Source organism: Patagioenas fasciata, chromosome 15, assembly GCF_037038585.1.
Source record: "Patagioenas fasciata isolate bPatFas1 chromosome 15, bPatFas1.hap1, whole genome shotgun sequence".
NCBI lineage: Eukaryota > Metazoa > Chordata > Aves > Columbiformes > Columbidae > Patagioenas > Patagioenas fasciata.
Window position 1 is genome coordinate 13,483,905 of NC_092534.1, and position 106,737 is coordinate 13,590,641.

The 106,737-nt window shown below is 42.3% G+C and overlaps 2 protein-coding genes across 4 annotated transcripts in view; one reads left to right on the forward strand and one right to left on the reverse strand.

The window, feature by feature from the left end:
- The window catches only part of TNFRSF13B (TNF receptor superfamily member 13B), a 7,248-nt gene extending 2,442 nt beyond the window's left edge, over window positions 1–4,806 (forward strand). The window contains exons 2-5 of the mRNA XM_065850458.2: window positions 164–304; window positions 1,934–2,050; window positions 2,590–2,841; window positions 3,520–4,806. Coding sequence (XP_065706530.2) covers window positions 164–304; window positions 1,934–2,050; window positions 2,590–2,841; window positions 3,520–3,797 — 788 coding nt within the window. The 3' untranslated portion in view covers window positions 3,798–4,806. The remainder of the gene's footprint in view (window positions 1–163; window positions 305–1,933; window positions 2,051–2,589; window positions 2,842–3,519) is intronic.
- A 4,161-nt stretch (window positions 4,807–8,967) lies between these two features.
- USP22 (ubiquitin specific peptidase 22) lies at window positions 8,968–101,112 on the reverse strand. 3 transcript variants are annotated; one of them, XM_065850456.2, is made up of 14 exons: window positions 100,917–101,111; window positions 64,899–65,031; window positions 59,282–59,395; window positions 58,701–58,745; window positions 53,908–54,009; window positions 33,350–33,519; window positions 26,627–26,774; window positions 20,761–20,866; window positions 18,948–19,106; window positions 16,703–16,829; window positions 15,248–15,339; window positions 13,754–13,816; window positions 11,692–11,841; window positions 8,968–9,882 (listed from the first exon to the last, which is right to left on the reverse strand). In XM_065850456.2, exons 1-14 carry the CDS (start codon window positions 101,040–101,042, stop codon window positions 9,840–9,842), a joined length of 1,578 nt encoding a protein of 525 aa, XP_065706528.1. In that variant the 5' UTR covers window positions 101,043–101,111; the 3' UTR covers window positions 8,968–9,839. The 3 variants fall into 3 exon arrangements, with proteins under 3 accessions (XP_065706528.1, XP_065706529.1, XP_071671437.1); XM_065850457.2 differs by lacking the exon at window positions 58,701–58,745 and having other exon boundaries at window positions 100,917–101,112; XM_071815336.1 differs by lacking the exon at window positions 13,754–13,816 and having other exon boundaries at window positions 100,917–101,112.
- Window positions 101,113–106,737: the final 5,625 nt, after the last annotated feature.

Below are 106,737 nucleotides of genomic sequence, written 5' to 3' on the forward strand. Positions count from 1 at the left end.
TTAAGTGGAACCTCTTGTGTTCCATTTTGAACCCACTATGCTTTGTCCTGTCATTGGTTGTCACCGAGAAGAGCCTGGCTCCATCTTCCTGACACTCACCCTTTATATATTTGTAAACATTAATAAGTCTCCTCCAAACTAAAGAGACCCTCCTGTTCCGCAGGCATGGATGGGACGCCCGTCGGGTGGGATGCCATGAACAACTGCACCGACCAGCAGTACTGGGACATGCTCGTCTGCCAGTGCATCCCCTGCAGCCTGGCGTGTGGCCGGCACAGCGTCAGGAGGTGCGCGGCCCTGTGCGGTGAGTGCCGGACACCGCAGGCAGCGATGGGGCAGAGCCGAGACCATAGATCTCAGCCTGGGATGAGCCACAGGGCAGGTGCCGAGCCAGCTCGGCTTAACAAAGGTTTGAGTCAAAAACGCTGGGGAATGTGAGCGTCCCAGTGATGGGCTGGGACTGGCAGCAGCTCAGCACAGAGCAGGATCGAGTTGTCCACATGTCTGTACCCTTCCTTTCTGGGGTCACAGAGGTGCACCAGGGGAGGTTGAGGTTGGATATTAGGAAAAATTTATTCACAGAAATGATTGTTGGGCATTGGAACAGGCTGCCCAGGGCAGTGCTGGAGTCACCATCCCTGGAGGGGTTGGACAGATGCAGATGAGGTTCTCAGGGACATGGGGCAGTGCCCAGGGTGGGTTAATGGTTGGACTCAATGATCTTAAAGTTCTTTTCCAACCGAAACAATTCTATGATTCCTAGAGCTGCATCGGCACTCATATATACGCCCCATTGGTGACCCTCCAAGGGCAGAGCCTCAAGGTACATCAGGTTCAGTTGATGTGGATAATTATAAACTCAAGCCCTGGCTTTGCAAGGCTGAACTGCGAGCCCTGCACCAGGGCAGACACCAAGGTGCAATGGTAACAGGTGAGGAAGAGCCACAGATGCACTTTGCACCCAAACCCCCTGCACGGCCCCTTCCCTCCCCAGCGAGCTGCATCAGCACTGCTGCACCCTGTCCTGGGGCACAGGGGACACAGCCCTGCGTGTGGTGACAAGTCACATCTCCCTTTGAGGAGATGCCATCCCTGGGGCCCGAGCCAGCGCTCAGGCAGGTTTTGGTGTGTCCCAAAGATCCATGCAGGCTCCATAACAGCAGAAGTTCTACAAGCAGCAGCCAGGAGCTCCCTGCCGCAGGCAGGTACAGCTGCACGTGCCTGGCTGCGTCCCCTCCCCACGCAGCTGCCAGCACATGATTTACCCAGTATTTACCATGGAATCATAGAATGGTTTGAGTTGGAAGGGACCTTAAAGATCATCTCATTCCACCCCTCTGCCATGGGCAGGGACATTTTCGACCAGACCAGGTCACTCAAATTCCCATCCAGCCTGACCTCGAACCCTTCCAGGGATGGGGCATCCACAGCTGCTCTGGACAGCCTGTGCCAGGGCCTCACCACCCTCATGGGGAAGAATTTCATCCTTATATCTCATCTAAATCTCCCCTCTTTCAGTTTAAAGCCATCACCCCTTGTCCTATCACTACATGCCCTTGTAAAAAGTCCCTCTCCAGCTTCCCTGTAGACCCCTTTTAGGTACTGGAGGCTGCTCTAAGGTCTTCCCTGGAGTCTCGTCCAGGCTGAACAACCCCAACTCTCTCAGCCTCATAGGACCAAACACCAGCACAGATCCCGTGGATCTGACACCCTGCCAGCCCTGGAGAGGTTTTCAACACTCACAGCTGTGGGCAGGTCTCGCCCTGCACCTGTCGGAGCCGCTAGTGTGTTCAGAGCAGCCGTGGGCTTGCCCCCGCAGGAACCCCGTCACGGGGTGGTGGGAGGGCGGTGGTTTGGGATCCTCCTGCTTCAATGACAGGGATGGGGGAGAATGTGCTCAGGACACTGCGTTCATCTCCCTCTGCTCCCGCAGAGTCCATAGACTGCAACAGGAGACCCGGCTTCTACTACGACGAGCTCCTGAAGAGTTGCATCAGCTGCAGCACGGTGTGCGGGCAGCACCCGAAGCAATGCGCCGCGTCCTGCGAAAGTAAGGACAAACACAAGGGGGGCAGAGCGGGGACGTGGGGCAGGACCCCCAGGGCTGGGCTGGAAGAGGGGATGGGTTATGGGAGCAAAGCTCGGGAAGGGGCAGCAAACCCCTATCTCTTTGTCCCGGGGGTCGTGTTTGTGCGCTGGAACTGCGCTGGGAGGGGGGAGAAGCAAAGCGGGGCGTCTGCCTCTCTCCTGCTTTCTCCATCACACAGTGCGTTTTCCCTTTCGTGTGTCGGTGATTTACAGACCTGTCCTTCGGCTCTACCAGCCAGGGGCGGCAGTTGCATTTCCCACATTTTTCCTTGCGATCTGCAATTCCCACACTGGGGTTGAGACGAGATCCCTGGAGAAAAGGGGAGGGTGGGAAGGTGCCTCCTCCACCTCTCTGTTGAAGAGAAATGCAAGCAGAGGGGGTGTTCAAATTCTTCCCAAGCAGAGTGCTATTGGCAACACCCTTTCCCTATCAGAAAGTCAATAGTGTGAAGCAGGTACCTGAAGGGTTTCTAAGCACACCTGTCTCTGCCTGGCCCACAGCAGGGGCCCTGCTGGCCACCCCCCCTGCGCCCGCCGCCCTGGGGACGTCCCCAGCCCCCGCGGCCATGCTGGAGCAGAAGGTGTGCGGGGAGCAGGAGCCGTGGCTGGTGGTTTATCTGCTGCTGGGGCTCTGCCTCTGCGCCCTCGTCTGCTCCCTGCTCCTGGGCTGGACTCACCTGCGGAGGAAGGGAGAGGTGGTGACCTGCCCGGCCAGCGCCGGGACCTGCCACCGCAGGGAGGACTCCTGCAAAGGTGAGTGCTGGGGGCACTGGGAGAGGATGGGGAGCTTGGGGGGGGCAAGCTACACGTACTGCAACAGAATCACAGAACAGTGTGGGTTGAAGGGACCTTCCCAGCTCCCCCAGTGCCACCCCTGCCATGAGCAGGGACATCTTCAGCAGCTCAGGTTGCTCAGAGCCCCGTCCAGCCTGGCCTGGGATGTCTCCAGGGATGGTTCATCCATCACCTCCCTGGGCAACCTGGGCCAGGCTCTCATCACCCTCAGGGTAAAAAATTCCTTCCTCATGTCCGGTCTGAATCTCCCTCCTTTAGTTTAAAACCATCACCCTTGTCACATCACAACAGGCCCTGATCAAAAATCTGTCCCCATCTTTCTTCTCAGCCCCTTTTAAGCACTGAAAGGCCACAATAAGGTCTCCCCAGAGACTTTTCTTCTCCAGCTGAGCACCCCAACTCTCTCAGCCTGTCCTCCAGCAGAGCCGTCCCAGCCTCAGGTCACACATGAGCACACAGACAACGCCTTACGTACAACACACAGTGCCGTGGGCTTTATCGAAGCAGTGGGACACAGATGTCCTCTCCAGTTCCAGGCCTGGCACTTTATAGGCTCTAGTGCAGCACTGCAAAGCATTTCTCGTGTAAAAGGTGCTCCTAAAAACCCTCACACTGACACACGCGGTTTATTTGCAGATCGTCTGGTGGAAGCGGGCAGCGTTGGTGACGGATGCACCGGCATCAGGGTCCCGGAGCCGGTGGAAACCTGTGGCTTCTGCTTCCCCGGACACGGCTCCGCTGTGCAAGAAACCAAACCGTGTCACAGCTCCTCCTGTCACGCGGGCGAAAGAGCCGCTGCTCCCGCTCACACCGGGATACGCAGCACGGGAAGCGCGGGGCCCATTCCCAGCCCCAACGAGGGCCACTTCAAAATCATCTGTTCTCCTTCGCAAGAGAAGACGCCCATGGCGTGACCGTGGTGAACGTTCCTGCACAGGATCAGACAGGAGGGACGTTCTCTCTGCCCCCACACACAGTTGCTTCACCCTCTGTTTCCAGTGACTGTAACGGCTTCTCCCAGGACCAGCGGACCCGGCCTGGTCTTTGCCCAGGGGCTGCAGGCTACAGACAGCGCTGTTGGTTACAAAGTGCTGTCTTCTTCCACTCAGGAAACTAAATTCTTATTCTTGTGCACTCTCAGTGACAGAAGTCGCTTTCCATTCAGCCACGGCTTCATCCTCCGACACGGCCTCTGCAGACTCCTCCGTGCAGCCCGGTTGTGAGGAGCGACGGCTCCTTGGGGGTTTTCACCAGCACATCTTCCCCTGCCGCCGTGTAACACAAGCAGAGCTGTGAGCATCTCACACAGACTCAGCCCCAAGAAGTTGTAATGACCACTGAATGCCACCGCCATGCTCTCAAGAGGAGCCTTTTCTGACTTTGAGACACAGTGTGGAAAGCTCCACCACCAACTCTCAATGCTGCTTGGGATGAAAGGACAGGTTGGGGACGATGGCAAAGCTTTGCCTTGTGACAGGACACAATGCTGCACGGGAGGAGCTGGGACAGGCACCAAAATCCCCAGTGAATTGGGTTTAAACGTGAAAACTCCTCTAAGGCTGAGAAGTTTCCTAAAGACTGGATTGATGTAGGCCTGGTCTGGGTTACTCAGAATAGCTGGTAAAAGTGATGAACCAGCTGGAGATTCAGCTGCTTTGAGGGAAGGTTTTTATCTGACCTGGCTTTGAAAGCTACTGTAGAAAAAGATGGGTTTCAAAATGTATCTCGAAGTTCTCATTTTCACTAAAGGAGAGTACAGGAACATTTTGCTTGGGGAGAAATTACTCCTGTGCCGTGAGTGATGTGTGATGGTCACAAAGCAGAAAGGCATCAGGGCCACGTGAAACCTATTAGGAGAAAGTGCAAGAGGGGGTTTAAGGTGAGGATTAAGAGCTCACATGTAGGCCCAACAGGTGGTCCAACAATGAGGTAAAGGTTTGCTGTCCTGAACTGCTCCAGATACAGATGCAATTCAGCATCTTGCTGTGTGTTGCCTTTCATCTCTTCCTCTGTTCAGCAAAGTCCTTACCTTGCTGCAGCACGAGAGATGAGTTTTGTATTGTGCTGCATTCACGTTCGAGGGGAGAAAAATAAGCCTTTTCAAAACCAAAATCTCATTTTACTCAAATGGGTCTTCTGAACATAATGGTGAGCACTGAAGGCCACCACCCAACGGAGGGATGGGGAGAGCAACTGCTTACCCACACGTGGGGAGAACAAAACACAGACCCTGGCCACACTCTCTCAGCATCAAGACCCTCTTGGCCTCCAGCTCCTTTTGGCATCTCCTCTCACAAGGCCACCCCAGGGCCTCCACCTCCACAGCATCACCTTCCACAGCCTCAGCTCCTGCTGTTTCCCTCCTGTGGAACGGGCTCCAGTGGCCTCTGTCTCATGGCGTTGGTTCCTGCAGCCTCCTGCCCCATGGCCTCAGTTCCCGTTGTCACCGCCATCGTGGCCTCAAACGCCGTAGCATCATTAGCACCCCAATTCCTCCAAGCCTCCAAAAGTCTTTTGGCCCCAGAAGCCACCTTGGCCCTCACATGTGCTCAGCCTCCATTCCTCCTGCATCTTTGCACAGACTGATCTCTACATCAGCTTCCCCTGGTCTGTTTCTGTTCCAGCTTGGCCTCAGTCTTTCTTGCCCTCTCACCATCTTTTGGCATCTGCTCTTGCTCTGCCTTTTATCTCCTACACCCTTTGTTCTCCCCGAGGGTCTCCACTCGCACTCCTGCTCATCCTCCCTCAGCCTCTTGTCCTGTCCCTGTTCTCCATCAGCCCCAGCCTCGTGCCCACCTCTGCCCAAGCGTTTTCCAGCGAGGACGGGGGCTCCAGGAGACGGAAAACCCCTGTCAACAGACGTGATGCCTCATCACGCCGCCCCTTCCCGGCACAGAGCTGTGACAGGCAATTGTCACCCATGGGCACCCCCAGCCACGCTACTGGTGCAAAGAGATTCAGAACCTTATTTAGAAATAGGATAGAAATGACTGAGTATGTGCCACCAGTTCTGCAATCAGGGCATCTCTTGAGGATCAAGAGGCATCAATTATTCAAACGAGAAGCTTTTAGGGAAACATTTATGCCAGCACACACCAGAGCTCACCCTGCACGCACTGGGGAGCAGCAGCTCCTGCTGCAGCTGGCTCAGGAGGGATGTCCCTCCTGTCACCACACCACCCGTGTCCCAGGAACTGGGAAAAACGCTCATCAGAAGCCAAGAACTTCCCTCCAGCCCCGATACACAAGAGAGGAGCATTCCTCACCCTCACAGATGTGCCCTCCCCTCCTCCAGAGAATAGAACTATTGTTATAGCATAGAAAAGGTAACAAGGAACAACTTAAACACAATACAGTGAAAAATAGTATACAGGCTCCCAGGGACAACTGCTAGATGTCTGGAGAACCCAGAGGAATCAAATGGATTTGGCCTCACTTTCGCAGCCGCTGGCCAACAGCCCTGATGGAGACATCGCTCTGAAGATCACACCAAGTGTAGGACACAGGCACGGCTGGGCTGAGTTAAACCATGTGGAATTACAGGCACAGATTTTCAGCAAGAGCATCCACCTGGGGGTGTATTCAATTCTCACATTCCTGCTTTTGCTCAGGTTTTCATTAGGCGGCAGCAGGAGGTAAAGCTTCATCTCTGGTTGAGTGGCTGAGGGACAAGAAAATATTATACGTAAAGTCATTTTCTGGCTATTTTTGCACCTGTGCAGGGCTGTGTTCCCTGCTGGTAGGTAACAGAATATACACCCCAACGTGAGCCTGCACCCCCACACCAGTCCTTGTTTTCAGTCATTTCTGCAGATGCTTCCTCGCAACAAACCAAGCTCTGCTAATACAACTGTACCTCAAAAATCAACAAATCAACCCCAAACCGCTCCTCAAAATGAGGAGGGTCGGCAGGGGAACGCAGAGGCAGCTGCTTTTCAGTGCTACCAGCCGGCACACGGGGAGGCAGCGCTTGTCAGCCCGTCGTTAGCGTCTTGCAGCACAGCGAGACGTCCAGCGCTCGGCGCTCTCCTAAAGGTGATGTGAAGAGATTTCCGAGCAGAGAAACCTCCCCGTTCTGCAGGGGATAAACCCAGTGTGTGAGCTGCGCGGCTGCTTCTGAGATGAAGGGTAAGGAAAAGCTGCGTTTTGAGAAAAAAAGCATCACGAGGGGCAGCGCTGCTCGTACGGCAGCGCCCCTTCTTCCATTTTTATGGGAAAAGGGAAACGCGTTCTGCTCCTCAAGCAACCTGCGCTGATTTACTACCACTGGAAATGGAAACGTGGCTGCTACGATCCAGGGAGGGACAGAAGGGGTGAGATGGAGGGGGGGAAGAAACGAATTAGAGCTTTTAATACACCAGGAATTCTGCTTTTGAAATCACAAGGCTGCAATCTCCCATTGGAAACCATCTGCAGCCGCAGAGCGCACAGCTCTGTTCACCAGCCTCACATGGGAGGGGGGAAATACAATAAATAAGGCTGATTTATATGGCTGGCGTCGTCCCTAAACAAGCTGTTTCTGAAGGATTAACAAAGCAGGCTGCATTAGCTCCGGTGGCCAAGCGTGTGTTAGGGAAAGGCAGAATTCATTTGTTCAGGCTCCAGCATCAAAGAAAAGAGGGAAAGGAAGAGAAATTGAGGCAAAGGCTCTGAGCTGGTGTGGCTGATGCAGGCGTCCCCGCAGGGCGGCACTGCGCCCCCAGCAACGGGACGGGGGCAACGGCGGCCCTGGGAGGAACGAGAGGCTGATCCGCGGCTCCCTCTGCAAGCTCTGCGTTATTAAAACGCAGCAGAAAGCGTCATCAAGCATCTGCACGATAGCGATTCGGGGAGGGAGGGACCCCCCGTCCCGCGGGTGCACCCTTCATCTGCATTTCTCCAGCAACGGTTCGTTCTGAGACGAGAATGCTCAGGTTAAATCTTTGCAGCACCAATTACAATGGGAAATGATTTCAAGCGTGACGCTAGGAAGACAGGTTACAAAACCAGAAATCAGGCTGCCGAGGCAACTCCCACACCGTATGGTACATTTCATGTCTGATTTGGTATTCAGGGTGCTTCAATTAGCTGTCCCTTGTTCCTCCCCTGCCGCAGAAACCTCTTGATGTACAAAACCGCCTTGTACTCTTCCATTCGTGTATAAATCAAACGCAATCCCACCATCCTTTTGTTCAGCTGCTCTTGCAAAATGCTCATTTAAAAAACAAACAAACCCACTTCCCTTATTTTCCTCCTATTTCTTCTGTTTATCAGACTGCTTTCCACCTCTCAGGCAGGTTAAATACCTGCGTAACTCATTTCTCAAGCACAATCTGAAAGCTTCGAGTCATCTGTGGTTTTAACCATTCTGCAATTCAGTGGTGTGCTTATCTGGATACACACACAGAGCTCAATGACCTTTCTGGTGCGGTTCTTACACCAATCCATAATAAACTCTTACATGTAGCTCCCTGCCGGCTCCATAAGGAAGGGCGGAAAAAAACCAGCTATTTTTGCTTTATTCACCTCTGCGTTCTGAACGGTTTCTCTCTCAGGCTGAAATTCAACCCACAGCTCAGTCTCCTGCAAGTGAAACACCAGCAGGACCCACTTGTGTGCTGCAACGAGCTGCTTTACACCACGGCGGAGAAAAGGAGCAAGATCTGCATTTGCGACAAGACGAGCGAGCCGGTGCGGACACCGAGGCGGCGGCTGCGCTGCTGCAAGAGGAGTACGTGAGGAGTTAATAATCCATGCGGGAGGACACAAGGAACCAACACCAGCCTAGCAAATACCAGGAAAATGTGGTGTTTACTTAAAACCCCAGCGCACTGCAGAAGTGCTTGATAGCAGCAGATCCAGCGCTCGATGCTGCCCCCAGCAGCAACCGTTTCTAACAGATGGTACATTTGTCAATACTGAGGGTTTTCCGCCCCCCTCTTTCCCCCCCAAGTGTCATATATACGGCTTTGGAAGGCAGCAGGGAAAATAGAATTTAAAAACCCCAACAAACAAACCAAAACCAGCAACAACAAAACAAGCAATTTTGAGAAATTCAAACTTATTCACAAGATATAAAAAAAAAAAATAGAATCGAGACCACTCTTACAGTATAAACACGCCAATTCATTCGTTTTTACTGATGGTTGCATTTATGAATTTCATTCTCGTGAAAAAAAAGGGAATAAAAGGAAAAAAAATTAAGAAAATAGCTATTTATAGAAAACAAAACAAAAAAAGGGCTCAAACAGAAAAGAATCTGTGCTAATGCTTTTGATGAGCAGTCCGATGGCATCGAATGTTACCTGTGCAAGCAGGCATGCTTGAAAACCTGTCTGAGCACTGCAGCTTCAGTTCCACAATCCAGGATTTCTTTCACGGTTGTCGAAAAAAAAGAGCCTAATAGTTTCATACTGTATTTATTTAATAACTAAAATTCACAAATAAAAAGATACTTGCAAAGTCCTTTAGGTGTATCATCCCTTCCTCCTCCACTCTACTGCGTTCAGACCCATGTGCATAAAAAAATGGGCTTGGATTGTTAAATTTTAACTGTTATATGATTGGTCATTGGAGCTGAAGCACCAAATGGAGAAGATGCTTTATGGAGATGAGGGTATAACCAACCCTTTGCCTTCCCACACACATTTTGGAGGAACGTAGGAGATGTACCAGTGCCCAGACTCCTCTGCTCCCATTTCCCCCACCCAGAGCATTCATTTTATGTTTCCTCTGTTAAGTGACTGACTGTCGCCTCTTTTTATTTCCCCCCTTTCTGTCCTTGAGGGACTGCGTACACGTTGGACATTGTTCATTTCTTACTCCTTAGGCTTTGAGTCAGTGTCAAGTAGGTCCTGTTACAGCTCAGTGCTAGTTGGTTTTTAATGCGTCTTTTCATTTCAGGTAGGTTTGTGTGTCGATTCAGAAGGCTTGCTTATTTTCTTCCTTGTTTATATCTGACAAGCTGCTGGATAAGGCTATTCATACTCCAGGAACTGTTTGTGATAGAACAGCAAATATCTGCAAGAAAGCAGAGGTACAGTTTCAGCTTTCTGCTCGGCGTTGGAGCAGATCAGTATTTCCATTGATGCAATCATAAAAAATGAGGACTATTAGTTTTGTTTTTCTTTTCAATTTGAAGCGGTTCCAGGGACATGCCAGCGCTCCACAGTAACCACGGGTGAGAAGGAGGGAAGCCAGCTGAAATAATTTCACCAGTGACTCAGGAAAGGGAACAGTTGTACATCAAACAGTCAAACCTTCTCGTTGCACAATTCACTTAGAACCTGAAAGCTCTGCAAGATTAGATCGCATTGGTGGCCAGACAGGTGGCATCTATTTAACACTCTCATGACACAAAATACAACAGAAGTGCTTTAAGATGTAAGTGCTGCTTTAGAGTCACATTACCAAGGTGTCGGGATTATTGCAAACTGTCTGCCATTTACTGTTAGAGAAGGAAAACGAAGAACCAGGCATGTGGGTGAAAACTCGCGTCGCAGCCAAATCCAACTCAAATATCTAATGTCTCAATCTGTACTCAAATCTGGTGTTTTAACAGGATGAAATTCTTCCTGTCCTTAATTACTTTATGTGTACTGCTACATAACGGAGCCCAGCCCTCAAGCAGTTGCATGTTGGAGGGAACTGGACTCATCTCTACCTGCTCTTCTCACTGCATGACTCTAAAAACGCTTTGATGCGCTTTTGAGACTTTTCAATTATTATCCTTCCGTCTCATGCCCTATGCAGCTTCCCTTACACCCTGCAGATCTGCTTTAGTGTCAGTCCTTATCTGAATCAGTGAAAATGGAGCTCAAACCAGCCCGTAACGAGGCGGATGGGCAGCGCTTGTGTCATGTGTCCCCTCCTCCTTGCCTAGGGCAGCTCCTTCCAGACTCACCCCAGCCCAGGACCAGAGCCAGCCACTTGTTACTGAAGGAAAAACACTTGTTCTTCTGCTGACCTCAAAGCACAAGTTACCTTGTCCTATCATTTAACACTAATATTCAGATATTATAGGACAGATTTGTTTTTACTTCCTGGTTGAAGTTCAAAAAGAATGATAAAATGAGAAAAATCTGTTAAAATAAAATTACAAACTGAGCATCTGCGCCTGCAGCAACCCATGGAAATGTCAGGAATAATTAATGCAGGAACAACAAAGGCTTATCTTTCCAGTACTGAGTCCACAGCTGAAGATGCAAAATAAAGACTTCAGATTTTAAGTCACTTTATTCTCAAAACATATACTGGTCCCCAAAGCTTTCCTTAAATGACCAACACTAAGGTGCTTCCCATGCAAACTACGGCTCTGCGCTCCCAATACTTGTCTAATGCAAATATCTGAAACCATAACGTCAATCCGGAATCAATTTAAAGCCATGAGCTACGAAACAGTTGCTGCTCTATACCTGCCTCCCATATAGCCTCGCGACCCTGGTTCATAGTATTTTCTTAACAGCTTTTCTTCAAATCTTTTACACATAGTAATCCAAAGGTTCTGTGGACAAAGACTGGATTGTGTCATGGAGGTCAATACTGGATGATCATACAATTGTGGTTTTCAGAGTCCCTTATAATAGAGCAAGAAAGAGTTTGGACACGAGCACCAGTGACAGACGCTGCCGCGCCAGCTGCTGTCCCTCACCCTTCCCCTCTTCCTCCTTCAACAGCTCCAGGATTATAAAGCAACATCCTGAAACACTGAGACATTAGATATTCAAGAGAAAAAATTAAGTCTTCTCTATAATGAAAGGGTCTTCTAGCTGCAAGTAAGGAAAACCCAAAGGTCCAAATTTCCTTTCCACTTCCCAGTTCCCAACTTACCCTTCACTGTCTAGCACGTCCTTAATGCTAGCCTTGGTGATAATGGCATCGTCGCACTTGAACCACTGGTCCTTGTGCTGCCGGATGAAGCTGGTATAGTGCCCGCTCTCCAAGGTTCCCTGGTGATTAACTACTGCAAACAAGGAATACCTGGTGTGGAAAGAAGTTCATGAATACACGGATCAAACAGGGAAAAAACAACCAATGTTTTAGACACGTCCATAAACGTGTGTAGCAATAGTAAAGGACCTGACCCGTCAATAAAACACCAGCTCTTAACACTGAACTGGGAAGAGGGCGTTCTTGCCCAGGGAAAAGAAACACATTGTTCTTTTTCTGCGTTGCTATCTCACTGTAATGCTCCAGTCTGGTGACAGTCGTCAGCTTTACCAATACTGGCTACCAAAGATTTTTCTTCTAAAATACATCAATACTGATGTATTCCTAAGGAGGACCACTGATTACCCAGTCTGACTTCTACTTCCCTCAATTACTTTCTCTAGTGAACCAGAAAAATGCATTTGAGGTATGGGGATGGAAAAGGAGGTAATCTTGAACATAGCTAATCTTAAACATTTCTAGTGATAAATTGCTCTACTAATTATCCTCAATCTGGAAAGTCTGTACCTATTTTGAAATACTGAATATATTCAGCCTCAGCTTTCAGATGCTGCTGTGCATTTGCCTGCAAGCCTGAAAGCCAGCAGACTTCTGTGTTCCAAAGAAAGACACCAATCAAGTTGCCTCCTCTCCTCTCCCTCTCCTCTCCCTCTCCTCTCCCTCTCCTCTCCCTCTCCTCTCCCTCTCCTCTCCCTCTCCTCTCCCTCTCCTCTCCTCTCCAGTAAGATTTTGTTTCCAGTCTTAAATATACTTGTGGCTCTTTGTCAAATGTTCTCCACCCTCTTTAACTCTTTTTTTTAAATGCTGTCCTCAAAACTGGGATACAAACACAGCTGCACAATGGTAAAATCATCTCTCTAATCTCACTTGATATTCTCCTACTTATGCAGGAAATTCCCAGAGTTCCTGACACAGCGGTGCCACAACAAGGTACCTGTTCAGCTGGCTGTCTAGGGAGCCACAGATCTATCAAGTCATCCTTTTCCCAGTGGAATCCTTTAATCCAGTTCAGATGGATGTCACTCTGCTCCGAGGTGGGGGCTCTAGGATTGCCCCAGCTGTCACTAAGCAGCCCCGATGCCTCTGCTCTCCTTGCCTGGTCCTCTTCATTGTTAACAACTTCTCCAACTTAAACCATGTGCAAACCTCAACAGAGTTCAGTTGTGTTCTCTTCCAGATCTTTGCTAATGCTATTAAACACCACAAATCTATCAAATCAGTTTCTACAGGACCACATGTAACACCTGCCCAGTATCTGCCTGTCTGACAACTGCACTGGTCAGCTAGTTTTTAAATCTATTGTGTGATTCTGGTTTCTTAATGAAATTTTTAGTTCCAAATGAAAGTGCCTTGAAGAATTTAAATACACATCAGCACATGACTGTAGCAACCAAACTTGTAACCTTATTAAAAAAAACAAAAAAGGTTTGCGTGACATCTCTATTCCCATAAAGCTACAGACACTAGTTTCAATTATGTTCTCTCTATGTTCTTAAGTGAGTCCCATACCAGTCATTTATTTTGCCTGCAATCAACACCTGACAGAGAGACCCCAGAATTATCGGGGTGATGTACTTGGGACTTTGAGTGTCAGTGTTCTGTAAACTTTTTTGTTGGTCCTCTGGAACTCCCTTTTCTATTGCAATATAAATCGGATTATTTAAAGGAAACACCCAGTCCTTTTTAATACTGTAGCCATAGCTTTCAGTTTTGCTCATAGACCCATTGCTGGGGTTACCACCTTCAGATCTGAAAGTCAGTTGCTGCAAAGCCATGAAAAGGGCAGGTGATTGTAGGGAATGAAGGTTTATTTTGCATCAGTTCAGACTTCGCTGTCAAATATGGAAATGCGCTTTGCACTATGGTATATACAGCAGACACGGTGTCTCCTCCTAGAAGGCAACTACCTCGCACAATAGGAGTCATGGAATGAACCACTTACTTATTATCATTGTTTAGACTATCCGTCGGCTGCTGGTACTGCCCGTTCATTCTGCTCTCTTTACTGCAACACACACAAAAATCCAGTCACTTAAAGCAGTGGCTTCCCCAAAGCGAGGAAACAGGTTTTACATACACAGCTTGTTTGCCAAATCCAGGTCCTTATTCAAAATCAAAACGCTGCTGAGCAGCAGAGAAGCACCGCTGATTAGGATGCTAAAGGTGCTTTATTTGTTCTCACAGTAACGCTACGTAAGAAACACCATTTCTCCTCCCGGTCGAGGCTTCAGCGCTGCAAATACAGATCTGTCTACATCAAATGTCCTATCTAAAAAGCTTAAAAACAGGTTAAGAAAAGATTTGTAATTTAAACCTGGAAAAATATCTAATTACATCAATCCTTTATCCTGTGATGGGTCAATCATCCTGGCTCTGACTTGTAAATTCATTTTGCGTTTTGACAGCAGCAATAGGATTACGCTGTTGATTTCATAGCTGATGAAATTCAGATTACTGAGTTATGCCTGCTGATTATCCCATCTATATTCCATTATGTTTGATACCTTTCATCAGCAGAGCCCACCCTATCCAGGGAGAATTCACACTGGAACAAGGAAGCCCCAAAATCTATATATTCTTAATATAACAGTACTTAACAGAGCTTCAGGGCTCTCCTTTCTGTCCTGGCAGAAGCAGCATCTACTTTTCTCTGGTGTGGGGCAGGAGGATAGAAAGCTTGAAATGACTAGTGAAATTTTAGCATCAAATAGAGCTCTTGTGTTAAGAGATGCCAAGTTTTGGGGCTTCCCCCATTGCTTCACATATAAATTAAATTTTAATATCCTCTTGTATATTTGAATGGAACAACAAATACTTGTTGACTGCACTGATCAAAGTCCTTTCATAAAGGTGGATTTGTATGAACGTCGTGTCTTTCACGACCTGGGAAGTGGGAGAAATCTGTTTCTGTTTAAATCCCAATTAGAAACATTGATTTTAATCTGGACTAAGTATTTTCTTCTTGCAGCATTCTCTGAACAGAAGTTGAATGTACGAAACATAAAACCCCTCAGATTTGCGTGTGTGCGGGAATAAAGGGTAAGGATGTTTTAACTTCAGAATTACTAGGTTAGGCATCAGGTTATGTCTGGTCCTCCTAATTCCACAAGATGACTGGTTGGTGGGCACTCAGGTGAGGGAACCAAAGCAGAGATCTTAGTCTATAAATTTACCATGCAACCAGAAACATAACACACTTTAACCAAAAAATATTCATGTTTAAATAGAAAGCCTTTTCTGGCAGACAAAACTCAGTTTATCTAAAAATTAGTTTAGAAAAGACGCACACTTCAAGGAGAAGCTTACGGCAGAAGGGTTGTTATGCATGCTGTTCTATAACCTCGATTCAAGGATGTTTCATGTTTCACGATGCACGTGCATGGACTGGTAACCAGTTCTGTCCAGGTCTTTGCGGGGTTTGGAACCTGGTACCCACCTGGAAGCCATGAACGGTGTCATGTCCAGCTCCAGCGGAAACGAGACATACGTAGTGATCTTCCGCCTCAGTTTGGCTGAGTGTTCAAACCGCTGCAGACAAAGCAGAACAATGTTGGGTTTTCTTTAGAGAAAGGCTAAGTTTTCTGTCTTATAAAGGTCCTAAGCTTAGGAACGATAACATGACAGCATATTAGCAGCCAGTAGCCAGGGACACTCCCAGATGTTTTTCTACCAACTATCAGGGCTGGGAACCCCTGTGTAAATGCTAACGTATTGCTAGCAGGAAAATAAACCGCAATTTGTGGTGGAAAAATACAGCGTTAATTAGATTGTTTACTTTAACATCTCTACACACAAATTCATTCCCAACTGACATTAAGTCAAAAACCATATTAAACAGAGGCAGCGCACACAGCCTTTACCCAACCTTGTGTTCGTTTGTACTACACACTATTCAAATATTAGGTTGCTGCCTACAAAACCGGTGACAATGAGAGCTTGCCATCAGATCCACACGCCTAATCCACCCATCCAGTCGTCTCCAGTGACAGGAGTCAAGCCTACACAGGAACACCAATTCAAATTAAGGCAAAAATGGAATATGGTCATAAGTAAAAGCTTTGCCCCTCCGCCAAAAAGAGACTTATACCCATCATCCTCTCCTCATCTTCTCAATTGAACAGTAAGTGAAAAGGGGAACAAATAATAGAAAGAGATGAATGAGCTTTTATTTCAAGGCAGCTTCTCTTCCCATTTCTCAGAAATTCTGCTCTATTTACACTTCAAGTTAATTATTTTCCAATTGTGGTGCCATAACAATTCCCTAGCAACAGATCTCGCCGTGAACAGCTGAGACTTCTGTAATTCTTTTGTGTTTCTTTTTCACTTTAAACATGAAATGAAATTTGCATTTTGCACGGACAGGACAACACAATCACTCAGGAAAATTCAGTCATTCTGGACAACACAAATAACTGAGTGCAGGAAAGAGGTTGAGCACATTCACACTGACTCGGCCTAAAGAGCAGAATCACCCAGGTATATCTTGCCAACTACTCTACAATAATAAACTAAACTAAAATAAAATGAGCAACATCTGAAGTGAACATCTGAAAGCACAATTGTCCCAGCCATTACGGCCATTGGTAAAATGCTGTTTTTTTCCAGTAGAAGTATAGGGTAAAAATGTTACCATGCAGGATGAGTGTTATTGGAGATTGGTTTCTACACTGGTTTAGCTATTGTACTTCCATTTTGTTTCTAGATTCTGACAAGTTAAGTTCCCAGAGCCATATTGGCAATATAGATAATGTAATGCTATCTTAATAAAGAAGCCTAGCTGGGCATGCAAGCTGTTCTTTACATTATATATTAGGAAAGATTAGTCAGCGAAAGCCAGAAGATACATCCAGGAATGCAGCTCATCCTCTGCCTGCCCCCTTTGTGAACTTACTTTGAGATGAAAACAGGCCACAATGGGTAACTTCTTCATAGTGAGTTGTTTGGTAGATTCCTGGTAGCTATGGCAACCACTACATTTGATTTTGGCACTGCTTCCTAGATGTTCTGGCCTTGTAAACCTGAAAAAATATTAAAACGCAAAGGGATGCACAAAATGATCTGATGATTTTCCACAGAGGTTGAAAAACACTGATTTTACTTATGGGTCACTGGTACCACAACAGACAGAGTTCATGGCTTTTGAGCATCATTTTGAAAAAAACCCCAACACATATAATAATGTAAAGTGCTCTGGTTCAGATATAATCTGACATTTATCGTTGCTCCACTTCGGAACAGTGGGCTGAAATGCATCAGTGTCTGAGAAAGGAGCGAAACACTCATCTCCTGCAACAGGACAGCTGATTTTCATACAGAAAGCAAAGATCTTTTGTTTTCAAAACCAAAACCATTGATATAGAAGTTCTGAAGCAAGAAGACACGACTTCTGTGCTCAGCTGCATGCGATCTGCAGGACGCTGTTCTAGCTTGTAGCCCTCCAGGGCTGGGATCAAAGCTCTGAGATGGAAGGGGCTGTAAACACAAAGCTCTTTTCAAAACACAGATATCTTCCAAGAAAACCCAAGTGTTGACAACTAGAAAAATCCCTTTCAAAAATTTCAGACAAAACTGCCCAAGGGAGCTGTAGGAAGAGACTGTTACAGAATAGGGAACGGCTTAGAGAAAATATACGACCTCTATGTTCTCACTAAGGCAAAACATCTCTCACTTTTTCAGAAACTGTCAGCACAGAAAAGGCGAGGAGGACGGACCGCTAAGTCTTTTCCTCCAAGTTTAGACTTCTATGGGGCAAATAAATCATCTCCCAAGAGGCTGCTTTACAACTAAGACTTCTGAGATGAAATATTTTGAAATATAATTGGATATTATACATTAAGGCACTCATTGCTAACCCTACCTTGCCTCATTCTGTCCATGGTCAATGCAGCCTCCAGGATTAAATTATCATCACAGCCTTTTGTTTGATTAACAAGATTTTCTTTATGTACCACTATTCTCTGGTTTTGGTTTTTGATAGTCTTTTTCTTCTCTCTTATATCTGTAAAACGGCTTATAAATTTGTTCTTCTTGTCTGGAGTACCCATATCTTTCTGGTTTTTGTCATATTCCTGCTCCATCCTTCCTTCTCCAAACCCAGTTCAAGTTGCATGGCCACACTGGTTGACATGAAGTCGCACACCTCCCTCGTTTCAATCCAATATTCAACCTGCTGGTCAACTTTTGGGTAAAAACCTAGACCCATCTTCTTTATACATTGGAGTTCAACTTTTTTCCCAAATCCATACTCTTTGAGAGCATCTTTGAACTTGGATGTTTTTCCTTCCCTATTGTAATCTCTCCCTGATTCTGCTAATCCCCACGTTGAAGAAAATCACCAAAATTCGACTGGTTTTGCCTCTTGATGCATTCCTGCATCAGCAATTTCTCATTTGTACTAATTCCCTTGTTTTCTTAAAATTATTGACCTTAAAGGTATAAAGAAGGTTAGAAATCAGATGTCAGAGGCTGTGAATTTTTATTTCAGGAAGATTAGCTTTGCCCCGGGCTACATGTAACCTCCTCCTCAGACAAATATCTTTGATAAACATCTGCATTTGCCACAAGAGGATGACTTTTAGATCTGCTAAACAAAGCTAAGTTAACTGTATATGAAGCCTTAATAGTCTCTCTAGTTAACTGTTTTCAAGATGCCTAAGGTTCCCGCTTAAAACTATCTTTTCTTTTTGAAAGCTCTATTTTTTTTGATTCTTAACACCATCCCCATAACTAAACTGGCAGTAGCTGACCCTCAGCTCTGCTTAGAGCAAAATCAGATTCATACTTGAATTTAGACAACTATTAAATGCATTGTGAACTCGTTTTATGTGCTTGCTTAGCTGACACAACCAAGAACATCTTTTAAAATGACACTGCCTGGCAGCAGCCAATGTAAAATTTGGTTTTGCATCGTGTGGCAACTGGTTTTGATTGCTTTTTGTTACACCTACTGTTGCTCTGAGCCTTCTTTGTGTCCCCACCTTAGGCAAAAAATGTAATATGTATTAAAGAAAATGCTGTTTGGGGATAATGCCATGACGAAGCATCATTTACTCCCATTGTTCGGTGCCACCTGGAGAACAGAATGAAGCCAAATTCTTTGTGAGCCCACCAAAGACGGCATTTGCCTCATTCGGTACCTTCGCAAGCAGTCTGTGAGCGTGGTGGTGCCCGAGACGTGGCTTTCCCCGTTCACGACGCTGCCATCGCTCCCCGGACTCAGCGGCCAGAACGGGGTGGAGGAGCCTGGCAAATCCAAACTGATGTCCCAAAACGGGTCTATCGTTGTGGAAACGCCACTACGAAAAAGCAAGCAGCTTAGTACATGTTTCAAGGAGGTAAAATTAACAGTCTCTCTCATTTCAGGGTACACACCAGATACTTTAAGAACTATGGGATCTACATCACCCCTAGAGGGCACTCAAAGATGACAGAAAATATAGTTGCTCCACAGTGTTTTCCCACAACTAATTGTTTTCCTGAATATTTAAAAGTCCTATGTTTTAGGAAACGTATGTGACATACTAAATGCAAAATATAAGCATATAATACATTCTCCCACTCACTGGAGTCCTTTGAGTCAAAGCGAATGAGCAGGGTTACTCAGAGGTAGTGGTCATACTACTGCCCAGTATAAACCAGTTAACATCTACACTTATAGCTACGTGCAATCCAACTGTTTTAGAACCATGTTTTTCTGGTCAAGACATGGAAGACGATTTGCTATACAGTAATGTACTGAATTAAGCTTTGCAGTTCGTATTAGCATCTCCTACAGCATGCGGAATTTGAGAGGCCAAAGGATAACTGCATCGAGCCGCGGCGCATGTTCTCCCTCAGATTCCTCTCCAAGGCCGTTGAAGATGAGCCAACAGCTACACTATAGAAAAAAGCTGCTCAAATTTTTTACTTGTATTGACTCAAATATTTTCTTTCAGCCTGCACGTTTTTAAGAGAACTCCAGAGGTCTAAGATCCTAGTTTGGAAGCATTTTCTGTCTGTTCTTGTTATGCTTATTTTTTGAGTTCCCTCTTCCTCTAAAATCAGTGTCTTTCATTCTACAGTCTCATTAAGCCTACAACATTCTGCCTTTTTTCCAGCTTCATTTGTGCAAAAGTTGTCAATTTTCACAAGAAAACTTCTTCTGTTGAAGTTTCATCAATGCTAATATTGTGTCATGACACATCAAGCTTTCCATTATCATATAAGGATTCTGTGTCTCTACCAGGCAAAAACAAGATTTGATGTGTCTTCCTTACAGTAAGTCTTGTGCAAATCTCACCAGGAAAGAGAACAAAGCAGATTCAAACAAGCACAGCATGACAGTCCATCCGCAGGACAGCGTGCGGAATGATAAAGAATGCAAGATAGAACAAAAACCAAGAACTCTGACTTGTGCACTATGGCAACACCAAACATCTCGAAAGAGAAGTCAACTTGCTCCAGTACACAGAGCAGAACAACAAACATGTTTTTCCCTACTCTTAGAAAACATTCACTTGCTGGTACCTGAGATTACATCAGTATCAACCTCTTTAAAACCTCTCCTGATGACACACAAGGCTCCTCACTGAAGGAAAATACGATTGCATGTCAGATTTTTTTCTTCAAATGTAGTGGCAATTACACACTTTCAAAACCAAGGAGATCATAAAAGTCTTTTCCTCATTAACTTGGAAAAGTACAACCTTTCACAGATTAATAAAAGGTTTATGTCCACAAACCTGTGATACTTTCCAGGTAGCTTTATGTCTTAATATATGACAGTTAACTACTAATTGACTGCATTTAGCTCATGCTGTATTTGAACAGCTCTTGTCCTGCTGGAATTTTGCTGGTGTTTTATTGGTATTCAATGAAGATTCAGCACACTGTTGCACTGGAGGGTGTATAGCTTCGAAGCAGAGTCAGAAAGGAACAGAAATTAGTAGAATTATTAAAAAAATGACTTACTGGCAGACTTGACAGGTAACATCAGACTGCAGTCCGCCTGTGAAGATTTGGTCTATGATGCAGTTACAGTGGTTGGGGTTGTTCGCCTTCTTGCCATTATCATCACCTGGAGGAACGCAAACACAGACTCAGAAGTCAAAATCCCCCGAGGGAGCAGCGGTTTGTCTTGGGCTGTGTCTCCAGTAACTCTTTATAACTTACAACGCAAACTTAGAAACGTGCTGCAAGTTCACATGGACAATATGGAACCCAGAAAATGTCAGGCATTAAAGAAAAACAAGGAAAGAGAATTCCTAGCGAAACAGAAAAGATAAACAGAAGGTGACTTAATGCAGTGAACTGCTGTAGAGATGAAGTTTGATACCACCCATCAGCCAACCCCTTTTTCAGGATATCTCCCCTCACAGAGATTTGCTTTGCACTATCTGGTGTAAGGACCCATTCTGAAGACAGAGGAGGTGCCAAGGAGGCTCGTGAAAAAGACCATTTAAACTTCACTTAGAGATCCACCATGCAACATTCATATCTAAACAAACATCCAACTCTTCACCACAGAAGCGCTAATTTCTGCTTAGGCAGAGTATTCAACAGCAAATTATCTTCCTACATGAACACGGAGGAGAAAGCTCAGCAAACCGTACTTTTTAATTCTATCCCAGTCAACTTTTCAGGGTAGAGTGAGGGGAAGGGGTTTGTTAGGATTCGTTAACCTCTGGCTGTCTGTCTGCTTCCTGTGTAACCTCATCTGGGTGTTCCTGCTCCGGTGGGGGGATTGGACTGGATGAGCTTTCCAGGTCCCTTCCAACCCCTGACATTCTGGGATTCTGTGTCCTTTCAACATAAACGGGTACCTTCCCTTCAAGTTTCCGCTAATGAGAAAAGGAAAGATGTCCTTATCTGAAGCGGGGAGATAAGTGCTGTGTCCTCCTCCAGCTTCTCCAGAGACACAGCGATCCTCTGTGTTCCCAAGGGACACAATGAGCGCATACACATCTTTTAGGCATTATAAACCGTCACTGCAAGTCTCACAAGCACAGCAATTCATTTTTAGCCCTTGAGAACTAAGATTAGGCCAACCCAGTTCTCTTAGACTAACCAAAGTATTAAATAAATAAGCAAAAACGTCTTGGTGCAGTTCTCAGCTTTGAAGTCATGCTCCTTCCATTCCCACAGGTGAGCCAGGAGCAATAAGTTTTTCCTTTGGTTTCCAAAGCTGCACTGCTTATTTCCTCAGGTAGGGTAGATGCAGTTGGTTTTGCTTTGTAAACAGAGATATACATGCTATTTCACAGCACCAGCTAATTATTTTGGCTTAAGACATCTTCCAATCTCCTCCAGTAGAAACCGCTAAGACAGAATGAAGTTCTGCCAGGCAGCTTTAACTTACTAGGAAGTATTTAATCTCTGAAACTGAAATACTAAGATGCTGACTCCTCAAAAACACAGCTATTACTCAAAAAGAATCAATTTCTAGTCAAGTATGTCAAAAAAATACCTGAAGAAACTAAAAGCACAGGGGAAAAAAACCATCACTTTTCTTGTGTCTAAGGTGCTGGAGCCTCCTTGCAGCAGGAAGGAATACATTTTGGTTTTCCAATGAAGCTTTAGAAGTTTGTTGAAAAATATTACATAAACTGACAAAGCTTCCACCTGATATTAAGTGTGGAAAAGCAGACAGGTGGTATCTCCTAAGCTGCACTGGGCCAGATCAGTTAATTAGATGCTCAATGCCCCCGAAAAGCCCTCGCTCAGCTGCCTGTTATAGAAACTTCTGTTTGAATTGCCAAGGAAAGCACATTGTTTCCTCAAAATGGTTCTTGAACAAAATGCTCTAAAAATCAGACTTCAAATGTCTGAGGTTCAAGTTGAGGGTTGTCAGACCCCGTGTCTCAGGCGCTTCTTGATGGGAATTTCAGCTAAATCTTCCTGAACTTAAGATACTTATAAGGTCTCAATTATGCTAATGAATAGGGCATAATGTATAAAGACTGCACAGGACATTCTTCACCTTTGGAAAAAGATCACTTATAAGCTTTAAAGCCTACATGTGGATTTAGAAAAAGGATGGTTTTTTATCCATGTTTTTAAAACTTGCGCTTTTCCTTTTTAAAGCAGCAACACGCAACCGCCACATCCCCATCACCTCAGCATCTGCAACATCATCTCCATTTTGTTTCAAGGGGGCAGAAGCAGAGAACCCGTGTGTAGAGATTGTCCCCGTTCCACAGGGGATGTCCCCTTGGACACCTTCCCCAGCCACCCCAGGCAGAACAAACACCCCCTTTTCAATTACACAAGTCAATTAGGATCAGTGATGAGAGGGTCTCAAAAGAATCCCCTGCGAGCTGGTTCCCAGCAACACAGAAGGGCATCACCCACACTCAGCATTATTTCCCATGACATTTGGTTGGAAAGGAGGGGAAAAATAAAATAAGATTCCCACCTACTGAGGCTTGTCGATATCTAACAGATGCTGAGAGGAGGTAAATTGTGCAGCTGAGAACTAGAAGCTGGTAGATTGGTGTGCTCAAGGTTCCCCTCAACATTTCTGTCTTACGAAGGAGGTTTTAGTTTTATACATCTTTAGTTTGAAAGCCGGTCATAGTCACTACTAGGGAAATCAGTGAGTTCTTGTGAGAGACTGGCGAGCATAAAACCCAACTTAAAAATACACCAATATAGATACGAATGTAATCCGGAGAATGGTAGAAAAAGTTTAGAAGTCTGGGTTCAAATTAAACGCAACTCTTTAAAAGAAACAGAAGTTACTACTGCATCTGTACAATAACTAAGCATATTAACTGGTTCAAATTAACCTCATCACTCTCTAGAACTACCTGAAGGGCAGTTCTAGCCAGGTGGGGATTGGGCTCTTCTCCCAGGCAGTCAGCAATAGGACAAGGGGGCATGGACTTCAACTCTGCCAGGGGAAACTGAGGCTGGAGATTAGAAAGCAATTCTGTGCAGAGAGAGTGGTCAGCATTGGAATGGCTGCCCAGGGAGGTGCTGGACTCACTGTCCTGGAGGTTTTTAAACTGAGATTGGCCATGGCACTTAGTGCCATGATCTAGTAATGGACTGGAGTTGGACCAAGGGTTGGACTTGATAATCTCTGAGGTCTTTTCCAACCCAGTCCATTCTGTGATTCTGTGAAATATGTATGCATTTAATATTCTACTAAAGGTAAATCATACATAACTGTACAAACAGCTATACATTACAACATTGCTTTTGGTTTTGGAAGTTTTGCCTCCAACTTCCATTATGTATTTTAAATGAGAAAAAGGAATTTTTAACTTGCCAGATTTTAAAAGGGGCGTTTATCAAAACACGACACTATTAACACCAACTTTATTTGGCCCCCCGTGTTCTGAACTGCGTCACTAATACTATGTATCAATAACGAGCATTCACAGCTTTTTCTGACTCGCACTAAGACGCTTCCCAGGAAGTTGAGCAAACAGAATGGAAAACGGAGAAATGACCAATGTCGGCCAAACAAATATCACTGGATATTTACCCAGCTCTTAGCATAAGGGACACTTTCATTGACCCCAGTGCCTGAAGCCTTGGTGATCACAAATAATGGCCAAAAGCTAAGGCTTTTGGACAAAATTTTCCCCGTGATCCTCTTTTACTTCACTGTGTGTTAATTGTAGAACTTGATTACTACTGACTGGAAGCTTTAAAAGCTTTTTTGATTCAGTGAAATAAATATTTAATATCAGCAGGGAAGGCACTATTTGCTGACTGTAGCGTTGGGACTTATTCTCGCTATTAGTAATAGTATTTTTACATAGGTGTACGTCACACACCTGTGTGCATCCACAAGTATGGACGTGGGAAAACCTCCTCATTAAATAGCAAACTATTTTATTCCAAAAGCTGTTTCTCATGATCAGACTTGACGTTTTAGTTTGCATGAACTACTTTGGTTCCCACACAACTGCTCAACCACTTCTTTTAAATGACCTTGATGTGGTATAGATTATTCAACATAGTTTAATAAAAGTCCATTTCTTCAGGAACAGAAGTTTAAAAACCTGGGTGCATCAATCCCAAGGATCATGCAGCAGCTTCATTATGTCCATGCAAGTAGCTCCAACTTAAAGATATCCATTAAATAACTGAATTTCAGCCCTTGCATTGCATGTAAATGGTCCTTTTCCCACAACCCTACAAAAGCTCAGTAGCAAAGGTGCAAAACCCCATAATTTGAGTTGGCCAAACCATTATGAAATTCTATACCAATGCAGAAGTGAATGTTTTCAACATATCTGTGATATTTACCCAGTAGGAAAAGAATCTCACACGTGTACACACCCTCTCCAAAGAATATCCAAGATATATATATAGATATATAGATACGTATTCCCCCCCCCCCCCCCCAGTTTTAGGACAGACCAGAGTTTCATTTTCATCCAGGCTGTAAAGAATAACCAAGAATAAAGTAAGTGCTGAGAGAGTTTGAGTTTGTTGGTAATTCCAGAAGACACATCAGCCAGATTCTTCATTTAAAGCCAAACTTTAGCAGGTTCTTAGCAGTCTGAAAAGAGTGCAGGGACTTTTATTCCTGCAAGTTTTGTTCTTTACAAGTCTGAGAAGAATACACTACTCCTTCGTGAACTAATCGGGAAGTACAGAAGAAACACGAACATCGTTTTATATCAAAGATGATGAAAAAGCTTCAAGATTGGCTAGATTAGTGCTTCAGAAACTTCATAGGAACCACGAAATATTTGTGTTTGCAGTTGAGTTTATTCAGCGTTAAGTAAGAGCTGAAGTATCTGGACAGACTCCATCCTGCAGTACTTCCACACCAGTTTCATTAGGCTTATTGCATTTCGGTTAGTGATCGTCAAGTGAAAGACATTAATAATCACGAAAGAACTGTTCTATGTCCTCCCGTCCTTCAAAGCGTTCTTTTTGGAGAAGACTCTTTCGGAGGGCACCTATTGTGAATCTGAGCAAGCACATCTGCTCCCGTGTAAGACCAACTCCAAGATAAAAGCAAGACTTGAACACATTTCGGAGCAGCCTTCCCTTTGACATTTCCTCCGATAAGCCAAAAAACTAACCGCTAAGTGCCTTTCTAGGAGCACTAGAGGCAAGTTGAGTGCTTTAAAGCTTATTTCTAGTGACTAAGCATTTGTTTGGCCCTGCTATTTCTCCCTTACAAGAAGAGTAAAAATTCCTGTGTTTAAGTGAATCAAGCTCAATCAAACATAGGCAGATCAGGAAATTTTCAGTTCAGATTGAGTTCAGTTAACTAACATGAAATACAGCATTTAATGTGAGTAGCAAATCAATTCAAGACTTAGATACTTCACCTCTAAAAGCATCTTTTACTGTATTGGACAATTACGTCTTTTTATATACAGATTACTAAAAGATACTAAAGAGTACTAACAGATACTAAAGATCTTTTTCGTATTCACATTTCTGTAAGCAACTGGGCATCATAAACACACTAGAACAATATTTAAGCAGAACAGCCACAGCTTCTCTCATGTTATTTTCATCAGTCCCACGACACACTGAGTAAGAGCTCTAACTACCTCCAGTATAAATAGAATTAAAACGGCAATTTAAAAGAAAAAGACAGTGACTCACAACCAATAAGAGAAGAACACGACGGTGATTCAGATCAATGTACAGGCTTGTCTGCCCCTAACTCCAGGTAATTTTTGCCAGCGAGAATGGTTTATTTATAAATAAATCTTTTGCCTTAAGCCTACCAAACGTTTTAAAAGGAAATTTAAGAGGGCTGTACTGGCAGAGACTACACTTGGATTTGAGAAGAGATTGTTCTACCTGCTTTTGATGCAATATTCCTTGTTGAGCGCAGGCTCAGGACCAGCCTTACCTTTGCAGTGTCTGTGCAGCACATCTAACGCAGCGATGAGGAACTCGTGTGCATCTTGTTGCTCGTACCCTGCTAAATGCCGTGCGTGAGTCCATACCAGGTGCAATAACCTATATGGAATGTGAGGAGATCGGTGCCCAGAGTAAAACTGCTCAAAGCAAAGAAAAGGACATGACTGTTAACAAGTTACACAGCCTCAGCGCGTTTAATTATTAAAAACTTTAAATGAGCGCAATTAGTCAAATAAATTTAAACCATTTAACTCTGATGGCGCTAATAATAAAATACGGAGACAGCTTTTTATCACGGACTACTGAGGAGCACCTCTGTTTTCTCCCTTGAAATGTCATAATTTTGTGATGGTTTGGCCAAAAAAAGGTGCGGGCAGGGTGGGAAACAGACACAAACACTCAACAATTCCTTACTGATCCACTGGCTTTTATTAAAATAGCCTGGCGAGGAGAACAAAAAAATCCTACGTTTGTGAGAGATCAGCTATTTCATTCACAAATTACCTGCCCCCTAAAATCAGGACAAAGACTGAAGATGTTAATATTGATGCCAGCGCCGACCCCAACCATGGAAACTCTGCATCCAACAGCTCTGCCAAGCCCCATCTTACGGAAAGAATTCCAAGCAGGACAGCAGCTTCATGCCACTGTTTGCCTTTCTTTGTGCACCTATAACAGCACAAAGCTTTATAGAAATGACTTTATTCAGCACAGTATTTGCAGAGCGCAAGGTCCCATTCATTCACCTGTCCCCAGTGTCAGGGTGTCACTGGTCCTGGACCAGCTCCTGCATCTGCTTCTTAATCTGCTTCGCTCAGAATCTGATGAGCTGGCTACCGGAGGGACTGAAATTGCCCTGGGTGGTTTTGCCAGAAGCGTATTAGAGACTGCAGAGAAATTATTCAGTCAGCAAAACCGTGATGGGAAACACCACTGCTGAGCGGTGACACAGCTGGGAGGTAAATCAGCACGCAGGGGGACAACACATAACTGCCAACAGATTTCTTTTTTAAAAGAACAGGTCCCATTTAAAAAAGAAATAGCCCAACACCCCATCCTAAGGGTCTGTGTTTCCATGGGTTGAGGTTCAGCTCCTTGCCGTCCCCTCTCCATTTCCATACACGTGCTACTGCTGCAACCCTTCATTTTCATCATCCTGGGTCCTCAGTTCTGCTGCCAATTCTGACATCCAGAGTCAGAGACTAAAGCCAACAGTCCCTTCCTGTGTGAAACTACTTCTGTCTCTGTTCAAAAAGCCCTGAACCACCATATCGGTTCCAACAGCAAACCAGAGATGCTTGTGCTGTCCCTGCAGGGTGCCAGGAAAGGCCCAGAAGAGTTTATTCACTTGGCCTTCAGGCTGCATTTCTTTTTAATAAGTGAAAATTTGGTTTCACTAACCTTTAGAAAAGGTATTTTCCAGTACAGGGTGCTTGCAACACCACAATTATGTTTTGCCAAGATCCCATCAAATTGATGGCGGTTTGTTTTCAGTTACTCTTCCCAAACACAGAGGGCAGCAAGAAGCAAATACACAGAACAAAAATACGATTTAAAACCCAAATTCTCACTCTGATTGGAAGAGCAGGTTTCCTTCATCAGCCCCAAGTATCTCCCTGCCCAGTCTCTGAGCATTTTAGATGCGTGCAAGCACAGGCATTGTGCTACAAACCTGCCCAGATATAACACATATTTTGAGGGATGGGTAGACTAAAGGTAGCACAACCTTCTCATCTACTCCTCATATTTGTAGGGTTTTCTATATGGTTTCAGTGTATTTCCTGGCAAGGAAATTTCTTCATTGCAAGCTCTGCTTTTTCCAAACAAGATGATCTACCTCTGCAGCCAAACAACCCAAAACGCTCCTATAAATAAAAAGGATCAATAGTTAACCGTGATGCCAACAAGAACGGCACCAAGGGACCGGAGCGGTAGGACGGTAATTGAAATCTGCTGACGCAGCTGCTGCGCAACATAATTCAGGGAACTGCAGCAATAAAACTTCTCTGTTCTGTCACTCCTTACAATTAGTCCCAGAGCTCTCCGGTCATTTTAACCAACAGTACTCTCTGTAATTACTCCACTGCAGACATAGACCTGCCAGCAGAATTTACATTCTCTGGTGCTTCATTAGGATTAGAAGAACCTAACAAGAGGCTTTATCAAATTATTGGCTATTATCACGCAGAAACTAGAAACACACCCAGTAAGAACGTTGTTGAATATACGTGGGGGACAGCTTCAGTATTCTAATAAATCAAAAATGAAACAAAAGAATCGGAGCACATTCAATCACAATATTTCAACTGCAATGTTTCCATCCATCCCATCTCTGACATTTCCTTGTTGCTGGGAAGAGCAACTTAGCGGGGCTGTTCCAATCCCCAGAGAGGAAAGAAGTCCACGTGAAGTCTTATTCAATCGGTATTATACCAACTTTTAAATTAAAGTGTGCAAACAATTATGTATTTGCAAGTCACCTTTAAAAACATTGCAATGGCCCAATTCTTCCAAATACAATTCTAAACATTTATTTTGTTTAAATTTGTTTTCAATTCAGCAGTATCAGTTGTTTTCGGAGAGAAGTAGTTCAAGCAATTAGAAAATGCCTGGTAATACACTGTTTAATTGCTGCTCCAGGGGAAGTGAAAAAAAGAGACCCAAACCAGGGTTCAAGGCCTCCTTTTTTACACACAACCCAAATAACAGATTCTTTCTTTGCACTTAAGACACTTGCTCTTGGATTCTGAAAGGAAGAATCTATAAGGGACTTAAGAGGATTGCAAGCTTTGTAATTTGCATTATTGTTACTGAAAATACACCGATATTACAGGTTTAAAAAAACCAAACATACCACCAGACATCTGTACTTTTCTCCTCCTGCCAAAAACACACGCACAGGAGTTTCCCAGTCAGGTGAACAAACAGATCCGTCTGATCCATCCCGCACGTGTATCAACTCAACAGTCTCCAAGTTTTGTAATCAAGAACTTATAAGCATAAATCCTGTATCAGGCTCCAGTCCAATCTGAGAAGCTAAAACCTCCTTTTAGAAATTCTCAAGACTTGAAATGTTCTGAAAATTTACAGTGCATAAAGGGAGTGGGTAATATACGTGCCTTTCGGAAGAAAATGACAGCTACTGGAGGCTTCTCAACAAAGAGCAATGGTTCTAGGGGTCAGAAAAAACATTTTGCTTGCACATACTCTGTATGTACTGTACTTATTTCACATAAAAGATTTCACTAAATCGGCACAAACTCTGCATTTCCCATTAAAAAATGCAAGGCCCCTCTCTATGCAAAGAGTATTAACTACTTTTTCTTCCTCGCACCTTTGTTGTAACTTATTTTACACATAGGCCCTTTCAACAGTGCACATCTTCAAGCATCCAGGCCATAAATCATCTCATTCATTCTTCTTTTTCTCCTCACTTCTCAACTCTCCACGTAGCTGTGCTGTGCACTTTGATGGGCTCACGAGGATGAGTAATGATGGGAATAAAGCAGGTTTTGTTCTTTACATTCTGCCAGATACTCCCAGTTGTTCTTGCTGTTCCAGTCCCAGAACACACCAAAAAACGGACCCGTCAATCCCACCATCCCCAATGGTCACTCTGTACAGGATCCAGGTAAACCTTAGGGTGCGGACCATCTTCAAATTTGGCAAAGCAAAACTAACACACAAATACCAGTAGGTAAAAAGTAGCGCACAAACCCTTTCCGCCAAAAGGCTCAATGAACGGATTCTGTGTGTTTTCTCTTCCCTCCATCCAGTTTCACCACTATCTGTTATTCCCAAATCCTTTCCATTCTTATGCAGTGTAATTCATGTCATGACTCTATTGAGAAATAGGTTTCAAGTAGCATAAATGAGAATGTTAATGGATGCAGTCAGATATTTTTAAAACAAACAGAGATTCAATGCTTGGCATATTCACAAGAAAAGCTACCAGGAAAAAAAACCTTCTGAGAACCATCTGACACTCATTACTCACCACCAACCTCCTTTGAGGTAGAACTTTGTAGCTTCCTATTTATCACAGGCAAATCACACAGCCTATAGAGCTAAATGATCTTTAAAAAGGGACAAGCGTTTTCTGTTTAAGAAGCAAACCAGCAAAGCTTGCTTGTTTATGTACAGTGAGTTTCGTTTAATGTTCAAAACGGTCTCTCCTGGAGCTTCTTAGTGCATTTGCCAGAGCCCGTGGCATTCCATTTGCCTAAGATCACACCTCCAGAAAAGCAGGGTGGAGGGGAGATGGAGTTTTAACCCTTGCCCTGATCGTTTGTCACCGGGTGAGATGCCTTGGGATAACTACATTGGTTAATCCCGGTGGGAAAGCTACGTAAAAACAAGACAGAACCTGAATCAAGGTTTTCCCAGTAATTCAATTACAAAGGAATTCTTAACCATCGCACTGAAATCTCCGCTGGTTAGCTTTCCTTCGTTCGGATCTCTTATCTGCAAAGACAGAGCAGGAACCTTCATCGTAACCACTGCGTACAGTTGGGGCACGACACATAACCAGTCTGCTCCAAAAAGGCAATATTTTGGTTTTAATTCTCAATGTAGAGAAATTAAAACTCACTGGGAAACAGAATCTTACAACGAGCGCTGGCAGAGCTATAAATGTAACATGGTATTTACTGCTTGCAAGTGAAAAATCTACTGAGTTGGTTACAGACACCACAGTTTTGCTTGGGGAGGACTAAGCGTCAGTTTTACTGGGTGGTCGAGTCATTTTTTTGTTGTTTTGTTGCAGTATTTCAACGTGAAATAAGGACAGAGACCACTGCACTGCGGCCTTCAGTCTGCTATATGGCTCTTCCCTCCTTCATTTACGCTCCTATTGCAGAACGTTAATTATTGGAACTAACGTAAGCACAGGCAGGAATTTTGACCAGGGAAAACGAAGGCCGCGACTCCCCAAGTTGTGCGTGAAATTAAACTTGATTAGAATTGAAACTAATGCGAATGCTGCATTTAAGCCCCATTTTGGGTAACAGCCTGTTCTTTGTTACGCGCTTGTACATGGTCTGGCCAAAGGAAAACGAGGCCATCAACAGGGCCTCGCGTGCAAAAATGGAAATAAAATCATTACCTAGACAGGTCTGATGTTTCCTCCAGCCCCTCTATCTGAAACGTAATACTCATTTCCCCTTTCCCAAGGGATTTTTATAAAAAATGCATGTGTATAAACCAAACGTGGTGACATTCTTCAGAATGAGACTTTATACCACAATTTGCTGAAAGGATACCAAGATTATAATAGTAGCGCTTTTTTTTAAGTGAGCAAATCAATTTCTATATTAACAGTGTACAGAAACTGGTATTTCTATACTAGGGGCTATTGTTTTTTATTTAGGCAAAGCGATATTTCTCCATTTAACTGCACATCTGGTTTCAATCATCCTGCAGCTGCTACCTATTGGCATTGCCTGCCTTTTGTTTTTACCTCCTCTCCTGACAGACTCAGGAATAACTGCAAAATACAACAAAATATTAGGCCTATAACACACAACTAATGACTGATAAGCCGCATTAAAAATGTTGCAAATTCACATGGATGCTGAGTATGAGTGGAAAACAACTTTGTACTGGAATGGCTACAGGAGATTTTACCTTCCACATATTTTTAAATCATCTGCAATGACCAAAAAGAATCATCTCTGGTGAAAAAGGCACAGAAGTAAAATCAAACTGAAAACCACAAGATAAAGGTAAAGCTATTTTAGGTTGGCCTCTGTTTGAATGAACTTCCATGATAGCACATCCACAAAAGACATCTCCAGCTATCTTAAACACTCTGGGCCAGCATGGATGAGAACTTAGTTCTGGGGTTGTGTTTTTGGTTTGTTCCTATTTACCAAGAAATCAGATCCATCACTGAGGGAAAGGCACAGGATGGGATGTGTTTGCTTGTTTTTAAAGACATCTTAAAACTAGAAACCCACATCCAGCCATAGCCCTTAGGTTACTGATGTGGATCTAAGGTAGTTAACAAAGCTCTTTGGCTCTTTATTATGGAAAACACTGTGCCTGTTCCACCCAGCCCAGACTCGACCTACAGCAAAAGGCACCTTGGAAAGCCCGTCAGCTGGGCCAGAAAGGGAAAGAGCAGCAACTCGTACGTGCAAGGTACAAACTGCATCAACACATTCACTTTTCTACATTCTCCCAGCCATTAATGGGTTTCCACAAAAGAGCCAACAGCAAAGATGTTTCTCCCCGTTAGAAAGCACTGAACCAAGATCTTTAAAATATTTATACAGACCTATATAATCCAGTGCTTTTAATCACAAAGCTATATATTATTGCTTTATTCTTACTCCCATTATCATCCAAAGAGCCTGTGACATGTTTTCTATACAACTTGCACCTTTAATTAAAACACACATTCAGCTTGAAGACTAAAGACCTTCAGATCAGCCTTAGAAGAGCAGGCACCACTGTAATTATTTCCAACATCAGCTTTGCCTAAACAAGGGTGACTTAAAAATAGGTCCTAAAAGAGTAATAGTTCCCTGTTCAGCGGTTGGGTATTTTTGACAGCAGGGTCTCACTCAACCTTTGCTGCTCTATTTTCTACACCTTGATGGGAAACAATTTGCATTCCCGTTATATTTGCACACAGAACACAATCCCTTTTAGGGTCAGAAACCGTCGGTGTCTGCAGAAAGCCAATGCTATTGCGGCAGCCAGCACTCACCTCCTGAAAAAGCGTAGACATTTCACAGACCAGACATGAGCTGGGGCTTTGCATTTCACATTTGTGCCTGTCGGAGAGGAAGAAATCTCGCAGCAGTGGAGTGTGGGTAAGTGCCTGGACAATACAGTTCATAAAACATGTGTTCCCAAGATTGATTAGCCCTCGTAGACCTATAAAGACAGAAGGGGGAGGGGATGCATAAGCATTATCAAGTTAACAAAATGGTATATTTGCATTTTGATATCGTTTTCATGATACTGCCACAGATTTACTGTATAGGCGCAGCTCCAAGTACACGCTTTTCTATTGGGTTAGGCAAGCTATTGGTTTTGATGTACTCAAGTCACAAGCTGCTGCAAGCTTCCGAACTACGCCAGGATCTGTTTTTTAAATGCTCAGAATAAAGGAAACCTCAAAGTACAGCAACACCAACAGCATTATTTTGCAATGGCTGTTTTCCCCCCCTCCCCAGCCTGATACCAAAGCCCAATGACAACGGCTAAGTTGCTATAGTAAGAAACCAATACATTCAAATCAACAAATCAGTAAGTTTTCAGGTAGCTTAAAAGGCTCACAAGGCCAGAATAAGGTGTTTCTACTGTCATAATGCAATAACAATCTGTTTAAGATGGGCAGCAAACAGCCTCGACAAAACAAAGTCAAGCTGCGACATCCAGTGCAGACTTAGCATCCATATACATCTAATTTTTGTACAAAACCCAAGATCCGAACAAAACCACCTTAAAGAGAAACTGTCAACAATACTAGCTCCACGCTTGTTTTAGCTAAGTTAAACATTCATCTACAGCATACATCAAAAAATTCAACTTGGCATAAGAGGATTCATCACACCTTAAGTTCAGTAATGCCCAGAGACGATTTCTTGTGCTTGGAAACCAAGATGTTTAAAGGAAAGCTCTTTTGTTGCACAACAGAAGAGAGGTTAGGAGTGGGGAAAGCTTTTCAGTCATTTGCAAAGTCTAAGCGAGAAGAAAAAACATGCTCAAATCCTCGAGAAATCTTCCAAAATGTTAACATAATACCACCGTACAGGAGTGCTAAATGAGAAGAGCATCAGGTGGACAAGAATGCTTATTTTTAATCCAAAACTTACTTTGAAACAGAATAAAATGCACTGATAGATACAATCCAGTATTTAGTTTAAAATTAACACAGTCCTCTTCTGCAATATAAACGGGATTATTACACAGACACAGACGCAAAAACAGGATTACTTGAGAGAGAGTGAAGAATTTCCTTGCCGTTCCACAGGAAAAGAAGAAAGTATCAGCTGGCAATGCTGTGGTCATTAAAAATGGTGCAGTTCCCTTGCAGTACAGCAGATAGTGCTCAAAGGGCTCTTTAGCATCTCTCGGCAGGAGGAGGTGTGGTCCAGTTGCTACGTAACGGCACCACATCAGCTTGAGCTGCATCACTGAGCTGCAGGCAATGGACACACAGCCCTCTTAATGGTTTTCCTGTATTTAATGGAACACCGTCCTCCTTCCAACAGCTTCCTCGTGCTTCTGTTTACTCAAAGTGCAGGACCAAGTTTCTCATTATATTACAGTAACTTCTCCTAGGCAGAAAGCTTATTGCAATTATTTGCTTTATTTTCATGCTGGGAGGCAACGAGTGTACACACAACATTAGCAAAGTGTTAAATAGTTAATTTCTTGTAGCAGCTTGAAATACGGTGTGATGCTTCAACTTTGGCCACAATCCTATTCCAATCCCCAGTCTCTGCAAACAAAGTCACAACAGAAACGTGTTCATGCTGCGCAAGTAGGGAAATGTTTGGCGAGTACCTCTCGCCTACCTCTCCCCTGTATTTTTCATTTAAAACTTCCTGGGTTTGTTTAAATTAGACTGTGCAAACAAAGCCTGCAAGGCTCCCTGGAAATGCCTGCAATGCACCAGGGTATTTTGAGAAGCACAAGAATCTCTTCCTATTTCTCCCTTGAAAACTTGGTCCCTCCAGTTAGCGTCAGAATTCCAAGTCAGCCTGCGCAACGCAAAAGAGCAGTGGAAAACCAAGAGGTACATCTAGAGACTCACCCTAGAGCTTCTCAGTATTTAATTGAGCAATCACAAGTAAAAGCAAACACATAAACGCAGCTTTTTGGAATCATTTATTAAGCCTCATTTATTACATGCCTGCGGCTGGACCTTCCTTCCCTGTGACCACAAGAATCAAGTCTTCTGAACAGTTGCCACCAGAAGACTACAACAGGCGTCAAACACAGATGGCTCTCTCGGTTTACTCTACTTGCTTGGTCTTTTAGTGTCTGCTTTTCATGGGTCTAAGGTAGCGCTCCATAGGCATCCACTTCACTTGACTGAATCGAGACAAATAACCTGCAAAACAGACAAGGCTGAAATGTGAATACTCCAAACCCCAATAAAAATAAGAAAAGAGGGAATGTAGCAAAACATGAGAACTTACTTGGCTGGAAAGGGAACAATGTAAAGGAATATACATCAGCCTTATCCTCACGGGAGCAATGACTGCAGCTGCTATACTGTCTCTCAGACTCATGTTTGAAATGAAATGGGTGTGATGCACCAAACTGCAGCTATGATACTGTGAAACTAACTGCAGCATATTGGAAAACATCAACATTTGATGTATGTTACCTAAAGAGCTGACAGAACTCAAAACAACACATCCTCTTGTGCTTAACTTCTATGGGGAAAAAAAAAGAGTTTTGTTGAAAAGAAAACCGACTAAAAATGAAAGCCCATCCAGTATTCTGGTCAATAAAATATTAAGAACGTAGAAGACTTGTGTCTGCCACACCTATTCCCTCCCCGTTAATAATGTCTGGCAATATTTACTGGCCTAGTCAAGCATTGCAACATTGGGGTCATAAATTAACACAAAAATAATATGTCAGAAGCCCAAATGCAGCAGTCCACTTTTAGTCGAATCAACAGTTGTCTCCACTAACATCTTATCAGCAGATTGTATTTGTACAGAAGTGAATTAACTGTCCAAGGATTGCCAACAGGATCCAACCTCTAGTAACAAAGCCGTGGTACTTTGCAAACTTCAGCTGTGCTTCACAGTGTTACCTTTATTTCTGCTGCTTAGGAACTGTTTCTGAAATATGCAAGAGCAACCAGTGAGATACTTCATATATTCTATACACAGATGTGTGTTCTTGTGGTAAGTTAGTGGAAAAGCACTGTTTTACTGCTGGAGTTTGCTGATGTAAAGGTAAATATTGGAATAAGTGTTGCTGCCAAGACAAAATGGTTGTTTGTGGTGTCAAATTGAGGTTCTAAGCAGTCGGCTTACCTTTGTCAGCTTCAGTTCTTCAATCTTCTTCCAGTAGCAGCCTTTTGTTTTTCCCAATGCTCAAAGTAACAGATCTGCAATCCTGGGGAACGAGGCTTGTTGCAAAGTAGGGAGATGCAGAACACTGGTTCTGCGAGTCCACCCACGCAGGCGAGATGAAAAACCAAAACAAGATAAGGGAATTCCACTTCTCTGTGCACCCGTACAGCTATTAAAGGTGGGGAAGGGGGGAAATGAGAGGACCATACATGAATACAAAATACAGACAAACCAATCAGGTGCCTGTCTTGTTTGCCTGGAAAAGGTTCTGTTTGCCTCTCAACCTGGGCTTCGCGCTTACGAGAGACAGCAGACAAACCAGCCTGAACAAATAGCACACAGACACTGTGATTTATTTCAATGAAGGTTCTGAAGCAACAACACAGGTCAATATATAATGCAGCTCTGTACGACAATCAGGAAATCATTCAGATGCAGTAAAGCACAACCAGCTCAAGATCTTTTTTACATTAAATACAGGTTGGCAACACCTTAGAGCCATTTTTTGTCCCCTGCCCCCAGCCCTTCCAGTTCCCCGTCTGGTGTTGATGTTTCCTTGAAGCTCCATCATTCAGTACCAGGAGCCAGTGCAAGCTGAGGAACCGTTCACTGAAATATTTAGCGAGTTCAGCATAACCCTTGGAAACAAACAGCACAGCAACGAAGATTTCTAGAACAATTTCAGGTTTTCATCCTATGTTCACACAGCAGAAACCGCAACATCGTTCCAGAACATCTTTCTGGAAATGTATTTCGAGGGAGAACTGCTCTACTTCTTGGCACCTCAAACTAAACCCACATTCTCTCCTGGCTCTCAGGTGTCAGGTGCAGACCACTGTCCATCACCAGCGTGTATACAGTATAAACTCTGGCCCCAAGCTCCTGCTCTGTTTCCAAACCCAGCATTGTCTGGCTAACGGGGTTACCAGCAAACATGGGGTCGGTAACGTTTCAGAAAGCAGCAGAACGTGGATACATGAAATGATGAGTCTACCCAGGAAAAAAGCGTGACATTCTGTGACACTACTGACCATGCGAGTTATCAACAAATCAAACGTGTAGTTTTGGTGAATTCATCCCAAGTTGCTTCAGTTGAATAATCTTTTCTCAGTGGCTGCATGAAACCCACACAGAACTGCAGAAGCAGGAATACAGAGTCAAATGTATTAGAAAAGGTTTTTTTTCAGAGGTTTTTACAGAACTTCTTTTACAAACAGACTTACCGGTTGCACACTCAGGTATTATTTTGGCAACGGTTTAAGAAAAAGCCGCATAAATTTTTTGCTGCAGCCAAGTTAAACGAAAAAGAACTCAACCACATGATCTTAAAAACTAACTTAACAATTCAACATCTCCATCTCCAGCAAATACACAGCGTGTGATCTACTATAAAACACAAAGTAATTGGAGGGCAGGGGGAGGAAGAAAAAAAAAAAGGTGTTTGAGCACAACCCGAGTTTCCAAAAAGGTGTAAGTTGCATTCCTTAAATTCAAACTGTTTTATAGCTTTGCGGTAGCATTTGTAAAGAATGAATTTCTTTTCCTTTGTTTATTTCTAAAGGGCACAAGCAAACAGTTTGACCACATTCAGTTCATATCTTAATAGGAAAATTTTGATGTCAATCTTGAAAGTTATCTTGAAATTCACCAAATTTTTCCACTATTTCTACGATAAAGGCGAAAGCACAAATTCACCCCTCCAGTTATACAAGCCACTGTATTTAGGTATTACACCTTCTTTATATTGCAGGAAAGTATCAAGACAGAAACTGGGGGGTTTATCAGACCCCAAACAGCTTTGATAAAGAACACAGAAGGATGGAAAACATTTATGTGACCCAGTACACGACTGAACTGAAATACCTGTCAGCAACAGGACTGCAAAGCACGGCTGGGAGGGAGCCTGCAGCAACCAGAGGGCTTTGCTACAGGCTCTGGTTTGTGGCTGCTAGAGGAGCACATGCGGAATAAAAGCGTATGAGATGTTTAGGGATTTCCCCACAGCCTTTCACGTATGTTTCAAGAGTTAATAAAAATGCCCACCCAACATTCTGATGGCTTTTTAGGCCACATCAGCAGTAACACCTCAGGAAGATGTGAGTTTGAGACAACTTAAGCAAAAAAGTTCTGCAAGTACAAACTTTGAAACACCTCTAAAATTTCAGAGAATGGTCGAAAACTACTAAAAATAACCCTGAAATGAACACACTCTGCCTAGAAGCAAGGGAAAGGCTATACCTGCAGAGCAGTGATTTTTGCAGCAAATTATCCACTTGCACACAATTTGCTGTTCAAGGGGAATGATGGTGGCCCCTGGTGACCCCGGATCTGTGGCCACACAGTCAGGGGAACTTTCAGCTTCATGGGGAGCCTCTTAGACAGGACTCCAATAAAGAGTCAGCCCGTTCCATCCGGAGCCCCAACAGAGACACATGCGTTCCGGAGTGGCTGGGAAACCCCAATCTAAGAATCAACGTGCACAGGAACACTAATTTAAAACACAGAAGGCACTGAAAACAGGACCAGTCTGTATAAGACTACGAAGAACACTATTAATGGAGAGAAATGAAATTATAGAACTATTTTAGATACACTGCATTATGCATCGCACCATGAACTACAAGATTACCCAACCGTACCCAGACAGAAACGCGATTACATCAGAAAAGGCTTTCTGGAAAGAAAAACGTATCTTAGGAAAAAGAAATATTTGCATTCTAAACGAAAACCCCATCTTTACCCTTTCAGTTTCTGGCAAAAGGATTCTGGATCACCGCATTTTTTCCATTATTATTGAAATAACAGATTGCTCAATAGAAAAAAATTTGCTTATGTGTACAGAAGGAAACTGTCCCTGAGTTTGTTTCCAGTTGAAAATCCTCAAGTCCGGCTACAAAAGGTGGCACACCAGACCAAAGAAGTTTATGCCATGAATGACATAAAACAACCAAATCATTACCTGTTTAAAGAATCAGAATAGAGTAAGAATTCCTCCCTGCATGTATCACCAGAAGACAAAGACTGTTTAGATGGATGAATCACCCAAACCCAGAAAGTCCTCAGTTTCTCTATGTCACCGCTGCACACAGTAAGTGGAATTAATCCTCGTTACTGATCTTTCACCTATTAACACAACTTCACCCAGAGGTAAAACATGGGTTGGTCAGTCAATTAAAAGAAATTAACCAAACATTATTTGTTCTATAGCTGTTCTATAGCTATAACTAAAAACCCCACACCAACAGGAATTGTATCCCACGCGCTGGATCCAAGTTGTGACCTTAACTGGTGGCTCTGCCATTTAATTGTTTTTCTTAAGATATTCATTACTGGCCAAGGGTGACTTTGCTTTTAGAAAAGAGAGTCACTTCAGCACCTTTCAGATTAATAAGCGGTTCAAAAAATCCAAACCAACATTTCAGTTGATATTTCCCAGTTTTGCTGCCTGTAAGAAAAATCTCACGTTAAGTGTTATGACTTAATTACGCTTAAGTACTTCATTCAGATTCACATGACAACTCAGGGTATTGTTTTGGTCATTTCTGGTATATTTGTGTGCAGCGAGAGACCTCAACATTCACAGAACACTCCAGAATTCTCCTTTTATATTACATTAGGATTGCCACTCAAAAGTCACAGTTTTTACTCCTTCTCCCTTGAAGTACCAAAAAACCCATAAATAATTCCCAATAAGTAACAACCTCCCTACATTAAACTGTCATGATATATGCACAGCAATGTTTGTAGCGTGTGTTCAGCATCAGAGATGAACTTATTTTCCAACGTGTCTATGAGCATCATTTAGTTCATCCCCAGCACAAGGTAAAAACAAGAACACCAGCTCCATACAGGCAAGATTAAGTAGTCCAGACGAAACAAACCTGGTTACGTTCTTTACACAACCAGATTCGTGCCTCCGCGCTGCATTCCCCGGTACTGCTTGGAAGCCTCTTTACCCGTTCGTACTGTTCACAGCACATCTGCGCTGCTATGAGCTGGATTTTCATGGAATTAGTGGCAATCGGACACCAATTATGTTTTCCCAGCATTTAGTTTGTCCCCACCCCTCCTAGTTAACAAGGAACTGATGGCATTCGCTATTTTTATTCAACAGCTTCAGCGATATCACATAATATATCCTTATAGAAGTGGCAAACTACATCAGGATAGTGCAAACGTAATCGGAAGGTAGAACAATAATTCAAGAATAACTTGTTAAATGGGAGAAACTATCTGAAATCAATTAAAATCAATAAAAACAACTGAAGTAGAGAACAAGAAAAATTAAGTGGACCAACACAAAATAAGGAGCGATGGCTATAGCAACTCAACCTAAATGACTTGGTGTTCTGTAATTCTGAGACAAATGGCATTTTGAAACTTAAGAATATGAGAAGTTCTGGAGGTCATTATTCTGTCCTGGCAACCAAAAAACAGCTGGATGATGTCTGGAACCAAACACCCATTTTAAAAGAGATCTGTGCAAACTGGGGAGAAGTCAAGACCACAAGTGAAAATTTGCATGAAATTAATATTTGAAACTGAAGAAACAACTGAAGAACCCACTGGATGAGTTCATTAATTTTAAAAAAGATAGTGCTGATGGAGGAACAGCCAGGCCGACAATTTTCAAGTATGTCACAGGCCACTGCAAAGAGAACTGTAATTAATTCTTGTGGCCTACCAAAGCTAATAATAATAATAAAAAAAACCTGAGCTCCCAAGAAGTGAGATTTAATTAGATATTAAAAATAATTGTCTCACAGTTAGAAAACACGGTGGCAAGAGAGTTTGGGAGTTCCTGTTGCTGGAGCCGTTCCAACTGCGGCTCCGTCAGCATCAGACTGGCCTGAAACGTGGACCCTGACTCACAAGATGCACATAACACCCCCGCCACTCTGTCACCCCATCACACATCCCGATTACTATCGCAGCACAATACAGAACACAGGGACAGGATTTGCCAGGGAGGGAAGGCGAGGGCATTTCCACACGGCAGCAAAGCCCATCTAGCAGCTCGCTGATGCCCAAAGGGATGTTCCCCTTGTGCCCAGCTGGTACCCGCTCGACTCCGCAGTGAATTGGTTCACCCTGCCCGTCTGGCAGAAGAAAAAGTCTCGCCTCGAGAGGGTGAAATGCTCGGCTGACAAACAGTGATGGGCCTTTAGCCCTTTGAGCAGGTTCACGCAGCTCAGGACAAAAGGGCAGCGCCAGAATGAGGGAGGGATGCAGGAACTGTTGGTCTCAGACATGCAGCCCTCGCATTCCCTCCAGCTGGAACAAACCTCCAGCACAGGTGGTTGTCTAAAAAAACACAGGCTGGGGAGCAAAACAGCCACAGCCCCAGTGCCTGTATCCCTGTTCCTACCACAGGGCTCTGGAAACCAGAATTAACCGCCCCACTGCCACCCAGGCAGGATGGAGAACAAGTGACAGTTGCTGCTGCAATCAGGGCTGCTGACTCTTCCACCTCTTCTTTTAGACTACACAGGTGTTCTGCACATGAGTTTTTGCATTTGTGGCTCAATGCATCATTCATTCACTTCAGTAATGCAAAAAAAGTCACAGGATCACGCAAAGAGATCACCTAGATCTGGTATTTTGGTTTATTTCCTTGTGTCATACCTGCTAGTGTGGGTTGAGGAAAACTTAAGTTTGCAGCTCTAAATCAATTCTGGAAGAGCTCCGCAGTGTCCCTGTATCGTGCTCTACCTTCACTTAAAACAATCACGTAATATTTGAACAACACTGGACTAAAGGCTCAGCATAAGACATACATGTTTGTAGCTTATTTAAATAAAGAATTTATAGTAATAATATAGAAATAATCAGCAACAACTGGAGATGAGATTGACGAAAGGTTACGCTTAACTTTGCCAGATTTAGGAGAAAAATGCACATCTTTAAACAATGACTACCAAAGGCAGCTTTGCTATAGGTTCTTCTGCAGAGCAAGGGATCAGCCTTTTCACACACACTGCTCAAACTCACATCATTGGAAGAGCATAAGGAAAAGTCATATCCTTAGAGCAAACAGATCAAAAAGTTACTGAGAGTATGATCAAACACAAGAAGTATAGCATTTTATATTACCATTGCACAGATGAAACAAAACCCCCAAGCCACACAACGATTCCCCAGCATACACAGTGTGCCAGACACAAAGTGCTCTCTATACTATACTGACAATATGTACATCTCCTAATCGATCCACAAAGTAACGATGCCAAACCATGAAGCATTCCACAGCCCAGAGCAGTTTCCATTCCTTGCCTTAGGGAATGTTCCCTGTGGTTTCATTCACCTGTAAACACTGAGTTCAGCAAGCACTGTGTGCCCTGGTTGTCCAGAACAACACCGACCAACCACCTTTATTTCTGGTTCTCCAGATTTAAAGCACCTCAAACGTGGCAAGCGATCTCTTTTAAGGGTGTGGACACAGTAAGCCAGGCTGTGAGGTTACAGTCCGTCATTTACTTTGCAGTAACTGTACCCTTGGGTTAAGACCAAGCACACAGCCGAAGTGGGAGCACTTGATGTCCTTTAAGTTCCCATCCTTGATTTGATGGTAATTTGCGCATGTGTGCACACCCTCGGCTTGGTAAAATGAGTCAGCATTCCTAAAATATCCGGCAACACAAACAAATAAACCTCTTACCCTTAATTTTTCATATAGCTTGTGTAAACAGAAAAGCTGTTTCAAGCAACACAAGGGACTGCAAGGACTTTTTCCCTGTGAATTTAAATTAAGAAACAAGGTTCCAAAACAAAATGAAGTGAATGTTTTTGACCCAACCACTGAAAAGTGCATTGAATCTTTCAGTAAAATCACAGGAAACAAAGCTGTAGAAGATCTTCAGAAGTAACCTGATCTAGGCCTCTAACTCGAAGCAGAATTAATGTTACTCATATTATTCCTGAATCAAAGCAGAATTAACGTTACTCATATCATTCCTGACAAATATTTCCCTGCATTGTTGTTCAGCCTCTCCAGTGATGAGAACCTGCAATACCCCCGATATACCTGTATTCTGAAGTGTTCCAGTGTCATCTCATTAAAAAATTAATGCAGAGTTTAAGAACTGGAACAACATTAATATGGTAGATACAACATACACTATGAAATCTGCAGATAAACTCCTGTACAGCTTTGGAATTAGAGTAATTTTTTTAATACATCAAATGGCAATAGCTTTAGCAAAGCTCCTAAAATGAGGGAAGAGACAACTTGTCCAAGATACTGCAGCATCACTTGTTCTCTCCACTAGGAAGTTCTGTGCACCCCAGCACCTATGACATGAGCCATTTTATTTCCCCACAAGGAGGAAAAGAAACACCCCGACAGAAACCTTCCATGGCCAAACCCAGCCAACGTGTCTCCAAACTTATCACCATAATAGTGAAAAGGAACACATCACAATATAAGTAAAATTACTTCTCTTTCGGCCGGCTTGCAGCTGCAGAGCAGGACAACAATCCTGAGACAAGAACACAAGGTTTCATGTGACAGGTCCACAAAGGTTGGGTTTTCATCTAGGTAGGATAAAAGAAATACTCCAGGAGCAATTTCTCCTGGCCAGGGTGTGAAGTTGAATTCTCTTCCTGTTAAAGCAATGGCTGCCCTGTATTTGTAGTGTCAAGAATAGCCTGAATTTTAGAAGACGGCAAACCAGGGAAAGGTCTTTTGCTAAACTAAGGTGACATAGTTAAATCCACACCTAAAAACTGTTTTAAAAATATTTGTAAATATAATGGGCACCGATATGAATTTACTGTCTCCCATAGCCAAGCTTAAGTTTAAAATAAACATGGGGAAAGGGGAGCTAAAGCAAAGATCTCTGCAATATGCAAGATTGGGTTTGAACCTTCTGGTAAGTCACCCAGCAGGAGGACTTGTGAACACTCTGGGCAAATAAGGCCTTTTTTTCCTCTCCTTCAAGACTACAGAAAATGTCAGGTTTTATAGCTGTAATTTCTTACCTTCAGCATTTTTACTGACCACCTGCATTGCAGAATTGTTTTTCTCTCTCAGGTGTCTCAAGAAGAAACCAATACATCATGTTCTCAAACCCAGAAAGCTACACAGCATGTAATCATCCGTGGCAATCGCCTCGATTTGATTCTCTCAGCTGAAATCAGTAAGACTGAAAAAGACATGAAGTTCTGCAGCAGAACTTGTACCAAACTTCTGAATCTTGGCACATCAAGACCCACTGAACAAGTTTTGTCTGTTGTGCTTCAACCTGATCCCATCTCTGTCAGGATCTCTCAGCAGGAGGTGAACACACTGGGGAACGCACACAGACAACCTGGATCTCCAATTCACAGAACACGCCCTAGCAATAACACCACCTTTCATATACAGCACTGGAAATAATCATATAATGCTTTGATAGTTAGTAATAGATTTGATTCTCCGATCCCTGTAACACTTGAAAAGTCAATTGGCTGGAGGAGAAAGATGTAAACATGACGCACTCCAAGCACACAGCACATCAAGAATTAGAGAAACAAAGCGGGACCTATTTCTGCACAGCAGAAATGCTGCATATATGCATATGAATTGCACAAAACGTCTTAGTTTAATGATGAAGTCAGAGCCCTTACAACCGTGTTACTGAATGAATGTAAAGAAGCTGAATAAAGGTGGGAGAAGCTCCTAAAGTAACCACAAAGTAGGAGCTGCTCTGTCTTACACGCCATATAAAGCAAATTCAAGACATTAAAGTCCTATGAACCAGAGCATGAAAATAATGATTAATCCGATGACTGCAGGAAGGTCGGGGAGAGGTGACAGAAAACACCCAACATCAGAAAAGAACAGCAGTAGGCAAAGAACAGGAACTGTGTTTGTCAGAACGACTGAATGATCGATACGGAGCCATCACGACAACTGGCCTTGAAAAAACTTGTTAAGCTGCAGACCCTTCAAGGTATTTTTATACAGCAACTTGATGGCAAAGGAAAGTAAACCCACCCTTTATACAGAATGTACTACTTCAAAAGGTGGCACAGAACAACATATTCTCTTTGCCCTCCCCCAAAGCAGCCAAACTTCAGGCTCAGTGAGCTCTTGCCTGATCGGCGCAGCCTTCCACGCGGTTCCTGTGCAGATGGCAGCTCTGCAGAACAAGAGCTACTCCCACTACACTGACAAAATAGAATTCACACCCGCAGCCGTCCTTTTCCCCCAATATCACACCATATGCTGCCTACAAGTTTCTACCCTTCCTCAAAACAGATTTCACGAATTAATAGCTTAAGGAGCAGGCTACCCGCCAGCGAAATTCAATGCATCCAAATATATTAATGTGCACAAATTATTGTTGATGAATTGGCACGGAGCTATTCCAACAATCCACAACACACAGACCATGCCACATGCTGTTTATGCATATTCCTAGTTTCGGTATATACTGTATCTACCTTCTGTCCACACAAAGCCCAACTTCTAGAGGCACATACGAAAGAGCAGAACGGAAGGTCACAGTAAATATAATCCAAAAAGCGATCCACAAAAGAACAAAGCTGAGATGGAGATGATTGGCCTTGTTGAAAATGTCACACTCTGTAGTGACATGTAGTTAACCAGGTTAAAATACAGTCGTAAATCAAAGTTTGTTTCTTTGGGTTGGGTTTTTTAATAGTGAGAAAAAGAATCTTATGCTAAGGGTGCGTCTCTGCCCACAAGATGCCAAGCACACGTTAAGACCATAATCAGTGTAGCTACACGGGCTAATGCTGAAACTTCCTCATCTGGCTCTTGATTTAGAGTTTATGGAAGTATCTTTGCACTGACCTCACCACTGTGCAGCAAAAATACATCTTCCATTTCAAGAAAGGTCTCGGTTTTTAGAGCATCACTGCATGATATTGATAAATAGAGCGATATGTAGCTTGGTGTAGTGTGGTCAAGAAAACAGGAGACGTACCTGCCGACCTCGGGGTTTGCTGTCCAAGAAGGGCCAGGTCTGGTGTTTGTTCTGACAGTCACCGAAAGCTAAACACCTTTAGCACGTCTGTTTTTCTGTGACCATCCACTGTATTGTTTTTTAAGCTGCTTAAACACTAAAGAAACACCCTGATAAATTTTCTTTATCTAAATAAAGGGATCTTGCTCAGAAGACTAGAATCAAATTCTGGCTTTATATTGCTGTTAGGTTTTTTCTGGTAAGAAACTTCCCATTCCCATAAAAGCCTGTTCAAGTAGACGATGACAAGCGACTAACATGTACTGCATTTTTCATGTTAAAGGCTTAGTGTTTTGACTGCATATTGAAGTTATATAAAGACTTAGTGAAGAAAGCACAGCAAAAAAATTAACTCCCATTAGGGAGAGATAGGTAAGACAAATAATTGACTCAGCAAACATTTTACACTTGAAAGTTGAATCAGCATCTAGGAGGGGAAAGAAGGGCTTTTTTTGTGCTGCTACCTACCTGGATCCAAACGATGAAGTTTCACTTCAAGAAATACAGAACACAATTTTAGAAAATTTCAAATTGAAATGCTGTCTGTAAACTAAAAAAAAAGATGCGTATGGATCAGTAACAACCACGGATTCGCTTTAAAAAACTTCGGAGCAGGAACATCAGGTTTGAGTTAGAAGTCTGGAACACGATGCAAGTCCTGGATTAAGAACCTTGTCTTCTAAGGAATTCCACATTGTGAACATACGCAGTGGATCTTCCTTTGTCTCAAACCCCCAAGAGCCACCTAGAGTTACACAATCAACGTATTTTCTATGCAAGTAACACGAATGGCAATTTTCCAAGACAGGATAATAGAAAAATTCAACTCCAACTGCAATCTGCTGATTTGATATACAAGTAGTTTTGACTTGGTACAGTCTGCAGGGGTTGTATTTGAGGTAAATATCCCTGGAGATTCGAATTCCAGCTTCACAAACTTTGATGTTTGTGTCAACATTTCTTCATCTGCAATATTTCATATTATTTCAGCTACACATGTGCCTATACATCAGTGTCTCTCTCTGCTCTTTCCCCACTAATAAAACACATGAAACAAGCTTTACCGGGAAGGAAAAGAAGTCAAACCATTAACAATTTTTTAGCTATTTTTTTAAATAATTCTAAAAACTGTATGAAAAAACCACTGCTCATCAGACAGCAAATATACCCAAAGGTTTACTCAACTTGCTATTCTGTTTTAAAGCAAAGCGCTCCCACATAAAGCCACGCAAATGAAAACCTTCAAGCAGACCCCTGAACCCGAGAATCCCCTTTGGAACACATTCAGTGCCGTTTCCAATGCCAACCTGCCACGGAGTTCAAGCTTCAAGGCAACCTCTCCTCAAAAAGGGTTTTGACATACTGTTAATTTTGTCTGGAAACGAAGCAAAGGCATGGGATTTATTCTGTACACAGATACCGAAAAAACAGAAAACCCACAAACACAAAACCCAAAGTATCTTCTTTCCAAGAACTGCTAAGAATACTCCTGATCTACACAAGTTAGATCCGGTGGTTTCTTCAACAATCCATACGCTACTGCAAGAAGATCAACCAAGAAATACTGGGAGGCCTAACAAGGGCCAAAATCAGACATTAATTCCTTCAATCCATAATTCTATTTTCCAAGCTATCCCACTACTATTGGCTGATATTTCCTGGAAAAAAAGATGTTCACTGGTTTATAGTTGAACTTGTTACAGTATTTTAATTCGAAACGAGGACTAAACCCTTAGGCAAAAAAAGTTCTTCGTAAAGGCAATCAGGATTCTTCTTCTGTTAATCTTTATAAGCTGAAAAACGTGCCTGGCAAGTTTTGACTATTCTTCAGTCATCCATCAAAACACAGGCAAACATTTTATATCAGCTGCTTTCAAAGAGCTTTGTTTTCTTCCTCTTGGGGAGGAGGAATGTGTATAAAGGCTGAAAAGGAGGAGCCACAAACTCTGAGGTTCCCCATGTCCACTCCAGCAGGAACAGCAAATAGCATAAGCCAAAAAGGGCATTCAGATTTCAGCCTTACTACTGACTAATTTTATAAGAGAAATAAATCGAGAAATACAAGATAACTGATTCTAGAATCTTGGAAGACAAAAAGGAATTAATGTAGTTATGGAATATTTACTTAAAATATTAAGCTAGATACGGAACAATATAGGCCACGTTATCACGGACGCCGGCTTCTCAGAGTTTGTCTTCTTCACGTGAGATCCTAAAAGCCTGAAAAGTTCGTTTTCTGTTTAAAATTAAAATTTAAAACAGGACAACTCATGTACTGAAAGACACCAGCTTATGTCTTTTCTGAAAGAGGGCCTGAAATTCAGTCCAATATTATCACAGTAAGAGCAGAAACCACTTTGTTCCTCAGCGAGGGTCGTCTCGGATCAAATCCGCATTCTGAAGCGCTCGCTGTTCATGAGTAAAGCCTTCAAATGGGAAGGTAAGGTGACACACTTAGTTCTCTAACAAAAGTTCCTATAACAAGAGGTTGCTCACTCCAAGCATCCCTAAGCTTACCAAGGAGCAATTAAATCGGAGAGCTCAGTCAGTGATTGACGAGGAGATAAACCACACTAAGGGACATAGAGATAAACCACACTAAAGGGTATTACAGCAGTGATGCGATTTGCTTTCTGGCACCGGCTTTGGAAAACTCTGAGACAACAATACCCTGACCTATCAAATCTGGAATTTCTTCTCAAAATGTCTTTTGCAGAGGAAAGCTTTGTATTTTTTATTGCTAAAGAGGTAAACTTCAAGTCTCCCCAAACCTCAGCAAGTAAATCCCAGCATGTAAGTTTTCTAAAAATTCCCTGAGAGATTTAAGAAGAAAGGGGTTTTAAATTTATTTTTACTATCAAGTCTATTGGTTTTTACACCTAGGAAAAACATACAACTCAGTTCAATGATCGGAACTCATGACGAGGTAAAATGGGAACAGCAGGATCTCCCTGACATTTTTGATTTTACTAATCCAACTTTTTAGGCAACATTTTTCCAACATGACCATTCTAATTATGAAGTTAGATGAAAAAAAGCAGTCACAGAGGAACATTCACCTGAGTGGTATTAAAGGTGGTTTTCCTTCACCCCACAGCAGTATAAAAAGAATTCAAGAATCACAGATACTTCTATTCAAGGTGCACTTTGGTCATGATTTCAAATATAAAGGTAATGCTGCCTACGAATCAGTAACTTTTAAATTTAAGTTACAGCTAAAAATTTAGTGCTGTACCAAACCATGTTTTTCATTCCACTTTTCCACTTGAGCTGCCTTGAGTAGCATTTGACTAGAGAAAATCCACCAGAACATTGGTACATCCACAACAGAGCTGCAAGTAGTAATTCATCCTCAACACCTTCAAGTTGCTGCTACTCCTGCAGAAGCAGAAATGCTCCTGGCAGCTTGTCTAGAGAATCAGAAGTATCTCCCAGGCCACTGTTCCCCTTTCCTCATCACCTTTCCATGATAGCTCAGCTGCAATATTTATTCCACTCATTGCACAGCTGCAAAAACCACCTGCTACTCCCCCAGTTACTGCTTCTCTCTCCTCCCCAGACCTCATCTTCCCTTCCCAACAGGATGTGCTCTGTCTCATAGAAAGTCTAACCCCTCTGCCTTTTTGTGATGCTGCAAATGGCAATCCCAGGTGGCTCCTGCTAATTACCCCTGTGCCTTGGGAGTCTAATTCTTCCTATTGTTAATATACTGATCTTTAGCCACAAAGTCACTTCATATGCTAATCAGAGCCCAGCTGATCCCGAGCTAATACTTCATGTGCTCAGGAGAGCTGATCTGCTGGGAGTATTAATGACAGCAGAGCAAGGCGAGCTCTGGAAAAGAGTTCCTGAAAGCTCCTGCATCGCTTTCGCTCCCAGTACAACCCTATAATAAAAAAAGGTGCTTGTGAACGTGGAGCTTGGTCACCTACCCTCACCTGTGGAGGACACGCTCTTCACAGACAAGAAAAGGCTGAAAAATTACATTTTCCCACTGTTAGAATCTAATATAATAATTGTTAAGTCTTATCTGATTTTCCATTTAGAAGTTTTGGTGTTTATATGATGCTTGAAATGAGAAAAAAATCAAGATGAGCATTTCTGTGAATAGAAATATTCTATGAACTGAATAGCCTACACCACAATTCAGCAATACTGCTGAGAAAAATACACAGTAACTTAAAAAAATCTCTACTTTCCACTCATCATCTGCATTGCCCACAATACACCATCCCTTCAGCACCCGAAAACAACAAACAGCCCTTTGGCGAGACCCCCGAGGCAGGAATCGGCAGTTTCCATACCCTGTAGCAAACTCTGCCCAACCCGAGTTTCCATCTGAAGAGCAATTTGCTCAATGGCAAAAGAAGGAAGTTACCTACTCTGTCTCTCACTAGGGGGAAAAATAACTGTGAGATGGAAACACGTATCGTTTTAAAAGAGAACCAAGCAAAATTTATGGGGTTTTGTTTGTTTATTTTGTGAGGTGGTTTCTTTTTTGTCTTTTTGTTGTCGTTGTTATTTTGGTTTGGGTGGTTTTTTTTGAGGATGTGAACAAATTCATTCTTCACTGGGTTTCAAACTGTCGCGTAAGTGGAAACAATTTCATTTTGCTAAATCAAAATCCAGTAGTTTTGCACAGTATCGCCTCTAATGAACTACCAGCTCAATTCCCTATTATAACATATTCATTTCATGACTGAGTGTTCTTCAGATTTAACTGACGGTGCCAATGAAAGACGAAGGATCCTGCAGCTGTATAGAAGTTCAAACAGCTCACAAAAAGTAGGAGACGCCTCCAGCTGTCTGAGCAGCATCATGAGATTGCTGCAAATCTGGAATAAAGAAAGATCTCTATGTACAAAGAAGGTTCTGTCTTAGAGTAAAATATTCACCTAAATGAGGGTCATGTAAATAATATAAATGTAACAGGAAACGACAACACACCTAAGCGTGTTCTAGATATGAAAAATGTCATTTTAATGTATTTTAATGTATGGTTAAAAATTATATGCAAGCCCCTCACATACAAGTTAAGTGTAGGTTTGAGAGTATTGTCCCACTTCCTGTAGTTATAATACTAACACACTTGTCTTACAGAAATGCTGAACATCACCCATCTCTGGAGGGAAGACAGAAAGCAGCAAACATCCCTGGCGTTCTTCTTAAAACAGCTTCGCAGAGAGCGTTTTGTACATCAAAGGCAGCTGGTTATGCTTTAACAGACTCTCTTGTAAATAGAACTGATCAACAGATGTGCAATGCTTATAGATGGTTATCAACGTAATCTTCATTTTCAGAACCAATAAAACTGGACATTAAGCCTATTCTCTGAGCCATTTACCTACCTCAGAAGATAAACAGGATTCACTAATATCTGCTATGGGATTGACAAAAATTTGATGGCGCAAGAATTGAGTATTACAAACAAAGACAGAAATGGGAATGTCCAGATAATTGCAGCATTTCAATCTGCATACAGGCTCCTCACCGATCTGAAACTGCAAACAGACGAGTCGATGTGAGGAAAGTAAAGGGAAAAAAAGACTCTGAAGCAGGTATATATTTAGCAGGTTAGATGGAGAGAAAAGGCTCAAGGACAACGGCAGGTCTTTTCTTCCTTCAGCTAAACCCCCAATGTATTTTTGTGAAAGAAAGCTAGTCTTTTGCTTTTTAACTGTAGCCCAAAACTGCATTATGTCTCTTGGGTGCTTTGATTTTGTTCTCTTTCTCTATCTCAGCACATCGACAGCTCCAGGGCTCAGTAGGAGAAACTATTAAAAGCAGGCCCGCAGAAGCGAAGAGATCAGTCACTGCCCTCATCCCTGTGGTTCGGGAGCGCTCCCCTGCCCGTGCAGCCTTGTGTGGGATTTCATGCAACCAGGCATGTCCTTTTTAAACAGGCTGAACAATTTTCAATCCTTTAAGAGGAGGCATAGCATTCCTTCCAATTGGAAAAAGAAACGTGCCTCGGTTCTTCAGAAAGGTCACATTCACCTTCAGAATTGTATTCAACTATTTATTTTTTTCCCCTGCACAGTTCTATTATCTTAAGTAATCTGTAAGCGTCTTCACAAAATATACTGGAGTTTCATAAAATACAAAATCCTGCTGTGAACATGACACAAGCAAACTTTGCCTGGTTATTTTTCCCTGGGGGCTTGAAAGCCCAAATGTTTTTCCAACTTGTCTTTCCAGTTCCGCTCCTGCGAACGCACGGGTCCGGCCTTCAGCGTTACCATTCATTGCATTTTCAACTTACTACAATTTAGTCTGTGCTTCTCGGCCCGTTTATCCAAATATATATACACGTATTTTGGGTTAAGTATGACTTACTGTATTAGAAACACGACATTAGAAAGTTTTGCAATTATATTTAGTGTATTTGACAAAAGCAAATGTGCTGAAGTCACCATGTGTTCTCACAGAATGGAAAGTAGCTCAAAAATTGGGAAAATACTTTTTAAAGTTTTCTACTTCCAATGTCCCTGTATGTTCACCGTTAAAGTGTTACTGCACATTTAACAGTATAAGAAAATGCTCAATAATCTTCCTTAGAGCTTGTCAGGAAGGTGGTTTTAATCTCCTACTCCCCCAACCCAAAGACAGCAGAAAACGTGAAAACTTTTCATTTTCAATCACCCTGACTCAAATACTCTCCATCCCTCAGTGGATATGGCCACATGTCAGAGAGCATTTTGTTCCAGACTGCTGAACTCTAAACATCGAACATTTGATGTGCATTTTCAAACTGCTACATGACACACACTGGAGAACAAATCACATCTTTTCAGAGTCAATACGAAACTGAAGAGACCCCATTTAGAGTTTAGAACACGAAGGAGAAACACATCACTGCTTTTATTCTGTCTGCTAAAACCAGATTTACCAACAGACTAATATAATTAAAGATAACGTATCAACGACAGGATTTCCCTTCATACACCTGCATGGGATCTCTGATGAAGACTGAGTCGACATCACTGATTTCTGCTAAAGTCTTTTTTCGACAATATGCATTTAGAGTTCTGTTTTGTATGAATCATCGCCTGTACCTGAAGCACAAGTGCAGATCTCCTTCCACAGCAAGAAAAGCAGAGTGTAAAATAAGCTTATTTTGTTACCCTAGTGGTTAAGGAAACCCACTACAATTACCCCAGGGTAAAAATATTTACGGTAAAACGGCACTGAATTTTGAACATACAAGTGGCTGAGAATCAGCTTCGGAAAGGATTTCTAGAACTTACCTATGGTGCAGTTTGTGGTTATTTTTCGCCGCTTGGGGTTGTGTCGTAGCAATTCTAACTCTCGTTTGGTTGGCTCCCATGTTGAATACTTCTCTCCAATGCCTAAGCAGATGAAAACAAAGTTTCAGGAAGTTGTTTAGTAAAAAGGATTAAAAACTCTGTTCAAGTAAAAACTTTCAATGTGCTGTCCATTAAGTCAGATTCAATCTACGTACAAGAGACTGATTTATTTTTATCCCCCCCAATATTGTTAAGAAATGTAACAACCAATCTTCCAACAAATAGGAAAAAGCTCTTCTTATAAATAATATCTAACTCAAATAAATTTTCTGTTATTGAATTATAATCCTCCTTTCAGTTAGAAAGAAATTTCAGCACAAGAATAAACCCACTATTACTCAAAAAAGCATTTCTTTGTGCTCAGAGGAGGTCAAATGACAGATAACCAAGAAACCTCATCACCAAACTGTGACAAGTTATTAAAGAAATCAAACCTGACCCAACTTAATGGACAGAAACAGGCTTATTCTTTACAGTTGAATAACAGAATTTAGTAATTCGATACACTTAATAGTTTCTACATGTCTTAGGATATACAATTAGAGTGTGAGCTCTTGTTATACCCACTGATGTAGGAACGAGAATTAGCAAGTCCCAATGTTTGAGGTTCACTTAACTGACATATCAGACATGAACAAAAAGCACAGTTAATAGGTTTAAACATAACCCTTCCCCCAACCAAAACCTCCAATTACTGGTGAAGTAGCTGCCACTAAAATCTGTCATTATCCCCTTAACACCAACACTGTATTTCCAACACATTTCTTTTGTTCAAAGGAAAGCACAGTAGCAATGAATCAGGTAAGCAGGACACAAAATAGACCTTGAGTAAGCACAGGGTCATGTTCAGTGTAAATCTGATACGAGAAAAACACAACAGTGAAGACTCATGTGCTGAGCAGCTCAGTCCTGCTGCAGCATCCCATGCAGCACAGAATTACTACACTGTGCAAGGTCAGTTACACTGAGCCACGAAAGCATCCTGGTTTAAAAGTAAAGAATAATAAGACACCAAGCAATCTATTCTAAAACTCAGGATTAAAGTCAATTAAGTGTTATTTTTCACAGAATGCGTGGAGCAGAAACAGTGCTGTGCTACAGAAAATAAATTATAAATCATACATATGGAAAGAAGAGTAGGAAAATATGGCCAGAGGATTACGCATTCTGCATAATATACATTAAATTTTAATAGCTCTTTGATCTTCATTTTCAGAAATAGCTACGCTTGTCAGAAGCTACCCACCCAAAAACGTTCCGTTCACAGCTACTACTGACCCTCCGGGCTCTAGTAATAAAGGGTCTCATTTTCAGATGCTCGAGGACTAGAAAAATCCTTATTTACATGGAGGCACCCAGCTCTCGGTTTATTTGATTCAACAATAGATTATGCAAGAAGTGCAAGAGCGAGTACCAGAATCATATAGTCCCTTTATCCAAGGTTCAGCATCAAGCTACGCACCCAGGGAAACAGAAAAGGCAACTAATTACTGTGTAACAGATTGATGAGCGTAACCAGCTGCAATGCTTTGAACACGCTCTACAGCGAGCAAACGCACCAGGCAACTTCAGGGATGCGCAGATGGACAGTTCACATATGACAGAACATTGGCTTGCAACAAGTTCTACATGAGATGCCTTCAGCAGCCCTTTTCATATTTGTAATACTCCCTTAGGAATTTAGATAAATTGGTTTCTAAAAAGTTCAAAATAATTGTCAGCGCCGGGTTAGTCCCAGCTATTGCACCGGCCAGCTGTAAACTGGGACTCGCGCATTTGGATTCACTGGAGTTTAAAGACGGCCAAACACAGTGAATATCGTCTAACAACGGGATGAAATCTCATAATAATCAGACTTGGATACGTTTAAATCCTGGTTTAAACCAAATATAGCAAAATTCACACCTGGAAATGTGCGCTCGGCTTCAGGCATGCAATAGTTCCATATGTGTCAGTTGGACTATTCCTATATATAACTATACAGCTTAAACGCTTAGATGGGATGGGGACCAAAGCGATTCACAAGAACGACCCTTCAAGTGAAGTTAAACACGACAGACTGGATTACTTTGCCAAATTCGGGGTGAATGAAATATTGTTCAATTAAAAATAAATTCAACCACACAGAAAACCACGTACAGTTAACGCCACAACACACAGAGCAAGACAGACAGAAAAGCTTCTTAGAGAAGCCTTTCATTAGAAAGAGCACAAGTCAGGGACAGGAATTTAGAAGTGTTCTTTGCTGCTATATAATTTAACAAAAGTATTGAGGTTTTAATACTCTCGAAAATTTGGCAAAAAAGAACTATTTATTAGGAATGGTTCAATACTTAAAAGTGAAAAAAAAAAACAATCCAACAACAACAAAAATTCAAAGAAGGAAAAAGGTTAATGGAAAGTTTAATAACAACCATAAACATGCCAAAAAAGTCCAATGTAAACTGCCTTAAACAAATGTTTGCAAAACATGCACAGGTTACCATTTACTATTAAAGGAAATAGGGGCAAAAATTCATCATTTTAAAAATGATGCTTTAAAATAGCCAGAGATCAAGTCAGCATGTGAGATCTCCATCCAAGAATTCATTTTATTAAGTCAAATACACAAATTGTCATTTTTCAGAGACTTTCATCAGGGACATACGGATGAGTGAAGGAAGAGGCAATGAAGGCTCGTAATCGTTCATATAGACTGTTTACTTTGCTATGCTTCAGCAAACCACCCTTTTTCCCCTCCCAATAATCCAAATATTAATTAGAATGAAGGGCTGCGTGTGTTCTCACCTCCTTCATTAAAGAGTTTTCAATACCAGAGAAGAAAAACAAAAGGCAGAGTTGCAACTTGTTCAGTGTTATATGATATAACCCTGAACTACAGCTGGCCACAGGAACTCACCACACTAAGGGTTAATATTACGAGAGTATGAAATGAATCTCATGATATTTGGGGTTTTTCTTAAAGTTTTTTCCTCCAGGCATCATGTTGTTATGTGAGCATCTATTAAAGTGTATACTAATACCCTTCACGCACTACGGATACAAGTTTGAAAATACGCAACATTAACACTTCAATTTTTAAGCCCATCCTAGTTTTTGCAGGTTGGATTCACTTCTTAAGGTCTTTAAGTCAGCAACACTATCGGAGATAAACTCACTCTGTGGCAGAAAAATAAATCCAAGACATGGAGTTTGGGGGTTGTACTGATCTTGACATTCAGTTTGGAGGAAGAAAGGTTCCCTTCTAATCTTTCCGATAACGTGAGTGACTACAGGGAGCAGAGGATGGGTTGAAACAATGGAGGAAGAAGAAGAAACAAAAGCATAGTTCTCTGTTATTTCTCCCATGTATCTCCCTTTTTCATGCCTCAGATAAATTTGCAGGGAAACACGCATGATGCAAAGGCATAATATAAAAGGTCCTATGCCATGATTTTAAAGAAAAATGTCTATACTGTGTACTCAAGTAATTTAAAGTGTATTGTTGTCTATTCTTTCATGTTGCATCTTCGTTGGTCATTACAGATTGTTCTCTCGAGACAGAAGATGCAGGCATATTCACATAAATATGCATGCCTATATATATATTAATAATATGCCAGTCATTAGTCAGTTAACCAGTATAGGGGTTTTCTGACTGTATTTCCTCTCAGGGATTTTTCCCTTTGCCGCACAACTTTGTTGTTCAAGACGACAAGATGAACAATCTTGTAGCTGTAACTACCCTAGAATATAAACATATATAGAATATATATGTAGCAGCCTGACGTCCACTGGAGGACAAACTGGCTGCATCTCAGTCCAGAAGGCACAAATACGTCATTTGCTAAGGACATCATTAAGAAATTACTCTTTGAATTTACACATTCAAAAGGTAACTGGGTGGCCTTCCTATCCTACAGCATCACAAACAAGTGTCGTGTTGCTGTAGTTGATGGATTTGGTGCCCCGAACACCACAGTTTAGAAGGGTCTGAAGGAGTTTTTAGAAGCCTACATTACAGGTTTAGAAACACGTTTCCATTTTGTCTTGCTTTGAAAAGCAGAGCTTTGTGCTACAGCATTTGAAGGTGCATTTCTTGCTCCAGGAACCAGCAGCACCCTCGCCATCCTCCTCTCCTCCGACTCGACTCCCTCAAAGTGGGGAATAAGCAGAAAGTGGAATGGGATCTGCAGCAGGAACTAAGTAAAAGCAGCTACACTTTTGCTACACCATCAGAAAAGCTCTGGTTAATACCATGGTAGCTGCTATTTTTGAAATCGGAAATGAGGTTAAGAATGGTTTGAAGTCCTATCAGGCCTGACTTAGGCTGTCACATTGAAACAGGATGCCGTGGATTCAGTGAGAGACATTACTAGAAAGAAGTTGCCTGTTTTCAAACAGAGACCTTCCCACTTTAAGAAAACATACCCCCTAGAGGCCACTGGAAATGGAAGAGGACAAGCTTTTATAACCGATGCTTCGAAAACTACTCTGTTAAAGGTAAACGCTACTTCCTTTCCAAAGACAAAAATAAAGGAGAAAAACTTTGTTTTGGAGTAATTCTATCAAGGAAAGGGCATATGAAATCAAGTCTGCTGTAATTATTCAATCATTGGAACATATCCAAGCGAGAGGAAAACAATTTGCACGATAAAACTGGCATTCTTAACTGTGATTCATGTCTAAAATGGCAGGATCATCAGCAAAGGGACGCTTGTTAGTGAAGTGCGTCGCCAGCCCACGCCTCTTACCTGTCATTGTACACTGGTAGTGAGAAACCACTGTTGGAGTGAAGGCTAAAAAAGAAAAAATTAGGGAAAGCAAACTGAATAAAACAAATGTGTGTACATATTATTTGTGTGTCAATATTTCTACATAGATACTGTGTGTGTAGCATGAAAGCACAGGTGTGTAAGTAAGCTGGCACGTTCTATTTAAAAAGAAAAGATCATCACACACAAGGGTGACATTTCATGTGAGGGGAACAGATTTATTGCCCGTATCACCTAAATTAGCCTAAAGGAACAGACTGTTACATTTTCTACCTAATACACATCTGACTCTAACACTATGCACGCTTTGCAGGATTAATGTTAGATATTTTTATATTTTCTTGCAATTAAAAATACTTTTGCTACAAGTAGGCGTGGTGCACATGTTAAACTAACAGTCTAACTCCTGGAAAGGAAGAGCGAGACCTCTCTCTCCCAAGGCCTGCGCTAATATCTCTCAAAAGCTCTTTCTTCCCCTTACTGTTTTTTTGCCATTGACAAATGGGAGGGACAGGTATGATTAAAAACAGAAACAAGAAATTCAGGCAGGGAAACCAAACCTTGTAATTTCCAAGCTTTTCGTTGTTCTTCTTTGGCAATTTGTTCCATGTCTTTGTCGTATATGTAATCTTGACACATAAAGCAGTATATACCCCCATACAAAAGGTCTATGGCTGCAAAACAGAAGGGAAGATGGGGAGGAGGAAAAAAAGAAAACATTTTAAATCAGGTTTCCAAGTCAGACACCCCTTCCTCTCAGCAGTCCATAAAAAGTCAAATCTGTACCTTGCAATCTGGAGGAAAAAGAAAGACAAAACACAGGGAAATGTTTCCAGTTCCAATGTGAGTTATGCAATTGCCTCTGGCACAGCAAGAAAAACGTGCAAGATAACAAAGCATTAGCTGCCTTCAATTTGTTTGTAATTCACAACACACCTTTCAAAGACATAAGTAACCAAAAGACATCATTGCAGTGACAGACTGGAATACACGCACAACTAGTCCTGTAAGATTTGATACGTATGTTTGATTTCGGTAATTTCTATTCAAAGCCATTTAAGCCATTAAAAAGCACCTATTCAATTGAAGGCTCAAAGATACTGGTCCAGGGGAAGGGTTTGTCTGGAGCAGTTTCTTCCACAGGTTACACATCTCTCAGTTCTCACGTGCCCTTTTAGAACACACATACAAACATGGACCAATGTTAAAAATATTGTTCTTACACGCTAAACACAAGAAAGCCAAGAAATTAAATAAATCGGCTAACTAGGAAGTGACATTTTGCTTCAACATACACCGAGGAAGAAGTAAGTGCAAACTGATCGCAACAAAATGCTGTGGAAAAAAGTCACAACCAAGGGAAAGTAAAGCACCGAGTTACTCTGAATCCATAAGCCGGAGCACAAGCCACACAGCTGCAATTCTCTTGGTCCCATCAGGTAAAAGAATCACAGAGGCAAAGCCTTTGTGCTCCTGTTCATGGGCCAGTGCTGGTGCAAAGCACTTTTGTAAGGCTGGTAAGCTTGGTAAGGTTTCTAACCACCTCTCATCCATCCTTCACAGCCTCTCCCAACCTGCCACCTCTCTCCTTTATTCCATTGCACCCTTTCTTCCTCCTCCTTTTGCAAAATCACTTTTTCAATGTTTATGTCAAATTGTTTGTTGCTTCTATCATGCATTAAAGAGAACAATTAAAGGTTCCATAATGTCTATTTACTGTCATCCTGCTTATGCGCTTTCTTATTTTATTTGTTTGGTCTATTTGGACCATAGTTTGCAGAAGAGGATGAGGACTGCGTGCATTACCTTGTGCAATGTCCAAATGCCACGATTCTCACCCTGGTACCCAAAGGACTTAATAAAACTCCTTTAGCAGAATATCCCAAAAGGGGGGTAAGAATCTTCGCTGTGGTGGAGATCAGTAACAAAACACTATGCAATTTAGGGGGCGGGGAGGAAAAATAAAAAGGAAAAATAATAACAATGAAGCTATTAGAGTTGTATCATATTTACTCCACTGCACTATCAGTTATGCACATTTATCAACCAAGAATGGTTGAAAATCCAAAGTATTGGTCTCAAAACACAAAATCAAATCTTGTTCTCCATATATATATATTCTAAAGATTCCACAAGCAGCCCCCGTTACTCCCAATAATAGTCAGGGGCTGGCAGAACATTAAATAAATAGCACCCCCAGTGAGCTCTATTATAATCATTTCAATCTACCATCAGAATGGGCCGGCACACGTTGTGCTCAGACGATTCCTTTTCTCAGCTTTCTGGACTGACCCGCATGAGCGATGAAATCTAAATTTCAAGACCAAAACCAACGCGAGCCCACCTTACACAAAGCACTTGTTCAGCACAGGACGAATTGCTGGTGTAACGAATCAGACAAGTTTCACGGAAACACTGGTGGAGTGAAAGCTGTAGCCGTCTAGTGCCTGATTAAGGACTCTTGAGAAAACGTCCTCTCTCCAGCACACTCCTGGAACAATACAGTTGTACGTATGCCAGCACTTTAATGGCATTAAAGAGACTGCAGTAGGTTTTGGACAAATTATCTCGAGCACCAGTGACAAAGCGGCCGGACAGGCCTGATGGCAGCACAAAAGAAGGGCAGGAATTTCTCGTGAAAGCCAAAACACGGCTGCTCAATTTCAGGATCCTAGTAGGAGTCTGCTAGTAAAGATCACAGGTTAATTGTTGCAGATTACTATAATTTTAATTTTTCCCTTGAAATACACTTTATCTTTCTGATTCTTGTTATTTTGAGGTGAAAAAGAATGTTTTCTTTAGGGCAAAGTGCAAAAATATCACTCAAGTCACTCTGGTGAGCCATCATGCCTGCCCTATTTTTCTTTGCTTTTGTACCTTCTATGCTGAAAACAGGCTGCTATTAAAGTCAGATCTCCTCGCGTCCCTTCATATACAAAATTCTAAAGAGCTGCAACTGAAGAGAAAGTTAAAAGAACTCATTTTGAAAATGAAGCAATCGGCCTGGAGAAACAATGAGGCATCACAGGAGACCATGCAGGAATGAGAACAACTATAACTATTGGTGCAAGAGACGTTAAGTTTCAAGAGACAACAGCTCAGGGGTGAAACTTGAAACTTAGGCACCAAAAGGTCTTCAAACTCTCCATCTGGGAGCCAAGTGAAGTGCTTTGTTTAAAGCTGAGTGTTTTTACTTTGCCAAATATATCCACTGATATCCTTGTGAAAATGTTAAGAGACAAGAGATGATGGGAACAGAACAATAAGTAAAAGAACAGGGAAGTGATCCACATCCATGGTGCGCGTACACGCGTCTCATCCAGTTAACTAACTTGTATGTTCAGTTTTTAAATACCCAGCTAAACAGAACTAACGTGACTGTTGAAAACGGGATAGTTCACCATAATATGACAGCCTTCCATCAGATGTGACCTATTTGTGAATCATATTTTGGTATCATTTTCCTTGAACACTGGTTGCATTCAAGTAGAACAAAACATTCAGCAACTCCAAATTCAGGTAATTTTTACATGTATTGAAATTAATCCCACTGTGAATTTCTGTGACTCAATGTTATCAACCTGAGATCAACCCACATTCATATTCTATGCAAGTCACCTACATTTTGTTCAGCTTCTGTAACAAAGGAGATTAAACTGGTAATTCTTTTAGACAGTATTCTAAGTCAACATCTAGGCTAATTCACACTCCCTAATTTCTTGTATTAAGTGTTAATCATTAAACTAGTTTCAGATAACAGTCTCAAGCCCACAAGAAGTCATTTTTCTGAACTTCAGCCAGCTCTCCCCTTGTTCTTCTACCCGATAAGAGCACAAACCAATTATCTGATCCCGGTCTTCCCGGCACCTGGAAAGTGCAGCACAGATCACAACTCCTGAACTGATAAGATATTAAAGTTTACTGATACGAGTAAGAAAATCTCACTAATCAGTCTCTATCAAGGTGATCACAGCCTTATCAACTCTACAAGTCATAAAACAAGTATACTTAGTTTTTATTTATTTATACATAAATAAAAATAAAAGGCCAGTCCTGCTAACCGGTGAGCCAAGGCGGCTTCTCTTGCAACCATCGAGAACCGCAGGCACTCACTTGCGGGGCAGGGGGTAGCAGCTGGAACTCTAAGCTTCCTTTTATTGCCAAAAATGCAGCATCACATACCCAGTCTTCTAATACACACTAAAAACAATGGGCATAGTTAAGCGTTATCCTTCCCTCACACACTCAATATTTAAGAGAAATGGTATTTTCTTCTCCTAATGCTTGAGATAAACCCATCCTATTCTTAAGTCCTTTTTCTTCTTTTAAACCAGGACCAAAAGTCTGTGGGCTGTGCTCTGAAGTCTTTGAGATGCCTACAGGCTGCATATGGTTCTAGAATGTTAATGTTTAAAGGGATTTTGGATTGCCCACAATCCAAACATGCTAAGTACCCAACACTATCCTGCAAGCCACTTCAATACACCTAGGAGCCACAGGGCCAGTCTCCATGCTGTGCACTTGCCTCTGTCATGGTTTAGAGCATCATCCTGCATCAGCCTGCGAGTTCAAGCCAGGAAAGATAAAAATGAAGGAAAAAAGTCCAAGTATCACTATGGAATCTACATACCAAAAATGTTTTTAACCGTTAATTTAAGTCTGTCAGCTAAAAGGTTTTCTCACCTAAAATTTTTACGTGGCATTAATGATTCCCAAAGCTGCCGCAGTGATCGACTAACAGAGAGCGTGCAATGCAGAGATTAAATAAAAAAGGCAGCTCATATGGCTGGATCTCACCTCACCTACCTGTCACCCACATCCACAACTCAAGGAATATATTAAAATAAGTACAGTATTATTAATACACACTGAACAAACAAGCAGAGGCAAGAGCACAGGTATCATCACTGTAAGGTCAGAGTGTGAGTGTCTAATTTATATTGCTCGGGGAAGCAGAAATAATAAGGGATGTATTTAAGAACACTCTGGACTATGATCCTGAAGGCTCCTAAAATGTACAGCAGTGAGCTGTAAAAACATCGCTTCCAGTGCTCAGACAGCTGTTGCAGTTGAAATCTATGATATCTCTCAGAACTGTGATTAAGTGTGCGGTTCCTGCTGGTCTCCATGGAGACTGATGTTGGCTCAGCAAAAAGTCACCAAGTGTTTTAAAATAATTCCCGTTCGTTTTGAAATTTCAAAGCACTTAACTCATTTTTGCCTATCAGATGTTATTTCCCCAACGAGAACTGCAGCAGTAAAAGCAACCGAAAGCACTACCAAAACTACAAAAATATTTTTACAGCTCATCTCTCATGCAGCTGGGAATTAAACACCAAAATATACATTAAAAAAAGAAAAAAGGAATCTCCAAAACTAGAAATCAAGCAGTCAGATGTACAATCTTCACATTACATGTATTTGTACATCAACTACATTACATTTAACTGCAAAGAATACTTTTTGGGATGATACAATACTATATTCTGTATTTTGGTTTGTATAATTAATTCTTGCCCTTTTCATCTAAAGGTTATTCCTTTTGGGAAGAACCTTATCTGACATGCTCTTAATTGTCTAGTACCATGATAGTAACTCCAACAGTGTTAAAGCAAGAGAGCATCCTCAAAGCGCCTCCCTCCTCTGTTCAGTTTCATTTTTCCTTTAAGGAAAGGGAAGATATTTGAGTACAGTAGAAACCAGCAAATTCCACCTTGCACAAAAATTTACTTGAAGAATTTAAGTTTCCCAAATATGTAGACAAAACAGCAGCTCAGAACATGTGCAATTATAAAACTCTTTTAAAAGGTTCTCCATAAATACAGTAAGATTAATGGTAAAAATAGGACAGTGCTTACACAGCATCCACAGATAAACAGGCAACTACTTTCTACAGTCTCAGTTTAGCGCTGTATTTTTTTAACCTTAAACCTGGCCATACACTTATATTGGCACAAAAGGGTTTTTTAGACATATACTTTACCAGAAATCCTTACATAGTGTTTACTTAGAGTAATTTTTACTTCTGCATTGGTAAAGATTCCTAAATAATTTCACCTAGTGAATTGACTTCAAAAGTTCTTCCAGATTACACCTTGTAAAATACTGGCCTGGAAATGACAGGGATAACACAGCAAGTTAAAAAGCACCGGTGAGTACATCAGGAGGGCAGCTTACCTAAATTGTGTCGCTTTGTCTTTGCGTGCTCGTGAATGTGTTTCTTTGTAAAACAGCCAAAGAAGACACAGTAGAGGCAAGAGTGGAGTCTGTTCAGGTGGGCACCACACATATGACAAATGCACGACTTTGCCTGAAATAGAGAAACAGACACAGCAGGTGAGTGACAGAAACATATCTCCAAGTGCAGATAAATGCACGTGGATGTGACTGTGAACATTCCCTTTTACTCGGTGCCTGCAACTCGGTGTTGCAGACCATCAAGGAAACTGGAGTTGTGCCCTCATGTGACAAAAGACACCAATTAGATGTATTAACGGAGAAAACGCTTCTGTTTGTCCAACACGCTTCCAAGTCTTGATAGAGAACAGGTGTCACCTAAGAGCAGATGACAGTTCAACCCATTTACAACTCTCAACCTGTAGTTTAATGAACATTTCAAGCCAGGGTAAGCAGGCACTGCTGCCAGAGCATACAACCCCATCGCTCCATCACTTCACCTGTGCATTCCTATTCCAACACCAAGCAGGTACAAGCAGAACCACCTACAGAGCCACCACAGCTCAAAGTGGGACACTGATGGGTTTGAAGTGAATCTGCCATTGCCCATCAGATTAACCTGTAGCAGTCTCTCCATCCAGCTCGCTATGAGCCACACAAACTTGTTGTTGGTGCAAAACCTTTGGGCATTATGGTCGGTGTGGCACAGACTTCACCTCACAGCTGCACAGACACTGATATCAGGTCCAGACGCATCAGTTCTTGCTCAGTTCTTCAGAATCGCCCCCCAACCATGGTCCCTATCTTGAAGCAATGGGCTTTGCTGCTCAACAGCCCCTTTGCTGAGCTGGTTCAGCTTGCCAGCCTGGGAGCTGAAGCTACACTAATCATTCCTGGAGGGCTTTAAAAGGCATAAAGATGAGGTTCTTGGGGACATAATTTAGTGCTAGAGTTAGGTTATGGTTGGACTCGATGATCTTGATGGTCTCTTCCAACCAGAATGATTCTGTGATTCTAATCTTTCGTCAGGTTAGTAAGTTTGGAGGAGCGATGGCAGATGGAGGAGGCTCAGATGCACATCAGAGCTCAGGGAAAGCACAAGATGCTCAGCAGGGAGGCACAAACTCTGTTTTTTCACAGCACTGAGCCTCTTGATCCATTTAAAAGCTGCAATGTTACTTGAACATTGAAATTGCATTGCTTTGATGGGATGATTCTGCCAGATTCATTCATCAGATTTCTCTGCACCGGCCCACAAAATAATGGTGCAATCTCAAATCTGCACCAGTCAAAGAGTTACACAAGTCACTTTTGCCACTCTCCAACCTGGAGCAAACATAAATGGGGAGGTACATGATGGAAGTTACTGTCATTCATTGGGAATTAATAAGCATATAAGCCTGACAGGATGTTCTGCATTCCTCTAACAATGCATTTCAACAAGCAGTTCTGGAGGAAAAAAAAAGGCAATTAGGAGGTTAAGTAGAGCTTCTGACTCTCAGTCATATCTGCAGCACTCCTGAAGCCAAAGACGCCCCAAATTTTCTCTTAGCATTAAACTCGGGTACTTCAACAAATCTTTTGAAATATTACTCTGTCTGGTAAGAGACTTAGGAGAATTTGAGGGGTAAGTCTTCTGCAAAACACCACCACCAAAACCAATTCAAGTCCAATACCATCTGATGGGAAGATACAACAGGAGAAATTCCTCACAGTAAATTCACTTTTCATCTCAGACAAGAGCAACTGCATTCAGACATCTGTTGAAGGGCAACTGAACTTCTATGACAGCTCAGAGATCACTTACAGAGACATGTCTTATTTTACAGACTAATTCAAAAATACTACTCCTTTGCTTGGAAGCACATTTTTTGCTTCATATTAAAAAAAAAAAAATGGAATTACTAAAATACTAAGCTATAATCTAACTTAGGCAGTGCGGCTCATAAATAGAAAACCTCCAGCCTTCTGTAATATTTGTCCAGTCTGCCACAAGTTAAAATTTTTGCTGAAGAAATGACGCAGAATCCCGTTCTCTAGTCTGATATTTTTCTTCCAGAACACTTACGGCTGTTAAATAAATAATCAAAGAAGCCTGCAATATGCTGCACTATGGAATTTATTTTCAAGCTTCTACAAATTAAGACTTCAATCCCGAATCTCACATGTTGTGTATTCAAAGCTCTCCTAAGTTCTGTTAGACGAAAGTCGATTGGTTGAAACGAACATCACACACCTACAGAAAGAAATATTTTAAAGTAGGACCAAAAAAACATTCACCGTCGCCGGTACAATTTCCATCTTTAGAAAAATACTGCAGAGCTGTCAAACTGTTGCCTAACGGTCGCTCTTTGGCTGCAGACGCTAAATAGGACCAGCCTATCTGTTAAGATTGCTGCTATGACAACAACTCCAGCAACTCGCTATTTTACTTCATCAGCTAAAAATAAGTCTTTTAGCATTAAATGTATTGTAAACAGATGATATAACGAGCGTGCAAAACCTGATGATATTAGGCTAAAAGGCAGAAAATCCATGCCCTAAGACTTTTTATTTCAATGAAAATTAAGAAGGAAAAAAATTAGTGGTAAAAGAGAAGTTCAGTCACTTATTTAAAGGAAGCTATTTATCTATATCCTCTACTTGTTCAGTGTAGCTCAAGATGGTTTTTCTAAAATTGTATGAAAACAAGGTTGAAAGACAGAGTGAAGAAATCAGTATCAAAAAGCGCAGTGACTATTCTTAACTAGATTAGCTGTCTCCTTTTCTTCTGTCTGTGCTTTTAAACAATTTGCTAAATTACAACAAAGCTGCCATCATCCCACCCCACCCCAAATAATCAAATAACTTGGTTTCATTATACTCCCAGCCCTGCTCACATCTCCCCAGGCTACAGTCTAAGACAAACCAGAATACTGCAAATGAGTGATCGAAATCAGTCCGATCCATAAAGTCACAAGCTTGCTTTAAAACAGGGTTCAACTTCTTTAAAAGGCAAGTTAGGTCTTGCTTGTGGTGCAGATGCTTTAGGGAAGTCAACAAGCATTTCGGCTGCAGAATCAACCTGTCCCTTCTCCTTTTCTCTGGTAAGTCCTCCTAGATAGATGAACACCCCCTCTTTATCTTAAGACATTAATGTAGAGTCTTCTCCTTCCTTCATACCCTCTCCCATTATTATGCTACTCCCTCCCTAATTTTACTTTGTTCCCTACCTGCTTCTCTCCTCACCCTCACATATTCCACTCTCCATCTTTAACCCTGCTCTCTCTCCCCACAGATTCATTCTCTCATCTTACATCCCCAGCCAATCTTCAGTCCATACTGAATCCCTTTCAGTTTTGCTGTGATATTGTAAATAAACTGCACATCAGAAGAGGCCCTGAGTGTTTTCCTTCTGGAAGATTATAATCCATCTTTTAAATGATAAAAAACTAGAAAGAATAGTCGTGCACAATATATAGCTATTAAGACAGTGGTAACTCATATCCAGACCCCCGGCAATGGATCTGAACCTTCTTTAAAAGAGGTTTAAACCCCTCGCAAGTGAGGATGTAAAAACTAGCACACTACACACAAAAGGGAATTGGCTGTAATCCCCTGTGACATGGGTCAAGTAGTCCCATCTCTGAAAGGCAACCTGCTCCTGATATTGTTAATAGCCATGATACAAAGCGAATTAGAAAGAAAGTAGCAGGTATCAGGAGGTCCAATAAACTAGACTGCTGACACTTCAAGTCCTCTCAAGTTGTCAGAACAGTTTATTATTAGTTTACCATCGTACCATCAAAACAGCGGTGGAGAAAATTAATGCGTCCAGCTGGTGTTGATGTGCCCCAGCAGTTTGTCCAACAGCTCCAAGTCCTGAAACCAAGACCACGCTGGGCACGCAACATCAGTTCTTCAAAAAACCTGCAACCCTGTTTCAACTGCATATAACACTGGCTCCTTGAATCAGGTTCCAGGATAAGTTGGGGAACGAGCTGTTGGAGAACAGTGTAGGGGAAAAGGATCTGAGGGTTTTGGTGGACAGCAGGATGAGCATGAGCCAGCACTAGGCCTTTGTGGCCAGGAAGGCAAATGATACCTGGGGTGGATTAGAAGAGGGGTGGTCAGTAGGTCAGAGAGGTTCTCCTGCCCCTCTGCTCTGCCCTGGGGAAACCACACCTGGAATATTGTGTCCAGTTGTGGCCCCTCAGTTCCAGAAGGACAGGGAACTGCTGGAGAGAGTCCAGCGCAGGGCAACAAAGATGCTGAAAGGAGTGGAGCATCTCCCGTGTGAGGAAAGGCTGAGGGAGCTGGGGCTCTTTAGTTGGAGAAGAGGAGACTGAGGGGTGACCTCATTAATGTTTACAAATATATAAAGGGTGAGTGTCAGGAGGATGGAGCCAGGCTCTTCTCGGTGACAATCAATGGTAGGACAAGGGGTAATGGGCGCAAACTGGAACACGGGAGGTTCCACTTAAATTTGAGAAGAAACTTCTTCCTGGTGAGGGTGGCAGAGCCTGGCCCAGGCTGCCCAGGAGGGTTGTGGAGTCTCCTTCTCTGCAGACATTCAAACCCACCTGGACACCTTCCTGTGGAACCTCAGCTGGGTGTTCCTGCTCCATGGGGGGATTGCACTGGATGAGCTTTCCAGGTCCCTTCCAGTCCCTGAGATTCTGTGAAACTGCAGAAAACCCAAGAGGCACAAAAGAGACCTTGGCTACTGCAAACCATCCTTCTGTATTTCCAACTATGTCACATATAGCTTTAGAAGCTCAATTTTTATTTAATTGTAAATGAGAGGAAAACATCTTTTCAAAGAAGTTTGCCATTAGGGTACTTAATGAGTCTGGCCTCTTGTGCTCTCACTAAATATATCCAAGCACTTTGAGAATAGAGCTGTTGTCAGAAGCTTCTAAGCCAAAGACCTCCCACCTTTCACAGTCTGCAAACCACATTCACCACAAAGCTTCAAGGAAAAAGATGAACCAGGTAACACTACCGAGACAGTGGGAGGTTCTGGAGGTCAAAAGATCATGAGGAAGCTGCTGCCACACTGTACGTGTTCACAAGAAACTCAAATAAGCAGATTCTTAAGGTAATTTTAAAGCAAATACAGTAGCTATGGATCCCCAAAAGTGCCTGATCATGCCCAAATTATTAGGAAAGCAAAAAATTGCCCAATACAAAACTACTTCAATTTCCCTACTTTTTAAAATAAGTTTTTTATGTATAACAGACCTAACATTTAGATACATCAGAAACAAGAGGAGAAAGTATTTAATTTTCTAATATGTTATCATCATTGTTGAAAGTCTTTGGAGGGGTGCACTTCACCAGCCAGCCCAAAACCAAGTCTAATCCTTCAGCAAGAATTTTAATATCTCAGTCCACAAAGACGAAGGTGTTTGCTGTGCAGCTCTAAATATGCCTACCTATAGAATATAGGCGCATGTGGGAAATTCTCCCTCCATGCGTCTCTCCCCATGATCTGCTTTGTTCCCAAGAAGCGTTTGTACTCCAGTGGCACTTCAGCTCAGACAAACTGCTCCTCGCAAGCCAGGACTTCAGTGGACTTGCAAGAAGGTGCAGTCCAGGCACACGGAGACATCACCGAGTCCCGCTCCTGGCTGCTGAATTTTGAAGGAGGATTTCTGTGAGAAATTGAGAAATCTATTCCAAAGATAACCTTGGTACAACCACCCCAGCAGTAATTTAGCTGGAAGCCCTAACATCAAGAGGCAAAATATAGCAATGCTGTGAGATGCCTGGAAGTAGAGTATCTGTAATTCTCAATATTTTCCTCTTATTATTTTATGTTCCTATGTTTAAACTTGCTTTGACTTCAAACTAAATATTATAAGATAAATAAATACACCCTTTCAAGTCCCATCCCCATTTCTCGGTAGGAGAGATGAGTACAAAGAAAGCAGAAACTGAGGGTCCACCTGCCCAGAGCCTCAGGAACCTGTGACAGCTCCCACAACAAAACCCTTTCCTGAATCCTTAATCTCTTACAGGCACATGAACAAAAGCGAAGAGACCGACTGAACGTTTGCAGTGTTCATCGCTTTAACAGCAGAACAGGGAAGAAAAAGCACCAAACCCTCAGACTTCGGACCGAAACTTTTCAGATACGAAGTGCAAATGCCCTCACTGGGCCACAGAACGAGGTATTTAAGGGAAATGTAACAGTTTCCTCACATACTCCGAGTAGCTAGTCTTAATATGCACATTTTAGGTACAATCAATCCATTTTTGCCTCTCCTGTTCACCTTGACACATCCAGACCACAGCCTAGGCACAGACTTCTTATTCTTATCCATCCCCCATTGCAAACAATTCTTGTCCAAATGTAACATGGACGCAGCAGCACATGTAGAGTGACGAACAGCATGTTTCCCTTAGCCTATTTTTGACAGAAAAAAGGACAGATAATCACAGAAGGTCATATAACTGACCGCTGCTTCTTTCTTTGCTGAAGATGGGGACCCTTCAGCTCTTCCAACACAACGTTTCTTCTGCCTTGTGGGAGGAGAAAGCCAACGTTAAACTACAGCTGACAAGATTTATTACCCCTGAGTACTCTTTGCACCTCAACAGCAACAAATTTAGGTCAAATCTGCCTTAACGGCATTTCTATCACTCCTTAATCCACATTTTCTTCAAGATTCACCGTAGTGCTTTCCTAAGGCCGGGGTTCCACAGACCCATCGTCCATTTGTAGAGCGGCTGGGGTATTTCATACATTTAAATACTTAAAACTTCAAAGTCACATTCTTAGGTTTCAAGAAACAAAAAGAGGGAACTGATTATACAGCTCTCCATGGTACGGTGTATAAATCACTCCTCCACATGCTGATGGGGTGATTCAGAGTTACTGAGTCAGCGCACATTTCTGACACATCAGCTTCAGAAAAATGATCAACTCAAGCATTGTTCACCCACTTCCTGCAACCAAGTCTTAATTACTATATTGTCTGATTAGAATTGCCAATTATTTTTTAAAAATAATATTAAATAATTTTTTAAAATAATATTCCGGAGTATTTGCTTGCAGAGATTCTTTCCCAGTCTGAACGGGACGTTTGGTTCGGACCATCTGAGCACAAGTTTGAAGACAACAATACCACAATTCATAATTAAAGATGAACCAGCCTGTTATTGAACAACTTCACCATTCTTAAACTGAGTGTAAACAAAATACACCGTTATGGGCATCAGAGCAGCTTGCTGTGCTTCTGTAGTCAGATTAACCCATGGCTAATTCCAACCAATCCTCCCTCTGCCTACAAACCAAAAACTGTGAAACAAGGAAATAAAGTCCTGGATGTGCTACAAACCATGTGAAAAAGAAACTTCAGGAACATTTTTCCATCGCACCTAATTAAAGGTGCTGCATCTCAGCAAGGGCATGAACTCCCTGTCTTCGATAAGGTAAAATGTACATTAAACTCACCTGTTTGAACCTCAGAATCATTTTATCTTAATTTAACCCTGGTTTTGAAAAAACCACTAGTTGCACAGTACCTATGGCCAGAGAAAGGATGATTAAATATTTTCTACAATCCGAATTCTTAAGGCAATTCCCCTATTTCAGTTTTGTTTTATAACTTTTTCCCAATTTTTGCTCCATAGAAAAAAGGTTCCACAGGTAAAAAGGTTGAAATGAAACTTGGAAGAAAAAAAGTTATACAGTTTACAAAACAGCACAAGCTCAGGAAGAAAATAGGAGGATGCTCTAAGGATGAAATTCCTATTTTGCTATATATAGTCACTGTAGTAAAAAAGCAGCATTTCAACAAGAACAAAGGAATTCTCTTGAATCCAAATCACTACGCTGAAATTGCTTATTCCCTTCTTCTTTGGTAGGTGCTCATCCCCACCACTAACACTTACAAATCTAAATGATTTCTCAAGCAGTCTACAAAAGATGCAGTAAAGAGCCTATTGTGTTTTGGAACCATTTAAATAATGGATCTTGTTCAAATTAAATCGCATGTCCTTCTATCCTAAGATTCTTTTAGAAGCGGAAAGCATATTTGCCTTGTGAAAACATGTAAGCTGCTTAAGGTTCAAATGCATCTCTTTCCCTGAATATATACGATGCGTGGATACGTTCTGTGTGTGGATTTTTATCCATTTCCCGCACTGCACCACTGCAGCAGCGATTCCACAGAACAAGGGCCCTGCCAATTCCGCAGGAGCGTGTTCTGAGATCCTGCACAAAAACCTATTACTTTACCTCACCATTCCCCCCACGTCAGCAAATCGTAGAAATGTTTTTAAGCGTCCTATTAGGTAATGTATTGATCTAATCTGTGAGCACGTGACTCGGGAAGCAATGCGAGGAGCAAGTTAAACAGACAAACGGGTGCGGAGTCTTATTAAACCCTGCCCGTGCTGCAGAGATTGTATTTTGCGCTGCACAGAACTAAGAAGTCCAGTTCTCCATATGAAAACAGGTTATGCTCTTGGGAAGTTCACCACAGTACTTTGATGGAAATACTCCAGATAGCATCCTTGCAGAAAGCAAAAAGAAACTTCAGGGTACATAGGATCAAAGTCCTAACAAGTCCTACAGCCTCGTTTAGAAAAGTATCAGATTTTTCAGCTATCTTTCCTTTAACGACTCTAACACGGCCATAAAAATACGTGAACTTAATTAGTCCACATCAAAGTCAAAGCGATTCTGCTAGCAGGGAAGATGGAAGGGATGATGCCACAATGCGGATTCTCTGTGGCATGACTTATTTATGAGAAATACTCTCAGCAAAAAAAGGAGACTAGTAGAAAACCAGCAGCAATGGAGTGACAAAGTGCATCTATTAGTGACTATTTGTTTCATTAAGAAAAACCCAAACAAACAAAAAGCAATGCCACACTAAATGGGGTAGATCCAATTGTTGAGCCTAATCAAAAAACACTACTCTGGTAGAACACATTTCTGCTTTTAAAAGCTTCCTATGAGTTACGCACCACTCCATCAAGACTTTGAGGGTTCTTATACGTGACATTTTTACATTTACTGTAGCAAAGCAAGCCAACCGGTAGCACAGAAATGAACCCCTTTGCTTACTACTTCTCTGACAATTGTGGGTGTCAGTGATGATACATATAACAAACAAGGCAGACAAGCCAAACTCACTTCTTGCCATAATAAAACGTCCTCTTTGTCTAACAGGAGCTGAAGACAAGTTCTAGTCCCCTCACAGTGCCTGCAAGAAAAACTATGACAAAACAATAAAACAAACTTCCCTTTTGGTTTTACAAGAGCTACACAGAACATTTGCCCATTCTCCTTCCAAAGACCAATTTGCCCAAAGCACCACAAACCATTCCCAAGAAGCACGTTCCCCATGTGCCAGAAAAACAAGTTGAGACAGAAAAGACCATCAATCCGTACACACTAAAGAGCCTTCAGAGAAGTGCATCCTCTAAAACTACAGCAAGTCTTGCAGAGAAAATAAACCAGAACATTCGCGGGGTCTCAAACAACAGTGCCTTCACTAGCACGGAGCAGAAAATGGAACTATAATGGACAAATAAGAAATTTTGCTTGTCTAGTTCCACTTGGATACTAAGACATCGGCATCTACGACGTATTTATGTCCATCTAGCTGCATATGTCCAGGAATACTCCAAGCCAACTAGCACATTACTGTCTACAACACCCGGAGAATGAAAGCAAATTCTCAATACGCTCGCACAGAACGTGCTTTGATATCTAGGAAGTTGAAGCTTACTATTGCCTTGTACCTCAGTACAAAACAAATTAATAATTCATTTTACTAGAGCAAAACAAGAGGTCTTTCATTCACTGAAAAACTTGGATGCAAATTCACAGACCTAAAGTCACGAAGATAAGACAGAGGTGATCAGAACTGCAATTCACTCTTTAGATCCACCATTTGGAAAGATGGATATTCTGAACCCTACAGCCACGCAAGCCAGCTTAGAAAAGCTGTTATCAAAGCAACGTGAACACAAAATACCTTTTGGAAGAGAAAAGCAGTCCCACAGAAGAATCATGATGTGTGTAGGAAGGTGGGTGATAGTTTCTTAGCTAAGAGCTTCTGTCTTTTTACACAGGATGTACAGCCAATTATTATGTTTTAACACTTCATGCTATATTTGGAACATTAACTTGTTTTGCAAAATAAGTTCATACGACCTGCCTCTCAAAGGAATGAAATGGGAGGAGAGGTGCAGTTAAATGGTTCCTGCCTCTCAAGATCAGGGCACATTAAATTCTAGCTTCTGTTTACAAGGAGTTTTTGGGGAAGGGGTGGTTTCCAAGCACAGAAATTGGAATCAAGAAGCAAAAACACCCTCTGACCTGATACCACCCCCCTCAAGAAACAAAGGACATCCCCAAGACCCAACACAAGGATCCATCCCAAGACATTCTCAATTTGGTACTTCACTAATAAAACTCAGTTCTTGGAGCTGAGTTTAGAGCATCTTGTCCACATGTAAAGAAAACAAACACCAACACCCCCCACAAAAACCCAACCGACCAAACATGTTGCTGTAACAAATACTTGCCTTTTAGGTAGAAAACATAAAACTACAAAGTTTCAGCTACCTGCTCCTTTTCCAAGATACTACCAAGCACTTTGTTAATCATCTCACAGCCAATATTCCTTTAAGACAAGAGTTTTAAATTTGTTATATTTGAAGTATCTCTAACCTTGCCTAGCTGTGTTTAAACTGACTGTCTTGTATAATATACAATCTTTGTACTTTGTGGCTGAACTCTCTCTTCCTCCCATGCCATAAAACTTCAAACACCAGCAGCAAACTGAAAAACGCAAGGACACCATTTCTTGATGGTTTGAGTGCTCCTGAGGAGCTGGGAGAGCAAACCTTGGATACGTTTAATACTGTGAAGGTCACAGTATTCTGAATTTCCATGACCGATGTTAGGCCTGTTAAAGATGCTACTTTTCAATGAGGTTTCAGGCATAATGCTGAAACCTTCCCCTCGGAAGTGCAGGACGACAATCTCGCAGGAGTTCTCATTTCCTTCCTCTTTCTCATTTCTTGACCACAACCAAACCAATCTCCTCCTCACAGTCTGATTTTCTTTTTTCCAGCAATACCAAACCACGACAATATTTTGTTGGGATTTTTTTAATGTACCAAACAATAGCATTAAGTAAAAACCCACATATGCCCTTCTCACAGATGCCTGTAGGCCATTAAGAGATTACATTTAATGTATTAGTGTCATTTCTTTGTTCAGAAGACCTGAACAAATTTCTGAATTGAGATTTTTAAATAGAGTGTAGAGACCTTTATCCTGATATTAATAGTCTACTCAGTACGTTACTAAAAGGAGTAGTATTAGGCAAAAGAGTGTTTTTTTAAACTGAGACACATGTAAAAGTTTGCCCTTTTTTAATAGTTTAATTACAAATGTAACTATTTGTATCTTTTTGAGGTCTCATCATCAGTACCTTTGACTTCACCAAATTTACTGTGGTTCTGATCAGGCACAGTTTAATACAATGAGGTAAACCTGTAAGTGAATGGAGTTGACATCCAGGCCCTAAATCTGTCCCCTGACATTTGTGTAAAGAAAAAAGGTCTAGAGCCTCCCTGCAAAGCAATTCTTTGAAGAGCAACATGGAAAAACATCAAATAGATTCAAATCTTCATCCTGACCCAGCTCAGACCACTCGCCTGCAATGAATACGAGCACGGGAGAGCGTTTCCGTGCAGGGCAGATCCCGCTCACCCCGGCAGCAAAGGAGAAGCTTCTACTCACAGCAGCTTTAAACTACAGGAATTCATTAGAAGAATACCTGTCCTTACAACTAGTGAGAATAAACATCCAAACAAGGCAAAAGACAGGTAATTTTGTTGTTGTTGTTTCTTATTATGGTTGTTGTAGGTCTGGTTTTGTGTTTTGTTTCTTCAAACTTGCAAGCAGCTGTTGCATCTTATTAAAAAATAGATAAAAAATCTCCTCTGGCATCTAACAGCAGAGTGTGAAGTGGCCAGAGCGCTCTATATTTGACTGGTCTGAAAAACATTTCTATTCAGCACCAAAGCCCAAGAAGAGATGAGCCCATGTCTGTTGTTCGTGCTCGTGACTGCACCAAGTACGGCAAATGCAGCGGTAACCCGGGGCCAGGTAGGGACTGTCTGGAGGAGAGAAAAAGGAAGACGGTCCCAAATAGAAAGAACGGGTCCCAAAGTGCCAGTGAGAAGGGCTGGGGAGGCGAGGGGAGCTGCACCAGACCCCAAACTGCTGCTCTCGCCCCAAGGCCGGAGGCAGCAGCACAGAACAGCACGACTTAAAAGCACCAGCCACAAAGCTTGGGCTCATTGCTGTGAGACCAAAGCCCAGATCACAATAACAAACCTATTGTAGGTATCAGCCACGCTAAGTCTGGCTTTGTGTCCAGCTAAGGACATATGATCCAACGGTCTCAAAGTCTGTGAGCAACAGCTGAAGATACAAAGCATTCCTTATCCCAGTGGGCAATGTTTTCCTACCCAGAAAACACCTCCCATCACTAACAATTACAAAAACTGAGACACAAGAACAACAACAAAAAAAATTAAAGCTCCACAAACACATAAACAATCTTACAGCAAGAATTCCAGCGTCACTGTTGTAGACCTGTAAATACTGATTCTGCCACTATTTTGAAACAGAACTTCTGTTTCATGCTTCATCTTCTAACATTTATTCTGCTCATTCGTAAGTTGCACAAAACTTGAAAGACAGGTGGCTGAATATCAGGAAGCACTCAGAACTTTTACCGACTTCAGATGTGGCTGCAGGATCGCAGCAACCCCGACAATCACCCCCAGCAGCGTCCAGCCGAGTGCCGCATGTTGATGGGATGCGCAATCTATAGCGAAAGATGTGAAGATTTGACAAGAAATGTTGGGCTGATCAGCCAGATCCTGTTTTCTTCAGTTATCTTCTGTATTTAGAAGTAGTGCTAAACCCTTAACTCAATACAAACATTCCCTTCAGCAAAGGCTGATGACTTGACTTGAGCACCATTTACACACCACCAGCATTATTTCCACATCTTCCTCTTTAGGAGGCTGCTTGATTACATACGGCTGCACATTGAAAACAAAAATTAGCAGATTATAGCGTTTGGTTTCATTTCTGGACATTGTGCTTGGTTTGTCATTGAATGCAAAAAAAAAATGTTAGTTTAATTTAAAGCATGGACATAAAAATTAGTTAAGACCAAACAAATAGAGACTGCAGCTCGATGGCTGGGAAAGCTGCTTAGGCAAAGCACAAGGCTTTGAGCTACAACACACCTCAGCGCTCCAGACAGAAACCCCAGCAGGACAGCAAAGCTTTCGCAACACGGGGAAAGAAGAAAAGCCAGCAGAAAAACTCCCAGGCTGTTAATTACAGTGAAGGCCTATTTCATAATATCAACAACAGATCTTTCTTCCTATTTTCTTTGCTGTTTAAAGGACAAAATAAAACAAAACCAAGGCATCTCTGCTTTTGCCATTTTGCTAGCTACAGTTTAAAGAGAAGCCTGTCTCTAGAAAAGCTTCACAGACTCTCCTGCTCCAAAGGAAGATGTTGGAAGGGCTGCAGAAAAACAGGTGAAAATACAATGAAGTGCAGATAACAGCTAACATGACTTTCAGGAGCTAAAACATCCCCTCCTTCCTTCGTACCAAGCACTAAAGAATATCCAGAGCCACAAGCCTTACACAATCTGTCTGGATGAACACCAGTTTCTTTCTGCATGAATTAGGTTTCAGAAAATCCTAATATCCTTATTAAAATACGAGATAGAAAAGGAAGAAGACATTTCAACCAAAGTGCCAGCCAATCCTGGCGAGATCAAAACCAACCCACCCTCATGCTACCAAATACAGCAAATATTCAGTTTCCTTTTATGTGCCTTCAGAAGAGAGTGAGAAGTAAAAACCCTGAACAAATAGACAACACTTTTATGGCATAAGACTCATCTCAGAAACTGGAGAGTTCCAAGAACAGTGTCTGGTAGCCATTTCCAAACTATTGTTAATGAACTTTGGAAAGGAACACGGTTTTTACTTCACTAATTGAAAAGCTGAAGATAACTTAAAATGAAGTCTGAGCCTATTCAGAGCTCTGCAGAACAGGAGCCATCGCGACAGCAGCTTTCCACACAACGCTGTTTCATTCCGCAATGAATCTTTCTGACAATACTTCAGAACTCATAATATGCACATTGCTTCACATTCTCACAACAGAACACTTGTTAAATTAAAGTACTGGAGCTCAAGTTCCAAAACAGCAATGAAAAACATTTAAAGGTGCTGAAGAATGTCTTAAAACTATATTCAAAACAAAAAAAATGCTTATAAATCTCAGCAAAACACCTGATTTTAAAAAGAAACACAAATGGATTCACCTTTAGCAGTTTTAACTGCTGCCATTACATGAGTCACATCAGTGGAATATTTCAACACAATATTCTCACCTTTCTACCTGCCGTTATGTCTGTGCTCTGTAAGCAAGAAAAAGCAATGTGCTCCATAATACATAACATTTGCCACTTTTCGGTGAAGACATTTAGATTTCTATTAAAGATTTAATTTAGTCCACCGGCAGAGCGCTAGGAGAACAGTTCTTTGATGGAGAAGACAATTTCCCTGTCAAAGTTAATGAATTACTCCAGTTATGCTTTGATTAATCACACAGAAATTAAGAACACAGAGGAAAGGTTCTCTAAAAGAGGGGACATTTTTCTGAAAGTTTGCAGGCAATTTCAAGTGGTTTTCATCAGCACTGGGAATTCGATACTCAGACATTTCTTTCTCAGTAATTAAATAATTCTTGGATTTAAAGTGTCAAAAGACTTAATTAGAGCAGGATTTCCTGACATCCCGTTTCTGATAATCAAGCGGTAACTGATGAGGGAAGTGGGGGAACAGCACGAGATCTGCATTAGGACTCCCCAGTTCACCAAGCCCAGGTAAAACTTAAGTACTAAGAAAAATGAAGCAAAGATTCATCAAATATATTCATATTCCACATGACCCTTTGGACAAGCGTGTTTGCCCCGCAAATTCATCACTACAGTTTTGCTAGAGAAAAGTCAATGATGACACAAAGAAGAGACAAGAGAAAAACATCCATGTAGCTGATGGGTGGGGAACACAATGGAAAAAGGAGAAAAACAGAGCTCCAGTGAATGTGACAATTCATGTATTAGCACTGCAGATTAGCTCCTTTAGCACTTGGTACAAGAAACATGAAGTATAATGTATATATAAGTGCTGATCTGTGCAGTGTTCAACTACTCCAACATTGAAACACACCAGCATTTAGTGCACCTAAATGTTCTGTCACCATCCACGTAAGGATTCATCTCCAGTTTTACAGAGCTCATCCTCCAAGCTTTATTCCATGAAAACACAGGCAGTAACCCCCCCAAATGCCCATGATAACAAGTAAGCGGGAATACCTATTTTTATAATACACATCCCTTCTGTACATCAGCTCAGTTTTTATGTTTCAAGAAAAAAAAGTATGATTTTCCTCTCTATAACTTGCAAAACAGGAGTATTACAAGTAAGACTAAAACTGTTTCAGCCGCTTCATTCATGTCTCCCTTTCCCATCACTGGCTCTTGGGAAATGTTGCATTTTGAAAAGAACCATCCCATACACACAACTCTTCCCTGTCAAATGAAAATGCAACTTATGTACCTATATACACAACGCATACAAACGTATGCGTTAAAAAAGCGTAACCTTTCTACTGAAAATAAATAAAAGGGAATTTGAGTCTCCATTTCCTGTAAAGGTAGTTTCAGAATGTACTTTATGTACTCTTAACATTGAGTACACATTGAGCTCCAGGAAGACACTGCAAATTTTCAATTCAAAACCAACAGCTGAACATAGGTACAGTTTGTATGATGGGAAAATATATGGTGTTTGTAGAGGCCTTGCCCTATTTCTGTCTACTTCTATCAATGCCATAGACATTCAGTAGTTGGCATCACACACGTGGACAGAGGCACAGCAGCTTCTGTGAGAGCAGAGACCTTTGGAAAGGGATAAATGCACAAGGAGAAACTCCAAGAGGTTCAGCAGTTACAGAGAGCGTTCTGGAGGGCGCACATCGCACAAATTAGGAGCATGTGGCAATTTAGTAATAACAACAGCGCCTGCAGAAGCAGCTTGAAAGAAGAGCAGAAGATATTACAGGGGATCACCAGCGATTCACTCAGACGAGAGTCAGAACTGCAGTTACTGTCACATTTGTCAAGCATAGGACATAACTTGAATTCTACCTGACACTAGCAAACAGTGGCCCACAGCACGACCATTAATAATTAAGATAAGTAAAGTTTCATTTACCAAAAGAGCATCTTTACAGTAAAGCTGCAGACTGCTTTCAGAAACAAATTACTCACATATAACTTACAGTTTATCTTATCAGAACAGTTTAAGGGTATTTGGGTGCATACACGCTTTTGTGTAAAGCAGAACACAGAACAGACAACTTCAGTTGTGTAAATATAATAACTGTGTGATTTGAAAAATCTATTTGGAAAGCAAAAATCATAGAACTGAAGACTCTCAAGTGAAAACAGGCAACTCAGGATTGGAACATGAATTAGTGGAACAAATTGCTTTTAAACTCCTACAGCAAACGTGATGGAGCTATTTGCAGACAGCAATTGTGACAAAATCAAATCATCTTTTATCATCCAAACATAGGCTGGGTGTCGCTGGCACCTGCAAAGCCAGACCAGGCCGTAGTCAGTGACCTTGTAATTGGGTTTAACACAATCCGACTTTAATGTGGCTGCCACGGTTCAAAAAACCCACCAGAAAAGGAATTCTCCTCTTTGCCAGCTAAACTCCCATAGTCTAATGCTGAAGCAGAACCCACTGGTCCTCAGGACACAGTTCACGGACAGCACAGCTTGCTTGGAGCTGGAATTAAATACCCACTGGAGTCTCCAAACGGGACAGAAAGCAACATCCACACAGACTTCCAAGAGCAGCTTCAGGTTTGACACAATGCTCCAAAAGCCATCAGAAAAGAAGCCTCCAGCATTCATGTACTTGGAAAAAATTACTGCTGTGTCTATGGCAGCAAATCCTGACATCTTGATGATAATCCCAAAATACGGGGTGGAGTTAGTTACACCAACAGTGCAACTATTCCGTGTACCGACGTAAAACTGCCTGCAGTAGGAGATTTTATTGAAAGATTGAAATTGAAAACCAGAGACAAAGCTACATCAGCAAACCTTATAAATTCTGGACAGGAAAAAAAAGGCATTACTGGAAAAAAAAAAAAGCAGCAGCTGTAAAGCCTCACAAAGTGCTGTGCAAACAAGTTGCTCTGTTATTAATATTAATATTTGGTTTAGAATGTAAGGTGGTCATCTGAAACAGAAGGGGGTTTACAATTCATATAACAATTATTCCTGCAGTAGCTCAACACTTCTCCCGAAGGTGCAGCTCTTTGAACACCACAAGTTCAAACTTGCAGGTCAATCTGTAAACAAAAAGAGGTAAAGAAAATCTGGTTTATTTGGGGGTTGGGGCTGCTGGGGAAAGAGGAAGGAGAGAAAGCAGCTCTGTACAGATGGATTCCAGTTCCCTACGAGTGCTCGGCAAGCAGATAATGGGTTGAAATAACCAGCAGTCCATTTAGAGATAAGAAATCATTCTGCAGTTCTTCATGGAATGGATTATTACCGCTCAGGATGTGCAAACATCACAAGATGGACAGCTGCAACGTGCTAAAAGAAGAACTGCTGTGTATGATAAATATTCAATACACAATCCCAAGTATAAAACTGGAGTTCGGAGAACTCATAACAAATCCTCCATTATTTTAGTCAGAAATTAACTAAAATAAAGTGGGTCCTTTCATATTTTACATATTGGTCAGACTTCATCTCTAGAAGTCAATGTAATAATAAGGATTTTTGCAAACTTAAAGTTGACTAAAATATTAAAATCACAGGCCTGGAAAGCTCGCCCGCCTCCTTTGTTGTTTTTCTTACTGTGTTTTTGAAAGAGCCTGAAGAGCAGGCACATCTATAGTGCCCATCTTTCCACTACTGCCATCATTCTCAATGAGACTCTCAGGCAGGGAGCAGAGGCAGTGGATGCATTTCCAAGAACACAACCAGCCCTATGCACCTGTTCTTTGCAACACTTTTGTCTTTGCATCTTTCCAGCAGAAGATGATCCTCTGTCTCCTTGGGCAGCTACATTCTGCTTCTATTATGGAAAAAGAAGTCAGAAACAGTAGCTATTTTAGGGGAATGCGGTACTTTATTCCAAAGGCTTTATGTAGCTCTTTTGCTGCCAAGTATTCTCTTAGAAAATGGGGGGAGAAAAAAAATCAGAGCAACCATTAATATTGTATGTAAGAAAAAATCAACTACTAAATTCCTCTTTTAATCAGGAACACTGATAGCCACACACATCCAAAGAAATTACCACAAAATATAAAGGGAAAAAAGGTTATGCACATGGTCTGGCTGCACTGCTCTGACAAAACACAGTAGATCTTGCATCCTCTTTAACTGATCGTTAAATTAGTGAACCTGATCCTTAAAAAGAGAAGAAACAGATCCTGTACTATACTGGACACCACACACCTTAAGTATCTCATACTACCATCCTCCACTTCTCCTTCCCAAGGTTAAGTAAATTACCAGTGACTATGTATGTTTGTTTGTTTTGTGGGTTTGTTTGTTTTTAACATATATGCACAGACACAAAAACTAATTGAAGTCAAAAATCCATGGCAATGATATTCTGTGCAATGAAGTGTTTAAATCCCAACATTCAAACTGACTTGGAAAAGCGTTTATATTGGCCAACACCCCCACCTCAAGCTCTACACCCAACAGCAACACCACAACAAAAGAAATAAGTGTTCTTATAAGCTTCTAAACACCAAAACGCATTTTCATCACACAGTTCTGGTCTCTCATGATACGAGATAAAGTTCAATAGGAGTCTTTCATAGCACTTGATTGAAATGAGAAATAAAACTATTTGCAACGATTATTTGCATTTTTAGTAAAACAATATGGATGAAGTCACTGTATGATTAACACCAGAACAACAGAACGGTGACTGTTCAGTGTACCCGTCCTTAATAACTGATGTTGACTGAGTGAAACAACCTAAATGACATTTTTCTTCTTTTATGATTAACATAATACTGTGAAAAATGGGAAAACTTTACTGAAAGTGACTACTAAACCAGGCTTCACATACATTTTTACACTTCAATTTTCAAAAATTAATTGCCTACAGATACACATACACCTAACATACAAACCACCAAATCAATGAGAGACATTGTTTGATAGAGGAGATGGAACAGTGCAAGAAGTTTAATGAAGCACAAATTTAAGAAAGAACCAGCCACACACTTCAGAGATCACTGGCAAAACTAATCAAACAAATGCTTTGTTTGTTGATCATACGTTAATTAAAATTAACAGTTTTATTGTTCTGCATTTTGTGCATGTATACCCCAGTGTACGTTGGCACAAATCTACGCTTCAAAAATCAGAGTGATTAGAAAAGCTGTAGAAAACTAGTGGATTGACTAGTGCTTCCATAGATTCTCCAAAGAAATTATTAACAGACTTTATATTGCATTATCAGTGCTTTTGAGGGACATGAGTATAGTTATTTGGCTTCCCAATTAAAAAAAAATTATCATTTCCAACTGTCTTCCCATCAGCCAACATAACGTTACTTCACTATTCTCTCTAAAAACAAGGAGTGGTGGTAGAATCAAGAAACGGTACGTGCCACCACAGCACACAAGTGACAAGTTCGCATTCAGACTAATAGAAACATTTTCTTAAGTGAGGCTTTATTTCCAGCTCTTGTACCTTCCCTCACTTTGGATTAGATGTAGGATGGGCATCCATCTCTCATTATTTTCAGTTTACTTACAGAAACTGAAGGCTTTTTGTTGTGCTAGAACGTAATAATTTATATCAAGTGGATGTAAGCAGGAGACTTAATTGCGGAGAAGCCTGAAGCAGCCAAAAGACAGACTGCATTAATTCCATGAATTTGGATTTCAGTTTTCTCCCCAAATCAACATGGATGGGCTGCTGGTATCCAGTTTCCCCTTAAGCAAGGAATCTACCTGATGCAATCTCAGAAGTTACCACATCACATTCCAGCAGGGAAGTCATCAAAAGGTAGGAATGGACTCCACAAGCTCTGCCCCAACGCTGCGAATGACTGAGGTCTGAAATCAATCTGTTCAAGTAAACAGATAAACTTGGTGCTCATTGTCTCCCAACTGAACAATTGAATTTGGGAGGGGGAACAGCTGCTTTGGACTTGAAGAACTGACACTGTGGTCTGGCTGGGAAAGAAAGAACTGGGGAATTTATCGTGAGTCACTCTCCTTGTTCCTTCTCATACTACAGGAACATTAACAGTTTTCAGAAACTCTTTAATTATTCATTGCTCCCAACATACTAACAAATATCCTTTGGCAGATGGGGTATACGTTAGTACACTCGCTCTTCCATTGATCTAGCTCATCCTTGTTTCCAAAACTAAACCAAGACAGACTTCCTAATGCTTTCTGTGGGTTAGGTCATTAGCTGGTATGCTAACAGCTCATTAAAGCTCCAGACCCATTACCAAAGTTAACATTACAGCAGATGTTTGTGCATACTTGGCATTGCTAGAAATAAATAGATCGTGTTTGCTATCAAAAATAACCACAGTGCAATCTGAACTTTGGTAAGAACAAATATTCATCTGGCAATTTGTTCTAAACAAATCCCTGTTCCTTCACTCACAGAAACGGTACCAGTAATAAATCCAACCACCATAATGCATGTGGTGAGACAGATTCAGTTGCAATCTATCATTCACTCGGGCCAGAAATATAGCAGAGAACTCGACTTCTTTCTCATCAGCTCTGAAGAGCCATGTAGGCTACTCCACCAGCAGCATAAAGTTGTCTGCACTCTTGCAGTCGCTGTATACAGAAAAGTGAGAGGCTAATATATATGTACAAACCACAGCATTGGGATGGGCCTGACAAGGGAAAACATGGGAGTGAGGGAGAAAGCGAATTACTGAGTCTTTTACCTGAGCACAAACCAGAACCGCCCTGGCACACTTCACTTGAAAAACCAGTTAAGGGCTTGAAGCAAAACCAGGGGATTCTTGAGGCAAGAATTACAATTGTAAATCTCCAGTAATCCCACACTGTGTAGAGCAAAAGTATGACATGAGATCCCATACAGATTTCCAGTTCTGATGTCTTGCTTTGTTTCTATGGTTATAAACACGCACCATGTTTTCTGGACAAATACACGGTCTTTGCACTTACAAGAGGACTGGAAAAGAATCTGAGTGTTGCCTCAGGCCTTGAGAGCATCTCAAGTTGCTTAAAAGGTACCCCTGCCAAGTACAGAGGTGGTTTACTCAGGTTTAAAGAAGCCCTTCTGAGTTCTGATTTTCAAGATAGTATTTGCTGTGATCTCATACTGCAAATAATTAAAACACAAAGAATGAAAAGCAGGGAAGGCTGCATGACAGACATCGCTTGGGTGATACAAGAGCAAACTTTCCTACACTGCATTTTTGCCTGGATTTTGACTTACAGGAACACATCCATAATAACCTAACTTTTAAGGCAAATTCTCTTAAAATAAAGGAGAGGATAAAGTTATGGGTGATGCAATGTCTAGCCACCAGACATGAGATTTATGCTGGAAATACACTGGGAAAGGTGTATTAGCAAGTTTATATCTGACAAAACAATCAGTGAATCTCACTTCTCCAGTAATCATGCACCACCATGCACTAAATGTATTTTTTTTCAGAAGCTATCCATTAAATAACTTCCATTTTTCTACAGCATGTGCATGAGTGTACATTAAGTGTTCTGGGGGATGCTGTACCAAAAAGCCACCAAGTTTTCCTCTTCAGAGCTCTACAATGTCTCAGAGACAGAGCAGCTCCTGATGTGGGGGCTTGCAGGAGTGTGACATGGGACAGATGTGACCAAACAACAGTGGTGACCTGTACTCTGGGATCTGGCTTACCCTAGGCCCAAAGAACAAGGAATTTCTAAGTTACAGTCATAAATTCCAGGGGCAGGATTTGTATCCTTGGGCATTTAGAGCAGCAGAAAGATTCCAAGTGAGGTAGAATTACAACCACCTAACCTTGCTAAAGTAGTTATAACTAAATCAAACGGCATGTTACAGGTCAGTGCCTTGATATGCTGGGTATTATCAGACAAAAGTTAAGTTTCTCCTTCTTCGGAAAGATAAGGACACAAATGGCAGAAGCTGCTACAGTTCTTCAGAATCAGGCCAATGTGTTCTTAAACGTAAAACGTCCCAACTATAGCAGAGAACACAACTAAAGCAGCACTGTTTAATTCCTTTTTAATTACCCTCACCCTACCTTAAAAACCTTCCTTCCTTTTTAACCTGAACACAAAATAGAACTTCCCTAAGAGGCAAAATCAGAAATATTAACCGTGATCACAAGTTCATCTACCTCTTTACCAGAGCTCCCCAGGAATGTGTTTCACTATATAATAGTTTTTCCTTCCTGAAGTCAGAACAGTCATAAAGAAGGGGGAGGGGACGCTGCCTGCACTAGTTCTACAGCATCTGGCTGTGCAGTGAGACACTGAAATAATTTTCTCTAGTGTAGCATATAGCCAACAAATCTGGCAAGGAGCAACTTTAAGCATGTGTTGATGTGACAGCAATGAATTATCACCCCGGTCTGCAGCAAGATTAACACTTGCAACCTTGGCATGAGGAGCAGTCTGCTCAGATAGCGCATCGGGAGCCGAGATCCGATCGGACCCGAAAGGGTGGACTCACGGTAAGGAATTTAAGAGCACAGAAATGCAGACATTAGCCTAAGCTGTAAACAAACAGAGTTTCTAGGGAAAAAAGGCAATGTGCAGCTAAAGAAGTGGGATCACCAAGTGAAACTCAAGGTATGGCAGAAAGAACAAAAAAAATAGCCACTGAAAACAAGGTGCTGCTCTGATGGAGGACGTGCCCCAAAGAACAGTTACAGAACAGAAACATATTAGAGAACAGCCCACCACATTTCTCCTCCTTATTTCATGTCAGGTTGGTTTGTATTAAGCTACTCCAAAGCTATGGACAAATTGTAGATAAAAAATCCCCACAACCACCAAGTCCAACTTAGGACGTGACTCATGCAGAGTTCCAGAGTTTTTCAAACCTTTGGTGTTTTCCAACACCATCACCCAGCACTGAAGTGGAAATTGAAAAGCAGCTTCGGTATCACTGGAAGGTCAGAGATGACATTACATCAAAACCAACTCTGCTAAGGAGTCGTTTGGCAGATTCATGGTCACCCACCCCACTTCTCCAGCTAAACGACCACAAAGAGAAGAAACCTGAAGACAAAGAAAACATTGTGGAATCTCCTTCCCACTTGAACACTCACCATATTCAGACTTTCTTCTGCTTTGCAGAATCAATATGACTGCACAGCACGACTTTTGCTCTTTGATCTGGTTTGCTGTGAGTTTTTCTGTAAAGCCAGTTAGGACGTTCCACCAATCACCAGCCTCACCTCTAATGCAACTTTATGTTGCTTCATGAACCAGAAGAAACATATAATATTAATACTGATAAAATAGATTTCACAGATTATGTGTTTTACTTACAAGATCTTAACTTGAAGGGAATACTTTAACAAGTTAGGCAGTGTGACTGCAAGTGTAGGAACAGGTGAGGTTGAAGGATTCAGCACTGAAGAAAACCAGGACAAAAGGATTTCATCTCAAAAGAAAAAGAAACCTAATTCATTGTTAGTAGTAGCTGGATATAAAAGTACACTACAAGTTTCAGGAAAAGTCTAGTGGGCATCATAATCAGCATGATTTTACACACGATGCAGCTTTCTGCACAACAAAAGGAAACTATTTCCTTTAAAAGCTTTACTTAACAGCTGTGTGTTTGAAATAGATATAACATGCCTCCAAACTCTCAAACATGACAGCATGAGAGAGAATTAAAAGAAGAATACGTGTTGAGAATTTTTTAAGGATATTATTACAATTCATTTCCAATCCTGCTAGGAAATTGGCTCCAATTCCCTGAAATTAGAAGCTTCTCTATAAGTAAGAAGGCAATGAAAATGTTGTCTAGCAAACAGAAGTAAACTATATAATGGCCTTCTGGATCACAAAAATAGCAGCATTCTGTCTTCAAGAGCAGAATGAGACACTAACTGGTGGGGGAGACAAGAGCCACCACTTTCTGTGGTCCATTTTCCTTCTAGTTCACTCCTGCAACACAATCCCTGGAGCAAGGATGCTACAGGGTGCATCTGTCCCTGCCCATGTATTCCCACCAGCATCCAAACAGCTCCAAAGGCTGATAGGGGAATTTTTTTGTCTCAAAGAAAGTTGTTCTCCTGAGAATGGCCTTTTTACATACTATCATGTTGAGTTTATCAGCTTATTTAAATCAGATACTTGAAATATCTCACCAAAATAGGCTCATGCACCTTACTTGTGTTTCAGCACATTGGGTTATTTCACCTATCCGTGCAGCAAACGCCATCGGAGTAAAATCCAGGCTTGACAGCTATTTTGGGATGCTGGATTAGAAGCATTAGCTGTGTTAATGGGGCAAGGAGAACCAAGTTTTCTGTAGCAAGAATGGGATGAAACACTGGGTAAATCAGGGTATCTCAGCTCCTCCAGAATGCTGTCTGAGGTAATTTCAAGGAGTTTCACCTGTTTGCTGTCCTCATCTCCACAGGATAGAAAGTTTCAAATACATGAGTTTTGTAAGGTACAGCTTCTGCAGATCAGTCTATTCTGCTGCTGGAAGGTTACTCTGACTGAGCCTGTTCTTGAATCCAAAGCTGAGGTGGACCAGCCCTACCTGAATACGCTGCCGTAAAACCAACAACAGATTTCACTGGTATTCTAAGAAATAAATTTGTTTCAGTAAAAACTACAAAGTCAGCTCAACAAATGAAAGAACTAAAACTTCCCGATCTCTTTCATTATAAGCATGTTTAAATTCGTCCTTCTCAGGCAGTAAAATGAAGGGTTTGCGGGTGTTAAGAAAAAAAACTATCAGCATTATGAGCTTTTCTTGTCTGGATATCTTATAGGTAACAGCACTTTTCAGTAGTTGGGTAAAAAAATAATTAAAACCAAAACCAAACAAACAACAATGAAACCAGGTTAACCCACCAGGAAATGCCACACTTGGTCAATATTCTGATAGATTTGTTTATCTTTACAAGCTATGGTATTTAACATTTCACAGACATGGTACGGAAGCATAAAACTAAGAAAGGAGATGCTACCACACAAAACATATTACTTAAAAAAAAAAGACCCACAGACCCGCCAGTCCTTTCCATGGCTGCACCGGTGCAAGAGGAACCGAACAGCAGCACAGCCACTTGCCCAGGCTCTGCCACCCCCTCTCCTCAGCACTGGGAAGCCCAGTGGGGTTTTACTGGAGCTCTGCTGCTCTGCTCTCCCCAGTCCCGCCGGGCTGCTGCCAGCTGGCACGGCTCCCAACAGCCTTGGGTCAGAGGACAACCCCACCAGAAAGAGCTAATTTACAATTCCATTAGCCCGTCATCAGCCATACGCAGCATGAGCACCATCTAGGCACAAGCCCCACAACCAGATGCCTTAAACCATCAACAACAAAAAGTTCAAACACCTTCATAGGGTTTGATTGTAAAAGAGAGAAATCTTAGAGACGGGCCTGTTTAAAGAGGGAAACAAGTGGCTCGTAACTTGATTACCTAGAAAAACACCACTCATTTCATTAAATCAAATGTAACATGAAAAGTAGATTTTCTGTAACGGCTGATCGCAGATTACAGGCATTCTACACTCCCTGGTTCATTTATTTTTCACAAGAAAACTGGAGTAGAAGCAAATTATTTGCATACAGGAATAAGTTCTAACAACTGCAAACAAGACAAGCCTCATGTATCAGGCTCAGCACACCCTGGCACATCTGTGAAAAGATGCAATACTTAAAACAGCCGGTACAATCACACAACAGGAGCAGTACCAGAGGTCTGCCTTCATGGAACCTTTCCAATTAAGTTCAGAGTAGCCACACTTTACACAAGAAACTGTTAGTACATAGAAAACATTCGAATACTGTCAGTTAGTGGTAAAGTCCAGCGGACGGCAGCAGTTGCTACTCAAACTCAGGTCCTCTCCCATACCTGTCATTTTCTTGTATTCTTTTTCCACTGCTTAAAACAACTTCCCTGTAAAACAGCTTCAACCTACAGGTACAACATGCATACAGAATTGAATTGCTTGCTTTATAAAGAACTTCCATAATAAAATAATTCTTCAAGTTAGTGCTGGAGTTCTGTTTTCCTACTGACTTTTTTGCAGCATGCAGCCTAAGACAGACAAACCCCCTCCACCTCCCACTGCCTGAAATCTTTCAAAAAGGACCCGAAAAACTTCCATTCCAGTTACAAGATGTCCCTCATATCAGGATCTCTCCCCTCAAGTTCACTTTTTGCAAAATACTTAACCACATAGATGTTTTATGATGCTAAATAAATCTTTTGTCCAATTTATCCAATGTTCCATGTGTATTTTTTCATTCTTAAACTCAGCACCATTTCACAGACACACAGTGACACATTCTACATAATTCTGAACTTTGGTACCATCCCATCGTGCTTTGGGATTGGAATCCCTTCAATTAACAAACAAATGTTTGACAGTAACTCTTCTACGTGCCCAAGCCTGCATCAATTCTGATAACTGAATCAATGCAAAATAATTATTAAGAGATGCAGAAAATATTGGGTCAACTCTTGAACTTGCGCATCAAAAAGGCTGTAAGAAGAATTACTGTGTGACAGAAGAAACATATCTAGTGTAGTAATAAGTAAAATTATGCTGGATGAAGTGTAAGATCAATTTTGCCAGTGAACAGGCCTTCCTCATTCTGTTCTCCACATCACTGTTAAGATCATCCCACAACCAAAAACTCAAAGTATAGTGACAAATGATACGATTCAGATAAACACATCCCATAATTAGCTTTTGGAGGTGGACGCTTGCTAAGAGATCATGAAAAAAGTCCACAATGTACAGAAAACAAGATTATCTGAGCTTTTCACCCTGGTTACCAGCTGCCAAGCAGGACAGTGATCCAGTTTAAAAAAGCTGGGCAGTAATATGAAGATAGCAAAGCACAGCAAAGAAAAATATAAAACCTTAAGATGAATTTTGCCTTTGTCACTGGGGAGCACAAGATCACAAACCTCACCTGACACAAATGAGGTACTGCAATCAGTCAGCCCTCTCAGCTGTCTTCACTTGTGAAGCCTTCACACATCTGCTGTGCAATAAATCTTACATTTATTTACCAAGTATGTTCTAAAGAATGTCCCTTAAAATCTGACTTGCATGCAATAACAAGCCTGGATGCACAGAACAGAAGCCCAAATTATAATTAGACAAACTCTGTGAAATAGCATTAGGTGGTTCAAAGACACAAGGAGAGGAAGATTAATCTTTAAAAACAAACAAAAAACCCCCCAAAATACACAGATAAATTAAGGTGGAGGACACAGCAAAAATAGAGGTCACTGCTGATTTCTCTCCTTATGCTAACACACACTGGAGTAATAGAATTCAAGTCTGTACTTAATGCAAAACAAAAGCCCTTTAAAAACAGAAGCAAAACATACATACAAAAGCCCTGGCAGTCAATTCAGTAAGATGAATCCAAAGTCAAATCCTATTTAAAAAAGGTTACTGGGATGCATGAACTTCTGAGTGACAGGCGAGGCAATCACCGCAAATGGAACTCGGTGTCACATCGGTGTTTGATGCTCCATCATCCCCAGCACTGGACTATGATCAAGCACTACAGGGTCTTTCATGTGTTTAAACAAAAACAAAGTTATTACTAATTTGGTAATTTTTACTACTACTACTTTCCAAATTGGGGATTAACATATATATATATGGATGAAAACAACTTGGTTTAGTATATGAGGGCAAGAGTTAAAACACAGAACTCCAGATTAATACACTAATGAAAAAGAAGAGATATTCTAAAAATCTCTAAACTCCAATGTAGATTATTCATCTCTAAAATTAATTCTACATAGGTGCAACTCATTAAATTTATGAATAATCCTATTTTTACATCTTACATGTACATGCAGAAGAGCTTGACTGTGTGTGCAAACCAAGCACCACACTGCACGTAAGACCCAAGTTAAACTTCAGTTCTCTTTGCAGACTTACGACTAAGGCAACGTCACATTTAGTGAGATACTTCTTGCTCCTACTTTAATTATGAGGATATTTAAGACATTTGTTACAGGACATAACTGCACTAGCTCAAATATTTATGCTAAAAAGACACTACATTTTTTAAGTGTGGTCAAAACAACTTTTGTTACTATGTCCACTACCTTTTGAGTTTCATCTTGTCTAACACCCAATTGTTTTTATCCAATGACAAACTCAGTACACTGTAGACCTTCACAGAAATATTTCCCAGGGAGATGCTGACATCACCAGCGATACTATGCAAAACGTAGACAAGAAGAGCCCTGCTCATTTCAAGCTCCATTAAACACCGGAAAGAAGAAGGGTTAAAAAGTTATTTTTACCAACTCAGAAAAGCAGTAGAGACAGAAAAAAAAAAAAACATTAAGAATTTTAGAATAGTGTTACATTGAACTGAGAGTTTTAAAAAAACCCTTAAGTAACAATTCACTTAAGTAAAGGACTGAAAAAAGTGGAATATTTGCTGTATTTCACACACAAAAGAATGCAACAAGACAGATACCACTAATCAGTTACCAACTGATAAAGTGAATCTCGAGTTACTCTGAGTCTACGGTGTCTGGTAACAGTTCACTTTACTGATCGTCAAATAGGTCTTTGAAATAGAGAAAATAATTCTTAGGTGAGAGTGATCAAAGTGGTGGAAGCTGCTCTAGCACTAAAGTCAACCACAGATCCTTCCGGAGTTGCTATTTAAGTTGTATTAATGTGGTATCACCACTTGGAAATAAACTGCGTTTTGAACCAAACAGAATGCAGGTTAATTCTGCAATGAGTAACTCTTTACAACATTGATTATATTACTAGCTAATGCAGCAAAGTTCTTCCCTTGAATTAAGGAGAGAGGACATAAAGGACTGGCAAATCACTATGGAAAAGAATACAACTACCAAGATGGAGCTTTCGCCCAGTCAGAACAGATCTATCAGCTGCCAGAACTGCTTCTGCTAAGAAAAGGTTCCCAATTCAGGCCTCTCGGATAACATATGGCTCTCCCAACACCCCAGCACCGCTTGCTGACAACACAGTCCAGGATAACATAATAAACTGTAATGTCATCATAGTATTTCACTCACTTAGCTCCACTGCCCATAGGTTAACAAGAAATTGGAGATCGCTGCTCTAGGCAGCTCTTTCTGTCCAAGTCTAGAAAGGCTCTGACAACAATGGCATGGTTAAAAAAATAAAAAGATTACTTTTAAAAAATACAGTTCTAGTAAATCCAGCAAAATGCATACAGGTCACCTTCAGATTGCCTTCCTTGTGATGCCAGAATAATTGATACATAAGCAAGAGTACATATGTACCTCTTCACCCTACGTGCTGCCACATGCTACAGACACGTTATAAATACTTGGAGAACCATGGGAATATAAGAATTAAAAAACCGAAACCCAACGTTTTCAAGTAGCTATCAGTCAAAGGAAAAGCTATGATTGATAAAAAAAGCCACGCATCTACCAGGAAAAAGACATCAAGAAGCTATAGTTCCAAGTTGATCACACAGTAACAGGAAAAACTATGTGTGCTAGGTTTAATTTGAGAAATACAAGCTTTTAAACCGAGTTAATCTTTCTCTGGCTTAAAACAAATCAGCCACCACTGGGAATCAAACTAACATTCTCAACAGCATTTGTTGCAAAGCGGGATCCCCAGACTATGTTCCAAAGGAAAACCTGTTTTCTTTTCCCCCTCAGATTCAAGTAGCAGTAAATCAGGAGAAGGGGAGTCAGCAACTCACAAACAGGCAACTTCCACTATCAGTGAGCAGCATTTACCCACCCATTTGTTACTGCATTTGCTAAGACAGAAAATCCTCCAATGAAAGATGGAGAGTAAGTCTGAAACCAATTTGCAGCTCTGGTTTCATGCTAATGCTAAAGATTAAGGCCTGAAACAAAAATGAGGATATCAGCTAACCTTTGTTTGGGGTTTAAAGCTTTGATGGCTTAAAATAAAGCTCAACAGATAGTCCAACAAATCAAACAAAGCCATTCCACTCCGCTCACCTTCACATCACTGGCTGTCATTCTAGTTTGAAAGCTTTCAGCATTTTTAACATCAAGCAAATAATGTTGTCTGCAGTCAACTATCTTAAAGAGAAGCTACAACTTCTCCCGAACAACCGCCTGGCTACTCGCAAACTTCGATTGCTGGTAAGACTACAGAAAAAAGAAGCCTTCTTGTCCAGCATATTCCTATTTTCTCCTTCATTGGATTGTGCAGATCCATCTTCCTTCTCTGCAACAGGGAACAAACAAAAGTGTGGGGAAAACTGCATTTATTGTGGTCGTTTGTCTCTCCATCCATATTGAAAAAAAAAAAAAAATAGAGAAGGAAATGATTCCAAAACAACCACTATTCATAGTCAGCTTCAATGACAGGGATCTGTGTAACCCCTAAATCAGATGGTGTTGACCTGAGACATACAAGCCAGCGTCTGGGTAGGTCCTGATGGTTCAGATCCCGCAACTCAAGAACTGCTGTTCACAGCACAAGACTAATTCCTAACCTTTGGCCCAGAAACTAATCATTTATTTTAAAAATCATGGCAAAAGAGAGGGATTAAAAACAGCAAGAAGAAGAACGCCTTCTATTCTTCTTCAACATCAAAGACGTAAGCTCAGTGGAGTGTTTTCAATCTAGCTTGTCCCACGCACACAAGGCTCTACTGTGTGTGGAGCTAAAAATCTCGTATCTGAATTTCTCACACCAAAGACCACATCTTCACGCCAAGAGGAAAGAGAACATTACCTTCAGCAAGCCTAAGGACCTTTCTATTCCTCAGAGGTCAAGCACTAAGGAAGACTGTTCAGTTATGAAACAGGAGACCTCCTGAACAAAGAAGCTTGCGGCTGATTTTGACACTTCTTATGGGCTTTCAGGGAGAAGGTAATTCCCACAGCACATGGCAAAGAACATCCTTCCTGAGTGAATGAGACACTTCACATAGGCAGCCAAAGCGGAGTACACAGCTGAAAAAGAGATGCACTTCTTGAATCCTGGACTCTTTCAAATTCTCCACAGGACTTGTAATCCAGAAGCTTGGTGTACATGCTAAAAACGTTAAAGAAAAACAAGCTAACATTTCCTTATTAATTTAAGCAATCAAAACACCAAGCGTGAGAAGGCAGCATGGTCTGGTAAGGTTTCTTGCTCATCTGTTATGGTACAAAGCAAACTGCTTAAGCAATGCTTCCCTGTTCCTGGACAGGTACATGGGGCAAGGTTTTAAGTGACAAACAAGTGAGCAAGTACAACTCAACAGGCATGCAATGAAAAGCTCCACCGTTAGTTCACCCTGTGAATCTAAGGTGAATGTAAGAACTTAACATCTTGATTTAGACTGTGAACCCCAATACTTGCTACTGAAAACAAGACACGGCATTATTTGCTAAGATATTATTAAGTGTTTTCTGCTTTGAAAGAAAATGGACCAAACCCATTGCAGTTCTAGGAATCAACTGTCAAACCTTAAAAGGCATGAAGGACTGAAGTCACAACTGCATGGGGAGGACACCAGTGGAAAGGTCATCACCTATAAGAGAAAATGTTTCTTCATATCTGAAAGCATCGATCAGTCTGGAGGGTCCACGTAAAGACAGAATAATGGAAAAAACAACAGCAGCTCTCAAACAGGAAGAAATATGCCAGAACGCACCCGCTGTCAACGAGAGCGCACAACCCCTGACAGGCAATTATTCTTTGATCTATTGGTAGAAGCACAGAACAAACATTCTGAAATTCCAGATAGGACCTTCTGCATATCGTGACTGTGGCCATGATGAGGACTTTTATCAGCAAGCACAATTTCAGAGCAGTGATAGTAAGAACCATTAAAAACAAGAAAGATGTTTTTCCTCTGAGGTGTGTAGTGCAGTAAAGACAGAATTTAATTGTGAATTCAGCTGCCCTTCAAGCACTGAAACCATTACTTACCAACTCCTAGATACAAAGATGCACCTAAATATCTAATTGTTCACTGATGGGGACCAAAAACTACACTCAGCACCGCAAAACAGATTTTAACCTGTAATTCTAAAAAGCAAAGCATTTGATGTGTAACCCTACAGAAAAATGGACAAAGCTGACACAAAGGGCTGGCGGTACATCTACTTAGCATCTTCTGTCTGTTCCATAATTCCTGAATGGGAGGTAGTGGTGCCGAATTTAAGGACCTCTTACACAGCATTAATTAAGCGTGAGCTAATTTTCCCATCAACATATTCAAGGTAAAGTTCGTGACCTGCGGAAACATGAGCTTTGCCACCAGCTTACGAAACAGATTCTGACTATCACAAATCAAAAATCAAGAGTTACAGGTCAAAGTCCTAAAGCCAAGACAGTCAACCCTAATTTTGTGCCACTTCACAATCCAGCTTAAGCCCCAAAATCTCATTCCAGCTTTTAATCACAATTACTCCAACTTCTAGAGTCATTCTTCAGATTTCTTCCTCTACCCCGTTTCCTATTCCACTCTTCAGATGGCGTTACAGCCAGGTTTGGCTTGGGCTTCGCCATCAGCAACACATCTACCCCATCGCAAAGCCCTTGCCGGGAGCAGCACACGCTACCTCTACACTTCGCTCCTTTGGTCAAGATGCAGCGAGGTCAGACAAGCGACTGCCTCACTGCTCCGTGGAGATACGATGCACCAGGACAACAGCTCAAATCCCGGTGTAGACAATGCTTCAGAAGCAAACTTACTCCAAAAACCTTCAGCAGAATCCCAGTATCTACAAGGATATATAAATAATTACATCTCGCTTCTGATTGAGAATACAAATACAGGTACTGGAGATGGCTTTCTAACTATAAACTGTGCTTTACAGCTATTCTACTGAAAACTCTGGGTGTGAAGCATACTGAACCGAGAGCTGATGCTCATAAAAGCTTAATCGCGTAAAAGGTTTGTATTAAAAATGAATAGCAAACAGCAAGCAGCGTTAAAATGGTCTTCCAAAGCATAATGCAGTGTAAGTAAAGCACGAGGAATGGACACTTTCTGCCCCCTGCAGTTACCATCGCTATCAAGATTTTTAAGGCAGCCTTAGTAAGGATAATATTTGACCATTCTGGAAACATAAAAATTTACATCTGGCTATCACCAGACAGCCAAGACATTTTTTACACCTATGTTCATCTGACTGACTGCTAAATTGACCAACGCTTCCTATTAACAATCAGCTACATACATTGAATGTTTTCTGTGGTAAGCGAATGATGCGATTGTCCTTGATTTTGCAGCCGAAAATAATATCACCTCCTACCAAACCTTTAATTTTGTTTAGGATTAAGAACAAGAATCTTCACCAATAAATAGGTACTCTTAAAGCAGCCAGAGCTGTGGTCCTGAAATACATACATACACATGCATAATATATGCATATATAAAATATTAAAGGACAAAGGATTGTTTTCTAGTTGTTACACTATAAACGTGTCTCCAAACAGCAAGTCCTGCTTATCAAATTTTACATATAAAACTGTAAGGCATACATACATACAGAGAATTTCAGTAAAGAAAAATTCCATGGAAGAAGGTCTCGTGTCCATATGCAGGAGAGGCAAGTACCATAACTGTCATTAACATACTTGCTTCAATCTTTATGGGAACTGAATCCCAAAATCAGCTAGCCAGAATGTTTCTCTATATATGACCATTTGAGGTTGGCTGAACTCAGGAGTCCAACTATTTTCAGATTGATAACCTGCTTAAAAAAGGGACTAAAAAAACCAAACCACCAACTAACATTTTTAGCATGTATTTGGAAAACTGATGTTTTCCATGAGATGCTAATTTTGAAACAAGCCTGTTCTATCAGCCTGCCTGTGCAAAAGGGAAGTGAGAACAGATTGATTACAATGAAGTATTATTTATTTCCAGATGTTTTTCAGGCAATGATGAACACATCACTACCACTAGATTTCCGAAGAAAAAACCTGAAGTGTTGCAACATACGAATGGCACATAGGTTACAAACGATGCTCCATACTAGGGGAAAAAAAGGAAAAAGCTAAAGGGTTGATTTTATTAATGAACTTTTCATTCTTCATGTAACATTTGATTTATATCTATCCGAGACACCTTCCTACCTCACTTGTCTTTTTTTCTTCCACAGCAGATGTATAATTTTTTCCCCCATTTAAGCTATAAGTACCACGTATTAAATAGCACTTTGTATTTTAACACGCTAAAGACTAAATAAAACCAATCTGGACTAATATACTTCCAATATTGACTTGTGGGGGTTATAAATACTGAAAACAAGTTTAGCTATATTTCACAGAGCTAGCAAGTAACTAAATAGGTTTAAAACATGTTTCTTCTCAGATTCCATTTTTTCCTTTTTAAGTTTAAAAAAAAAAAAAAAAGGAAACTGGATTCTCTTGAGAACATAAACTGAACTAAGAGAAATGCTCAGGCACCTCACCCCTGAGGTACATCTTTCATACCCTGGTTCTGTTATGAATAAGCTGAGCAGCTTAACGCAAAGCCACTGGGACCAGAAAGTTTTCAATGGGTTGCTTCAACACAAACACAATCTGTGCTGTCCCAAAACGCAAGTTTTGCTACACGTAGGTGTTGCGCTGCCCTCCTCAGTCCTGAACACCACGACCGATAGAAATCTGCCAAGTCACTTTGAAGCAAAAACCAGTTGATTCTAGGGAAAACAGTAATTAGTTGCATAGTTGAGAAAGAAGCCCTCCAGAAACACGCACTTGGGTAGGGATGTAATTTTAGAAGCTACGTGGGAATAAGCACTGTTCCCCTCGCGTTTTGCCTCCTTAACACGGATTTTTTCCTGCTGTTGCCCAACACACCCTGAGAGCAAACTCCCCTCTCCTCTTCCACGTACTGGGGGCTGAATCAGTTCCTTGGCTCCCCCCGCCCCACTACGGCAGGAACCCCTTTTCCAAGTGGTTTATCAGAACGATCATCTTCTACTTAAAAAAAAAAAAGTATTAAATATATATATATATATATATAAAAAAGTGCCAGTTCCCCCGCAGGACCCGCTCCCAGCCATTGTGCGTTCCCCGGGCACACGCCGCCGCTCCCCGGGCGGCCCCGCCGCAGCCCCCGGGCTCGGGCGCGCCCCCGCGGGGCTCCCCGGCCGCACAAAGCTCCGCCGCAGGCCGGACGTGCCCGTTGCCCCGGGGCCTCTCCTCCCCTTCCCCCCTCCCGCCACCGTATTCCGGGAAAGCCTCGCTGCCTCCCGCACCTCCGGGAGGAGGAGGCGGCGGCGCTGCGGAACAGCCCCCGCTGCGGAAAGCCGGCCCCGCCGGCGGGGCAGGTGGCAGGGAGGGAAGGAGGCCCCGCCGGGGCTGGATGTCTCCTCCATCCCGGTAACCGGCCACACTGTACCGAGCCCCCCGCCCCGGAGGCACCGACCGCTTCCTCCTCCCTCCCTCCCCCCACAACCGCGTGCCGGAGCCCGGGCCCCTGGGCTGCCGGCGGGGCGGGGACGGGCCGGGGGAGGCTCGGGCCCACCTGGCCCGTGGGGAGGGAGGGAGGGAAGGAGGGAGGGCGGGGGACCCGTCCCCTCCCCGCGCCCGCGGGCAGGCCGAGGCGGCGGAGTGAGTGCGTGCGAGCAGCGGAGAGAGGGCGGGCGGGTGGGTCGGGGGAGGGAGGGGAAGGCACGGGAAGGGAAGGGGGGTGGATGCGAAGCCGCCCCCGGTACCTTGCGCTTCCTGGTCTCGGCCGAGCCGCTCCACACGAAGCACTGGTAAATCGCCCGGAGGTTCTGCTTCCAGTTCTCCACCTTGAAGCCGGTCACATGGCAGCACCCGGCCGCCGGCGGACTCATGTCAGACCCCCCCACATCAATCCGCCCGCAGACGGGCCGGGCCGGCGGGCAGCGAGCCGGCCCCTTCCCCCCCTCCGCAGCAACCGCACGGACGCGGGCACGGGCCGGGGCGGCCGCGCGCCCGCCCGCGCGTCCCCCCCGCCCCCCCGCCGCCGGTCCGCCCTCAGGGGCTCCGGCCCCTCACGCCGCCGCCTCCCGCGCGGCCTCCGCCGCCCCCGCGGGCTGCTGTGGGGGTGCGGGGAGCGGCTGGCACATAGAGCCGGGGCTCCGCGCCGCCACGGCCCCCCGGCTCCGAACAAAGCGCGGCGACGGGCGGGCAGCGCGCACTCCCTCTCGCCCGCCCTCTCCCTCACACACAAAGATGGGGCTCTCTGAGGCGAGGAGGAGGAGGAGGCGGCGGCTGTAGCGGCCGCTGCCGCCCCCGGAGTGGCCGCCGCTCCCTTCTACCTCATAGAGGCCGCTGTGGAATCGGCGGGCGGAGGGGAAGGGGAGGGGGGCGCTGGCCGCGGCGACCCTGGCCGCGGTGTGAGCGAGCGTGTGTGGGGAAGGGGCTGAGTCTCCGCCTGCCGCCGCTCCTGCTCCCCCAGCCAGCCGCCCGCTCGGCTCTTGTCTCTTTAAACCGCCCCCCCCGCCTCCTTCGTCGTCTCCTTCCTCCTCCTCCTCCTCGCCCGCACCCCCCTCCGCCCGCCGTGTGCAATGGTCCGAGCCGCTAACTCAACCTAGCCTGCAAGGCCCGGAGTGGGACAGACCAACAGGGAAGGGGCGGTAGGTGCGCCCCGTCTGCCCCGCCACCCTTGAGGGAGGGAGCAGGAGGGAGAAGGAGCACGACAACTGGTCCCCCAGCTTGTCACTCCGCCGTAGAGGTGTCCTTCTGTAGCGTCTCATTGGTTCCTTTCACTTCTCCCTCCTCCACCCTTCCTACCTAGCATTTCCCCCGCCGGAAAGGGGCGGGAAGGTCTCGGCTGATTGACAGGTCATCCGACCAACGGAGAAAAGGGGCGTGACCCCGTCACTAGTCTGCGACGCTGTTGGTCTAAGCGGCCGTCAGTTACATCCCGAGGCGTGAGGTGATTGGGAATGGCCTCCTGAGGGGGCGGTCCCTCCCAGCAGCAGCAGCTTGCGCTGTGGGGGCAGTGCTGCTGTCACATCCGTTGGTCCCGGCTGTTTCGTTGCTCCCTAAGTGATTTCCTGAGGGGAGAGGGGCGGCGGCGCCCGGGCCGCTCCCCGGGGCAGGGCTCACTTTCCTGGGGCAGGGCTGCCTCCCCGCCTGTTCCTCTGTGTGCTTGGCAGAGGCCCTGCCTGGCAGCCTCGGCCTGCGCGCCCGGCGGCTGTGCTGGCGGCCGCTAACGGCTCAGGGCTCCCGCCCGCGGGTGGCTCCGGTAACGCCACAGCGGCCGCGGGTCCGTTCAGTCAGTTAATTGCGGGACAAAATCAACACGAGGGGCAGGCCCTGTCCCCTCCGTATCGCTGGCAGGTTCAAAAAGCCGACTGCGGTTTTGTGGGGGCCGGTCTGGGTGGAACAGGCGGTCGGTGGGGTCTGGGGAGCAGATCTGTGCGATACTCGGGTTTGTCCCCAGGACCATATTTGGTGCCTCTGTGCGGCCATCCTGCTCTCCTGGTGCTTCCACAGGGAAGAAACAGAAGCCGTGTCTTGCCAAGAACTGGTATTATTGCAGTTTTGTCCTATAAATGACTATACAAGGAAATGAGAAGACGGTGAAAAACATTTTGGAATCCATACGTAGTTCTTGGCTCGTACCACTCGCGCTATAGGGTTACACATGGTGGAGTGAGGCAGAAGTATGGGAATTTTGCCGTGATTTGTGAAAAGGGGCAGGAGGCTTTGCAAGAGCAGGTTCTTACACAAGCCGTGTAAGGACTGTGCCGCAAGCAAAGCAGTGGTTAAAAACCCTTGCATTATTTTATCAGTCAATTTTTTCAATACATACTATTTACATTCTTTCTCAGAAATGATAACGTTTAAGTTGTTACCTCCCAGACTTTCAGAAGGCTCTGTCCAGTTCCCTGGCCAACTGCTGCAACTCGCAGAAATCAGGCAATTCTACCTATTCCTTTTAGCCCCTTACTAGAACCCTTTGCTTGTATTGGTGGGAGTTATTAGGTGCTAAAGTGAAATCTTTTTTTGACCAAGAAGGCTCTCCCAGTGTTAAAAAACGTCATGGGTTTGGTGATGATCCTGCTCTGCTTCTAGTAAGTCCATGTTAATTTTCCTTATTGACTTCAGTTGTAACAGAACTGTACTCTAAACGTTTCACACGTTATCACAAAGACAATACCAAAGAAATGTCTTACATGCCATGATCAGCCATACTCTTTAATATCACTCTGATTTTAATACCAGACGCATTCATGTTTCAACAGCAGACATTCAAAAGAGTGTCTCACCTAAGAAAATGTCATAAACTGGTTTTAATAACCTTGATCTTAATATCTACCAGATCTTCAGCAGTGAAAAAACAGCAGGAAAATATAGATCTTTTACATTTACTAATCAAACAATTCTTTTATCTTCTCAAAAGAAATGTGCAAAAGTCATGATGATGTTCTGACATCATCCACTAAAATTAAAAAAGTAATAAAAATGAGTTCTCTTGTATCTTTCTCATCCAGACACAAAAGGGCCATCAAAGGAAACCCCTGATTAGTTTTAATTCAAAAGCCGATCTTCAAGTAGACCCTGGTCTCTGAAAATCTTTGTTACCTTTACATGAGCTGGTCATCCACATCTGGTTTCCATCACCACGAATCAAACCAGGATGTTACCTGTGGTCATTTGGAAACAAGATATATGTTGTAAATGCACATTGACTGGTAGAATGTGACAATGTGATATTATCTCTACATCTCTCTCTGTGTGTCTGTCATCCAGCATTTAGTTCAAGGTGGACAGGACTCAACGGGATGGGTGATTAATGTCCTGATAGCATCCACTATTTATTCTATGCCATCTGAGTATTTCCAGTTAAACAAAACCCTTGATGTTACTACAGTCTGAATCCAAGTAGAGAGTTATTCTTATTCTGCAACAACCTACTGTTACTAATCTTGGGATTTTCTCCATGGCTACCACATCAAAACAGGAGATAAAAGAAAAAAGAGAATTTCTGCCAATGAAATGTAAGTCTATCTCTCTGAAAAAAAAGAGGATACCAAGAAGACAATACATATGCTCAATGCCCTGTAGATTCTGAAATATTGACGGCAATTTCTGTGCCACTCTTTCTTGCAGTTCCCATGTTTACTCAGTGTAGGGTGTGGTGGTGTTCGTCTTACGCTGAAATAACAAGAATTGTGAGTTTATAAACACAACTGCTTTAAGAAACACCTGCATTAGTTAGTGTTTCCCTCTCAAAGAAAGATTTCCTTTAGAAAAATACTATTTTTTCTCTCTGGCCAGTTCAAGAACAATTACAACATTTAACTCTTCCTGCTCGCTGAGGTTTCATGGCCTGCTGAGGATGGGAGAATCATTCTTTGAGACGCAGGGAACCCACATGCACGACACCCATTCATGTCCATGGGGCCTGACACCCCTCCCAAAGGCAAGAATGCAGACATGTAGAGATCAACTCCTAGGGGACATTTCCAAGTTATGGACATCACCTTTCAAACTTAAAGTTCTCCCTCAGGTTTTATTGGCATCTTATTCTCTATAAAGAGGGGTCTCTTTAAGCCAGAAATCCAATCTTAGGTTCTTGTCAATGAATCATTTTGGGACCAGAGTAAAAGTCCACCCTCAAATAGTGTAGAAAAGAATAGCTCTTGAGATGGTTTTGAGGCCAGCTCCTGAGTTGAGGAGATGGAGGCAAGTTCTAGAAGAGGGCAGTGTCATTAAACCCTTCACTTTCTGTCTTGGGAAGGCACCAGAACCTTTCCTGTGAAGTATAAAAACTTCAGACTCTCCAAACAACTTCTTGATTGTTCCAGCCCTCACAGTAAAGGTGACACAGCAGCACAGAGCAGCAGCCAAAACAAAACAGGAGTGGAAAATAGTGACAACATTTTGTCAGGTAGTAATTGTCAAATCAGGGCCTGTTTGCCACATACGCACGTGAGAGTTTCCAAGTTTGCTGTGCTTTAATTTACTCTTGGGCATAGCTTGGGAATGTTTCTAGAATAAAAGCTTCTGGTGCAGCAGATAGCTTGGGAAAGGGTTTGCCTCGGGGGGCAGGAAACAGTTTCAATCCCTCCTGTGTCTCTTGGAGGAATTTTTAATTTTAAAGCATTGATGATTATGCTAATTAGTGCTTACCCCCAAATGACAATGGAATATAAATGTTGATCGTAGCTAAAACATACTGCAAATGTGCAGCAAACTCTTCCTCTAGAGAGTCATCTGCGTTCCATGATAGCTCAGCTGGGAAGAAGCAGCAGAGTTCTTTGCATGGAAAAGCAAAGTAACTTTATCTTTGAGCCATGTCATCCCAAGGTGGCGCTTCCAGACTCGGCTGGATAGCCATGAATCAATTTTTACTTTATCATTTGGGCATGCTTTTCCACACAACATGTGTTAAAATGTCCAGTTTAGTTCTCAGGTAAACATGAACCTTTCCCTTAGATCAGTTGTATGAGCAAGATCAAGAATTTGGTTAGGACTTCTCAGAAAAACTTGGATTACAAGTGATTTTTTTTCCTGGCTCAAGCCCTTTTCCCTCTAAGCATTATGAACTTCCATTCAAGCAGTACTACTGTTACTTAATCCAAAGCCTTTAAAGCACATCAGGTTGTGTCTGACCACAGGGCTTAAACCTCTGGAGATATCATAGGCAGGATCTGTTGCATGATTCTGCCAGAAGCTGATTGCCTTTAGTTCCAAATAAAGTTCATCTGAGATACTTCAGACACCTCGCAGTATGTAGGGAGAACACTGTGTCCCTCCTCATTTATCTCAGGGACAAAGCACTAACCTTGCTACAAAACTGAATTGGTTGTATAGTCCCAGCTACACCAGCTTTTCTAGGTCAAAGTGTTTGTTTTTACCCAATCCACTGGTAAAAGGACCCGGTAGGTGCCAGATTAAAGGTTTCAGTCCTAGTACAGGGGACAGAGCGGCTGCTTGAATCCACAATATTCCATGACCAAGGGTTCATTTGGCTGCACGGCTCCTGCCAGAAGGATGCCTGTTAGTCCAAGGATTACAAAGACAGGTGGATTTCAATGGATCGACCTGACTTAGAACTTTGTAATCAACTCCTGAAGTTTTCCCTTGGAACCATGGCCTCCCGTATAGCTAATTTAAATCAATAAGCTTCATTGTGACCTTTTGCAGACCTCTCCAAAGCAGTGCACAGAATTCCAAGGATTCATGGCCTAGAAACTGAAGAGAGCACTAGAAAAACAGAATTGCCTGCGCTTATTTTTCTGAAGATCATTTGTGAGATTTCCCTTCAGCAGTCATAGGATGAAATCTTGGCCCCAGCTGAACTCAACAGGAATTTTGCCACTGACTTAAATGGAGCTAAAATGTCACTCCTGCCATTTGTCAAGTCAATTACATCCAGACAATACTTTAACATCTGGCTTCAACTGAACACACAGAAAAGTTGCCTCCCTTAGTCTCTAAAGACAACACAGGACACTGGCTATCTCAATAAAAATGAAACATTTGTTCTTGGCAAGCTGCTTGTAATGAAGAGTGGATCCGTCCAGTGACGCTACCAGAACCAAATCCCCG

Coding starts and splice junctions, on each gene's coding strand:
- USP22 (XM_065850456.2), bottom strand. CDS start 101,042: ATGAGTCCGCCGGCGGCCGGGTGCTGCCATGTGACCGGCTTCAAGGTG. Junction 59,396..64,898: donor GACAAAGCGACACAATTTAG/GTAAGCTGCCCT, acceptor TCTGTTTTGCAG/CCATAGACCTTTTGTATGGG. Junction 33,520..53,907: donor AACCACAAACTGCACCATAG/GTAAGTTCTAGA, acceptor CTGTCTTTATAG/GTCTACGAGGGCTAATCAAT.